Source organism: Bactrocera tryoni, unplaced genomic scaffold (genome assembly GCF_016617805.1).
Source record: "Bactrocera tryoni isolate S06 unplaced genomic scaffold, CSIRO_BtryS06_freeze2 scaffold_25, whole genome shotgun sequence".
In the NCBI taxonomy this organism is placed as follows: Eukaryota; Metazoa; Arthropoda; class Insecta; order Diptera; family Tephritidae; genus Bactrocera; species Bactrocera tryoni.
Genome location: NW_024395977.1, coordinates 30,653,631 through 30,797,809, shown reverse-complemented (window position 1 = coordinate 30,797,809; position 144,179 = coordinate 30,653,631). Strand labels below are relative to the sequence as shown.

The following is a 144,179-nucleotide window of genomic DNA, read 5'->3' as shown; positions in this document are numbered from 1 at the left end:
ATTTTATATTCTAATAAAGGTATCAGGATACGCCTCACTAATTTTCAAGCCCCAGATACCAATGAACCCCAGTACTTACAGTTGACTTTTCCGAAAATAACAGTCAATATGTGAGATATGTCTTCTTCTTCTTTACTGACGTAGACACAGCTTAGGTGGTTATAGCCGAGTTTACAACAGCGCGCCAGTCATTTCTCCTTTTGGCACCTCATAGCCAATTGGAGATTCCAAGCGAAACCAGGTCCTTCTCCACCTGGTCTTTCCAACGGAGTGGAGGTCTTCCTCTGCTTGCCCCGGCAGATACAGTGTCGAAAACTTTCAGAGCTGGAGTGTTTCCGTCCATTCGGACGACATGACCTAGCAGGCGTAACCGCTACCTTTAAATTCGCTAAACTGTGTCAATGTCGTCGTATACCTCATACAGCTCATCATTCCATCGAATGCGGTATCCGCCGTGGCCAATGCGCAAAGAACCATAAATCTTCCGCAAAATCTTTCTATTGAAAACTTATAACGTCGACTCAACAGATGTTGTCATCGTCCATGCCTCTGCACCATATAGCAGAACGGGGATAATGAGTGACTTATAGAGTTTGGTTTTTATTCGTCGAGAGTAGACTTTAACTCTCAATTGCCTACTCTGTCTACAGTAGCACCTGTTAGCAAGAATTATCCAACTGTGGTGTGGGAGCCAAGTCGCGAGTGAGACGACTCTTTGTTTGATAACAGGAGATATTTCGTCTTGCCCTCGTTTACTACCAGATCCATCTGCTTCGCTTCCTTATCCATTCTGGAGAAAGCAGAACCATCGTCGTGGGTGTTGAGGCCAATGATATCAATTACATCGGCGTACGCCAGCAACTGTACACTCCTAAAATAGATTGTACCTGCTCGATTAAGCTCTGTAGCTCGAATTGTTTTCTCCAACAATGGATTGAAGAAGTCATACGACAGAGTGTCACCTTATCTTAAACTTCGTGCTGTCAAAACAAGCTTCAAACTCGACGAACAGATGGTGCGTCGGTCTTCTTTTCACGATTTGGCGCATAGTTAATATTTGAACAGGTCTAAAGCCACATTGATAAGGTCCAATCCGTTTGTTGACAGTGAGCTTTAATTCTTCACACAATACGCTCGATAGAACCGATGTTGAGGTTGGTGCCGATTGTCCCTTTTTTGTGGATTGGGCAGAGCACATTTAAGTTCCAATCGTCAGGCATGCTATCGTCCGACCGTATTCTACAAAGCTGGTGCATGCTCCTTATCAGTTCTTCGCCGCTGCATTTGAATAGCTCGACCGACAATTCATCGGAAACTGTCGCTTTGTTTTTCTTCAGACGAGTAATTGCTCCTGGTGTTAAGCTTTTTCTGCCATTCAGCAGGTTGGAGAAGTGCTGGATGTTCTACAAGAGTATGCTGCGGTCTTGAAACCTTCTGTTAGTCGCTGCATTTTTTCGTAAGATTATCGAGCAGTAACCCTGTCGACCAGCATGTAAAGCTCTTTATACTCATGCATTTCGGCTCTCCCTATCTAACCCATCCCACACGACTTGTGGTTAATTGTAACGTTCCAAGGCACTCCTCATCGTACCAGCTGTACGTGAGTAGCTTGAAATGCCGTCCCACAGTTCCTAATACCGAGTTGATGATGAGTGTTCTCAGAGAGCAGGAGCGCAACCCGAATAAAAAATCGTTCGCCTGAGTGTTGTGATTGCAGCTTCTTGACGTCGAACTTTCCTTGTATATGTTGCCGTACATTTTTTGCTGTACAGACGCGGGTGCATAAATTAGTTGCGACAAGATAGGTGTCCGAGTCGATATTACTATCTCGGAGCGTACGCACGTGTAAAACACTAAAGAAGTGTCTCTTCCGTCTATCACATTATCCATCTGGTTGTTGGCTTTTCGACAGCCAGGTAGCAGGATGAATATTCTATGCTGAAATCTAGTGCTAGAGATAACCATATTCCGGACCCGGGCGAAGTCGATTAACCTCAACCCATTTGAAAATGTTTCATTGTGGAGTCTGAATTGGCCAACCGTTGTGTCAAAGATACCTTTTTTTCACCCTGGCATTAAAATCGCCATGCACGATTTGGACATCGTGGTAGAGACAGCTCTCATAGGTGTGCTCCAAGTGGTCATAGAAAGAATCTTTGGTCACATCGTCCTTCTCTTCTATCGAGGCGTGGGCCGATTGTCCCTATATTGAAAAACTTCGCTAGACGTTCTTCCAACAGATTAAATTCCAAGACCCGGCGACGGAGTCTCTCTCCCACCAGGAATCCCACACCGAATTTGCTCTTTTTGATATGGCCATTGTTGTAAATGTCACATGGACATACTCGTCTCAGTCCGTGTCCCGTCCAATGCACATCCGAGGTGCCAGCCTCGCAATCGCTGAAGAAATTCCGCTGGATCCTGGTACCTTTTTCTTAATAAAAGTAATAATTTCCCAACGAACTGCACTTCATGCTGATTCAGTTTGTTACAAGAGATAATCAGTTTTTCACTTATTTCAATCTACACTACGAAGAACTAGGTGAACTCCAGAATCATGCGACGCACTCCCGTCTGCGACGTGTAAAACGTAAGTTTTGTCAAATCTTATGGCTTTCACGTTATATCGCACTCTCAAAGAAAGTGGTTTTGTTTAGAATACATAATATCTTCAAAAGAAATTGTAAATATTATATGTAGTGTTACTACCAATTTACGGAGTCGAAAAGCAATAATACTTTTTACATATTTATATTTGAACAAGACCGCGTGACATCCAAGAAAATCATTTAATTCATTAGATTTATAAAGTAAGAAAAGATTTTCGAATAGTGTAATAACTATTTCATTTGATTACGGAATGTTGATGTAATTTTGTTGAATTTGTAGCTACGAAAATTGACACTAGTTTGTTCAGGTATTACGGTTTTCAATGGATGAACGAGAGTATAAAAAATTTTAATAGAATAAGAAAAAATTATTTTATTTATAATTTTAAACTTTTGATCAGTTATTTTGTACAAATAAAGAGACGATACCATTTACTATTCTTAGGAATATTCTTCTTTAGTACTTAAAATTCAATTTTTGAAACGCTCACCTTTTTGTCTTCATCCATTTGGATTTTAATAATATTAAAACCATCTCAAAAACAGTCATAAGTTAAAATTATTTAAACTGCATTCTTGATTACTTCCGTCAGCTAAGAAACGGAAAGTTTGTCGTTATGTTCCATTTCATTTTTTAACAAAGTGCTTCCTTATTTAAACGCAAATAACTTATGAACCTGCAACAAACATTATTTTAAAACCATTTAATTGCCTTTTTGCTTAGTTGCTGTTAGGAAGTTGAAATGTACTTGACTGATCATAGCTTTTTCTTATGTGCAATATATTAGTTTTCGAATTTTTTCTCAAATAAATACACAAAATCTTAAGATTTTCTCAAAATTTCAAGTTGAATATATTTTTTTACCCGTCTTATGAACGTTTTACATCAGGCTTCAAAATTCCTGACATTCATATGCTACAATGTTAAAATGATCAAAGTCGAACAACAACCTCTTCTAGTTCCCTTATACTAGAATATTGAATTCCAATCTGATTTTTATTCTTTACCATTGTACACAATAAAGGCTCAATATACCTAATGTGAAAATATTTTATTTATGATTTTTTATTCTTTACCATTGTACACAATAAAGGCTCAATATACCTGTTTAAATGAGTTAAGCATCCACCCAGTTTACCCGTAAAAACTGGGGCACCCTCATAAGACAGCATAATTCACCACTGCTAATGACACTACATCACACCAAGCAAGTGGTCACCACACGACGACATCGCATGCCGCTAAACCAACAAAAAAGGATTTGGACAATTCTACAGACGCTCATGGCACATAAACATTGGCATTCAACTTTTCGATTCCACATTGCGCCGCGACACCAACTTTCGTATATTTACACTGATCGACAATAACTCTGGCGCTACGACATCGATCCGGTCCATACGATTCTTTTGGGGAACGTTTACCATTTTTTGCGAACAGCATCGTTAAATTAAAATATTTTGTACATTTTTTGTTAATTTCAAACATACTTGTATTTTTTACTTTTGTGAGAAAATAAATTCAAAACTTGATAATGCTTCAAGTAATATGCAAACTAATTTTTTAATAGCAATTTTGGAAAAAATATACGGTGAGTGCGGAAAATGTGGTACATAAAACAATACAATACCTAATGTAAAAATTATCGAAACTCCGATTGATTTAACTTTCTAAATGAAAGGCTTTGTTCATTCTGACATATCCAACAACGTCCGTCTAAATTATGTCTGGCCAAGGACTGTCAACTCGATATCATTCCTCGAAGTTAATGTGGTGTATAAATACTAATTTTTTAATGAAGATATAATAAAAATGTAGGAGTTCGCTTTATTTAAATTTCAAAAACATTTCCATTGATCAAGGTATGGATATGCCAAAAGTCTCACTGACTGATGACAGTCCGCTACCTCGGTTGCCTTTTATATTTCGTTTCGTTTCCGATTTGAGAACAAAAAAATATTAATAATCGAAAATAGCTTTATTGTCTTAAAAAATAATCCCCATGAAGATCACACATACACTTTTTCATGAATTTGAACCAATTGCCCAAGTTATTTTTCCCCACTGATTGAAGTATCGCCAAAACATGCTTTTTTAACGCCTCAACCGTCTCTTCAAGTGTTGAAGAATATTGGCGGTTGGTTTTCCTGGTTTCTTGAAAGACAACTGGCAAACAAGTATTGTATACCACTCAGAATTTACTGTTCCGCGTTCCTCCAGTGGTATGGTTGCGTCATGTTCAGTTTTTCCAAAAACATGCAATCATTTGCTAGGAAGTGCTTGTAGGCGAAAAACTTTTATTAAATTCGGCTCCTCTTTAAAAACCCATAGAGCCGACCGCTGTTTACTTTCAGGCTCATTCGTGTAAATCCACGTTTCATCACCTTTTTCGATATCATAGACGTATATTGAAGCATTGCTATCGTATTTTGTAAAAATTTCTCTCGGCCTATCGACACGGACCCCTGCAATATTAAGTGTATGCTAGTCCCACTAATGCCCATAGTGGCCTCAATCTCACGAATGGTCACACATAGGTCGATCTTGCAATATCAGTTTGCGCACAGCATCAATAAATTCTAGAACAACAATTAATTTTTGACCACCTTCCCTTGTCTTGGAGTGATCTACATTCTCGATTAAATTCACCATACTATCGATTAACACTGGTCCTTCATGGAGCTCCATCGTCACAAATTGAATTAAGTTCACCTATGCACTCTTGTAAAAAATAATCGCGCGAAAATGTTTGCAATTTAATATAATTTTTTAAATTTCATTTAGATTTAATACCATATTAGCGTCGTTCGATTCTGCTCTTATCCGCCTAAATGTCCAACGTCATCTGACCCAGCGTTTTTAGCAGGAATGAAGTTAAGCTTAAGTCCAGCATAAGAAGATTCATCCCAGCATATGAAGATTCTTCAAGCTACCTGGCTGTCTCCGGATCGAAAAACTACCAACCAGATCGATTATGTTGTGATAGGCGGAAGACACGTCTCCAGTGATTTAGAGGTGCGTGCGTTCCGAGGTCCTAACATCGACTCGGACCACCATCCTGTTGCAGCCAAGATTCACACCCGCCTCTGTGCAGCAAAAAACGCACGCCAACAAACACAAGGAAGGTTCGACGTCGAGAAGCTGCAATCACAAGAGACAGCCGAACGATTTTCTACTGGGCTTGCACTCCTGCTCTCTGAGAGCACTCGTCAACAATTCGGTATAAGGGAACTGTGGGACGGCATTTCAAACTCCTTACGTACAGCTGCAACCGAAACCATTGGTTTTCGGAAAGTGCAAACGAACAGCTGGTACGACGAGGAGTGCCGTGTCGCAGCGGAGAGAAAACAGGCTGCCTACCTCGCAACGTTACGATCGACCACTACACGTGCGGGATAGGATAGATACCGAGAGTTGAAGAGGGAAGCGAGACGCATTTGCAAACAGAAGAAGAAAGAGGCTGAAATGCGTGAGTACGAAGAGCTTGATAATCTGGCCGACAGGGGTAATGCTCGAAAATTCTACGAAACGATGCGGCGGCTAACTGAAGGTTTCAAGACCGGAGCATATTCTTGTAGAAACCCCAAAGGTGATCTAGTCACCGATGCCCACAGCATACTTAAATTATAGAGGGAACACTTCTCCAGCCTGCTGAATGGCAGTGAACGCACAACGCCAGGAGAAGGCGAACCCGATTCCCCAATCGACGACGATGGAGCCGACGTTCCATTGCCCGTCCATAAAGAAGTTCGAATAGCAATTACCCGCCTGAAGAACAACAAAGCGGCGGGGCCGATGGATTGCCGGCCGAGCTATTCAAACACGGTGGCGAAGAACTAATAAGGAGCATGCATCAGCTTCTTTGTAAAATGTGGTCAGACGAAAGCATGCCCAACGATTGGAATTTAAGTGTGCTATGCCCAATCCATAAAACGGGAGACCCCACAATCTGCGCCAACTACCGTGGGATTAGCCTCCTCAACATCGCATATAAGGTTCTATCGAGCGTATTGTGTGAACGATTAAAGCACACCGTCAACAAACTGATTGGACCTTATCAGTGTGGCTTTAGACCTGGAAAATCAACAACCGACCAGATATTCACCATGCGCCAAATCTTGGAAAAGACACGGGAAAGAAGAATCGACACACACCACCTCTTCGTTGATTTCAAAGCTGTTTTCGACAGCACGAAAAGGGGCTTTTATGCCGCGATGTCTGAATTTGCTATCCCTGCAAAACTAATACGGATGTGTAAGCTGGCGTTGAGCAACACCAAAAGCTCCGTCAGGATCGGGAAGGACCTCTCCGAGCCGTTCGCTACCAAACGAGGACAAGGCGATTCCCTATCGTGTGACTTTTTCAACCTGCTTCTGGAGAAAATAGTTCGAGCTGCAGAGCTTAATAGAGAAGGTACCATCTTTTATAAGAGTGTACAGCTGCTGGCATATGCCGATGATATTGATATCATCGGCCTTAACACCCGCGCCGTTAGTTCTGCTTTCTCCAGACTGAACAAGGAAGCAAAACAAATGGGTCTGGCAGTGAACGAGGGCAAGACGAAATATCTCCTGTCATCAAACAAACAGTCGTCGCACTCGCGACTTGGCACTCACGTCACTGTTGACAGTCATAACTTTGAAGTCGTAGATAATTTCGTCTATCTTGGAACCAGCGTAAACACCACCAACAATGTCAGCCTAGAAATCCAACGCAGGATAACTCTTGCCAACAGGTGCTACTTCGGACTGAGTAGGCAATTGAGAAGCAAAGTCCTCTCTCGACAAACAAAAACCAAACTCTATAAGTCACTCATAATTCCCGTCCTGCTATATGGTGCAGAGGCTTGGACGATGTCAACAACTGATGAGTCGACGTTGCGAGTTTTCGAGAGAGAAAAGTTCTTTCATTCCAGCTCTGAAAGTATTCGACGCTGTACCCGCCGGAGGAAGGAGAGGAAGAGGAAGACCTCCACTCCGTTGGAAGGACCAGGTGGAGAAGGACCTGACGCCACGTAGCGAAAAGAAGAAACGACTGGCGCGCTGTTGTTAATCCGGCTATAATCGCGTAAGCGGTATTTACTCCAATTAAGAAGAAGAAGAAGTTAAGCTTATAGGCCTAAACTCTTTTGAGTAGGCTGGGTTGTTTCTAGCTGCATTCGGTGGGAAAACTACCCTAGCCTCTCTCCATGAGTTTGGTACATAGCTGAACTCCCTAGATGCATCCCCTAAAAATCGCTTTTAGTCATGGCACGCATAGACAGAGTGCATTCTGTAGCCTTACTGGAATGATTCCGTCCGTACCGGGAAAATGTTATGTTTAAATTAAATAAAAACAAAAGTATAAGAAAAATATGGCAATACAACAAACGGAACCAGCTATAGATATTTTACCGCCCTAGGCAAATACCAAATTCTGCGATCCTTCTAAGCCCATTTTGCCTTAACAACATAGTTTTTTTTTTAATTATAATTTAAATAAGGTTTTTTATTGCGTAGAACATTTTATAAAATTATATGTTCTTCATTTTGATCCAACACATTTTGCCATTTTTCGGGTAAGAGACTGTTTCCACGCTCATAAAACTTTTGATCCGTACAGACAAAAAACTGATCTAAGTAAGTGGTTTTTGACGTCCTTATTTGATGCAAGGTTCTCCCATCTAAAAAATTAGGCTTGTTCATCTTTTTTAGATCTTGATATCTTGCGATTGACGTTCAAAATTAATTTTATAAGAAAGAAAATGAGCCACCTCTTAAACAAAAAAATGTTAAAAATCAACGGTAACCATTTTTTGTTTTTAAATGGAAAGTTCTGAAACATACACCATACATCATTTCTGAATGCGTAAGAAAGAAATGTACATATAGCTATACTTATATTTTTCATCAATAATGGTCGGCATGAGTGGTGCTGCATGGCATCACTCCTGATGGTTGTCAGAAGGTGCATACCACCTCCTAATCCAGGTGTAATGCGACTCCCGTTCCCATTGAATGAATTGCAGCCAGGAGGTTAATTCGGGTGTATTCGAACGGAGCCTTCCCAACGTCGGGCCAAATTGGGAAGTTACGGTGGCCTCACCGCGTCATGGGGCTCACGTTCCCCAACAAAAATGTAGACCCGACAGCTTTAATTAATTCGTCGTGTTGAGCCAAGAAGAACAATAAAACCAGCGTAACTGCAGAGAGGTGTACATGAACCAAACGGTTAAGCTTTCTTGATGCCTTCTCGCCATAGGAGCGGGCGCTGTTTGAAGAGCATGATGACATGCCCTAATGCAGCGGCGCTCTGCAGGCGAAGGCGACTGCGACCGCAGAGAAGGTAGCAAGCACCACCAAAACTCCCTCCAGCAGGCTCAGCTGCTCGGATTCGGGGGAGTTACATCGGGCGAACACCGAAGGTGCTTGAAAAAGGAGAAGGAAGAGGAAAAGGGGGGTCAACTGCCCTTTCTACCACAAGCAGGTAAGCCTGGAGGGCACGAACACCCTCGTAGGAAGGGCATGAGTGCCAAGCTGAAATGGTACCTAAGGCCCCTCCGGGAGGGGAGGACCCCTAAGGTGGCACAGGTACTGGCGAGGAGCAGGGTGAGGGGAAGTATTGTCTTCCTTGCGAAGGAGCGTAAAGACAAAACCACGTCCACTCGCGCACGAGGTATCGGCGTTCGAATCCGCTGCAGCGCCTTCAACTAACCAAACACAAGTTGCGAAACGGAAGAGCGGGAAAACTTTACGCCAAAGGAGACTCCCAATAGAACGAAGATAGCCGGAACTTCTGGAGGGGCATTGTGCTGATCTTAGAGGCCTCAAGACGGACGCCAACAAAGTACTCTGGGATCTCTCTAGAGAGAGGCCTAAAACTTGTGTAGTTGTCAGGAACAACATCGACTTCGTCAGCTTATTTCCTGGGAAAGGCATCCACAGCACCCCCAGAGGCTGTGCATCGACGGGTGAGTCACTGCAGGTGACACAAGCTGCCCCTGATCTTAGCACACGGTGTGATCACCCATCACACGGAATGGGGTAGTACGGGCTTAGAATACATAATTAGTAGTATCTTAGCTGTAGAAAATGTGGGTTATCAATGTACTTTCGTCACAATAAGTAAGAGAGAGGTGCTCGACATCACTTTGAGTAACGAGCTTGTGAATGAAATGGTCTCTCAATGGAGGGTGTCAGCGGAGCCCTCCTTATCGGATCATAAAATCATAAAGTTCGCGTTAAAAGTAGGGGTCAAGCGACTCCCTCCCAGACGTAGTGCTTTGAACGGTAATTGGGATACCTTCCAGTATATGCTAAGTAATAATATGAGCGGGAGGGATAGAGTGATAAAAGTGTTACGCGTACAAGGCTAAAGAGCAGCGTGTCTGCGTTAAACCAGTCCACCCTTTAAGACGATCACCAATGGTCGCAATTGTTACTAATGGTCAAGCAGACTCTCAGATCTTAGAAAAAAGGTACGGAAGCTCTTCAATAAGGCGAAACGTTCAGGGGTCTGGGAGTAATATAAATGCAACCTAACACTAGATAACTTGGAGATTAGGTCTGCAAACAGGCAAGCTTTAGAAGATTCTGCGAAAACGTCACCTCCGCACAGCTAGGCCCCAGAAGGCATTGTGTAGAGAGGCCAGATTAGCGATTAAAAAATTTTATGGGACGTATATGACCAGCGCGGCACTTAGCACTTAGCACTTTCCAGAAACAATTCGGGACAAAAAATGCCTACTCATTATGGTTCACAAGCCATCTCGCTTAGATTGGGTAATCGCAAGGCTATTGTTTAAGTCTCCGGGAGTGGACGGTATCTTTTCAGTATTCTTACAATAGGGAGAGCAGGTTATACTACCATACCGGCTGATGAGGGATAGCTTCGCACTGGCGTACAGCCCTGAAACATGGAAGACGCTGAAAATTGCACCTCTGCATGTGAATCAGCATGCAAACAGTGCAGGCAGTTCAACCAATACTGCCCTGTAACGCCTAACTCGGAGATGGAGAGTTCGCTGTATGGATGGAAGTGATGCTTTGTGCCTTCCACGTCTCACAAGAGCGTAGCCAGGACACTGAAGAAAAGGAATGTGCTAACACCGGTGGGCAGATGGATAGAGGCCGTACTGCGCAAAATAATAGCTGAAACCACTATATGAGACACAAGAATTCGTCTCGGTACTACAAGGGGCTGCCGACAAGACGGAGTGCTATCCCCCCTGTCAGGGGCGGATTCAGAGTAGAATTTTGGGGAGAATTATATAATTACTTCTTTTGGTTCAATGATGACTTTTGTGGCTTACTGGAAAAAACGTATAACTTTTATCTTTTGTATTACTCTTCCGCAGTTCCCCTCCCCGTGGATCGGCTCCTGCCCCGTGTTATGTCGTGGACAATATATTAGCATTGCTCATCGAAAATGGGATCCACTGTCAGGGTTACGCTGATGGCATTGTTATTTTGGTCAGAGATAAATTTAAGGACACTGTCCAAAGAGATTTATACCTGGCAACGGGGTAGTATAGTGGGGTTGAGTTGAACATCAACCCCTCTAAGACGCCATCGTCCCGTTCACGAGACGTAGACGCCCGGCCTCAGAAACCTTAAACTTGGGGGCAGAGAGGTAGATATGACTAACATGGTCAAATATTTCTGTCTCACGCTGGATTCCAATCTGCGGTAGAAACAGCATGTTGACCTTACCTTGGTCAAGGCGACTAAAGCACTAAGGGTGTAAAATTGGCTGACTGCAAAATTTTGGGGCTGCAACCCAAGGATTCTTAGGTGGTTGTAGACCATGATCGTGCGACGGATAATCACGTATGGGGCAGTGGCCTGGGCCTCAAAAGCTTCGCAGACTTCGGTAGGGCTCCAACTATCGAAGCTGTAACGACTTGTGCATGTCGGATGCGATGTGCACTAGTCCGACGGCAGCACTTGAAGTCATGCTTAAGCACATACTGCTTCATCTAGTGGTCGGTCAGGTAGCCAAACACACACTTCTACAAATGACAGCAGAAGGCTGTGGTAGAGGTAAGGTAACCTCGTCCCAGCGAAAGAGTTAAGTTGTACTATATCATTGGCCCTTTTCCCAAGGGACAGCATTACTAGAAGGGTTAACTTCACCAAGTTCAAGAAATTATTCCTCTTTAGCTACTGCTTAGGGATAGTACGATCAAGTGGTACACTGACGGTTCGAAAACGTCGGAAGCAATCGATGCGGTGGTCGCAGGACCACTCACCAAGGGCTACCTATGGTAGGGTGGGTCGATTCCGGACTTTTTTCGATTCGGGATTTTAATAGTGCGGAAAAGTTGCCTTAGTACTTCCTGATTCTAATGCAACTTTTTGTTTTGAGATCGGATTGCATCTTCAACCCCAACTCCGGCCTTGAAATTTCGGAAATTCGCCTAAAATCGTGAAATTGTCTCCCTAGCGCCTGAAATACGCATCTCATGGCAAAATGTATAAAACAAAAGTTATTTGTCACGTCATTTGCTACCGAAATTGTATGTGATCATGGCCGTAGGACGAACCGTTCCGGAGATACGAGCGAAAAGGCGGCGCTCCACAGCGCAAGGTGAAAATTGTTGCAGCTCTCAGCTAACCTGTATTGGTCACCCAGAACCCACCACGTGGAGGTGGCTGCTCTTCGGGTTCCTCCCAAGCCCAACCCAACCAACCAACCATATGTCAGGCTTGTTTTAGTCTAAATCTGTGTCAATTTTATTGATAAAATCAGATTTTGTACTAAACTTTGGCACCTATTGCCTAGATTTCAGTGTTGAGCGTATAAAACGATCACGAGATTGGGGGCCAATAACTTTAGAAGATGCTTCTGTCACCAGTTTGACGGTTCTCTCGACTGCCACGGTGTGAGAAGGGAATTCACTAAATTTCCATACCTCTGCAGTGTCTCCCGACAGCCCTTTTATGAGTTCTTCGTTAGAAACTGAACAAAGAACTGGTGGAACAGTCAAGGTAATAGTCTTCCAGTTAATCATATCGTAATAATTATTAGCTTTGAAATTCAGCTTTGGCACTTTATTACATCTAACCCTTCCATTTACAGTGTCAGACTCTGCTTCTCTGGCTGCCAGAAAACGGTCAAGGGCCAACTTTCTGATTTCTATCCGTTCGTCAGTCATCATACTAAGGATAATGTTTTCTGGAAGAGGAAAAAAGCATTCTGTTGAATGGATGAATCGACAACCTTGCGCAGTTTAGCAGGTAAGTATCTCGACCTTTGAATTGCAGCATAGAGATGGCGCGAGCCATCTTTGATTGAGCTGTTGAATCTTATTAAGAACCACAAAGGTGAGTAAACTGTAAGTATGTACTTGACCAAAATCTTTATTTCCTTTGTTGGTTTGTCAGTAGAAATGTGTAATCTCAGAATTCTATTTGCACAGGTGAGCCAGCGAGATTTGCACATGTTACCTGGATGCATCGACGCTCAGCTTCAGATATTTTATAGAGATAAGCTTGGTCTATGCTAAATTGGGCCGGATTAATAACATCAGAAGGTAATTGGCAGGATGAAAAACTTTCAAATTTGACAACAGGCAACTTCTCACAATCAGGGAGCAGTTTACCTATGTCGCCAGAGAATGTATTTGGACTCTTTGAGACACCATCTATGTGTTCGAAAAAAGCACGAAATGGAAATCACGAAATTGAAATATAGAAGACAAACAACCCACTGTAATGGCCTACCTATTCTTTCTTCTAGTTTCCGAATGATTCCACCTTTCCAACCTGTGTTCGTGTTGGTGCCATCAGCATCGACAACTTCTAGATGTTCCACATCGTCTGAATTGTCTTGTAAATGTTGCCATATAGCTTGCGTCTCATCCTCAGCTGACCCAGAAGGAGAGGTGACGTGGCCAAAGTTATGACAACCAGGTTCCGCTATAAGAGAAATATGTTCCTCTTTGACTGTTTTTTGGCATCCAGAAAAGCAGATGAAACAATCAAGGCCGCTGCTCTATCACTTACTCCAAATCTTTGGGCAGCTAAAGCAGTGTATTCTAATACTAGTGTGTTTTGATTAGTTTTAGAGGATGGAAGAGAAAATTCATCATCAGCATCGTTTTTGGAAGAATCCATGTGCGACGCACCTACATTGTTGTCGTCTGTATGAGAGTCTGGCTGATCTGAATGGTCACGTGTTCTAGCTGATACTTTTCTGGTAAGTGTTGATGTTGAATGACGTTTTGAAAGCTTTTCTTTACGTTAATTTTTCTTTGTAATCTTTGTTGTTTCAGGTAGATCAACACTTCCAATGCGACCAATTCTTCTGGTTCTCTGGTCCAAGAGAAATGGTTGTTCATTGATAGGAACTTTCCTTTCCTTTGGACAAGTGCAAGAAAAAAATAAATACATTTACAAGCAGCGATGTCAAATAATTTTCCGGCAGAAGAAACAAAGTCGTCTCTTTTAGAGCTCAAACTTATTGGGTTCTTTAAAAGCATATGTTTAAGAGTCAAAAATTTCTTATGGTATGTGGTGAGCATTAGTACAACTCTGGTGTGTGAAACTATCGGAATAGATGACTTTTTGAAAGTATTTTCAACCTTTTATGCACCTATTTCTGTAACCTCTTTACTCCTAGGTTCATAGTTGTCGCCTCGGAGTCGCCCTATACGAAATCTTTCAAACTGATAACATAAAAGCACATCCTGGTAAGTAGATAACTGGGACTCAGAGAGATTGTACGGATATATGCCAAACACAGGACATTTCTGTCTAAATTTAAATTTAGATACAGATATTTTGAGTTCTGTGTTCTGTTGAGAGAATATAAGTGATAGCACTTGGCGAAATCAACGACAAGAGTGAAGGAACTCGATGAAAAAATATTTATGTGGAGACCAGTCCGAACGTGTCGTATGGCGCAGGGAAATGAATGTAAGTGATAGAACTCGGCGAAATCACCGACAAGAGTAAAGGAACTCGATGAAAAAAATATTTGTGTGGAGACCTATCCGAACGTGTCCTTTGGCGTAGGTGAATGAATGTGAGTGATAGCACTCGGCGAAATCAACGTCAAAAAGTGTGGCCGCAAGCCGATTTTCACCTTGCGCTGTGGCGCGCCGCATTTTCGCTCGTATCTCGGGAACGGTTCGTCCTACGGCCATTTCAGGCGCTAGGTAGACAATTTCACGATTTTAGGCGAAATTGCGAAATTTCAAGGCCGGAGTTGGGATTGAAGATGCAATCCGATCTCAAAACAAAAAGTTGCATTGGAATCAGGAAGTACTAAGGTAACTTTTCCGCACTATTAGAAATCCCGAATCGAAAAAAGTCCGGAATCGACCCACCCTAACCTATGGGAAGTTTTCAGAGCATTTTTCCGGCAGAAGTCTTTGCCACAAGTCGGTGCCTACAAATAAACCTACGAAGCAACTATCACAACGAACGTATAACCATACTTAACTATAGTTAAGCACTTACAGCAGTGTCCTTCTATGATATCAAATCGCTACTGGTGTAGGAGTGTAGAGAACGGTTGAATAGCATAGCGGAACGTAATCATGTGCACCTCATTTGGGTGCCCGGTCACAGGGGTAAAGCCGGGAAAGGACTGGCTGATAAGTTCGCCCGCTCAGCAGCTTCCACTAATATGGGAGGACTTGAACTTTTCACTGGAGCGGGCCCACATACCATAATGGAGCTGCTTCGTAAGGAAGAAAGAGTAGGTAGTGAGAGGTATTGGCAGCAACTACATGGCATGCGGCATGCCGAGTTGCTAATGGATAATCTCCCTGGTGATAAACTCAGACTACTGGTCGCATGGGTCGAGCATCTTGCGTAAATTGCCGGTTCGGCGACAAGGAGCCTGAAACACCAGAACACCTGCATAACAGTTTGCCTACACAAGTTAAAGGTTCTTGGATTCATGTTTCCAAATAGTTGAGTCTTTGTAATTTAACAGAGGGCGCAATAGACCTAAGGACGCAGTGCGTTCATCATTTATCAATCAATCAGTTGCCGACGTTCTTTGGAAAAAAATTTTGAAGTGAGAGATTTTTTGATATTCTTGTTAATTTCTATATTATCTTATTTTTTTTAGACTCAAAAGACATTTGTAAAGAGGGTAAGTTCTTGAATTTTAGTTGTTTCTAAATAATTGATCAAATATAATTGTAGAAGACGATGGAAAACCCTCAATTCGCTGCTCGAGATAGGAATTGAGTGAGAAGAATTATGTCAGGTTGCTTGATGTCTTTCTTAAAAGTGATTCCATTGTTTATTTTTTTCATTACGCTGCTGTCACGCAATTGGTGAGACGCACAGACATTAACCAATCCGGACGAAATGGTGGGATGTCCTGCTACACAGGAAAACATTACTGTGTAATGCTTCAAATGAACTACCCTGCGAGAAGCATACTGGTAAAATGATTTGTAAAACGACCTGGAGCCGTGACGGGGACTTTCCGTAAATCTTTCAGTCACACTCTTAAGAGCCATGGGAACTTTTTTGACCGTTTCTTTTCATTACGTACCTAATTGTGTGATTGTATATACCGTTCTTACTCAAAGCTTAGTAGCTAACAAAATGTATAGCTGCACCGCTCATTCACGTTATATGTGCCCGGTGTTTTACCAGTAAATTAACTAGTAGCTTTTCCGCAGATTTACTAGTTTACTGACGGTCATTTTTTGAGAAAATGTGTGGTGAAATGAGAGTAAAACTTCTAGTGATTTGACAATTTTTTTGACCGTCATTTTGCAGTTAAATACAAAGTGAAATACTAAGGTTTTTTACTTGCCATAATGGAATACCGCAAAATATATTTAGAAATAAAAATCCATTTTTTTGTATGTTTTCTTTTATATTAGTATTTTAAGAAAAATTTACAATTTTGTTATGTTTTTTTTGTTCAGCAAATAGCGTTTTTGCTTTTGCCTGTTGTGGCTTTGCTCAACGCTCTTTCGGACTTCCTTTTCGAAGTCGATGCGTCCATGCAGTTTGAAAATTTCTGAAACAAATAAAACATAATAACAGAAAACTTGGTAAATAAAGTTAACAATAGTATGAATTACCAAATAGAGCCACGCTAACTATTTTTAATTCTGAAAGCGATTTCTTCCCGCACCTCCCATCCCAATTGAACAAACTGAGGACTTCGTCGCCAAAAACTCGCTTCATAACTTCGCCAATATCCCCAGAAGTGCCCTTTAAAGTGAAAAGATATTTTATCTGCAAAGACATTTGTGATTTTGTTAATTCATAAACATGTGTACTCTAAGAAAAAAAAAAACAAAAACAATACTCACAACTGCATCTTCATAATTTTTTTCTAATATCTTCTCCTCCAAATCAAAGACCGCATCCAAGGTCTGCATTGGCATAAGAACTGCCAGTTCGGTGTGAAAGTCTTCGCAACTTTCTCCCGAGATGCGGCACACTGTCTGCTGCACCTTTTTTACTAGGACTTTCGTCTCTCGCACGATTTTGTGGTGGGCCATGACATCAGTTTTATTAATTATCTGAAATATGTACATATGTAGATAGTAATAATTGATATACATTCTGTGTGCACAAAAATAGCAGCTAAATTCAAAATTGAATTTTACTGCTATTTTTGCACACACAGATGTATGAAAATTTGCATTAAAAATATATAAAATGTATACTTCTGTAAGGAAGTGGACCTAAATATAATGATCACTTACGTTTTCTTCCAATTTGTCCAGGCGACTTTCCAGGTTCAATTGCTTTTCCAAAATTAAATCTAACTTGGCCATTATATCTGTAAGAATAAAATTATTTGTAGCAAGTTCATACTTCTATATACTAGGAATAATTAGTAAAAGTGCTAAAAAAATATTGACTTTAATGTTTTACGTAAAGTGGTTAACATTACCTTTGTTTCCATCTAAGCCCTCGGAAGCAGTTGCAGTTTCTTCAGAGCAAAACATGTTTTGGCTGTGCGGAGTGAGTACTGTAAAACATTTCATAAAGTCTGAAGAAAGTTATTTCTATATTTATTTCGAATTTCTTACCTTGCCTTGAAGAGCTAGCGTAAAAATTATGCGATAGTTGCCCTTTTTTCCTTTTTAAGCCCTTAGGAGTGGAAGTTGATGGTGGCGTCACATTAAAAGTATCATTCGACTCCATCATATTGCTCCAACGATGCATTATTTTAAAAAGAAAAATATATATAAATTAGTGAAATTCTAAGTTGAACAGATTTGATAAACAGCAGAATAAATATACAACTAGTGTGCAAAGTCATAAAAGAGGTGGTGTAAAATTGGAATTAAAAGAAAACGATTTTCATGAGGTACGCAAAAGTATTTGTATTTAATTTTTTTTTTTTTGGAAAACGTATTAATTCTTCACTTAACCCACTTGCTACTAAAATGCCAAGAGCAGAAAATGATTCAAGGGGTTCACTAAAGTAATTACTGATTTCTTTAAAATTGTAACCGACTACTACTTCTGCTCCCGATTGCAATACTCGTATTTATGACTTTGAAAGGTCCCGTCTCTGACTGAAGCAAAACGAATCTTTTCTTTTTTAGGATTTATAAAAACGTGTCAAACATTGAATTGTTTTCTTCTATTAAATTGTTTCTTTCTTCAATTCTTAAATATAGCTGTTGTAAAATATTCGTAGGGGATTTAATAAGTTTTTTTAAGCGCTGCATGTAATTTTCAAATTTGTAAGCAGAAAATGTGTCTAAGGGACCAAATTCTGTAGCACTTTCAGACAAATGAAGTAGGCCATGCAGGTTAAAACTTATCAAATGTTCCCATAAATATTGCCAAACAAACTAACAAACTCCTCTAATAATTGTTGTACAATATTTGCTTCTCTTTTTGTAAGACCTTTCGCAAGAGAGAATACGTATACTAGCATGTAGTAAAAGAAAATGGTAGTACAAATCTTCATCAACACAATTTTTTAAAATAAATATACCAGAGTATAATAAAAATTGTCGATATTCAGTAGATTTCCAACTTTTTAAATCATTGAGATTTCTGCAAACTCTTCCGAATTCAGAAGGAACCCAAGAAGAAACAAAATTGATCTTTTGATTCATTACGTTAACGTTTACTTTACTTACTATAAGGTGTAGCAGCTTTTTAGCTACACCTAAATCGACGAGGTGCATGGGATCTAAAGGGAATTGAGAAACCATTCCAAAAGCTGCTACTTCTAGCACGTTTTCTTGTTCCCGAAATTCTAAATTATGGTGTGCCGGATCATTTCTATTTTTGAATGAAAAATCTGTTCTTGATTCACTTAAATTTTTAGAGAAGCATACCCTTCTTTTATTAAATGTGCCTACTTGACAACCTTTTGGGCAGCCGTGCTTTGAATTGTGATTTTGAACCCCAGTCACAAAAGCTCTCGCTGGCGAATCACAAGTAAACAAACGAATATTAAAACTTTTCAAAATTGGATTTATTAAACCGACTTTTAACCCGTTTTTTCTCAAGTACACTATCTCGTCACAAAAATCTTTCATAAATTCATGTGTGCTATTTGGTTTCTGTTTTCCTGAGAAGCAGGCAATAGTGAAAGGAGTGGTTTTCGGAAAGCCAACAATTGAACCAAGAATGGGCCATAGGGCTCTGTTCGAACTTTTAAATAGCCTTAAGCCGTCGATTCCAACATCTATCAACACTTCACTTTTTTCATTCAAAAATGGAAATGAATTTGATTCAAAATGCTTTTGAATGCCAATATACGTAAATTCTCCGCCGGAGATATTCTTTATAACTGATTTAATTTTTGTTGTTTCAAGCACAGTTTTTGCAGACAAGGGCAAATCATGCACTCCTATTTTTCTTAAAACACTGAGCAAATCGCTCAATACGGCTTGAGACACATTATTTTTAATTGCCCATAACTTTAAATGCTTGCACTTTTCTGCACTTGAAACAACTTCATTTTCATTTTCCGACTGGCATTCTGAGCCGGAAAATGAGAAAGAATCTTCAGGAGTAGAATGTAGCGCAGCCGCGGCAGCTTCGCCATCTTCCCCATCAGCACGCGCAAATTCCGATAAACTTTCGTATCGCACTGAACTTCTTTCACACTCCTTTTTAACTTTGCACATTTCATTATAAAATGTTTTCCTCTTCATTTTTTGTATAAATAATATCACTTTACTCACCTGATGTAATTGTTTTGTTCTCGTTAATTCACTCGCGCGTCTTTTTGCGGCTTTCGCGTTCACTTGTAAATATGCAATTAATTGTGATACATATGTCGTGCTGCCACTGACATGAAAATAAATGCCACAACAGGTGGAATTGCTTTCTCTTCTTCTAATTTGCCCGAATTTTTAAAAAGCTTTGCAAATTAATTGATTTTGTCGATTGGGCAACACCATTTTCTTCGTTTTGGTCTTTTTCGGTAAAATGAAACATTGCTCCATTCCTATGCACACAATATGCGCGAATGAATAAAGCATAATGAGAAAGTTTGATGTTGTTTCTTTTTGCCAATCATTACTACAAATTTTCAACATGCTTTTTTATGTATTGGTAAAAATGCTTGAATGTGTTTGAGAATCGGTTATGGAATTTTTGCAGGGTATTTACTATTTTTATCTAACTTTTACCTTTCTTGTAGGGTTCGCTAACAAAAGATGTGATTACCAATATATGTCATTCTGTTAACCAAAACATAACAAACAAGGTGGGCATATAAAAGGTAGCTTTCATGGACTTTCAATGAAAAATTTGTTGAACTTTCCTAAGGTTTGTACTTAGCTTGGAATGGATAAATTTTATAATTTCGACCGATTATAAAAGACAAATACCTGAAAATAAAATAAAGATTATTAATACCTGAAAATAAATAATAATTACATTGAAGAAAAATTAATTGTATAAAATGATAATAATATCTGAAAAAAAGATTAATATTATCTGAAAGAATAAAATATATTAAATACAAATAGAATTTACTCTGAAAGCCAAGATTAATTAAATAAAAATAGTGATAAAATCTGAAAAGAAAGAATAATTAAATAAAAATCATAATAATATCTGAAATAAAAGAATAATATTATCTGATTATTTAAAATATAAGGCAAACATTTGTTTTCACATATTATATTGGATTGTGCAGGCCGCCTTAAAGGCATAAAATACATACTTATGTACATATGTAATTATTTTTGCGTATTATGTTGAACTGCGCAATCCAATTTCAAACAACACACACTTTTTCTCACATACTTACTTAACAATTTAAATTTGCTGCTTCTGATAATATTGCTGCAGCTGCTAATTCCAATGCTATAAAAACAAATGAAGTAATTATTTGCAAATTATTTAAAAAAAATCATTCACTTACCTTCTTGTTGTACGAGCCTCCTTTACGATAGTACGATCACGAATGACATGCGTCTTTCAATCGTTTTTTTATTACCCTTTTTGGGATTTTCTTTTGTCACTATTGACAATAATGTTTTCTCCTTCGCACTCATTCAAATAAATCAAGAGATGAAAGAAACTTTTTTTCATCGCATTTAGGTAAACAAAAAATAACCCGAAAATGTGCGTTGGTGTTAGTGTATAGAGAAAAAATGTGTAGTTGTATTGGAATATTTGTCTCAAGCGGATAGCCGTGGTTGGCAGGATTGTTTTCTATAGAATTCCTTTCTGCATTCGGCCGCGCTTCAAAAAAAAAACCCTGGTCGGACGAACACCTGGGCGTGTTCAGTTCTTTCGCCTTTAACTTATTTTTGCGTTGGCATTAATTTTTTGCTTGATTGCAACCATTTTCTTGTTATATAAATAAATAAATTTCAACTAAAGTTAAATATGGAATTAAAGTAATTTTTGCACTATTTAATGTAAAATAAGTGGTTAAAAACGAATAAGTGAAGTGTTAGGGGATATAAAAGTTAAAAATATAGGTGTAAAATTCATTATAAATAGGAGAAACATGAATTTTTGAACCTTAAATACAAATATCTCAAAAACTCGCAGTCAGCGGTAACTTTATATATATATTTTCTTAATCTGGAGGACCTTCTCTATCCGTACATACCCATCTTAATCCCGAAATCGAGGAATGCTTTTCTAAATCCCAGCCCAAAATTTACAGGGCAAATAATGAAACATGAGTAAAACAAAATTTAAATATTGGTTAAAACTAGGTTATATGTGCTAGCAGAACCTTAAAATGTTGGGCATATGTATATAAATTGAAGTAGTGGATCGTAATCAATGAAACACCCAATTTCGAATTTTTTGATCATATGTTAGTTTGGATTTTAAGGAACAATATAATAACAAGGTCTGTCGCAAAAGAAACAGGACTGTTAAAAAAAACAACAAAAAATTAATATTTTTCAAAGTTATATTTTTTTATTCAAAGTAGTTTCCTTGTGCTTCTGCTTCGATACAGCGTTTAGCCCGGTCAATTAGCATTTCAAATGAGTGTTTAAGGTCATTTTTCGGAATGCTATTGAGAATATCGGTCGTCGTCTTTTGGATAGCTGAAATGTCCTGAAACCAGTGTCCTTTCATGGGCAAATGAAGTTTTTCAAATAGGTAAAAATCACAGGGTGCCAGATCAGGTGAGTAGGGTGAGTGATTAATGGTTAATATGGAGTTTTTTGTCAAAAAATCAGTGACATGCGTCGACCGATGAAACGCCGCATTATCGTGCAACAGGCGCCAGGACCATACCTCATTGTGGTCGAGCACGACGAATGCGTGACAAAAGACGCTTCATAACACCAAGGTAAAACACATCATTAATCGTTTGGCCAGGTGGGACGAACTCTCGGTGTACAATACCCTCGGAATCGTAAAAACAAATCAGCATTGTCTTTATTTTTGACTTCTGAAGACGACCGACTTCTGATCGTCACAGAGGTCCTCACGACCTTCTTGGAATCGCTTAAACCACTCATGCACATTACTACGGGATAGGCACTGATCACCATCATTTGAAATGTTTCAGTAAACGTTTTCTCAAGTTTCAAAGAAAATTTAATATTTGCTCTTTGTTCAAAATGCATTTTACGACCGATGACCAAAACTGCTGTCACTGTTTGATCGATAACATCGATTTTAGTTATCCAATTGTCTGAAGATTTTTACGAAATGTCAATAAGAGATCAAACTTTTTATTTCATATATGGCGCCACCAGAAACAGTTATATTTAAAAAGTTCTGTTTCTTTTGAGACAGACCTTGTATACAGTGAACCAATAAAGTTTACATACACCTAGTTCTATTAAATTACGACACGTTTGTTTTAAAATAAAAAAAATTTTGTGGTTTTTTTCTATCCATTTCAAGATATGTATATCTAACATTAAATATAGCATATCAAAACATTTTTGTTTTTGCACAAATAAAAAAATTAATGCTAAAGCTTAAAATGCGCCTAATTCATATCAAAAGAGTTTACATACACCAATGATCACACCGGTCAACAAAAAAACTATTTTTCTTGGGTTTCTGTTCTCATGCTTTGATTCTGATTCTAGACATTGAAAAACACTTAAATATTAATCTTTAGTTCTTTAAGTTTGCTTTGGGCTGATCTACATCGATAAGTATATTTGGGGTTTAATACGAGAGAGCTCATATGAGCATAAAAGAAATACAAAAAATATTCACTTTTAGACAGTAATTTCTTGTTATTTTACATTTATATATTATTGTTTATCACACATCTTGAATAAAAATGACTCTTGTATCTAAAAAAAAAGTTTTCTAATTATAATCTATAGTAGAAAAAATATAAAAATCAGTCATTTCTGCTTAAAAATCGAAAAATTGCTCTAATTTCTACGAAAGCAAACTTTAACCGGAAAAAAATTTTGTTTCCTTATTTTTGTCATAGGAGAAATTAAAATTTAACATTTAGATGTCAGACCCAAAAATCATGTTGACCTGTGTCCCTTTTAGCGGTTCTGCCTACAGTTTGTTGCAATTATTGTCCCTAGACGTCGACGCACGCTCCCCACCTGATTTCTAGCTTTATTTTGATAAAATTCGATGTTTTAGGCTTACTTAAATTTTAAATTATTTGTTTCGTAGTATATGCAGTTAATCAATAAAGTTTACGTACACCTAGTTCTATAAAATTACGACACGTTTATTTGTTTTAAAACTAATAAATTTTGAGTTTTTTGTTGACCATTTCATAAGATGTACTATTGTTATATATAGTACATCTTATGATATAAATATAGAATTTCAAAGTAGTTTTTTTTACACACATAAAAAATGAATGCTAAACCTTAAAATGCGCCTGATTTACATCAAAAAAATTCACTAATGATTGTTTATATAAATCAAAAGTAATTACAATAATTCTAGATGGATTTATTATTTTTTCGGCCTTCATTTTGTTGCAATTGTTGCCCCCAGATGTCAACGCATGCTCTCCACTCAATTTCTAGTATTATTTCCGGATATTTTGACCCACCAAAATTCGAACAACCTATTTCTCTACATTTATCACATTTTATGCATATTATTCACTTCAGCACATTTCCGATTTCTTTAGCGCCGCGATCTGAAGGTACCGTTGGAAAGAGGAAGTTCTCCTGATTAAAAATATATATAGGGTTATAGGTTATAGAGGAAACGCTTAGTTTACGAGATATTCAATTTCAAAGTTCGAAAATTCCCAAAATTCGAACATTTCAACAAGCTATTTCACCACATTAAACACACTTTACGCACATTTTTTACTCCAATTTAATTCAATTCAATTAAATTATTTAAATACATCCACATTTTTCACTTTTTTCAGTTTTTTTTTTATCTAAGAAATCTTTATTTTAAAAAAGATCTTTTACACTCGTAGTGATATCAGCAATTCGCTAAATTTCTCTATTTCGATATAACACCTCGTTCTTTATTCTAGTAAAAACAAGTGCCTATAAATTATATTTCAAATTAAAAGGAGTATAAACAATCTTTCCAAGCATATGGATTTTTTCTTATTTAAATTTAATAAACAACTAGGTAATATTATATAATAATATTCCGTAATAAAATAACAAAACACTTAGGTTACCCCGGGTATTGGCTCGCCCAGAGTAATTTTTTTAACCCTTAATAACCCACTGGTACCGCCAGGAACACACCGCTTAAATTCAAAATTCTTTTTAACGAATTTTATTTTAGAATTTGCTTGTCATTATAAGACCGTTAATTGATTCATGCGCTATATGCTAATTCTATCCCCACTTGTAATAAACGTCAGTTGGCATGTTTGTATTGAGTTGAGTGCATCTATCACATTTTTAGTGAACTTTGTGAAATCGCGTTTTTGCAATAATTTTTTTGTGAATAATTCGTTAAAATCGGAACGGGAAAAAATCTCAAAGTTTAAATAATAGTGTAAATAAGCTAAGATAAGTTTTATAGGTAAGTAAATTTTATTTGTTTGTAAGATTTGTTTGATTTTTTGGATGGTTCCTTGCGGAACCGTCAGGCACCCGGAGTACGAAATTTTGTAAATATGAAATTATATACAAAATGATTATACTATGGCTTTTTTGTAGTTTTCTCAGCAATGTCTCGTAGAAAACGTGATTTTCGAACTGAAGAAGAGCTAAGCGAGTTCGTTAATTCTATTGCGTGGTCGGAAAGCGAAGACGGCGGCGATTTTTCTGCTGATGACAGTGATGTAGACCCCGATTTTGACTTTAGTGCTGCTTTGCGTAGTGAAGATTTAGAAGACGAAGTAGCAGATGTTCAGAACATTGCTGACTTAGCTGTTGTTCAGAATGTGGCAGATATTGCAGATGTCGATATCGGCAATCCAGTTATAGAAGAAAATAGTGAACCAAATCAATGTAAACTATCCCTTTCTCTTATACGAAAGCTCTTTGTTTCTAAATAAGATTTTTATTAAACATGGATGTTACAGAAGAGGCAATTGTTGTAGATGATCACGCCCGATGGCTAGAGTGTAGAGTGAATGTTTGAAGGCGTATGGATTGACAAAGAGTCTGATGTATTCAAAAAAATAAATCTTCAATTATACGCTAATTGGATAAAATTTCGAGGTGATGAGGCTTTGACACCGGAGATATTGACATTACATTCGCCGCTTCAGTTTTTTACATTTCTTATGTCAGACGACATTATTTCAAATATTGTGAAACAGAGCAATTTGTACGCAATACAACAAAACATTGAAAAACCATTGAACACCACGCCTGAAATAAAACGTTTTATGGGAATCAGTTATTATATGTCGGCGTATAAATATCCCGGAATTCGTTCATATTGGGGTAACTATGGTTTCAAGCCAGTCATGGATTGTATGCCAAGGGATCGCTACGATAAAGTTCGCCAATTCTTGCATTTTAATAATAACGATGAAATGCCACGTTCTAATCGTGACAGGCAGCCTTCCGCTTCATGCCACCAACTGCCATCAACATCATCGGATGCTGCGCGCAGTTGCAGACGTAATCGGGTCTCTGAGGCAGTTGACATGCATGGACAAATACCACAACACGATTCGGGATATGGTCGTTTGTACAAAATACGCCCAATACTCACGGCACTAAATAGGAACTTCAAAAAGTTTCCAATGCGACCAAGATTATGTGTTGACGAGCAAATCCGTGCGAAGAAAATAAAGCACTATATGAAACAATACATGCCAGATAAGCCACACCATGGGGTGATAAATTATTCCTACTGTGCGATGATTCCGGATTTTGCTACGGATTTGAAATTTATTCCGGCGATGACGACCACCGTCAAGACAATGAACCAAACTTGGGTGCGTCAGCAAATATTGTTGTCAGATTAGCCCGCTCGGTTCCGCGATTTGTAAATCATGCAATTTTTTTGACAATTATTACACTTCGATTCCGTTGATGGTATATTTGCGAACACAAGGCATCTATCCACTTGAGACTACTCGCCGTTCATGAATTCCATTGTGCAAATTACAGCAGAAATCACGGAATTTATGTTACAACTGTGGCTTGGAATGACAATAAAGTTGTCAACATGGCTTCAACAATGGCTGGAATAAAGCCATATCTTGCGGCCAATGGTGAAACGCCTGCGAATGCACCTACCATTGAACGTTACAACAAAAAGAAAAAAATTACAGAGAGCATTCAATGTCCAAACGTTATCCACGATTATAACAAATACATTTCGCATAAAATCACGAAAGTGGACAAACCGATTATTCTACCACATGTGTGATATGGCTATCATCAATGCCTGGATGTTATATAAGCGACATCATGCGGACACCAATCAAACTGAGCCCATGATGGTATTGCACGAATTTGTGTCAGAAGTTGCCCAGTGCCTGACAAAATCTGGTACTGATATGAGAATTGGAAAAGGTCGACGAACAAATTTGGAAGTAGAAATATCTGCAAAACGTCAACGCCTCATGTCTGGTCCGCTACCACCACGCGACATTCGCTTAGATAACGTTGGGCATTTACCAGAGTATGTGAAGCAGGGAAAGCCGCGATGTAAGAATCCCAATTGCGCATCTCGTACAAAAGTACGATGTCGAAAATGTGAGGTACATTTGTGTTTTACACCAGAAAAAAACTGCTTTGTTGTATTTCACCAGAACTAAAGCCAATAATGCTGTAGTATATATTTCTGTGGTGTATCCTGTATATCCTTGTCTTACAATAAAAAAGACAAATCGACATGCAACAGCACACAAAAACATTGACCAACATCGAAATAAAAATGTTTTTTTTTAATTCATCTTGTTTATTTTTGAAGTTCGGGTGCCTAGTGGTTCCGCTAGGAATCAACTAGGGTTTTTCTACCGAGCTGAGGTAAATTTCACTTGCAAACAAAGTTATAGAACAAAGGTTGTTCAGAATCGTGAGTTTTATAACATATATTTTTTTGAGCTCAAAAAAAACAGTCAGGCTATTAAGGGTTAAAGCGCGGTCGAAGGCCACCAACGCAAAAAGTATTACTAAGCGAAAGTGCTTCAGTCACCCTGATTATTGGCTCGACCAGAGTTATTTTTTTAATGCGCAGCCGAATACTGCCAACGCGAAAAGGAGTACTACACGAAAGTACTTCAGTTACACCGATTTAATATAACTTTTACAGTATTATCATAGAGTTTTACTTATTTGTGTTTATTAAATATAAATCACATATTATACATATGTACATATATGGAAAAAGTGTTCACAACTCAATTCGAATGTTGGAAAGTAATTTTTATTATAGTTAATAAAGAAAGAAGAATCGCCCGAAAATATAGACAAAGAAAAATCGTTGAAAATACTCGTTTTCTTCATAATTGTAAACAATATAATCTTTTCAACGATGAGTGTGCTAATTGATTTTTAAACTAATAAATTTAGCTAGTGAAAAATGTGAAAAAAAAGTAGTGAAACATTTAGGGGTTTCACATAGTCTCATAAAGTTACAAGTTATAACGATCCGAAAACATAGCGTTCAGAGTTGTATTTGCGTAAACTTATTTTAGTATGCAATCCACAACAAATTTTTTAAACTAGTATAAAAATTTATGATTTTACGATGCTTTATGACAGGGGTGGGCACATTAGCCCTCAGTGGCATTTCGCCTTTTCGGGCACGAGTGCACATTTTGAGGGCCCGATGAGGGGATCATCGCGGGCAAACATGAAGAGGGAAGTGAGAGCAACGTATTTTACTGCTCCATATTTACAAAAGAGAGCAACGTATTTTGCCACACCATGTTTACAAATGAGAGCGCGCGCATATATGGGAAGTTGCACTGTGGGTAATAACTGTAAAATTGCCTAACAATTTTAAGTTTCTTTGTAACTACTATAAATTTATAAAATGTAAGACAAATAACAATTTATTATACTTAAATATTTTATTTTAGTAATAATTTTTTTTAATATGTCATTATAACAGCATTTAATTTAGTTTATTTCACCTAATAATTTCTATGTTTGGTTTAATCTCATTTGCTGTAGCTACACGCATAATTGTACCAAAATTTAAATCAGATAACCTACTTCTTATTTTATGTTTTTTTAATTTCATTTTTGAAAAAAATTGTTCACAAATGTATGTGCTTCGAAACATAGATATAATTTTCGAAGCAAAAAGTTTCAAACCAGGTCGAAATATAGATATAATTTTCGAAGCAAAAAGTTTCAAACCAGGTTATTTCTTTAAGCTTCTTTATAAAAAGTAATTGCAATAATAACTTCAGGTTATGAACCACTGTTTCTTCAAACGCATATACCAGAGAACGGTTTCCGTTGAGCGCAAAAATGTTCATGCACGATCAATACCCGAACTATCAGCACATTCGGCTCAAGCGCTCAAAATGGCATTCGTGAATGTTTTCGCTACTGAGCTAAATTCAGCTCAATTGCGGTAAATTCGTTTGCTTGCTGAGTTTATTCACGCTCGTGTTGAAACAGCTCTACTCAAGCGTTCGCTCATTCGGCTCAACAATGATCGTGTTGAATGAAAACAAAAACACAAAAGAGCAAACTCAACGCCTATGAGCAAACTCAATGGGTATGAGCAAACTCAACGCATATGAATAAACTCACTGTGCTTGAATAAAAGCGCCGTCTCCTTAAGCGATTTGCAGCACTTACATACATACATATGTCTGTTTAAATTTGAAGAATTTTTTGGCAAATATTTTAAAATATTGTTACAGGATTGGCAGTATATATGTAAATCCATTCCAAATAGTGCCATCCTCTTTAATAATTTCAGATAATATTTTCCAAACATGGCTCCTTCCCTTATGTCGGGCTGACAATGTGTAGGCGTTTGTACGTATTTTTTCTAAAATATCTTCTTGCTCCATATCGACGGGATGACAAATACATACTAAAATATAAGTTGTGTACCAAATTCTTAGTGCAATGCATGTGACACATAAGCTGATCGCCAACAAAGCATACAAAAACTATATACATACCAGAGAACTGCAAAACTCACTTTTTCCTTAAATCAGCTCATACGCAAAAGTTTCTATTCAATTCCAATCACTGAGCGAAAGTGAGCTAAACATTTCGTAAAGTGAGCGAGCATGAGCTAAATATTTCGTGAAATGAGCAAACGTGAGCAAAGCATTTCGGACCGAAGGCTCACATTGTACGCGAATGAGCAATTCGGCAACATGAGCTGATTTTTACTCAACGCTGTGTTTCGCTCAGTGATTGGACTTGAATAGAAACTTTTGCGTATGAGATGATTCAAGGAAATAGTGAGTTTTGCAGTTCTCTGGCATATACACAAATGAATCTTGAGAGAGCGCAATGTAAATAATTACCCAACAACGCTTCTACCGCCCGCTTACAGTAGAATTTCCAACGACTTCGGGTTTTCCCCATAGAAACGACTCAGCTGATTGCTCGCTCACAACGCAGGGTTGCCAGGCTCGATATACTGTAGTAATTATAAAAATTGTCTTCAATATATTTGAAATTTTCTTAAACTAACTGAAAATCAGAATCGAATGCTATTATTTATAAATATATAAACTAGTTTTACTAGTTTGATTTCAGTTTTGATATTTTATATTACGAAAAATTATAATTGAAAAGTTAGATGTGTGCAAAACTACATATGCGTATTGAGTAATGGCAACATTGTTCGCATGAAAACGAGAACAAAACGCTTGATCCTCGTAGCGGAGGGAGAAGCGAAATACGATGTTTCTGTCATTAGCGTTTGTATCAGGGATAAAGGGATGTTAAACTAATTCCAGTGTGAGAGCACGTTAAAATTAGCGTTTTTTATGACATTTTTCATTGTAGACAGATCAGGAAAAAAGCTATTTTTTGGGCATTTCAAATAAAACACCTAATTCGCATTTTCCACACCACCTATTAGGTATGCAAAAGGGCGCGTTACCGAAGTTATTTTTGGGTGCCCGGTTCCCCATGTTTTTTTACATAAAAAAACAAACATGAAAAAACAAAACGATAACAATTCATATTGTATAAAAAAATTAACAAAAACAATATCACTCCATATTACAGAATATTAATAAAATATAATACTTAAAACTATAAAAATAAAGGTATGTACAAATGCCAATATTTATGCCCCAAATTCTAATTTGTAGCTAAAAACTTTTCAATCTTTATCGTTCAAACCTTAGAGCCTCTTAATGCGAATCTGCTTAAAAAATCTTATTTTAGTATTAAATATTTAGCTCATTACAACCACTTAAAAAGGAAGATAAAAACTAAAAACGTGAACCATACAAAATTTTATTCTTAAAATTGGGTAGAGATAAATCTTTATTTAAAACTTTTGTCACAAAATAAATTCTAATTCTAATAAATAGAGCAATAACTACCTTTGGGTCACAGTCTTCACAACACAAGAAGAGCCAACTATCTTTTAGTTTAGTAAAAAGAATTTCTCCTACACCTATTTTATGACAATTTCTGTCAAATTCCTCAACAAATTTTATTTCTAAATTATTAATAAATGCAACAAGTTCTTCGGGCGGATTCACTAAGTTGCATTTATCGATCTGGTTTTGGTGTATGAAGATGAATTCATCTGAAGGAATTTCATCTCCTAAATATGGTAATGGCAGAAGGCATGTGTGCATTTTAAAAATTTTCAAATAAAGGTAGCCGCAAAAATAATTAAAAGCATTTTCTTTTAAAAAGTTAATTTCTAAACTACTATCTAGGCCGTGGTAAACCCTCGAAATCCTGCCAAGAAAGGTCACTTAAAACGGAATCATTGCACACATTAAGAAGAACATTATGGCTATGTTCTGAAATAACTGTGGCTCCGGGTTCTAAAGGCAGCTCACAGTTACCTTTTGTTACGATAATAACGTAACGTAAACCCCACGACTTCCTAAATAAACTAGAGAACATGAAAGGTGTAACTCTAGTACCTCCCCTACTTCTAATCTGACCAAAAAAATGCTCTAAGCTGTCCTGACATAGTCGTCTTGTCTTTAGGTAAGGAAATCCTGAGTGTCACAGCAATCGCCACAATCGTCTTAAACTATTAATAATAAGGGGTGGTCCCTTGACAAAATTTAAATTATGTGTTATGTTGTTTCCTAACTCATCTACGACCCGAATTGTTTTTAAAATTTTTTCTGCCTCATCTAAGAACTGGTTTTGCTCTGGGGAGCTTATAAATACTTTTTTAGTGGGTACAATGGCCTCAGTGAAACTACAATTAAAGATATCGAATAATTTATTGAAAAAAGAAACGAAATCCGCGGTATTAATAAAGCTCTTACTATTTGAGCTTAAGGCTCCCGAGCTGTAAAGAGAAAGCATACCTGAAGCGACCGTATTACTTAACACTTGAGACGCGAATTTAACTTTCATTTTTAGAAAGGTATTGGGGTAAATATAAGCATCGGTTAATTTATGCGCACACCGATAACTCGACTTAGAGTCCTGTTTATAAAAATGGACTATATCTGAACAAAATACGCGACTATTTTTAAAATCAACTTTATTTTTCATATTTTGTAAACAGTTTCGACTACATTTTAATAAATGGGGGCTATCGTAAAAAAAAACATATTTCCTTACCATTAACGTTGAAAAAAGGCCGTGACATTGAAACACCTAACAAATTAGCTAAATTTTGAAAATTGGTACCCTGGTCACAAACAAAATGACAAGGAACTAGCCCTATATTTTGAAATTGGGTAATGGTTTCAAGAATATATTTCTTGAGGACATCCCCTTTACATGAGCCTCTAACAAAAAAATAAGCTAACGGGTGGGACCAAGGTTCCCCACCTATACCTTGCACCATTATGGTCATTGCAGTGGCTATTCTAGATGTGCGATTTACATCGCCATAATCTTCAACACCTATCACCCTATCAAATTTCCTATCATACTGCAAATGACATTTCAGTGACATTTCATCACAAGAAACTGATATGAACTTTTGTTCGAAAGAAAATCCCTTACTCTTAATTTGTAAAGACTTTATGCTGCTTTGGGTGCAACCTGGGAAACGAGGCCAATCTGCGACAAACTTATGTAACGTAATTTCCGAGGGAAAACTAAGTTGGTGCTTTAGGTCACGGTAAGCGATTGGCGACAAAAAAAAATACACCCAAAGCTAAAGTTTTAAGAAAACTATCACATCGCCGACCTTGACTTTGGCGATTACTATTTAAAAAACTACTCCTAATACAAGCACCTAACTGAGGAGGAACTTTGCTGCAAACTACATATCTCAAGAGGATCTGACTTTTCCTAAATGAACTATTTCTTACCATTTCCATACATCTTTCTAATTCAGTTGCCATTTGGACCAACCGAGCTTTTAAACTCCTATTCTCCTGTTCTTTTTCATCTAATTTTATTTTTAAAATCCTATTCTCTTCCCTCAATTTTTTTTTCTACCTGTTCCTGCTGTCAGACCCCTACCTGTTTGCGCGGCTTTTTCACTACTATTTAGTAGTTCTTCCTCAAGAAGTGGCAGAGGCTCTAAAATATTATCGCGGTCTTCCCTTTCTAAAAGCAGAAGCAGCTGCTTCGATGCACCGTTTGCATTGAGGCAGATCCGTCCATTTCAATAGTTTTTTCAAAAAAAGAATTTGGGGCGTTAAATATTGGCTCAATAATTAAATTGATATCCGGAACGGCTCTCGGACGCAATTTTTTTGCGTTACGCATTTCATTAGAAAAATGCCGCTTACACGCAAAAATGTGTTTAGGTGTTTTTTCATTTAGATCTTCAAAAACACCTAAACGTTTGAGCCAACATTTTCGCCTATTAAAAGAAACAAAACAAAATACGAAATATTATATATAATCATAAAATATGTATCTATAATAATAATAGTGCAAAAAGTGCATATTTAATGAATATTTAAAAGTACGATTTTTTTATAAATCATAAATATACAATGATAAATCGTTACTTTAAAATAATTTATTTAATTAAATAACGGAAATGGCAATAAATAGTAACGCTCTGAATACGTAGAGCGCGACAGACTGCAAGTGACATTTGTCAAATATTAAAATACACACGTTCTTAAGGGGGTAGTAAGGTTAATTCGAGCGAAAAAAAGCATATTTTCAATAATTTTTTTTAAAGATACAATCAATATTTATTTATTTGTATAATTATAGCATAATTATATGATATTTAAAGAATATTCTGTGAAAGTTGCATACAAAAATATTCAAAAATGAGCCGGTGACAGAGAATCTTCGCAGACCTTCCAAAAAAAAATTGATTCGCGGTGAACCGCATAACTCATGACTGGATCATTTGAAATTAAAAAACCAAATTAATTTGATTAGTTGATAAGTTTCCTCTGGTAACGCTGTCGAGTCTTTTTTTAATGATTTTTAAATTTTTGGCAACACTCGGAACTCAAAATACTGATTTTCACCAAAAAAATCAGAAAATTTGTTGTTTAAAAATAAGTTAAAATTAAAAAAAAACTGGACAGCGTTACGTCACAATTTATGTAAAGAAAGACTGTGCAAAATTTCAAAAGGATTGGTTAAGTAGATTTCGAGCTACTGAGTTCACCGGCTTCGAAAAAGTGAAGTGTGAGAAAACCACTTTTAAAGTTTCATAGCCGCTCCCAATCAAATCGAAGGGCGGAGACTTATAAGTGTATATCTCCGTCAATTTTGCTTTAATTGCTCTCAAATTTCCACAGAATAATCTTAAGATATTGTACATTAATATAAAATAAAAAAATAAAAATGCAAAAAAATACCCCCTTAGAACACAGTTATTGAGGCAGCTGCACGACTACATAACTGTGTATATTAATATTTGACAGATGTCGCTTGCAGTCTGTCGCGATCTACATGTTCAGCACATCACTCTTAAAAATACCCGGAATTTCAACTTCATTATCCAAAATTAATATTTTAATTGCACAATCGAAACACTTATTTCATCGAAATTTTTCACTAAGTTGCAAACTCTTTTTACACTATTTAACGTTTTTTACTCACCGTTAGAGATCCGTTCCACTGTTTGAAAAGCTAAATATTCTGCCTCCCTCGCATTGCAACACATTTCTTCCAACTGCTGGTTGTTTTCGGCATTTTGTCTGTAAAATAAAATAAAAAAGGATTAAATAAATGCAAATTTATTTAATAAAAATTAAAATATACTCACATCTTTCAATCTGCGTGCTGTTTCGCATTCGGTATTCTTCGAAATAATGGCCGTTACAAATGGAGACAAAAAAATGAAAAATGTCTCCATTCGAATAATAATTTGGCGGGATTTTAATCTGGTCGTCCCTCTTTTCCAATTGCTAAACGTCAAAACCTACTGAACTCGATTAGCTGTCAAAGTTCAGTAGGTTTTGACGTTTAGCAATTGCTCTCTCACTTCCAGTGAGAGAGGAGTTAAACATCTCCTTATCTCTGACTGACATTGTACACAAGTTAAAGAGCAGAAGTTTACTTCATATCAGAATTGTACAGTTGTGTGAACAAAACGAGATAAACATAATTTGCAGGTTTTAGAGTTTCGCATTAATATTTGTTTTTATTTACTTTTGCATGGTGGGAAATTCTAATCACTGGTAGGAAAAATTATATGAGTTATACTTGTATCTAAAACAGTGGTGCGCACGCCTCAATACTACTACATTTTACGTTTGCGCTGCACAAACATTGCTATAGATTTTCGTACGTACCAAACGTACGTGTTCAGCCGCTTTCGTGTGCGTGTGATATTTTTCGCAGAACCAGAATTATCAGTCAAACACGCGTGTTTGGATTTTTATTGCGTTGAGCGCCACTGATCTAAAAACAATTTTATATAATAAGAAAACAGCACATTTAAAAACTTCACAACACCTTATGGTTGTTCCTATTTTGTCCACACCACTGTACATGCGATAGAACAGTAATAGTGGTGATGCCAGTTGTAAAAATTAATTTTAGCTACAATTGGGAAAACTTTTCTCAAGTTGTGGGCTTTTATACGTACATATGCAAAACAGTTTTATATATCTGCATATAAGTATAAAAAAAAGATACTTGTGAACATAATATATATTTTGTTTAAACATATTGCAGTTCCATTTAATGTAAATGTTTATATAAATATATATTAATACGAGTATTTGTGATATTTTCAGTTTGGTTGTTTTAACAAAATATTCAAAGAATTGATGTTTTTTTCTATAATTGTTCTGTTAAATTTTAAAAATCTATGTTGCCTGGAAATATATTAAAATAATAATACGCGCTATAGAAAGGGAACACATATTTTCAAAAATATAAGAAATCATCAAATAAAAATATATTTGCGCGGTATGGCATTATTGATTGAGAGTGGCTAAGCACATAAATAGAATACAAACGCTAATGGCAGAAACATCGTATTTCGCTTCTCCCTCCGCTACGAGCGTCAAGCGTTTTGTTCTCGTTTTCATGCGAACAATGTTGCCATTACTCAATACGCATATGTAGTTTTGCACACATCTAACTTTTCAATTATAATTTTTCGTAATATAAAATATCAAAACTGAAATCAAACTAGTAAAACTAGTTTATATATTTATAAATAATAGCATTCGATTCTGATTTTCAGTTAGTTTAAGAAAATTTCAAATATATTGAAGACAATTTTTATAATTACTACAGTATATCGAGCCTGGCAACCCTGCGTTGTGAGAGAGCAATCAGCTGAGTCGTTTCTATGAGGAAAACCCGAAGTCGTTGGAAATTCTACTGTAAGCGGGCGGTAGAAGCGTTGTTGGGTAATTATTTACATTGCGCTCTCATAAGATTCTTTTGTGTATATGCGTTTGAAGAAACAGTGGTTCATAACCTGAAGTTATTATTGCAATTATTTTTTATAAAGAAGCTTAAAGAAATAACCTGGTTTGAAACTTTTTGCTTCGAAAATTATATCTATGTTTCGAAGCACATACTTACATTTGTGAACAATTTTTTTCAAAAGTGAAATTAAACAAACATAAAATAAGAAGTAGGTTATCTGATTTAAATTTTGGTACAATTATGCGTGTAGCTACAGCAAATGAGAGAACAATTGCTATACGTCAAAACCTCCTGAACTTTGACAGTTGATCGAGTTCAGGAGGTTTTGACGTTTAGCAATTGGAAATGAGCGATGGCCAGATTGAAATCTTACCAAAAAGAATATGTAAAATATGTCAAGACCACTTATAAAAAGATGTAAAACAATGAAAATTAAATAAATTTGTGAAATTTAAAGGTATTTGATGAAACGTTTTGTAATTTGAAGCATCATAGTATTATTTTCAATAGAAAATGATTAAAAACATTTAATGATTGAGAGCTAACAAGCTTAAATCGTTTTATTGGGTATTGAAAGGTCAAAAGTCAGTTGTTCTAATATACTTTAAAAAGATTAAAATAATTTCTACATATAATAAATAACCACTATATAGTAATTTTTATTCGTACTAAATGTTGGGTGTTTTAATTTAAATGCCTAAAAATTATTATTTTGCTCAATCTGGCCATAATGGAAAATGCTATAAAAAACGCTAATTTTGAAGCGCTCTCACACTGGAATAAGTTGGACATCCTTTATTCCTGATTCTGCGACGAACATTTTATGTCCTTCCCTCCGTAAACTGATATTGCCCTCATCTAGAACTCGTGCGCACTTTGCTAACTTTCCGGGCTAAAAATGTTCCCATCCCTGCCTTATGACACGTTGTGAGTACTCCAATTGTGAAATACTAAGCGTTATTAATACAAATTTCTGAATTTTTAATCGAGAATATTTTAAAAAATATAAGTGTTAGCAACATTATTTTTGCATATTCCTCCTCTGGAGAAGCTCCCTGTACGGAACATACCCCATTTATACCGAAATTCGTGTTTTTTTCCGACCGCCAAAGTAATCGGAATCGTGCTAACAATTATGAGGAAATGGAGCGCTGCCACATGATGATAAGCAAATATGAGCAATTCACTGAAATTTCTCTTTTTTGCTGTAATTCCTTTTGTCTTGTCTGGTGACTGCGGGGCATATGGAGCTATTTTCAATTCCATAACAACCTTTCACGTACAAGATAAGATGTATATTTTGGGTCGTTATATTTGCACTTAAAGTTCAAACATTCAACTATTAAAAATGCGTGTTTCTCCTATTTACAAAGCATTTTACACTAATAATTTTAACTTTTATATCCACTAACACTTCACTAATTCGTTTTTGATCATTTATTTTATATTAATTAGTGCAAAAATAACTTCAATTCCATATTTACCTTTCGTTGAAATCCATTTATTAATACAATAAGAAAATGATTGCAAGCAAGCAAAAAATATAAAATAATTAAATAAGGAATATTATGCCGTCAATAGAAAACTCAATATCGTGTGATGAGTAATGTAACATCTTTTAGAATTTTCATTATCTTGATAAATCCCGGTGTTGGATCGGCCAGTGTTATTCTTTTAAAGTGCGGCCAAAGGACGCGAACGCAAAAAGAAGTTCAACGGGAAAGAACTGAAGATACCCAGGTGTTCGTCCGACAAGGGTTATTTTTTTCAAACGCGGACGAAGGCCGTCAACGCAGAAAGGAGTTCAACGCGAATGAACTGAGCACGCCAATGTGTTGCTCCGACTAGTTTTATTTTTTTGTTATTTATTTCCTGTCATTAAAGTATTATGTTTTCTTTTTTCTTTCGGTTCTTTTGTAAAATATGTACGTAAGAATGCAACCCTTTTGTTACTGAACAAAAAATGAACAAGAACTAAATATTAAATAAAAGTTATTTTTGCACTATTTAAGGCACGATTCCGATTACTTTGGCGGAAGGGTAAAAAAACCGAATTTCCGTATAAATGGGGTATGTGCGAATAGGGGAGCTTCTCCAGAGAAGAAATATCCAAAAATAATATACTACGCGAAAGTACTTCAGTCACATAAATCACTTATTACACATATACATATGTAGAAAGAATTTTTTTATAGTTAATATAGAAAAAAGAATCACGCGAAAAATCAAACAAAGAAAAATTATTAAAACTCCTACATATTTGCTGTTTAAGATGTGGCAAGGCTTGTTTTCCTCATAATTGTAAACAATCTAACATTTTCAACGATGAGTGTGCTAAGTGATTTTTAAATTAATAAATTTAGGCAAAATATACCAAAATAGAAGTGAAATGTGAACTTATTTCAATCTTTAGAGTGTATATTTAAATATACAGAGTGAAAAACGTGAAAAAATTTAGTGAAACATAGAGAAATACCATGTGTTATTAGTGCAAATTTTTGAACTTTTAATCGTAAATATTTTAAAAAATAAAAGTTATTTTTATATTATTTTTGGCACAATTTCGATTTCTTTGGCGCCGCGATTTGAAGGTACCGTTGGAAAGAGGAAGTCCATCCTCTGCGAATGGTAGGCACCTCGTCGCTGTGCAGGGGCTTAGGCGCATGGCATACTCGGTGCCCCCCAATCCTGTGTGGTTGGTGCTGGTAAGCACGGACCACGCGGGATGTCGGATGCCGCATGCGTGCGCTAACCAAGAGCTACCACCTCCTAATCTAGGGTGTTATGCGACTCCCGTGCCCATTGGAACTTTGCAGTCAAGAGGTTAATGTGGCTGTATTCTAATGGAGCCTTCCCAACACCGGGCCGAATTGGGAAGTAACGGCGGCCTTACCGCCAAGGGCTCTGGCGTGGCGGTTCCCCAGACAGAACATAGACCCGACAGCTCACCCTGTTGAGCCAAGGGTCGCAAGAACAAGATGGACAACAACAACAAAAAAAAAAACAAACCCAAAAACTGGATTCGATGACGGACAAGGGCAACGACAAAGGACAACGGTAGTGGAAAAGGAGGAGATCGGGGCAGCGGAAGGTAAGGGGGGTCGAGGGGCTAGGCGAAAGTTTAGCTTCCTCGACGCTCTTACGCCAGAGGAGCGTTCGCTGTTTGACGAGCACGCTAGGGAGGATGATGACGACGTGCCCTCTTGCAGCGGAGCTCACCTGGTGGTAACGCCTGGTGCCGCAATAGCAGCAACGAACGTCGCCAAGACCCTCGCCGGTAGGTGCAGTGAGTCGGTCTCGAGCGAGTCGCATCAGGCAGAGCCTGACAGCGCAAGAAGGAGAAGGAGGAGAAGAGGTGGGCAACGCCCCCTGCCAGAAGCTGGCCAACCCGGCGGGTGCGATGATCCTCACAGGAAAGGGATGAGTGGTTCCACCATGAAGTGGTACCTACGGCACCTCCGTGATGGGAAAACCCCGGAGGCAGCGAAGGCTCTAGCCAGGAGCAAGAGCCAAGGAAGCAACGCATTTCCGGCAAAAGGGGAACGACAAAAACGTGCCAGCTCGCGCGCAAGGCAGCGGTAACAGCAACCGTGGCCCGGTCAGCACAACTCTGACCGTAAGGCGGGGCGACAGCAGGGCACTGCCCGCGGGCACGTACGCCCAAGCCGAGAAAAGGAAGAGCGGCCAAATCACGCCGCAGGAGCCCCCCGATCCAAAAGGGTGCGAGGCCCAGAAACAAAGGCAGCCGGGGGCCAACCATCTGGACCGGCTCCTCACCGGGTGGAGGAGGGGCGGCGCGGATATGCGGATGCTGTCAGAGGCATCTGCATGGCTGTTCTGCATTTCAAATACCCGGCGGAGTCGCTGAAACCGGATGAGCTCACCGTGCTTCAGGACATCCTGATGGACGAGGTGTCCAAAGGAGAGGATTACACGGCGTCCTTCCTGGGCATCGACTTCAGGGGAGGTATGATGCAGGTAGACTGCCTGGACGAATCGTCCGCCAACTGGCTGAGGGAGCACGCTCCAAAGCTGGGAAACTGGACGGGCCCTGTCCTCTGCGCGAAGAGGGTGGAGGATGTGCCAATCATGCACAACACGACAATGTTCATCCCTCGGAGCGGGGACAGGACCTACGAGTGCGCCTTGAGCCTGGTGAGGAACCAGAACCGGGGACTCAGTATCTCGTCCTGGTGTGTTGCCGGCAGCAAAAAAGAGAAGCTAGGTGACACAGAAGGATGGAGGTTACACCTCTACATAATCGACGAGTCGTATAAGTATGTCCGGGCCGCGAGCTTCCGCCTACAGGTACAGCACGGTCCTCATGCGGCCCTACAAGCCTGCTGACACCGGGAGCAAGGAAGCCAAAACGCCTGCGACTCCACAGGACAAGGGCGTCGATAACCAGACAGTGCCGGAGTCCGCCCCGGAGGAAACGAGGATGGAGGTGGACGAGTTGTCGTTGCTGGCACTGCCTGTCCGGTCTTGCTCCCGCAGGGCTGACTGACGTCCCCGAAGATGGCCGGAACACGGAGCTACCTTCAACGCAGGCGCTCCTAGACGGACAAGGAGGCCCAATGGACAGCAGTGCGGTTGACGACGGGGTAGAGGATCTCTCTTTCCTCGAGCCCATTCTATGATGGCCGACAACATGGAAATTGCCCAAGTGAACCTGCATCACGCGGCGGCAGCCTCAGCTGTCATATCAAGCAGGTTCACTGCGGAGAAACTGGGCACACTGCTGATCCAAGAGCCTTGGGTCTATAGAGGAGAGGTACAGGGCCTCAAGACGGAGGTAAATAAGATAATCTGGCACCTCTCTAGCGAGAGGCCTAGGACGTGTATAGTTGTCAGAAGCAATATTGATTTCTTCTGCATTTCAGAGTTTCTGACGCAGGATTTGGTGGCGGTGCAGGCTAGGGATACCGAGGGCAAAGACTTCGTCCTGGCCTCAGCATACTTTCCGGGAGAGACAGCAACGGCACCCCCGGAAGCGGTGGAAAGGCTGGTAGAGCACTGCAGACTGCACAAGCTCCCCCTTATCATCGGTTGCGATGCGAACGCTCACCATACGGAATGGGGCAGCAGCGACTGCAACGTGAGAGGTGAGTCCCTATTAGAATATGTAGTAGGCAATAATTTAGCGATAGAGAATGTAGGGTGTGAACCCACATTCATAACTATAAGCAGGAGGGAAGTGTTGAACATCACCCTCAGTAATGAACCTGCAACCGGACTGGTCTCGCAGTGGAGAGTCTCAACGGAGCCCTCCCTGTCAGACCATAGAATTGTAAGGTTTGCGCTGCGGGCAGGGGTCAAGCTATTCCCTCCTAGACGCACCCTCGAAGCACGGTCAATGAGGGATTGAAGAGGGTGGGGCAGACTGACAGCAGCGCCACGGGCCCGGGAATGGAGAGCAGATTGACCGTGCTTAACGGGTCCATCATTAACGCGTACAATGACAGCTGCCCCTTAGGAGTACCCACAGACAAGCGCAATTGCTCCTGGTTGACAAGGAAACTCGCAAACCTAAGGAAGAAGGTACGCAGCCTATTTAATAAGGCTAAACGTACAGGGGTCTGGGAAGAGTATAGGAGCAATCTGACACTGTACAATAAAGAGATCTGCTAAACAGGCTAGCTTTAGGAGATTCTGTGAAAACGTCTTCTCCACACCAGAAGCTGCCAAGCTGCACAAAGCTTTGGCTAAAGGGAAGACGGACACAGTGCTAGCCATCAAAAGGAATGACGGGACATTCACGACCAGCGCGGAGGACAGAGCTACAGAGCTCTTGCGTGCTCACTTTCCGGAGACTATTCCGGTTTACCGGGGTCTGCCCATAACTGAACACAGGCCATCCCTCACTGATTGGACTATTGCTAAATAATTGTTAACTGCGGATTCTATCAGGTGGGCAATGGCCTCGTTCGAAAAGTTCAAGTCTCCGGGAGTGGACGGCATCTTCCCAGCGCTTCTACAACAGGGTGAGCAGATCCTGATCCCACACCTGATTAGGCTGCTGAGGGAGAGCCTAGCCTTGGCCTACATTCCTGAATCATGGAGGACAGCTGAGGTAATCTTCATACCGAAAGTAGGTAGGAAGGACTACTCTTTGGCTAAATCTTTTAGGCCAATTAGCTTAACCTCCTTCCTACTGAAAACTATGGAGAAGATAATAGATCATCATTTAAGGTCGAAGGAGCTGAATACTGCACCCCTGCATGCGGCTCAGCATGCTTACAGACACAGTTGACCTCCGAGATAGAGAGTTCACTGGAGAAAGGGGAAGTTATGCTATGCGCCTTTTCGGATATCGAGGGAGCTTTTGACAACACAACACATCTCATTGAAGTGTAGCCACGGCACTGGAGGGTAGGAAAGTGGCAGCACCGGTGCGCAGATGGATAGAGGCGGTACTGCGCACCAGGGTTGCTGAAACCACAGCAGGGGGCACTAAGATTCGTCTCGGCACAACAAGAGGCTGTCCGCAGGGTGGTGTACTATCGCCCCTGCTATGGAGCCTTGTTGTGGACGACTTGCTAGCACTTCCAACCGACAACGGTGTCCGCTGCCAAGGATATGCGGACGATATAGTGATTATAGCGAGAGGCAAGTTCGAGGACACTCTCTGTGACCTAGTGCAACGAGGTCTAAATCTGGCAAAGGAGTGGTGCAGGGAGTTGAACTGAGTATCAACCCCTCGAAGACCACCATCGTCCCGTTCACGAGGCGAAGATCCCTACCCGGGCTTAGGAACCTCACTCTTGGGGGTAAAGAGATCGAGATGACCAGCAAGGTAAAATATCTTGGTCTCACGCTGGATTCCACTTTGCGGTGGAAGCAGCATGGTCAAGGCGACAAAGGCACTAATGGTGTGCAATCGGCTGGCAGGAAAATCATGGGGTTGCAAGCCAAGGATTGTCAGGTGGTTGTACACCATGATTGTGCGACCGATAGTCACATATGGAGCGGTGTCCTGGGCCTCTGTGGCGGCACGGGCCTCGGTGGTGATGGAACTATCGAAGCTTCAGCGGCTAGCATGCGTCTGCATCACGGGCGCTATGCGAACCTGCCTAACGGCGGCGCTGAAGGTCTTCCATACCGAGGGGCAGATTCCCCAGTATCTTCCAGGCCGAAGTCTTGGCCATAAGTCAGTGTATAGAGATAAACCTCCATCGCGGCTATCGAAATGAGCGAATAACCATATTCAGCGATAGCCAAGTGGCACTAAAAGCGATCTCCTCTTACGAGATCAAATCGCTGCTAGTACAGGAGTGCAAAGAACGGCTAAACAGCCTATCTGAATTGAACCAAGTACACCTAATTTGGGTACCGGGTCATAGAGGCATAGCCGGCAATGAACTGGCTGACGAGCTCGCCCGCTCCGCAGCTTCCACAAATATGGTAGGGCACGAACCGTTCACTGGGGTGGGCCCCCACACTATAAAGGAGCTGCTCCGTAAGGAAGAGAGAGTGGGCAGAGAAGGTCATTGGCAACGGGCGCATGGCATGCGGCATGCCAAGTTGCTAATAGGGGGGTACAACCTTAATAGGTTTAGGTCGATAATCAACCTCCCAAGTTGAAAAGGCACCTATTCAACCTAGGACTTGCCCCTTGCGCTAACTGCCGGTTCTGCGACAGGGAACCTGCAACCCCGGAGCACCTACTAATCGACTGCATCGCAGTCTGCAGACGAAGGTCTAAGGCCCTTGGAACCATATTTCCGGATAGAGATCACATCAGCTCTCTTGCTCCCAGCAAGATTTGCTGGGGCTTGATGAGTTCCGGTGAGTTAGGAGAGGGCACAATAGACCCAAGGTCGCAGTGCATACCTCAATTAAATTCTATTCTATTCTAACGAAACTCAATATATTTTTTTTATTTTAACGCAGAAAGGAGTACTACGCGAAAGTACTTCAGTCACCCCGGGTATTCGCTCGACCAGGGTTATTTTTTTAAAGCGCAGCCGAACGCGAAAGTACTTCAGTCACATAAATCACATATTGCACATATACATATGAAGACAGAATTTTTTTTATAGTTAATATAGAAAAAAGAATCACGCGAAAAAGCAAACAAAGAAAAATTGTTAAAAATCCTACATATTTGCTGTTTAAGATGTGGCAAGGCTTGTTTTCCTCATAATTGTGAACAATCTAACCTTTTCAACGATGAGTGTGCTAAGTGATTTTTAAATTAATAAATTTAGGTAAAATATACCAAAATAAAAGTGAAATGTGAATGTTTAGAGTGTATATTTAAATATACTGAGTGAAAAACGTGAAAAAATTTGGTGAAACATAGAGAAATACCATGTGTTATTAGTGCAAATTTTTTAACTTTTAATCGTGATTATTTTAAAAAATAAAAGTTATTTTTATATTATTTTTGGATATATCTTCTGTGGAGAAGCTCCCCTATTCGCACATACCTCATTTATACGGAAATTCGGTTTTTTTACCCCTCCGCCAAAAATATTATTATATAACTAGAAAACCCGGCGATCTCCGTTTCGCCACCAAATTGCTTCGTTTTATGTAACATTTCGTTAGGTGATTAAAATATAAGAATATTTTTTTTTGTTTTATATTTGAAAAGGAAAAATTATATTTTATTTCACAACAGCAATGAATTCATTTCGATTACAAAAATTAAGTATTATTTAGTTGAACTTCTCTAAGTAAATGAAAGTGAATCCAAAGTAAATACTGAATCGAAGCGTTATACGTGTCCGCAAATTATCCGTTTCATTGAAGCGCTCTTTGACCCCGCAGCCGTTGTCCTGCGTGAAATTATGTGTTTTGACAACATTTTTTGGTTTTTGTTCCGATGTACAGAAAAGATGGTTTTATTTCCAAATTTATGCCACACACTATGCGACTATCCTTGTGTCCTGTTGATTGTCATATCGAATGCAATTTTAACTCAAAACGGAATACGTTTGAACTGAAATGGCAAATCGTTAGAACTCAAAGGAATTCGTAGAATCAAGCATTCTCCCCCTTGTATTGGATAGCGCAGATTGCGGAACATAATAACGACAGATCCAACTTTGAGACGCTAATGATGCGGTGGGATACCAAGCCTCTCCAAAGAATTTAGAAATTCCACTGGATAATTCACGGCGTCGTCTTCATTGTCAAAACGATCGATCGATTTGCATGAGCGCAAGTCTCCTGAAATTTGACTTTGAATCTTCCAGTTTAAGTCAACAACATCGGTATTATGGCAGCTAACATTGCGCGTGCACTTAAGGCATCGTAGTTACAATAATTTGGCCAATTTCCGAACATTCGTGATGAGTTCATCTTTTGTGAATTGATAAACGACAGATGGAATTGATATCGAACCACCGGAATTGACCCACTTCCAATTTTTAGCGAAGACGATGTAAAATGTCTTCGGCAATGTCTTTTTTGTTCGTATCCCATAATTGACGCGGATTTGAAGGCTGATTTGTCGAAATGTTTATAGCGAAAAGTGTGCGAGCTTCATTTTCATTCCAGTGATTAACATGTTCCAGCAATTGTAATTTCTGCCTTACTTCTCCAAAATTTGCACACACCGTACCATTCACAGTACCCAATGACTCAAATAAAGTTGAACCGCGTACATTAATCAATAGCAACCGAAGGTAGAAACAATCGTCGTTTTTCGGGTGGATTGTGTAAATTCGTCCTAATGCATTAGTTGAGAACACACCTGGATGTCAATCTACTGGTTGGCCTTGCTGTGAATTATACTATAATGGCGAATATGATACGATCCATGTGTTGTCAACTTCAATATTCATTCTTCTAAATTGAATGCTGAATGTTCTGCCATTGTCGTCTGGTGAGCGACGCCTATACAGTGGATATCAATCATTTGTAGTTTGAGTTTCCGAAAGAAAAGCACTTGGATAGCGTTTTGTGCATATATTGTGATTGTTTATCTGTTGTATACTCGAAGTGGGATTGTGGTGTCCGCAAAGTCCATGAACCATATTAGTTTTCACCACTTGGTATAATACTGTATCTTTCTCTGCATCAGGAATTTCCGCAGAAATGAGTTCATCAGTTTGATCTGGTGTAACCACCATCCACCATCCAAAGAAGAATGTGTGCGTCCGTCTAACTTTGTTTTTGTTACTCAACAGAATACATCCAGCATCTAACAGCACCATATATATGTATGTACCATATGTTGCTTCAAGATAAAGTCCATCAAACATCGCTGCTGTTGTTTGAAAAGTCGTGCTGTGACATCGTGACGATCGCTTGCTGATTGACCGCGTTCCATAATTATACATGTATGTCATCGCATCCTGGGAGAAGTCGTTCTTGTGTCTTGGGCTGCCATACGTTGATGGCAAAAAGAACGCCGACCGATATTAGCGCGACCTCTTCGTGGCTTCATAAGAAATTTCAATCTGTAATTGTTCACTTTATGTGAAACATAAAGTTTTCACTGAATAATTTTCAATAATTTTTCTTTTGAATAGCCGGAATAAAAAAGCATGCGACCGAAATTGAATGATTCAAATATTTGACAAATCAAAGTATTGAAAAACAAAATAGACAAAAATTGAAAACAAAATTTGTATGGATAAATGTTACTTTTTGGAATTATCCAATTTTCAGACGTTTCCTCATGAAAACCATAAGGTATTTTTATTTCCAAACCTTCCCCGTTCCACAGCGAACAACCTCTGCAAATTTCATCAAGATTGGTGTAGCCGTTCTCTAAGCGTTACTAACAAACAAACATTCATTCGTTTGTATGGGAAAAAGGGCTATTTTTAGGGTTTTCCGGCAATTATTCGAAAGTTTCTTTCCGTAAATACCATCCTTGAACCTCCGGCAACATTTAGAGAAAAGAATTGGCCAAATTGGTCCAGGCGTTGTTGAGTTATGCGCTTACCAACACATTTTTTTTTGTTTTTCTATTTTCCCGCTTTTCTGTTGGAATTTTTATTGAATTTTCTTTGCTATAAACCTCACTGAGCCCCGAGTCTTTTCTAACGAATGCAAAACCGTGGAAATCGGTTCATGCGTTCTGTAGTTATAGCGTCAGGAAGGCAAACCCGGCTTATTTTTATATATTAGAGTCAACTTTTATATGGGAAAATGGAATTGTCGTCTTACAATATCTCACTCGCAATTTTTCCTTATTTGCACACCGTTAAGACCTACCCTGGACTACGACAAACATTTTAAAACCAAAATCAGCTCAATCGCCCCAGCCGTTCTCGAGTTTTAATCAGACTAACGAACAACAATTCATTTTTATTTATATACATAGATACATAGATAGATAGATATTATTATAACAAAGATTTCTTCGGTAAAGACTGTTAAAAGTGTAAAATGTGGATTTATTTAAAAGTTTATAGTTTAAATTATTTAATTTGAAATGAAAAATGTGAGTAGTGTGTTTAATGTGGTAAAATAGCTTGTTGAAATATTCGAATTTTGGGAATTTTTGAACTTTTAGGTCGAATATCTCGTAAACTAATATATATTTTTTAATCAGGAGGCCCTTCTCTTTCCAACGGTACCTTCAAATCGCGGCGCCAAAGAAATCGGAATTGTGCTCTATTTAATATTAAATAAGTGATTAGAAACGAATTAGTGGTGTTAGTGGATATAAATGTTAAAAATATAAGAGCAAAATTCTTTATAAATCGGAGAAACGCGAGTTTTAAATGAACTTTAAATGCAAATATCTCAAAAACGATTAGTTAGCGGCAACTACTGGACGACCTCCTGTATCCTTTCATACTCATTTTAACCCCGAAATCGGGGGATGCTATTTTAAATTTACCAAATTTCCGAAAATGTTGTTACTTTATTTTGCATTTTAGGTGACGATATGTATATTAAGAACTAAATTTCAATATTTCATATATTAGAACAAATTAAAGCGATTGATGGACGATACGTGCATTTCTAACTGAGCCTGGGCAATGTCTTCAAGCGCTATTTGTATTTTTTCTAGTAAAAGTTCACCACTTTGAACAATGTCGTCAAGCCTTTTGGCAGATTCTTGATTTTCAATTTCTAGTCTACGAAGGCTTTGATGTTGAAGCTCCGTTGAACTATCTTCATTCGGTAATGACTCAATTAGTGTATCTATGTCTTTTGCACAACGTGAAATCAGCTGAGCAAAAAGCTGAGCATAATCTTCTTGAGTGTTGGTTCTTATGGGAGTTTGAGAGCCCATCCGATCAAAATTTAAAAACTTGCTTGGATACGAAGTCTGCTGAATTATGCCAATCGCGTTGCAAAAATGCTCAGCTTGCTGAAAAGCAACAGAACTTTATAAATAATTTTAATACAATAGATTACCAATATTACTTGATTAACTGTGTCTTGCAATTGAGTTAAACGGTCAGACATGTCTTCTTTATGTTTAGTAAAGATTAATAATGATGTAAAAAAAATATCGATATCTTTCTTTACATTTGTAAATGTGGAATATTGTTTTAAGTGTCGAACACATAGAGCACGACAGACTGCAGCAGCACGACAGTGAACTAGAAACGTCGTTCTGCATCTTACTACATGTACACTTTGAGAACCAACAACAACACAATGGCCGGCATGTACACAAAACAACGCAGTTGTCCATTTTGCATGTACACAAGTTCGTTATGGCCATACTAATTCCTTTCACTTCAATGAAATTTTAATATTTTGTTAAAAGTGAAATTTTTTATGCAAAATGTGGGGAAACTTTAGTATACCATCCCACGAGTTCAGGGTTAAAATTGGTATGGTTGGATAGTGCTGATGCTCCAGATTAAGAATATATATAATTATTGCCGCCGCAAACTTATAGTTTTCGAGATATTTGCATTTAAAGTTGAAAATTTTGCAAATTTAATTTTGCAATTTCTAGACTTATGGTTAGTTTTTCTTCCATATAATGCACTTTTTATACAATAACAATTCACCACAATATTTCTACATATTTATTTTTTATTATTATTTTAGATATTTGCTTAAAATAAGCATTTTATATTTTACATAAATATTATTACACGCACAATAACAATAAGTGTTCCGTGTTGTCAAATAATAAGTGTTACCATATCACAAATGATTGAAAACAATAAAAATAAATAAAAAAACTCAAATGCATGAAAAAAATTATCCTGGGCGACCAACACCTGGGTGTGTCAGGTTTTTACGATTAAAACTCCTTTTTGCGTTGGCGGCCTTCGGCTGCGCTTCAAAAAAATAACCCTGGCCGATCCAAAACTTTTTTTTTGCTTTTTACTCATGATATAGCAAGAAAAGGGATTCTGATTTATGTATTTGGGGTATAAACCTATTTTTTATTCGTTTGATAAATGTGTTGATATGGCATTACTTATTATTTTAAAACACGGAACACTTATTGTTATTGTGCGAGTAATAATGTTTATGTAAAATATAAAATGCTTATTTTAAGCAAATATCTAACATATTAATAAAAAATACATATGTAGAAATATTGTAGTGAATTGTAAGTGTATAAAAAGTGCATAATACGGAAGAAAAACTAACCATAAGTCGGGAAATTGCAAAATTATATTTGCAAAATTTTCAACTTTAAATGCAAATATCTGGAAAACTATAAGTTTACGGCAGCAATAATTATATTTATTCTTAATTTGGAGCATCAGCACTATCCAACCATACCACTTTTAACCCTGAAATCGTGGGATGGTATACTAAAGCCGGCCCCAAAATGTTTTTGCTTTAAATTATCAATTCGTGTTGTTGTTGTTGTTGTTTTAACGGAAATCTAATCCCCGTTGGGAAGGTAAATGTCATTTGTGTTGTCGTCGTTGTCATCTAACGGTAGGCCAAAAATCGTGCTGTTTCGACGGGGTCGGACCAAAGGGAGGAGGGTGTTAGATGGGTAGGGTTTGTAGGGCATGCAAAGAGGTGGTCAGTGTCATGCGGAGACTCGTTGCATGCAGGACATACATTTGGTATGTCAGGGTCTATTCTGGATAAGTAGAAGTTTAACCTGCTACAGTATCCAGAACGAAGTTGCGCAAGGGTCACACGCGTTTCTCGCGGCAGCTGGAGCTCTTCGTCTGAGATGGGTGCTGGTTTGACTCCAAGAACGCCATTCACGGAAAGGGAGTCGGTGAAGGTGTTGATGGCTCCGCAGTGAATGGCGGTCAGTACCTGTCGAAAGTTAGTTGCGTCCGAAGTCCGGTCGGCGTACTGTACGACGTCGTCGACGTAATCCAGGAATGACCTTTTGATGCTCCTAGGAGGCGGTTCCGCTCCAAGCAGATGACTGCAGCGGTGATTTCTGCGAAAGCATCCCAGCAGGAACTGCTTGGAGAGGAGTTCATTGTGCTCCTTAACTGGGAGCTTAAGCGTCTCACAGTGGAGGTGTTCAATGGGAGACATCAAAAGACATCCTGTAGTGGTCCGGAGTGCAGTGTTTAGACAGGTCTGTAGTTTCCTCATCTGCGTATCACTGCATCCAGGCGACCATATGGGGGCTGCGTAATTGAAGACCGGCCGGCCGATTGCCTTGTATGTTGCCAACAACGTTTCTTTGTCTTTTCCCCATGTGCTGCCGGCTAGCTACTTGAGGATTTTGTTGCGGCTCTGTGCTTTGGCGATAATCGCGGTGGTATGAGGAGAGAAGGAGCATAGACTGTCGAATGTTACACCTAAAATCTTAGGATTGTTGACAGTCGGAATTTTGACGCCGTCGACTGCAATGTTAAGCTCAAGTCTATACTCCTTCGTCCAGTTTGTGAATATGGTCGCTGTGGATTTGGTGGGGGAAAGTGTGAGATTTCGTGAAGTGAGGAAACGAGAAAGGTCGGAGAGGTAGCTGTTTACCTTCGAACACATGCCATTGATTCCATTGCCCGACGCCAATATCGTGCAGTCATCTGCGTACGAGGTTATGGAAACTCCTTCTGGTGGTTGTGGGAGTTTCGAGATGTAGAAGTTAAACAGTAGTGGGGAGAAGACACCACCCTGCGGAACCCCCTGTTTAATTCTTCTCAGTTTAGATGTTTTACCTCGAAATAGTACGGATGACTGGCGACCGCTCAGATAGTTCATGGTCCACCTCTTTAGCCCTGGAGGGAGCGTAGTTGTTTCGATGTCCTGCAGTAGCGTTGTGTGATTGACCGTGTCAAAAGCTTTTGACAGGTCCAACGCTACGAGGATCGTTCTTTCGCAGGGTGGTTTCTGGTTGAGGCCACGAACTATCTGGGCGTTTATGACGCTAAGGTTACAGGACTTCAGGTGCTCTATCCATTTCGTCCGCTTATGTCGGTTTACCATACGCCGAATCTCCAAATTGAGATCCCTTATTCGGGGATCCCCGGGATCGGCATGGCGTAAGGTGTCGCGATCATTAGCTAAAACGGCTGCTTCGGCTGGGAAATAGGGGCGGATTTCCGCTATTCTTCCAGCCGGGATGAAGCGAGCGGTAGCTGCTGCGATCACCTTGCGGAATTGACGTTCGCCAACGTATACGTCCATAAAAATAGGTAGAGCGTTGAAGGTGCTCTCAGTAAATTCTGTGAAGCCGATCCAATTAGCTTTGTTAAAGTTAAAGTAGGTGCGGTTGTCCACGGAACAAAATCAGGAGGCTTATCGATCGAAATAATTATGGGCAGATGATCTGATGCGAGAGTTAGCATAGGTTGCCAGGTTATGCTGTTTATCAGACCACCGCTAGCAATGGTAATATCCGGCGAGCTATGACAGGTGCCCATAACTCTTGTGGGGGCTTCGTCATTCATTGTGCAGAATGTCGAATCGTCAATCTGTTCCGCCAGCTCCATTCCCCTACGATCGTTTGACAGGCAGGAATGCCAAAGATCGTGGTGCGCGTTAAAGTCGCCTAGTACCAAATGGTTTCACCACAAAGTAGCGCACCTATATTCGGGTGATATCCTGTTGGGCAACATGTAACTGGGGGGATGTATATAGTAAATATTTCGAGCTCGACATCGCCTGACTGGATAGCTATACCCTGACATTCTAGGGTAGTATCCCTGGGGTCGATGTCTTCATCAATTAGACGATACTGCACGGTGTTGTGCAATATGAAGGCTAGGCCACCACCATTATCTCGCTCGCGATCTTTACGTAATACGTTGAAACCGGCACAACTCAGAAGATCTGAGCAGCTGTTTAGCTTGGTTTCTTGGACCGCAGCTATCGATACACGTTCCCGATTCATGAGTGCAACTATCTCCTCGATCTTTCTCTGGAGTCCGTTGCAGTTAAATTGAAGTAGCCGGGTTTGTCGCGGGTGTCCGTGGGTGATCCTGGGAGTGAGAGAGTGACGTGTGGGTGGTAGTTGTTGCAGCTGTAGAACCCGCAGGGGCGGTTGTTGCGCTGGGGTGTTGGTAGGCGAGGCCACTGTTGTGAGGTACGGGGGCAGACTCCTGCAGCATGGGGCAACGTACGATTCACTCCACTCACGTGCGGTGCGCAGGCCGGAACACGCCGAAAAGTGACACCAGCCAGTACAGGAATTGCACTTGACGGATGTAATATTCCGGCGTATGACAGTCTGACACACGGCACAGACTGTGCGGGGGATCGAGAGCTGCTGGTTGGTTCTCGCACGAGGATTGGAGCGGGATGAAGGTTGCCCGATTGAGCTCCTGGGGACCGTGGAGGTCCTCTGTTGGCCACTCGGATTGAGTGGCGGCGCGGCGCGCGAACTATATGCAGATTGCACAGCCGTAGAGGCTTGTGTCGCAGTATTGCGCAGGCAACATGGGGCCACGTAACGCGTGGTCCACTCCCTATGAGTCTTAAGGCGAGAACAGGTCTTAAGATGGCTCCATCCATTGCATGTGTTGCACCTGACCGAGGTGGAGTTTGGATGGAGCCGCAGTAGAAAAATTCCTCCGGGCCCGGGTTGGACTCAATGCCTAGACGAATCAGAAGGATACGGAGCAACCCTGCTGTAAGGCATTGCTCCAATGCCGACACACACAAATTAACACTTACCGATCCAAACGGGGTTAGATCGCCGAAAAAACAGCCCTTGGTCGGATGAAATCCGAGTCTATTCCGGTGCGTATAACCGGCTGTCGTGAGAATGGTCTTCCTCTTCTTCTTCTTCCCCTGGCGGGTACGGCGTCGAATACTTTCAGAGCTGGAGTGTTTTCGTCCATTCGGACAACATGACCTAGCCAGCGTAGCCGCTGTCTTTTAAGTCGCTGAATTATATTAATGTCGTCGTATATCTCGTACAGCTCATCGTTCCATCGAATACGATATTCGCCGTGGCCAATGCGCAAAGCACCATAAATCTTTCGCCGAACCTTTCTCTCGAAAACTCGCAACGTCGACTCATCAGTTGTTGTCTTCGTCCAGGCTTGTCATCGTCCCTAGAATATAGCACGACGGGAATTATGGGTGACTTATAGAGTTTGGTTTTTGTTCGTCGAGAGAGGACTTTGCTTCTCAAATGCCTATTCAGCCCGAAGTAGCACCTGTTGGCAAGAGTTATCCTGCGTTGAATTTCCAGGCTGACATTGTTGGTGGTGTTAATGCCGGTTCCCAAATATACGAAACTATCTACAACTTCAAAGTTATGACTGTCAACAGTGACGTGAGAGCCAAGTCGAGAGTGCGACGACTGTTTGTTTGATGACAGATATTTCGTCTTGCCCTCGTTCACTGCCAGACCCATTTGCTATGCTTCCTTGTCCAGTCTGAAGAAAGCAGAACTAAAGGCGTGGGTGTTGAGGCCGATGATATCAATATCTACGGTATACGCCAGCAGCTGTACATTCTTAGAAAAGATTGCACCGGCTCGATTAAGTTTTAAAGCTCGAATTATTTTCTTCAGCAGCATGTTGAAGAAGTCGTACGATAGGGAGTCACCTAATCGGAAACCTCGTTTGGTATCGAAAGGCACGGAGAAGTCCTTCCCGATCCTGACGGAGCTTTCCCGTGGGAGGCTTATCCCACGGTAATTGGCGCAGATTGTGAGGTCTCCCTTTTTGTGGATAGTGCAGAGCACACTTAAATTCCAAACGTTGGGCATGCTTTCGTCCGACCGTATTTTACAAAGAAGCTGATGCATGCTCCTTATCAGTTCTTCGCCGCCGTGTTTGAAAAGCTCAACCGGCAATCCATCGGAACCCGCCGCTTTGTTGTTCTTCAGGCGGGTAATTGCTATTCGAACTTCTTCATGGTCGGGCAATGGAACGTCTGCTCCATCGTCATCGATTGGGGAATCGAGTTCGCCTTCTCCTGGCGTTGTGCGTTCACTGCCATTCAGCAGGCTCGACAAGTGTTGCCTCCATAATTTAGGTATGCTCTGGGCATCGGTGACTTGATCACCTTTGGGGGTTCTGCAAGAGCTCCGGTCAAGAAACCTTCTGTAAGCCGCCGCATTTGTTCGTAGAATTTTTGAGCATTACCCATGTCGGTCAGCTTACCAAGCTCTTCATGCTCACGCATTTCGGGCTCTTTTTCTGTCTGCAAGTGCGTCTCACTTCCCTCTTCAACTCTCGTTATCTATTCCATCCCGATCCTTTTAACTGTAATAAATATTCACCGCAGAAAAGTTTTATAATCTGCAAAATATAATTAAAAATTAAATAATATTGTTGTGTAAGAGAGTTAATGCAAATTCTACAAAGAGTTCCAGCGCTAGCAACTTTGCGGCCTCTGTGAAATCAGATGGGCCTATAGGGGCAAAATCACAACAACAATTCGATTGGTCAGTATGGCTTAGGAACTTAGGTGGAATATTATTCTACAACAAGCGTATCCACAAACCAACATGGATTTCACCCGATCGAGCTACCGGAAAACATGTCGGCCATATTGCCATATATCATATTACGACCAAAAATTTTAAGTGTTTAGATTACATTTATTCTATTCATTAATCTATGATATCCGCACTGTCGTTGAAGACATTCGTGTTTCACAATGAAAAATTAACATCGTTTAATATTTATTAAAATAATTGTAATATTTAGTGATAAAAATTGATACTGTCGGAAAGAGGAATTCATTCTGATTAAAAAATATACAATGTTATAGGTGCCGCAAACGCTTAGTTTACGAGATATTAGAATTTTAAGTTTCAGTATATTCAACATAATTTACGCATCTTTTTCACTTTAAATTTATTAAATTAAACTGTAAACATTTGAACAAATATACATTTTATACTTTTTAAGGTTTTAAAGTTAGATGTCTACATTTTAAAAATTACCTTTTACACTCGTAGTAAATATCATTATGATGAAACGCTGCCATATGATAATAAGAATATATCAAAAATTCGCTGATATTTTTCTTTTTTGCTATAGTTCCCTTTTCTTTATTTAACGATCTTTCACTTCTTCTTCTTTACTGGCGCACGACGAAATTAGACTTCAAAGTTATGAATGGTGATCACGGTTCAAGATAGATGATATTGTTCTCGACTTCGAAGTTATGACTGCCAACAGTGCCGTGGAAGCCTAGTCGCGAGTGCGATGACTGTTTCTTTGATGACGGGAGATATTTCGTTTTGCCCTCGTTCACTACCATACCCACGTGCTTCACTCCCTTATCCTTTCTGGAGAAAGCAGAACTAATAGCGCGGGTGTTGAGGCCAATGATATCAATATCATCGGTGTACGCCATCAGAGGTTTTGGTATTACTCAACGTCGGTTTACTCCGCTGTGTTCAGAGCACACCGCTTACTATCTACAATAGTAGGAAAAGTACCTTTAGAAAAAAAATATTTTTATAGAATTGTTAGAGTTAACATAGTGCTATAAAATACCATCATTCGTTTTTGGAATGGGAACATATTCTTTCAATACTTTTCACAAAAATTTAATATCTTTATAGCAATCAAATAAAGTGTATAAGAAAAACTTTATAATTATCGTTAAAAGATACTCATACCTCTTGAGATCTGTATTGCATCAAAAATATCCAATTTATCGAGAGCGACTTCCGTTTCGGCTGTAAATAAAAACTTTTCAATTGCCTGAATTTAAGTAATAATTAATATACTCACTTCGCGAGGAACGAACTTGTTCGTTAAGTTAAAAACCCATCTTCTCAAAACGCTCTATAGTATAATATTATCACACTTGTAGCTAGAGCTTTTATCTAAAAAATTAGAGACAGTAATTTTTTTTAATTTTTTTTAATTTGTTTTAAATAATGTTTTCTTAACTAACTGTTATATGTTCTTTAACTTGTTCTACAAAAATCGTAGTTTTAAGATAAAAATAATATATATTTTTTAATGTTAATATATTTAATTCCACTTACTTAATAAAATTGCGGTTGTTCCGCTTCTCTCTTTTCAGTTTCAATACTACCCAAAATTTCGTCAACCGGCAAACCCAGCTACGTTGGAGCATTGTAAAAAGCGAAAAACAAATGGTTCTTGCCTTATAATTGTTTTTGTAAATTCATAAGCGGTGCGTTGAATTTGATGCTTGGCTGAAACGGTCGCGGTTTCGCTTTCGATTCGATCAGAATACATTCAGGAATAAAGGGATGTCCAACTTATTCCAGTGTGAGAGCGCCTCAAAAGTAGCGTTTTTTATAACGTTTTCCGTTATGGCCAGATCGGGAAAAGTAAAAATCTTTGGGCATTTAAATTAAAATACCCAACATTTATATATATACTATATAGTGGTTATTTATTATATGGAAATAGTTTGTCATCTTATTAAAGTATATTAGAACAACTGACTTTTGACCTTTCAATACCCACTAAAACGATTTAAGCTTGTTAGCTCTCAATCATTAAATGTTTTTAATAATTTTATATTGAAAATAATACTATGATGCTTCAAATTACAAAACGTTTCATCAAATACCTTTAAATTTCACAAATTTATTTAATTTTCATTGTTTTACATCTTTTTATAAGTGGTCTTGACATATTTTACATATTTTGTTTGGTAAGATTTCAATCTGGCCATCGCTCATTTCCAATTGCTAAACGTCAAAACATCGTGACTCGATCAACTGTCAAAGTTCAGGAGATTTTGACGTTTAGCAATTATTCTCTAACTTCCAATGAGAGAGGAGTTGGACACCTCTTTATCTCTGATACATTTTTGCACTAGGTGATTCGGCGTTCACTTACCACAGGATCACTCAAGTAAGCACCCTTGTACACTACAAAACGGGTAAAATTAAGGTAATAGATCACCGATAGGTTATCAATAATCAATGCATTCGTTATCCATTAGGTCACTTTTGATCTACTCTCGGGAAAAAAGTAACAATTACTCCTCTTTCACTACACGTCGGTGTGATTAGCTCTCTCTCTCAATGCTTTTGCGCAAATGCTACATATATTTTGTTGCTCTACTTTGTGAACTATTTAAGAAAACTATCTGTTACTCTTCGAGTAGCAGCGTCCGTTTTATTCATTATTGGTTCCGTTAGCCATATGTTATTGAAAATAGTTTGTTTCTTTATTAATATTATGGTTATCTATGAATTACAGAAAACTAGTCGATAAGTTATTTGGGCTTGACAGACGGCGGCGTTAATCCGGATTAACTGATTTAATAATCAAAATTATAGAAAGTTAGCTGCATTTGCGTTGCCAACATTGTTAAAAAATGACCGATTTTAATCTCTTGTGAATGAAAAACAAGCAACACTGACAGCTGTTTTTCAAATTTTCAATAAAAAAACAAGGAGTTTTATGTTTTATGATGTAACATCATTATGGTGCAGATTTAAAAATAACGTGTTGGTATATCTTTGTAATAAGAAAAGGTTTTGTAACAATTGGTCAGCTAACAACCACAATCTATCTTCTACCCATATTCAATGAAACTATTATTAAAATGACACTCAGCTGTTTAGGAGAGCTTCAAAATCATACAGCTCTTTTCCTTCTTATAATCATTTTACACATTTTTGGTAATTGTTTCAGATAATCTTTTAAATATTAGAATTTATATATATATATTAGTATCACAAACTGAATTTTCCTTTTTATCAATTTTTACAAATTTTTGGTAATTTTCTTGGGAGTGGTCAGAAACGATTCTTTTAAATACGACTTTTGGTCTTTGACCAAGTATCGTCTGGGTTGTCTAAGAACATCCGTTTGAAGGCGAAACATCCCCTCCCCACGGTTGTGCGCTGGGTTCGGGATGCGTCACCTAAAAAACACTCCAAATGAAAGATTACTAACTGCCTCGGATGATAACTGTGGGCACATACATACAGCTGCAATCAAAACCATTAGTTTTCGGAAAATGCAAAAGAACAGCTGGTACGACGAGGAATGCCGTGTCGCAGCGGAGAAAAAACAGGCTGCCTACCTCGCAACGTTACAATCGACCACAACACGTACGGGATGGGATAGATACCGAGAGTTGAAGAGGGAAACGAGACGCATTTGCAGACAGAAAAAGAAAGAGGCCGAAATGCGTGAGTATGAAGAGCTTGATAAACTGCTTACAGAAGGTTTCAAGACCGGAGCATACTCTTGTAGAACCCCAAAAGGTGATCTAGTCACCGATGCCCAGAGCATACGTAAATTATGGAGGGAACACTTCTCCAGCCTGCTGAATGGCAGTGAACATACAACACGGGGCCGATGGATTGCCGGTCGAGCTATTCAAACACGGCGGCAAAGAACTTATAAGGAGCATGCATCAGCTTCTTTGTAAAATATGGTCTGTCGAAAGCATGCCCAACGATTGGAATGTAAGTGTGCTATGCCCAATCCATTAAACGGGAGACCCCACAATCTGCGCCAACTACCGTGGGATTAGCCTTCTCAACATCGCAAATAAGGTTCTATATGTACTGTGTGAAAGATTACACTGATCTACTGTACCGTACTGTGTGAAAGATTAAAGCCCACCGTCAACAAACTGATTGGACCTTATCAGTGTGGCTTTAGACCTGGAAAATCAACAACCGACCAGATATTCACCGTGCGCCAAGTCTTGGAAAAGACACTGGAAAGAAGAATCGACACACACCACCTCTTCTTCGATTTCAAAGCTGCTGCTGGAGAAAAAAACTATCTATACCGGGAAGGTACAATCTTTTATAAGAGGGTACAGCTGCTGGCGTATACTGGTGATATTGATATCGTTGACAACCGCGCCGTTAGTTCTTCTCTCTGCAGAAAAGATAAGGCAGCGAAGCAAATGGGTCTGGCAGTGTACGAGGGCATGACGAAATATCTCCTGTCATCAAACAAACAGCCGTCGCACTTGCGACTAGGCACCAATGTCACTGTTGACAGTCATAACTTCGAAGTTATAAATAATTTCTTTTATACCGGAACCTGCATCAACACCAACAACAACGTCAGCCTCGAAATCCATCGCAGGATATCTCTTGCCAACAGGTACTACTTCGGACTAAGTGGGCAATATAGAAATAAAGTCCCCTGTCGATGAACAAAAATAAAACTCTATAAGTCACTCATTATTCCCGTCCTGCTATATGGTGCTGAGGTATAAACGATGACAACATCTGATGAGCCTTTGCGAGTTTCCGAGAGAAAACAATAAGAAAAAAACTTCACTACATGAGTTGAAAAGCACTTTGCTGAGACCCTGCTGTTTTACAAAAACAGACAAGGCAAAGTAAAGAAATGGACAATCAAGAAACTTAAGTAATTTTGAAAATCTATTAAATTTGGGTAATATGTAATAAGAGTAGGCAATTGAGAAGTAAAGTCCTCTCTCGACGAACAAAAGCCAAACACTATAAGTCTCGCATTATCATCGTCCTGCTATATGTTGCAGAGGCTTGAACGATGACAACAACTGATGAGTCGACGTTGCGAGTTTTTGAGAGAAAGGTTCTGCGATCGCATTCGATGAAACGATGAGCTGTACGAGATAAACGACGAAATTGACATACATAGTTCAGCGAATTAAAAGACAGCGGACACGCTGGCTAGGCCATGTTGTCCGAATGTACGAAAACACTACAGCTCTGAAAGTATTCGACGCAGTACCCGCCGGGGGAAGCAGAGGAAGAGGAAGACCTCCACTCTGTTACAAGGATCAGTTGGAGAAGGGCCTTGCTTCGCTTAGAATCTCCGATTGGCGTCACCTTGCGAAAAGAAGGATCGACTGGCGCGCTGTTGTTAACTCGGCTATAACCTTAGAAATTTGCAATTATTTTATTGAAATAGAATGGAGGAACTATTCTTCCAAGGCATCGAATAAATATACAGTCAGAGTGATATGTCTACAAGCAGCCAATATAAAAATGTTAATTTCAAAATATTTACAAAATTTATTTAATTTTTAAATTCAAATTGTATTTCTCTTATACTGAATTGAATGTAGAATGCTGGCGCCAAGTTTCTTTGCACGTGTTCTGAAAACCGGCGAGTTAACGGCTCTTTTCTTATTCGACGTAACAATACAAGCGATCAAAAGTCTACAAGCACTAAATATATGAAAGCGTTACATTGTAAAATATAATTTTTGTTTGTCTCTTAATAACGAGTTGGATATCCACTGCGCTTTAGGACCTCTGCTATCTGTTTTTTTAATGAACCTACTAGTTTGCTGGTCTCCTGAGGTGTTATTTTAGACCACTCTTCTAATATAAAATTTTAGAGCTGTTGTATACTCGATATTGCGTGATTACGTACCCTTCTTTCCAAAAGTGCCCATAAATGCTCGATTGGGTTTAAGTCTGGTGACTGGAGGTGTGCATAGTTGTTTAGGGGCGTTGTAGAGCAGCCAAAGCCGTACGATTTCTGTGCTTGGGATCATTATCTTGTTGGAAGTTAAACCTGTTTGGCAATCCCAATTTTTCAGCACTCGATCGCATATTACGCTTTAAAATGTCTAAATAAATATGCCTATTCATTGTTGTTTCTACAAATTCCCAGTTGCCAGGGCCACTGGCTGACATACGACCCCAGAACATCAGGCCACCACCTCCATGTTTCATAGTTGAATAAAGATTGCATTGGTTGAAAGCTTCACCTCGCTTACGCCACACTAATTTACGTTCTTTTATACCGAATACACAATATTTCATTTCGTCGGAGAAAAGCACGTTGTTCCAGAATTCATCTGGCATGTTTATATATTTGTTTACAAAAACAATTCGCTTTATTCTATTAATCCGTGAAACAAAAGGTTTTTTTCTTGCTACCCTACTATGAATCCCAGCCCGTCACAAAATTCTTCGCGCAGTAACGACCAAAATATTTTTTGCGAACCTTTCTTGCACATCACGTGCAATTGTTGATGCAGTTATTCTCGGATCTTCCTTCACCACATTCAGAATTGAGCGACATTCACGGACCGGAAATACATATTTATGTTTAAATAATTCAGACATAAAAAAATTATTATTTATTTCTAAATATGTATGTATGTATTTAATACATCTGATGATAAAGAGATATTTATGTTGAAATAATACTCTGTAATGCTACAGCTGCTCCTGAGGTGTTCTTTCACATATTGAAATCCTACGAAGGAATGAAATTATATATGCACTAAATTTAATGAATTTGCAGAATTACTCACTTCTCTTGGTTGTCTAATTCTATATCTTGTCTTGTTTGTTTTTGTAAGCTGCTTCACAGCAAAGTGCTTTTCACCTCATGTGGTAAGATTTTTGCGGTCTTTTCTTGTGAGGTTTGAGCAAAATAAACCTCACAAATCGGTTGTCAGGTTTTCTCAGAATAGGGCTGAAAGTCTCAATTTGTGACTAGTTACTAATCACAACACAGTCTCTAGTCACAAAATTTTGTCTCAAATTTGTTATCTGATCAAGAATAATAGAAACAAAGATTGCGCAATGATGAGTTCAAATTTCGTTCGTTTTGCGCATCTACGTCACGGTTGACCAACCTATAATCAGCTGATTTTCATTTGTTTGTTTTTCTTTGCATATAAGTGAATATTATTGAAAGATATCAATATAAGTGATTATTTTATAGTGAACATTTACCTACAAATTCATTTCATTGTATTATTTAATTTTGTCTCTTTGCTGTATTTGTTTTCATATATGCAAATAAAAAGATTGAATATTTTGTATTTCATTTTATCAATTTATTGTCTTTTTTAATTTTATTTTTTTCCTGTACATATTTTTAATTAAGTTTTTATTTAAGGAACGAATCCTACATTCTAGCTCTAAGAAATAGTTATTTTACTTTCGTACTACATTTTACAAAATTACTTAAATCTAAGTGCTTCTAAACATAATTTGTGCATACATATATGCAAATCAGTACCATTTACGTCGTCAAATACTGCTTGCTAGGCTCTCATATGCTCCCTCAACAGATCTGTTGGTTTTAACAGCTCTCCTTCACAAAGGTGATCCGCCCAAGTATAAGATGAACAATTTTCTAAATTGGCACAAATTTCGGGGTTGTCTTTACAAAGTTTGTGTCAGATGTACCCTGCCAAATTCTCAAGTCCGTCGTTGTTGAGAATCTCCAAGTCATCACTTTTTTCAGTTGGATCAGTGGAGTTTAGATCAACTGCCACACGTTGAAAAATATTACCTGCAAAAATAGAATAAACATACATACTGGAATGAATAAATGGAATAAATTGTTTGTTAAGTTTATTATTATAATTAGGATAAGAAACAGTGGTAAGTATGCAAAAACTTAGTTTGTATAGTATATAATAGCATATATTTGCATTTGTTAACATCAGCTCATTTCATATTAAAATTTGTTCTGTAGTTTTAGGTTTATAATACTATGTACTTTTAATATTTTGATAATTACCGGTTAGAGATAATTTTCGACTTCAACATTTCCTTCATCTGTAATCGCTCCTTCGTTGTTACCAAGTATAGTTTAGTACGCAGCTCTCAAGAAACGTAAAAACTTCATAAAAAAAAACGCTTAAGAAATGGTCAAGAAACTTTCCTGCGATAAATTTACTTGTGCTAGTACGCAGCTCTCAAGAAATCTAGTACTAATTTTTAATGCTTTTTTTTCAGTAAAATGTGAATATGGCAAACCTGGTTTTGCGAAGAAACATCAAATCAACAATTGTTTCTTGAAGAAAATTCGAAGTAATCGTCAAATTCATCCTAAATTAGTTGAAATCATTATTATGAAGTATATTTCAGTCATCAACAACATTCCTTAAATCTCAATAAAAATATTTATGTTACCATACACATACACACATACATATTACGCACAAAGCTTGTTTTCTTTGTTTATTTTCTCTTGTTCTTCTAATGTAGATCGTTCATAATGCGTAACCAGCTGTCAAAATTATTTGAGAAATAATGTATTTTTTTCTTGAGCAATTACTTGAGAGCTGCGTACCAACCTTATATCGGAACGCATCCTTTCCTTGAACTCCTGCCTGTCTGGGTGATCGTGAAGACCGCCTTTTAACCTGATTACGCCAAAAAAAATTTCTAAAACGTCCTGGTTTAAACGAATCTCCAGTCTTTCTGCTGTTCATTAGCCTCTGCAGGAGCACTGGTATCAACGTCGTTGGATTCTGCGAACTTAAACCTGCAAGAGTGTTTGGTTATAAATGTAAAATTATTGTAGTCAAAATGATATAATTACCCATCTCAAACTGTAAATTGCTTTCGAAGGCTTCTGAGGCGAAGCGTACTTCACAAATGCACGCATTTTTAACATTAATTTTGTCCGCTCGACGAAAAAATGAATCCATTGTTTTAATACTGTTTTATCATTAGGGAAATGGAAAAATCTCCACTTCGTAGCACTATTTTTAACATTGTTTTTATTGCATCCGAACACTGCGCAACGCATTTTAAAAAATATAAAATTTCACAATTAATACCAAACTCGAAAATACAATTCGAATTCACATTCAAAGGCGCGGGCGAATAATAAGTCAACCGTGACGTCAGTAAGAACAGCTGATCTCTTTCTCTATCATTCTTGTTATCTGATAGTTACCAGGTCAAAAAACTAAAAAGAATTCTTGTTTGACATTTTGAATATAATAGACACATATTATACATATTAATCGATTGTCGTTGATTTGTATTTTGTAAGCAACTCAAACACGAAAACGTTGAAAACAAATCAATTTCACATAAATTTCGTAGCTATTCTGAAACAAAGTCAACATACATTTTAATTTTTATTGGTAAATATGCATAAAACATATTGACTATGTTATAGAAAATTTAACATTTATTTTCATTCAAGTGTAAATATATCTCTAAGTAATGAAATGTAAGAGTTTTTTGTGACTGTCACGTAATGAATTGCAAAATCGTCTCAAGTCACAAAAATTGTCCCTAATTGAAAACCGCAATTTTAGAGACTTGTGACTGTATCACAGTACATAATCGCTCTGTAAGTATCTCATAGAAATTCGGCTTTGGCTGGCTGGTCAAGTTTCACCAATGATTCTTGAGTTTATGGTTGCCATAATGGATCCATTCGTCATCACCAGTCACAAAGACGTAAAACTTAGTTATTTTTATTGTGCTCAAACGGCATTTAAACATATTGATATGGCTGCCTGAGTGACTCCCAAAGATTCTGTGAGAGTAAGTCCGCCCAGGATGTTCAAAATCAGCACTTTTTAATCGTGCACACCACTTTTAGCTCAGCAAGTGCATGCTCACCAAAGATAAAGAGATGTCCAACTCCTCTCTCATTGGAAGTGAGAGAGCAATTGTTAACGTCAAAACTTCCTGAACTTTGACAGCTAGTCGAGTTCAGGAGGTATTGACGTTTAGTAATTGGAAACGAGCAATGGCCAGATTGAAATCTTATCGCTAATGAAAAATGTAAAACAATGAAAATCAAAAAAATGCGAAATTTTAATATATTTCATGAAACGTTTAGCAATTTGATGCATAGTAGCATTAATTTTCAGTTACCAATGATTAAAAGCATTAAACAATTGAGAACTAGCAAGCTTAATTCACCTTTTTAAGTATTGAAAGATCAAAACTCAGTTGTTTTAATATACCATAAAATCTTAAAAAAGGATTTAAGTAGTTTCGCCATATATTAAGAGTCCAAAATATAATAATTTGCAATGGTAATAAATGTTGGGTGTTTTAATTTAAATGCCCAAAAATTCTTACTTTTTTCGATCTGGCTACAATAGAAAATGTTCAAAAAAGCGCTTATTTTGAAACGCTCTCACACTGAAATAAGTTGGGCATCCCATTATCCCTGATGATGACGATGAAAATTATTATATATTGGACTCTTAATATATGGCGAAACTACTTAAATCGTTTTTTAAGGTTTTATGGTATATTAAAACAACTAACTGAACTTGAAAGACGGGGAAAATGTTGAAGTTTCTACGTTAAGTAGAAACCCTGTAGTTTACTGAGAAAAATAATTCAAAGCTCGACCTCGCCCGGCTCTATAACAAAAACACTAATTTTTAAAACTAAAAAAAAATTTAGATTTTTAATGATTCATTGTTTTCCCGAAAAAAGAACAAAATAATACATTAACTAAATTAATCCTTATATCATTAATATTAAATACATACCATGTTGTCCAGAATCCATAAAAAATATTTTCCAGAACTCACTTCACGCAACACAAAAAATACTATAACACTGATACTATACTACTTAAGTTTGTTCCTAATTGTTATACAAACTTGAGGGCTATAATATTCAACATGATATGTTAGCGTAACCAAACAAAATGTTAGAATTTCAGTTGTTAATATTTCCCAACCAAAAAAAAAAAAAATTTCAAATTAATATAAAGAAATCTTTCTACATACAAAAAAGTTGCGATAACAGTTTAGAGAGTTTAGCAGTTAATTCTAAAAATGTATTTACTTTTTATTCGAATGTCTGCTGCCCTCCAGCTTCCACTCACCCAAGTAAGACATACATATTTCTTCATCAGTTTGTATAGGTGCTACCTCTTTCACACAACTATGTCGTTTGAATAAGGAAATGTCGAATGATAATCTTGCTTAACCGTGCGATTCTGTACTGTGATACAGTCTCAAGTCTCTTTATTTGAGATTTCAAGTTAGAGACAATTTTTGAGACTTGACACGATTTTGCTATTCTTTAAGTGACAGTCACAAAATCTATTGCGTTTCATTATTCAGAGATGTTTTTACACTTGAATTAAAATAAATATGTCGATAACAAATACTAAATTTTCTATAGCACAGTCAAAAAACATAATTATCAATGGAAATAAAAATATGTGTTGACTTTCTTTCATAATATTTACGAAATTTATGTAAAATAGATTTATTTTTAACCTTTTCGTGTTTGTGTTGCTTACAAACACATTCAGTATATTCAAAATGGCAGACAAGAGTTCTTTTTAGTTTTGTGACCTGCTAACTATCAGGTCTCAAATTTGAGGCAATGTATTGAGACTAACGCTAGAGACTGTTTAGTGAATAGTAACTAGTCACAAATTGAGACTAGAGACTGGTCACAGAATCCCGCTAATCTTCTTCTTCTTAATTGGCGTAGCCACCGTTTACGCGATTATAGCCGAGTTAACAACAGCGCGCCAATCGTTTCTTCTTTTCGCTACGTGGCGTCAATTGGATATTCCAAACGAAGCCAGGTCCTTCTCCACCTGGTCCTTCCAACGGAGTGGAGGTCTTCCTCTTTCTCTGCTTCCCCCGGCGGGTACAGCGTCGAATACTTTCTGAGCTGGAGTGTTTTCGTCCATTAGGACAACATGACCTAGCTAGCGTAGCCGCTGTCTTTTAATTCGCTGAACTATGTCGATGTTGTCGTATATCTCGTACAGCTCATCGTTCCGTGGCCAACGCGCAAAGGACGGTGAATCTTCCGCAGAACTTTTCTCTCGAAAACTCGCAACGTCGACTCATCAGTTGTTGACATCGACCAAGCCTCTGCACCATATAGCAGGACGGGAATTATGAGTGACTTATAGAGTTTGGTTTTTGTTCGTCGAGAGAGGACTTTCCTTTTCAAGTGCCTACTCAGTCCGAAGTAGCACCTGTTCGCAAGAGTTACCCTGCGTTGGATTTCCAGGCTGACATTGTTGGTGGTGTTTACGCCGGTTCCAAGATAGACGAAATTATCTACGACTTCAAGTTATGACTGTCAACAGTGACGTGAGAGCCAAGTCGCGAGTTCGACGACTGTTTGTTTGATGACTAGAGATATTTCGTCTTGCCCTCGTTCACTGCCAAACCCATTTGCATTGCTTCCTTGTCCAGTCTGGAGAAAGCAGAATTAACGGCGCGCGCCGCACTCTTGTAAAAGATTGTACCTGCTCGATTAAAATCTGTAGCTCGAATTATTTTGAAGCAGCAGGTTGAAGAAGTCGCACGATAGGGAATCGACTTGTCTGAAACCTTGTGTGGTATCGAACGGCTCGGAAAGGTCCTTCCCGATCCTGACGGAGCTCTTCGTGTTGCTCAAAGTCAGTTTACACAGCCGTATTAGTTTTGCGGGGATACCAAATTCAGACATCGCGGAATAAAGGCAGCTCGACGAAGAGGTGGTGTGTTTCGATTCTCCATTCACGAGTCTTTTCCAAGATATGGCGCATGGTGAACATCTGGTTGGTTGTTAATTTTCTAGGTCTAAAGCTACACTGATAAGGTTCAATCAGTTTGTTGATGGTGGGCTTTAATCTTTCACACAATACGCTCGATAGAACCTTATATGCGATGTTGAGGAGGCTTATCCCACGGTAGTTGGCGCAGATTGTGGGGTCTCCTTTTTTATGGATTGGGCAGAGCACACTTAAATTCCAATCGTTGGGCATGCTTTCGTCCGACCATATTTTACAAAGAAGCTGATGCAGGCTCTTTATCAGTTCTTCGCCTCCGTGTTTGAATAGCTCGGCCGGCAATCTATCGGCCCCGCCGCTTTGTTGTTCTTCAGCCGGGTAATTGCTATTCGAACTTCTTCATGGTCGGGCAATGGAACGTCTGCTCCTTCTTTTGGCGTTGTGCGTTCACGGCCATTCAGCAGGCTGGAGAAGTGTTCCCTACATAATTTAAGTATGCTCTGGGCATCGGTCACTAGATCACCTTGGGGGGTTCTACAAGAGTATGCTCTGGTCTTGAAACCTTCTGTAATCCGCCGCATTTTTTCGTAGAATTTTTTAGCATTACCCATGTCGGCCAGCTTATCAAGCTCTTCGTACTCACGCATTTCGGCCTATGAACATTAATTCTTACAGACTAATGGAAACTTAGGATGCAAATCAGAATTCCAAAACAATAAAACTACAATTACATAAGTAGATAATTTAAACTCAAAAACAGAATTGAGGGTATTAATGAAGGATACCCTAGAGTGAGAAAAATCTAGAAGAACTTTCTCGGAAATCGAGTAAAACTCACGCATAGCACGCTTGAGAGGAGCATATACAGCAAAATTTGTACTTTCCTTTTTTATAATAAAATGGGGAAATAAATCTGAGACAACGCTGAGGAATTCACTTCTATAAATTTTCTCTAATAAATAGCGACAGTCAATATCTCCATTAATTACAATAAAAACGAATGAGTGGCAGAGAACGGACCGTCGATTTTCCAGTAATTTAAGATGCAAGAGCAATAAACGAGATGTATACGATGGTATTGGGTTAACAAACTTAAAGGAGCGGGGAACAAATTTAAGAAACATTTTTTGAACACGCTCGATCCTATTAATTGACGATATGTAATATGGTCTCCAAATAAACACTGCGTACTCCAAGATGGACCGAACAAAACATGTATACAGTAATTTTAACGTGTAGGGGTCGGAAAAATTTAAAGCATTTCGACGGACAAAGCCGAGCACAGAGGATAATTTAGAAGTGATGTAGTTGATGTGATTACTGAAAGAAAATCTGTTGTCAAAGATTACCCTAAGATCTTTGATTTCAGTAACACATTTTAGGACGCAATTAGAAATATTGTAACTTGAAGATAAGATGTTACATCGCCTACCATAAGAGATCTGAGAGCATTTATCTAGATTCAGAAAAAGCTTCGATTTCAGGCACCAAGCATAAAAAGTATCAATATAACATTGAAGTTTGAATACATCTTGTGAGTTTTTGATTATTGCAAAAATTTTCAAGTCATCTGCATATAACAGAAAGTTAGCGAAAGAGAAGCAACAGGAAATGTCATTGATAAACAGCACAAAGAGAAGTGGACGCAAGACGCTTCCTTGTGACACTCTCGAAGACGCAATGAATGAATCAGATGACGCTCCATCGACACTGACAACGCATCGTCTATTGTGCAAATATGATTTAATCCACTGCAAGAAGACCGAGTGAAATCCTAACGATGGTAATTTTTAATTAGAATATAGTGTGAAACTTTATCAAAGGCTTTAGAGAAATCTGTGTAGACACAATCTACCTGAAATCCAGCGGAGAATGCAGACATACAATAATCGCTAAAAACCGCTAAGTTTGACACAGTGGAGCGTCCCGAGATAAACCCATGCTGATTGACATCAATTATAGATTTTACTGTAAAAAATAATTTATTTTTAACAGAACACTCAAATATTTTCGAAATAGTAGAAAGTTTAGAAATAGGCCTGTAATTGGAGACTTCATCCTTTCTACCATCTTTGAGAATAGGGGTAATACATGCCAATTTCCAGTCCGAAATAAAATTCCCAGAGGAGGGAGACTTATTGAAGATAAGCATGAGAGGATATACCAAGGCAGTACAATTTTTTATAAGTACAGGCGGAAGCCCATCCAAATCCAATTTGGAAGAAGACTTAATATCACAAATAGCCTTGGCAATATCATCCTGTGAAAGACACAGTGTGCCAAAATTTATGGATGGGAAATTATTAGCCGAAAAAGTGGAACCAGTACCAGGATCATCGTGAACATAATTTGATTTGAAAAATTCAACAAACAAGTTGGAGATTTCGCCAGAAGTGCATGCTGACTTATCACCCCAGCGTAAAGCAGAGGGAATAGCCGAACACGCTCTTCTAGATTTTACAAAGTTCCAAAAGAACTTAGGGTTCGACTTAATTGTAAACTCCGGACTATTAATAAACCTTTTATAGAGAGACTTATCCAATTCATTAAATAGTTGTGTGTAGTGTTGATATTGAAAAAAGGAAATATGAGATTTAGTTGAAGAGAATTTTCTGTAGTATTTATTTCTAAGTTTTTTAAACGTTTGAGGCCCTTAGTGTACCAAGGCAACTTATATGGTTGTATATGTTTGAGCGGGATATTATAATGACAAAATTCCTGAATTGATTTCTTAAAAATGGAGAAACTATTAGCTGTATCTAGTCCCGAAAGTAAATCATCCCATTTAATCTCAGAGAGCAGATTGTTGAGTCGTTCAAAATCACAAAATGCAAAATTAAAACCAAGCCCATCAATAGGTTTAACAGGAGCGAAAAGATAAGTATCTACCTCAAACGCTAGCGGAGAATGATGAATGGTGGCTGGAATAATAGAAGATAATCCATCAAGAAACCTAAATTTTAAATTATCACTGAGAAAGACTAAGTCAAGAAAACGATCGAGACTATTTGAATATGAGTTGATTTGAATCAGATTGAGTCTAAGCAAGCTATCAATGAGAAATAACTCCTGAGAAGACGAAAAATTGGAAGGAATAAGAGCGGGATTATGAGAACAACCAGACCAGACGATATTGCTTAAATTAAAGTCACCCAGAACACAAATATTATTCTCTTTCACCTTATTTAATACCAGCGAGGAAATATTATTTGCTATATATATTTTACTATTTTGATACAACTCTAGAGGACTATTAGGAGGGATGTATGAGACTGCAATGAACAGAGCGTCATTGATACAAATACATAGTTGGTCCAGAATAGAATCATCATTATCAAGCATAATTAAACGAGGACGATATTTGCGATGAGCTGCTAGGAGAACACCACCCCCTCTTAAACAGCCAGTTTTTTCATGATCTCTGTCCTTACGGAAGACATAATAGAGATTTGAGTCAAAATATTCACTATCAAAGAAACTATAATTCAGCCAAGTCTCAACAATAATGATAATATCGAAATCCAAATGTGAAGAAAAGTTGCGAATAATATTTGATTTACACCTAATACCCGATAGATTTTGGTAGTACACCTTAAGACAGGAGCCATTTGAGGAAGGTGCAGAAGACGCATGAATAAAATCGGGATTAACAGGCGCATCAACTAATCTGCAGCGCTGCTTTCGCCTCCCTTTGGAAAAAACTTAAAGGGACGCAACTTAATGCTAGAAGGCCACACTGAAGAGGAGAAAACGGCATTAAAACAAGTAAGGAAGACTAAGTTCGGGTGTTAATGCCAGAAGGCCACACTGAAGTGGAGAAAACGGCATTAAAAAAAGTAAGGAAGGCTAAGTTCGGGTGCCACCGAACATTTCATACTCTCGCATGATAAAGTGATAATCGAGAGTTCATTATCCGTCATTTACATACATATTTTTCAAATACCGTATTTGTGTAAAGTTTTATTCCGCTATCATCATTGGTTCCTAATGTATGTATATATTATACAGAGGATACAGCAGATGGAATTCAAAATAGCGTTATATTGGAAAAAGGCGTGGTTGTGAACCGATTTCACCCATATTTCGTACATGTCATCAGGGTGTTAAGAAAATATTATATACCGAATTTCATTGAAATCGGTTGAGTAGTTCCTGAGATATGGATTTAGTCCATAAGTGGGCGACGCCACGCCCATTTTCAATTAAAAAAAAAAAAGCCTGGGTGCAGCTTCCTTCTGCCATTTCTTCAGTAAAATTTAGTGTTGCTGACGTTTTTTGTTAGTCGGTTAACGCACTTTTAGTGATTTTCAACATAACCTTTGTATGGGAGGTGGGCGTGGTTATAATCCGATTTCTTTCATTTTTGAACTGGATATGGAAATGCCTGAAGGAAACGACTCTGTAGAGTTTGGTTGACATGGCTATAGTAGTTTCCTAGATATGTACAAAAAACTTAATAGGGGGCAGAGCCACGCTCCAAAATGCCCCTCCTTAATGCGATCCTTTGTGCCAAACTTCACTTCATTATCTTTATTTATGGCTTAGTTATGACACTTTATAGGTTTTCGGTTTTCGCCATTTTGTGGGCGTGGCAGTGTGGCGATTTTGCCCATCTTCGAATTTAATCTTCTTATGGAGCCAAGAAATACGTGTACCATGATCATCATGATATCTCAATTTTTACTCAAGTTACAGCTTGCACGGACTCTACTCGTCACCCTGATCACTATGGTATAAATAACCCTATATCTGACTCTTTTAGTTTTAGGACTTACAAACAACCGTTATGTGAACAAAACTATAATACTCTCCTTAGCAACTTTCTTGCGAGAGTATAAAAAGATGGGGACACACCTAACTTAAAGTTTATCCTCTTAAGATTATTAATTTTAGTATCTTTCTTAATTAATTTATAACATAAAAGATGCTCTCTATCAACATTAGCATGTTTAACGACAAAAGATATAATATCTTCTTCACTGATTGAGTTCTTAAAGGCAGACAAGTGAATCCATTTCTTGGGTATGACGACATCGAGATCACAATTGGCATTAACACCAACAACAGTTGAAACAGCTGGGGATTTTTTGTTCCTAGTACTCACTTTTAACTTCAAATTTCCATTAGCAGCAATTGAAGTAGAAAAGTTTAAATTAACAGAATCATCAACGGCAACTGATTGAGTAGCATTGACAGCGACAGAGGAACGATCTGGTTTAGCAGCAACTGTTGGATTGTTTTTGGCTTTCGAATGAGTGTTGATATTCCTAGCAACAGCGTCAGCATATGTATAGGCATAATTAACAGCCTTCGGAGCAGCAGCAGGTCTAGCCGCAGGAGCACGGAAATCCGCGCTGACAATACCAGAAGAAACTGAAACAGCAACGTTAGACGGAGCTGTATTTGCACCATTATCAGCAGCCGTAGAGAGAGTGGAGCAAGCAGCAGACGGAGCGGCAGAGATTGCTTTCGGTGTAGCGGGAGCGAGATAATCCATACTCACATTATCAGTAGGAGCAGAAACAACAACGTTAGATGACGGAGCATTTGTATGCACAATAGTCGTAGAAGTGAGTATAGAGTTAGCAGTAGTTGAAGCTGCAGAGAATGCTTTCGGTATAGCGGGAACGAGATAATTCACACTCACATTATCAGCAGAAACAGCAGCGTTAGACGGAGAAGCGATTGTAGAAGCATTTGTACCAACAGCAGTCGCCGGAGTGAGAGTGGGGTGGGCAGCAGAGAGAGCATTCGAAGTTGGTACAGAAAACTTGCCGTTATCGGACAATTTCTTTTGCACAATGCAGATCTCTGATTTAAGTTCGTTAAGCTTAACGAATAAGGAATTTCGATCATCGCAGAGTTGTTGTATTAAGGTGAGCGCCTTCGATTGTGCACTTCTCAGTGAACTTACTTCCAAAACCAGAGAACTGAGCACCGCATTTACATTATTAGGATTATTATGCTCCAACAAAGGTCCAGCTACTTCCTTGCTTGATTGAGCATTGCGCACTGATGACGACGCAGGCGGCGAACGAATGGAATCTCTCCGAACAACCGCGCACACTTTACAATAAAAAGCATTTTTGGATTTCAGCAAAAAATCTACATCAGCCTGTGATAAATTCATACACGACAAGTGGAAGAATTGATTACACTTATGGCAGCTGATCTTGGGCTGAGCACGATCAACTCTATGGCCACAAACACACGGCATTAATATATGTAGATTAAATAATAGAACGCGGAGCAGAGAAAAAATACGTCCGTTCACAGTGACGACCGCTTACGAAGCAATTATAAGAACACTGTGTTTTGGGTCTACTTTGACGTTCTGAACACATAGAGAGCGACACAACATGACGACACGATAGTGAACTGTAAATGGCGTCGTCAATCTTGTTACATGAACATTTGTAAGAAGTCAGCGACATAACAATGGACGTCTAATACACAAAACAACACAGCTGTCTATTTTGTATGTGCACAATTTCGTTGTTGTCGTACCTTTCACTTCAATGAAATTTTAATATTTTTTCTAAGTGAAATTTTTTATTCCCAAAATAAATAAATAGGTAAATTTATTTGTTCTAATTATCAATTGTTATTACAAATGATATAACATATCTATGTATGTATTTTATTCTTCTCTTTGTAAAATAACGTTAGGTTTTTCAGAGCTTTGAATACTTTTACATTTTACATATTAGTGGTATCGTTTCCTTTCTGCTCCCCTCTCTACTGTCGTCGGCAATTTTTAAAAATCTTTTTAAATTAGCGAGAGCGACAACTGAGAGCCTGCAGTCGTGTAGCTGTCTAAACAACTGTGTCCTTAAGAACGTGTGTATTTAGATATTTGAGAGAAGTCTTGAAGTCAGTCGCACCCTATGTCTTCAGCAGATGAGTGTAAAATAACCTCCGTATAACGAATTTCCTTATAGTAAATATTTCCATGTAACAGAACATTTTTTGCGAACGTAACTTCAAGATTAAAGCGTTTTCAATCTCCATGTAACGAATTTATTCAAATAATTTTTCGTTTTTATTTACACTCGTCAGGGGTAGGCAAAATCGAAAGCTATATATTTATAATACTTAAAACTATAAAAATAATCACGTATACAAATGCCAACATTGAGCCCCAAATTCTAATTATAATTAAAAACTTGTTTAAATAATTCTAACTTGAGAGCGTCTCCATTAGCCAATCTGTTTAAAAAATCTTTGTTTAATATTAAATATTTAGCTCGTTGTAACCACTAAAAAAAAAGATAAAAAACTACATCTATCTATTTTATGACAATTTCTGTCGAATTCCCTAACAAATTTTATTTCTAAATTATTAGTAAATGCAAATTCTTAAGGCGGCTTCACTAAGTTGCATTTATCGATCAGGTTTTGATCTATGAAGATCAATTTATCTGAAAGAATTTCATCTCCTAAATAAGGTAATGGCAGAAGGCATGTGTGCATTTTAAAAATTTTCAAATAAAGATAGCCGAAAAATTATTAAAAGCATTTTCTTTCAAAAAATTAATTTCTAAACTACTATCTGAAGTAATGGATCTAACCATGGAGTGTTCGGACCGCGGTAAACCCTGGAAATCCTGCCAAGAGAGATCACTTAAAACAGAATCATTGCACACATTAAGAAGGACATTATGGCTAAGTTCTGAAATGACAGCTCACAGTTACATATTGTTACGATATTTACGTAACGTAAACCCACGACTTCCTAGACTAGAAAACATGAAAGGTGTAACTCTACTACCTCCATTATTTCTAATCTGACCAAAAATATGCTCTAAGCTGTTCTGACCTAGTCGTCTTGTCTTTAGGTAAGGAAATACTGAAATCTTAAACTACTAATGTTAATTAATCACCCCTTGACGAAATTGAGATTATGTGTTGTGTTGTTTCCTTTCTCATCTATGATCCGAATTGTCTTTAAAACTCTTTTTGCCTCATCTAAAAACTGGTTTTACTCTAGGGAACCCACAAAAACCTTTTTAGGGAATACAATGGTCTCAGTAAACTGCTTTTAAAGATATCTAAGAACTTAAAAAAAACGAACGAAATCCGCGGTATTAATAAAGCTCGTACTATTTGAGCTTAAGGCTCCCGAGCTGTAAAGAGAAAGCATACTTGAAGCAAATTTGTTAGTCAAAACTTGACACGCGAGTTTCTTCTTCTTAATTGGCGTAGACACCGCTTATGCGATTATAGTCGAGTTAACAACAGCGCGCCAGTCGTTTCTTCTTTTCGCTACGTGACACCAATTGGATATTCCAAACGAAGCCAGGTCCTTCTCCACCTGGTCCTTCCAACGGAGTGGAGGTCTTCCTCTTCCTCTGCTTCCCCCGGCGAGTACTGCGTCGAATACTTTCTGAGCTGGAATGTTTTCGTCCATTCGGACAACATGACCTAGCCAGCGTAGCCGCTGTGTTTTAATTCGCTGAACTATATCAATGTCGTCATATATCTCATACAGCTTACCGTTCTATGGAATGCGATATTCGCCGTGGCCAATGCGCAAAGGACCATAAATCTTTCGCAGAACTTTTCTCTCGCAAACTCGAAACGTCGACTCATCACTTGTTGTCATCGTCCAAGCTTCTGCACCATATAGCAGGACGGGAATTATGAGTGACTTATAGAGTTTGGTTTTTGTTCGTCGAGAGAGGACTTTGCTTCCCAATTGCCTACTCATTGTCCGAAGTAGCACCTTTTGGCAAGAGTTATCCTGCGTCGGATTTCCAGGCTGATGTTGTTGGTGGTGTCTACGCTGGTTCCAAGATAGACGAAATTATCTACAACTTCAAAGTTATGACTGTCAACAGTGACGAGAGAGCCAAGTCGCGAGTGCGACGTCGCACGATAGGGAATCGCCTTGTCTGAAACCTCGCTTGGTATCGAACGGCTCGGAGAGGTCCTTCCGGATCCTGACGGAGCTCTTTGTGTTGCTCAACGTCAGTTTACACAGCCGTAATAGTTTTGCGGGGATACCAAATTCAGACATCGCGGAATAAAGGCAGCTCCTTTTTCGTGTTATCGAAAGCAGCTTTGAAATCGACGAAGAGGAGGCGTGTGTCGATTCTCTTTTCACGGGTCTTTTCCAAGATTTGGCGCATGGTAAATATCTGGTCGGTTGTTGAATTTCCAGGTCTAAAGCCACACTGATAAGGTCCAATCAGTTTGTTGACGGTGGGCTTTAATCTTTCAAACAATTCGCTCGATGGAACCTTATATGCGATGTTGAGGAGGCTTATCCCACGGTAGTTGGCGCAGATTGTGGAGTCTCATTTTTTATGGATTGGGCAGAGCACACTTAAATGCCAATCGTTGGGCATGCTTTCGTCTGACCATATTTTACAAAGAAGCTGATGCATGCTCCTTATAAGTTCTTCGCCTCCGTGTTTGAATAGCTCGGCCGGCAATCCATCGGCCCGCCGCTTTGTTGTTCTTCAGGCGGGTAATTGCTATTCGAACTTCTTCATGGTCGGGCATTGGAACGTCTGCTCCATCGTCATCGATTGGGGAATCGGGTTCGCCTTCTCCTGGCATTGTACGTTCACTGCCATTCAGCAGGCTGGAAAAGTGTCCCTCCATAATTTAAGTATGCTCTGGGCATCGGTGACTAGGTCACCTTTAGAGGTTCTACAAGAGTATACTCCGGTTTTGAAACTCTGTGTTGCGAGGTAGGCAGTCTGTTTTTTCTCCGCTGCGACACGGCACTCCTCGTCGTACAAGCTGTTCTTTTGCACTTTCCGAAAACCAAAGGTTTCGGTTGCAGCAGTTCGCAAGGAGTTTGAAATGCCGTTCCACAGTTCCCTTATACCGAGTTGTTGACAAGTGCTCTCAGAGAGCAGGAGTGCAAGTCGAGTAGAAAATCGTTCGGCTATCTGTTGTGATTGCAGCTTCTCGACGTCGAACCTTCATTGTGTTTGTTGACGTGCGTTTTTTGCTGCACAGATGCGGGTGCGAATCTTGGCTGCAACAAGATAGTGGTCCGAGTCGATGTTAGGATCTCGGAGCGCACGCACGTCTAGAACAGTGGAGACGTGTTTTCCGTCTATCACAACGTGATCGATCTGGTTGGTGGCTTTTCGATCTGGAGACATCCAGGTAGCTTAAAGCATCTTCTTGTGCTGGAATCTAGTACCACAGATAACCATATGTCGGGCCGCGGCGAAGTCAATCAGCCTCAACCCATTTGGGGATGTTACGTCGTTTCTTTGCCCACCCTGGCGTTAAAGTCGCCAAGTACGATTTTGACATCATGGCGAGGGCAGCGCTCATAGGTGTGCTCCAAGCTCTCATAGAAGGCATCTTTGGTAACATCGTCCTTCTTTTCCGTCGGGGCGTGGCCGCAAATGAGCGATATGTTGAAGAACCTCGCTTTGTCGTTTTGTTGAGTCTCTCTTCCACCACGAATGCCACACCAAACTTGCGCTCCTTTATATGGCCACTGTAGTAAATGCCATAAGAACCTACTCGTCCTTGTCCTTGTCCCGTCCATTGCATTTCTTGGACGGCGGTGATGTCAGCCTTTATATTCGTGAGGACAGCAACCAGCTGGGCAGTGGTACCTTCCCAATTAAGGCACCGGACATTCCAGGTGCATGCCTTCAATTCGTAGTCCTTATTTCGTTTGCCAAGGTCGTCATCAAAAGGGGGTCTCTCATCCGAGGCTGGTTGCTAATTTTCATTGGGGGTGTTTTTTTACATGGCGGGTCCCAAACCCAGCTCACAACCCTATGTAGGCGATGTTTCGCCTTCTCACTTTAGCTCGCCTCCAAACGGATGTTCTTAGGCTACCCAGAGGATACTTGGTCAAAGACCGGAAGTCGTGAGCTGCTTGAGTCATATGTAAAAGAATCGTTTCTGGCCACTCCCAAGTGAATGACGATCAGAGAACTATCCTCACTTGCGTGAACTTCTACACATGACTCCATCCTCCGCGAGACCCGAGTTGAACCTTTGGGTTTTGGAAGGTATTGGGGTAAATATGAGCATCGGTTAACTTATGCGCACACCGATAACTCGACTTAGGATCTTATTTATAAAATTGGACTATATCTGAACAAAATACGCGACCATTTTTTAAATCAACTTTATTTTTCATGTTTTGTAAGCAGTTTCGACTGCATTTTAATAAATGAAGGCTATCGTAAGAAAAAAAAAAAATATTTCCTTACTGGCTTAATGAGTCTCAAACCCCCCTCACAATATTACACTTCCACACCATACACATTACATTCACCACATCATCATTCCACACCACACCTTCATTTCGCACCACATCATCATCACATTCCACATCACACAAAAAAGAACAAAAGGGACCGACGGACAAGGCACTAGTCTTTTTTTGGTTTTCGATTCGACACACCGCAGACGTGCTCCGTGCTCCAGCTTTTAATTTCGATTTTCGTACCGAAGTTTTTTTTAATACAAGGTGAGTGCCGGGAAGACTAATAGAATAAACACTTACCATTAACGTTAAAAAAAGAGGTGATATTGAGACACCAAACAAATTAGCTAAATTATGAAAATTGGTAAGTTGGTCACAAACAAAAAGTCAAGGAACAGGCCCTATATTTTGAAGTTGGGTAATGGCTTCAGGAATATATTTCTTGAGGACGTACCCTTTGCATGAGCCTCTATCAAAACAATAAGCAAACAGATGGGGCCAAGGTTCACGACTTATACCTTGCACCATTATGGTCATTGCAGTTGTGGCTGTACAATTGAGGCACTTGTATACTTACGTGCGGAAAGTATAAATCGAATGTGAGAGCGCAAACTCGTGAGATTACTTAAACGTAATAAAAATGTATTATTCAATATAATTACAAGTTTTGAAGTAATACGTTCTGTTTATTCTTTAAAAAATATTTTTATTTCTTGTGAGTTGGAGAAAGCCATTCGTCCTGTATTATAACGCATTCTCCTACATTGGCTTTCTTCTGGGTCGTTTTTCACCAATATCACTTGTGGAGATCTTTGAGATAGTCCTCCTTCCATCTGTGGCTGAGTTCGTGATGGAGAATCTCATTGTCTCTCATTATATTTGAAGGAAATCCACGACGTCCGACAAAGCGCGCAAATGCTGCAAGAAAAGCCGTAGTAGTCATATCTGAACAAAGCTCGAGGTGTACTGCCTTTGTCGTAAAACATACAAAGACAGCCACATACCCTTTTCTAAATGAGGAAGACTTTAACATCGAGGCCTTTTTCTGGAAAGGTAAAGCAAAACCCCAGAGACGGTAAAGGGTAGAGCATAATTGCAGCGTTCAGGTGGTAAAGCTGCCATGATCTGCGTACGCATTTTGTGTTTGTACATGGTAAATGGTTTACACATGAAAATCGTCCTTTTGATTTGTGGCTTTAGTTCGGTATATAAAATTCTTGACGGACCATTTTTTGCATTAAGCGATGCTTACCATACAGTGTAAGCTGGTGGAGATATGCTAGATGAAGGTAAGTAAAACGGGATTTCTCTGGAATAATTATGAGATGTCGTTCGTTATAACTAAGGCTGGAGTTTGAAAATCTTCCATTTGCCCTTATTAATCCCTTAGTGTCCAAAAATGACTTAAGACGAGAACAGAGCTTCCCTTTTCGAGTGGTCGTCTTTCGAGAAACTGAAATAGCGAGCTTGGATGTATGTGACGAGATTAACTTTTGCATGTTGCAAGTCGGAATGCGTTAGTTGTACGCAAGGATCATTTGGTATTCCTTTCATTTCTTGGTTAAGTCTTTGGGTGAATTTGTTCATGTAAGTGACTACTCTTAGTGCTCTAGGAAATAATGAAAATCGGTGGAAAATATCATCCTCTTCTGGAGTGATATGAAAATTTTCAAATTTCCGACTTTCCGGAGGTATAATATTCCGAGCGGGGACTTTGGCCATAATATTGACTCAATTGTATATAATAATTGATCCGTTATCGCATTCCATTGAAGCCCTAGAGTTTTGGTTGTACTAGCCTTTTCAAATTTAAGGAAGTCTGTATTTAATAAATCTTCCTTTTTATATATATTATTATTTCAGGGTGATTTGATGTATTTCTTAACTTTCGCTAATGATTCGCACACTAATGCGATACTGTGGCTACCCTGTAGTTCGGTACCATCGGGGAAGAGCTAACGATATGACTAATTCCTAATCATTAGAACCAGTTCCAGCTCGATTACTCGCAATGTTATTTGACTAACGATTTTTACATTGCAATGTCCTACGAGAGTAATCGATCGGTGCGACGCTGCATTACCAGTCATTGGTGAAATGACTAGTTCCAAAATCGTTAGTGAATCGCTAATACAGAATCGCTAGCGTTTTCATTAATTCAAAATGGCTAGTGATTTGACTGACTCCAAATCGTGAGTGATTTCGTTAATTCGAAATTGCAGGTGGTTTGACTAATTCAAAATCGTTAGCGATTTCATTAATTCTAACTCGCTAGCGATTCTACTGGTTCAATTTTACGAAAATAAAAGAAATTTTTATGAAATTCAAAGCAATAGATTTATTAAATTCAATTATACATATGTATTTTTTAATTTATTTTCTTACTTAGTAGTTTTAAAATATGTACTATCTTACATTATATTGTTATTTATTAATCATTTATTTTCTTTATTTACTAAATGATTTTTTTTTTTTTTATTACGCGTTTTTTTTTTACGCTGAAGGGCTTGGCGCAGTTGATTCTCTGGCGATCCAGCGTCTATCCCGGTAGGAATGGACTCTAAAATAATTAAAATATATTTGTTATCAACTGTTTTAATTAAAAAGCTTGTCCTGTTCTTACCAATAAGGGCGTCGAAAAAATTTGTAAAGCTTTTGAGCGAATCTTTGCCCAACACTCCATCAATATTGTACTGCATGGCCAATTCGTCTGTTATAATATTCTTCAGGTTTTTCACCACTCCAGAACCCTGGAGAATTTGAGTCATACATTTGATCTGCAAGAAAGTAAAGGGTTGAAACGGTAAAAATAAAAAAAAAAAAATTGAAATTTACTGAAACGTATTTTAAATAAGGAAATCGAAAGAAAAAATATTACTTACGTAGTTCTTCTTTCCGCGAACTTCTATATTTTCATTAATTCGGCCCAAATCTGTTATGTTTTTAATTGGAAATTCTCTCATTATCGATGAGTCGTCGGTGCGTTCTTTCAGAAGCTGCTGAATGAGGACTTTCTGCTGCGCTACTTCTTCTAGGAGCACTTGGTACTGTGCAGAAATTTGGCTCATTTTTCTTTCCATCAGTTCTAGAAATAAAAAATATATATGAATGAAAAGAGGAATATACTTGTTGGCTTATACTTTATCTTCGCATTTACATGCCTTTCTGTATATTCTTGATTGTAGCAAGTCTTTTTAATTCGTTTTGGGTTCGGACCATCCATATTGCCTTCTGTAATTTATTACTTTTTATTTCGCAATTTTTATATTTATTTATTTTTTATTTTTATTTTATTTGTTACTTATTACTATTATTGTTATTTTTTTAGTTTTATTATCACTAGATTTCATGTTAATGTATCGTTTTTTACTGCTTTATTTTATTGAAGATATTTATATATGTATATTATAATATATTTAGTAATACGTATTTACAGGTAACAAAAATGTTTTCGCATGTAATAAAAATGGAGCATTGGTATTACAATATGTTTGCCTTCAAAGGGAATTGCGAAAGCCTTACATTCTAATTCTGATAAAGCAAATTTTGCAATATCAGCTCCAGAATCTGCTAAATCTATAACATAGATCCCTAAGAACGATGTAGCTGCTCTAAGATTTTTGAAGGCCTTTTTATCATTTTCTTTAGGTACTGCAAATAATTTTCAAAAGAGTAGCAAGATCCAGATCCAAGGTTTGCTTTAAATGCAGAAGACTGTGAACGTTATAAGAAACACTGTTTTCACCAAACAAAATGGGGAAGTTTTCTACAAAGTCATTGAGCATGAATTGGGCAGTGTCTAAGTTTGAATCTCGTTGCTTAGAGCAACAAAGAAGCCTATATGCGCAGTGCAATAAAAGGAAGGTGTAATAAATATCTTCATGTACCTCACCTTTCAGTGCTATAATGCCAGTGTATAATAAAAACTGTCTAAATTCGATTGCCTTCCAATGCACCAAATCTTCTAGAGGTCTTGGTTTTCGAACAAACTCCTTTGGAATGTGGTAGCTAATAGAAACTAGTTTTTTAGAAATGTTGTTTTTATTTAGAAGGGAAAGTTTAAAGGAAACTTTATTGTTCAACAATCTGCATAAAAATTTGCGCATAATGCCTAAGTCTATGAGATGCATACAATCCAATGGAATCTGGCTGACCATTGAAATGTTTAAATTTTCAAGTACGTTCTTTTGTGATACAAAATGTGAACTATGATGTTCAGGGTACTTTCTGTTCGAGAAATCCTCATCAGTTATTAAATCACTAGAGGTATTCCTGTATGTCAAAACACCATCTATTTTTCGACCTACCTGTGTACATTTGGAGCAACCATACCGGGAGGTATGTGACGGAGTTCCACTAATATAAGCTCGTGAGGGAGCATCACAAACTATAGCCCTAATATCTATTTTAATAGTCTTGTTTTTCAATTGCAAGCCATGTTCAATTAAGTCGGTAATTTCGGAAAATAAGGAGTTTAAATATTCCTCACAGCTTTTAGGTTTTGACTTTCCAACAAAAACACCAACAGGGAAAACTGTCATTCCCTGAATATTATTTATACGAATTAAAATTGGCGAAAACTGAATTCTTGAACTTTGAAAAAGCGGTAAACCATCTATGTTAATATCAATGTTCAAGGTGTCGTCTAACTGAATCAATTTGTCTATATTATTTAATTGCCATTTTAATCCTACATGCAAGTATTCGCCACCAGCAATAGTTGAAATATTTGGCTTGGACGGACAATCGGACTTATAAAAGGAACTCACATTAACATTTATACCGCGAAGAGTTTGTATCAAGTCTATTGCACATGCGCGTGAAACTCTATGTTTTATGTACCATTCTCTTAATTCTTCATTTAAATTGAAACTCTTTCCAGAATCTTCTTCAAAAACATTTAAATTTTCTTCTACTTCCATTTCCTGTAAATTATTAGCTATTTGCACATTGGGCACCGATTTTTCTGGCATAAAATCCTGCAAAGTAGCACTTCTAAACTTTTCAACGCACCTGTACCTCTCATTCCTTACTAGTCTACGCAGATGTCTCCTACCTACAATTTTCTTATCTACCTTCATTTGTTTTTATTTTTTATTATTATAACTTCTTTATTATTATTATTTCTTTTATTTCACTTGCAAAATTTTTTAACGTTAATATTATATTGATTGATTATTATGGTATTAATGTATATCTTATAAATTACTTTACACTTCACTTTTTTATTTTTTTATTCGACTTTAATTTTTTCACTAACAACACTAAAATAAATTATTTTTATTTAAGGAATGTCCGTTCTTTATTGACCTTTTTCGCCTGCTCTTCAACTAAAATTTACACTCAAGATCTAAACAATTTAGTGTAAAAATTACAACGGCAGACTGAGCGATCGATCGAACTACAATTCCTGCGAATTTCTGCAGAAATAGTACGGGACACTAAATTTCTGTTGAATTTTGATCTGCTCGCACATTGTTGTTATTGCAATTTCATATACGCATTGATTTTCGTTTTTTAGGGGTGGGTTTTTTCAGATTTGATGCCTCGTTGCATTACAAATCATTAGCGAAAAGACTAACTAGCGATAATGCATGAAATCGCTAGTAGAATTCGCGCTCTGGTAATCGCTTAACACCAGTCGAACTACAGGATACTTGATAGTATATCCTCCATGTATATTTGTATTTGCAACACAGAAGATGCTAAAAGCAAATTTGTATTTGTCAGTACATGTAATGTTCTAATGGCCAAATAGGGTGCGCACTTGATGCCAAAGGTTACTGTTTTAAGTTTGTGATTTGGACTATTGTTATATTTGCGGAAGACTATGCGTTGGAAATCGTGGTCATACCAGAATTTGCCTATACCTTTCTTCTATTATACATTCCCAATGAAAACGTATTTAAACATGCACCAATTTAGAACTAGCGTCATGAGATCAGGTTGGTCCTGTGTATAGTACATCATTGAGTGATTTGCCTGAGCTCATACTCTTTGAGGCATTGAAAACCACTCGTATTTTTGTTGTAATTTTATCAGGTCTTATTATTCCATGATGTGGAAGATAATAAGGTAAATATCTACCTTTAGATACTTTTTCATATGGTACAGTTTCTTCCACATGGTGAGGTCAAGATATTCGTCCATCACATTATCATATGCTGATTTATGCTCACTTTTGTTTATCATGCTTTTTTCCAGGCTTCGAAATTTCTGGACTGCTGATATTCTAGGGTGAACTAGAGCTATGGTTTCAGGAAAAGTTGATTTGTATGGTAGTCACACAACATAACGACCATGCTCGTTTCTTGTTGTTGTGGACTTGTAATAGGCTTCGCATGCCTGGTCTTTTTCTGAAAGTAGGGTAGTTTGGGATAATTCTTCTGTTTCCCAGAATTTTTTAAGTTGATTATTTAAATCCTCGTTTGAGATATTTTCCATTTTTGTGGTGAATGAAATGATTTTTTCAGGGACTTGCCACTTATAATCCACTCAAAAATTGTATTTTGGGCTAAAAATTTATTGGAGATTTTTTCAATACCTTTAAGAATTATTTGAGGTATTAAGTCACTGCCTAATAATATGTCGATTTGTGATGGAGTATGAGAATTAGGATCTACTAATTTGAGACGTGATCATTTTTTCCAGAGTATTTTATTTCTCTCATAGCTTGGAAGCAAATTTGTAAGTTGCGGTAGAACGATGGCTTTTGCATCTATTCTTATATCCGCATTTGGAGATACTATGGTGATTGGGCATATTTTGGTGAAATTTTGGGTACTTGATCAGCCCATTTCCGAAATTTTGAAATTTGAATGTTTAATTGGCAATTTGAGCCGATTTTGAGCCTTTGATGATATAAAGAATATTTGAAAGCCTTGATCTATTAGTGCTCTTAGTTTGAATAAATCACCCTTATGTTCTATGGTGATGAGCGCAGTGGGTAAAAGAATTTTGCTTTCATTTTCTGAAAGTAGCGCTTGAATTTTTGCTGCTTTAGGGCAACATGGTTGTTCTTCCCTTTTTTCGGGATTTGAGGTTTCGGAATTACTTGATGCAGTTGTAGGGACCAATCCCGTCGTTTATTGAAATTTATTTTGCTTCATATTTTCAAAATTGCTTTCACAGTATTTTATCGTATGAGCATTCGACAGACAGTTGATGCAAAGCTTATGTTGTCTGACAAGATTGTTCCGGTCAGAAACTGATAGTTTTTTAAATTTCTCGCAAGATCTTGTTTTATGACCTGCCTTACAAATTTCACATAATGGTTGCCATTTATTAGTTTGGTTTGACACATAATGGTTAACATTTATTAGTTTGGTTTGACACGAATGTGTGACTTTTATTAACGTGTCTATTGTATTGCACATTATTGCTGGTATGAGGCTTAAACAAGTTTTTACCTGAGTCATTTTGATGAATATTTAGAGCTATGCATATTTTTGTTGTCAATTCGCTCAGCTATCTCGTATTGAGCAGTGAGGAATGTTTTCTTTTGTTCCAATGTGGGCATTTTTTTCCTTTCCAGTAGTGATTGTTCCTGTCGTAGTAACGTAGCATCAGGGAGTGTTTCTGCACAAATAGTTACAATCATAGGGTCCCACGATTTTGTAGAGATATTTTGTGTTTTTAACACTGATATGCAATTCTTGGCTGGTTTCTTGTTAAATTTTTGGTAAATACAATAAAGTTTTTATTGGGTTTCTATCATAACTCTTCCATTTTCGTATCTTTCGACTAGTGCTTCCAAAGCCAGCTTAAAATATTATTCATTTAAACCGAATGGGTTGACGACACTGCCTGCTTCCCCTTTTGTTTTGTATCTTAGATGGTATAACTTTTGTGCTTGTGAGAGTTAGGATGGTTTATATAAACGGCAGAAAACCTGTCCTGGAAAGAGGCCATTGATCATAATATCCATTGAAAACTTCAGTATCACAAGCTGGTACTTCATGTCTTCTTTTGGTATTGTAACTACTCCGGGAGAGGGAGCAGTGGCTCTACCCGCCTAAATAAACATATTTGTTCAGTTATCATTCCCTTTGTTAGTTGTTTTTTAATTCGTACTGATCTCGGCAGTTATCATACTTAGCTGTCGCCGAAGCTTTTATATTTTCTGGGAGTTCAGCGTCGTCAGTATCTAGTACTGTATCGTACGCTGCCAGAAGGCGTTCCCACAGATTAATAACAATTTCAAGTTTTATATTCAAAACTGATACCGTGATGTCAGTAATACAAGGTGCGTTCTAAAGTAAGCAGGACAATAACAAACAACAGAGCAAATGGTTTTTTCGGCAAAATCAATTTACTTTATTCAAAATAGTCTCCTTCTGCTTCAATACAGCTTTTTGCACAGTCCAAAAGCATGTCGACCGAGTGTTTCAGATCGTTGGCCGGTATGGCCGCTAGTATGCCGGCGCAAGCCTTTTGAATGGCCTCTACGTCTGCATAACGTTTTCCCTTCATGGGCAAATGCATTTTTCCAAAAAGGAAGAAGTCACACGGTGCCACATCAGGTGAATACGGGGAGTTGTTAATGGTTCAAATGTCATTTTTGGTCAAATAATCGGTCACAAGTGTCGATCGATGAGACAGATTCTGAGCAATTTTTAGTCGTCAGTCAATTTGTGCGGAACAAACCGTGCATACACCTTTCACAAGCCCAAATGTTCGGTCAAAATGCGATAAATTTGGCAATGTTCAATTCCGTTTCCATGAATTTCAATGATGATTTCGGCTGATTTTTGATGAATTCACGCACAGTTTCGATGGAATTTCCGGTGATCACGGATTTTGGTTGGCCCATATGTTGATCGTCATTTATATCCTCACCACCGCTGTGAAAACGGTGAAACCACTCGTGCACTCTGCTACGGGATAGGCAATCATCGCCATAAACTTGTTTCATCAATTGAAACGTTTCGGCAAAAGTTTTACCAATTTTAAAACAAATTGTTACGTAGGCTCTTTTTTCGAAGCTCATTTTCACACCGATAACGCAAACATACCAACATTTAAAACGCACGAACTTCACTTCCAATCAATGAAATGTCATGAAATTCTCACTGTACAATCGATAAAGATAGCAGATACTAACGCACCAGTCGGTATATATCTTATAAAACTATCACTTTCAGTGGTAAATCTCGATATTGTATGATCTTTTGATCTTTTTTGTTTTATACTCTGCTTTGAGCGTATAGCTTCTGCACGTGTGCCTTGTAGTTTATCTTCATCAACCATATTCGGAATTTCTAATGATAGAGGTGCTTTTGGTTTAACATCTCTTGATTTGTCAGATTGCATTAATTTGAATTGGGTTTGAAACTTTTAGCTTAAAATTCTTGTTCGATAACAATAACAATTATTTTTTTTTAATGTGACTGAAAATTTTTTGAAGTGTATCAATGTATCTTCAGTTCACTCGCCCTTCTTTTGTATATTTGTATCTGTAAACATATCAAGAACGCGAAAGAAAAATGCAATAAATAAAATTGTTTGTATGTATGTATTTATTTTCATATGTTTTATATGTAGCATATGATGTTTTCGTTTTTGTATAGTTTTGATCGTATCATTTGTAGTTAGGTATAATTCTTATATATATTATGTATATATGTAAGTAATTAGTAAATATACCCTGCCAACCATGAGCGGGTAAAAAACCAGATAATCAGTGGGTAAGCCTGTGGGTAATCAATAGGGTAAACATGTGTAGTTTGCCATAGCCCGAGCGAATATTCTACCCACTCACGTACGTATACATGTGATCATACATCTTTGTTGCGCTCATTCAGCAGTGCCATATAAAAAAGTATATCTGTCCTGCTCTAATATCCCCAATGGACGGCTGATGCAAGGTTGCGTTTTCTCTTTTTAAATAGCAGATGCAGGGTTGCTTTTTAAACAGCTGATGCAGGGTTGCATTTTTTGATTCCTAATTTAAAAATGTATTAAAATTTCAAAGAAAACGTTTTAATTTTTAAATTATTAATTTTATTATTTTTATTAAATATTTACATAAAATTGTAATTTATTGTAATTAAATATATTAACGCTAACATTTCATAAATAAAAATATATTTAATTTAAAAAAATAAATTCATCTGAATAAAGATTATAAAAGACAAATACCTGAAATAAAATAAAGGTTATTAATATCTGAAAATAAATAATAATTACATTGAATTTGTAATATCTAAAAGAAAAAGAAAGATTAATTGTATAAAATGATAATAATATCTGAAAAAAAGATTAATGTTATCTGAAAGAATAAAATATATTAAATCAAATAGAATTTACTCTGAAAGCAAAGATTTATTAAATAAAAATGGTGATAAAATGTGAAAAGAAGAATAATTAAATAAAAATAATAATAACATCTGAAAGAAAAGATAAAAATTATTTGCTAATTTAAAATAAAAAACAAACATTTGTTTTCACATATTATATTAGATTCTGCAGGCCGCCTTAAACGCATAAAATACATTCTATGTATGTATGTACGACATGCGTCTTTCAATCTTTTTTTTTATTACCCTTTTTGGGATTTTCTATTGTCACTATTGACAATTATGTTTTCTCCTTCGCACTCATTCAAATAAATCAAGAAATGAAACAAACTTTTTTTCATCGCATTTAGGTAAACAGAAAATAACCCGAAAATGTGCGTTGGTGTTAGTGTATAGAGAAAAAATGTGTAGCTGTATTGGAATATTTGTCACAAGCGGGTAGCCATGGTTGGCAGGGATATAATGAGCGAAGTGCACGTAAATATATGTGTGTATGTATACGCGTATTCATAATTGTTTGATGAGAGCGCGAAAGAATTGTAATAAATATTTATAATTTATATTTATATATGTTTGTATGTATATATTTTTTCAGGATGGAGTCATGTGTAGAAGTTCACGCAAGTGAGGCTAGTTCTCTAATCGTCATTCACTTGGGAGTGGCCAGAAACGATTCTTTTACATATGACTCAAGCAGCTCACGACTTCCGGTCTTTGACCAAGTATCCTCTGGGTAGCCTAAGAACATCCTTTTGAAGGCGAGCTAAAGTGAGAAGGCGAAACATCGCCTACATAGGGTTGTGAACTGGGTTTGGGACCCGCCACGTAAAAAAAACACCCCAATGAAAAGTAGCAACCAGCCTCGGATGAGAGACCCCCTTTGATGACGACCTTGGCAAACGAAATAAAGACTACGAATGTCCAGAAGAATGTCCGGTCCCTTAATTGGGAAGGTGCCACTGCCCAGCTGGTTGCTGTCCTTACGAAAATCAAGGCTGACATCACCGCCGTCCAAGAAATGTGATGGACGGAACAAGGACAAAGATGAGTAGGTCCTTATGCATTTACTACAGTGGCCATATAAAGGAGCGCAAGTTTGGTGTTGGATTCGTGGTGGGAGAGAGACTCCGTCGACGAGTACTATCATTCAATCCGGTGAATGCCACAATCCGCATCAAAGCGATGTTCTTCAACATATCGCTGATTTGCGTCCATGCCCCGACGGAAGAGACGGACGATGTGACCAAAGATGCCTTCTATGAGCGCTTGGAGCACACCTATGAGCGCTGCCCCGCCACGATGTCAAAATCGTGCTTGGCGACTTTAACGCCAGGGTGGGCAAAGAAAGTATCTTTGGCACGACGGTAGGTAAATTCAGCCTCCACGAAGTAACATCCCCAAATGGGTTGAGGCTGATTGACTTCGCCGCGGCCCGACATATGGTTATCTGTGGTACTAGATTCCAGCAGAAGAAGATACTTCAAGCTACCTGGATGTCTCCGGATCGAAAAGCCACCAACCAGATCGATCACGTTGTGATAGACGGAAGACACGTCTCCACTGTTCTAGACGTGCGTGCGCTCCGAGATCCTAACATCGACTCGGACCACTATCTTGTTGCAGCCAAGATTCGAACCCGCCTCTGTGCAGCAAAAAACGCACGCCAACAAACACAAGGAAGGTTCGACGTCGAGAAGCTGCAATCACAACAGATAGCCGAACGATTTTCTACTCGACTTACACTCCTGCTCTCTAGAGCACTCGTCAACAACTCGGTATAAGGGAACTTTGGGACGGTATTTCAAAATCCTTACTTACAGCTGCAGCCGAAACCATTGGTTTTCGGAAAATGCAAGAGAACAGGTGGTACGACGAGGAGTGCGGTGTCACAGCGGAGAAAAAACAGACTGCCTACCTCGCAACACAGAGTTTCAAAACCGGAGTATACTCTTGTAGAACCTCTAAAGGTGACCTAGTCACCGATGCCCAGACCATACTTAAATTATGGAGGGACACTTTTCCAGCCTGCTGAATGGCAGTGAACGTACAATGCCAGGAGAAGGCGAACCCGATTCCCCAATCGATGACGATGGAGCAGACGTTCCAATGCCCGACCATGAAGAAGTTCGAATAGCAATTACCCGCCTGAAGAACAACAAAGCGGCGGGCCGATGGATTGCCGGCCGAGCTATTCAAACACGGAGGCGAAGAACTGATAAGGAGCATGCATCAGCTTCTTTGTAAAATATGGTCAGACGAAAGCATGCCCAACGATTGGCATTTAAGTGTGCTCTGCCCAATCCATAAAAAATGAGACTCCACAATCTGCGCCAACTACCGTGGGATAAGCCTCCTCAACATCGCATATAAGGTTCCATCGAGCGAATTGTTTGAAAGATTAAAGCCCACCGTCAACAAACTGATTGGACCTTATCAGTGTGGCTTTAGACCTGGAAATTCAACAACCGACCAGATATTTACCATGCGCCAAATCTTGGAAAAGACCCGTGAAAAGAGAATCGACACACGCCTCCTCTTCGTCGATTTCAAAGCTGCTTTCGATAACACGAAAAGGAGCTGCCTTTATTCCGCGATGTCTGAATTTGGTATCCCCGCAAAACTATTACGGCTGTGTAAACTGACGTTGAGCAACACAAAGAGCTCCGTCAGGATCCGGAAGGACCTCTCCGAGCCGTTCGATACCAAGCGAGGTTTCAGACAAGGCGATTCCCTATCGTGCGACGTCGCACTCGCGACTTGGCTCTCTCGTCACTGTTGACAGTCATAACTTTGAAGTTGTAGATAATTTCGTCTATCTTGGAACCAGCGTAGACACCACCAACAATATCAGCCTGGAAATCCGACGCAGGATAACTCTTGCCAAAAGGTGCTACTTCGGACAATGAGTAGGCAATTGGGAAGCAAAGTCCTCTCTCGACGAACAAAAACCAAACTCTATAAGTCACTCATAATTCCCGTCCTGCTATATGGTGCAGAAGCTTGGACGATGACAACAAGTGATGAGTCGACGTTTCGAGTTTTCGAGAGAAAAGTTCTGCGAAAGATTTATGGTCCTTTGCGCATTGGCCACGGCGAATATCGCATTCCATAGAACGGTAAGCTGTATGAGATATATGACGACATTGATATAGTTCAGCGAATTAAAACACAGCGGCTACGCTGGCTAGGTCATGTTGTCCGAATGGACGAAAACATTCCAGCTCAGAAAGTATTCGACGCAGTACTCGCCGGGGGAAGCAGAGGAAGACTTCCACTCCGTTGGAAGAACCAGGTGGAGAAGGACCTGGCTTCGTTTGGAATATCCAATTGGTGTCACGTAGCGAAAAGAAGAAACGACTGGCGCGCTGTTGTTAACTCGACTATAATCGCGTAAGCGGTGTCTACGCCATTTAAGAAGAAGATATATATATTTTTAATTATATATTTGTTTGTATATTTTTGTATAAAGTCTATGGGAAAAAAATGTGTAAGGGAAATGAGAAGAGCATAAAGGTGAGTACGATTGCGGTATCTTTTATGTAGCGCGAGAAATATGATAATCTCTAAGGAAATTTATGTACATATATATGTAAATCTCTTTTAGCAGTGTATTGTTACTATTTCTTTTTTCTTCTGCCTTTGCTTAGTATTATTCACGATCCTGGATCCTGCTGTTTGCTTCATTAGCTTTAGGGGTAACGCTGGAGAATCTGCAAGTATGTAATACTTGACTTATTTAAAATATTAGTTTTGTGGTATGTTTCGGGACGCAAACTAAGCATATAGGCAGGTAGTTTTTTTTTATTTAGTATTAATGTATCTACATTATACATATATATATTGGAAAAGTTTGAGGTAATAGAGCATATACTTTTGGTGCGACTATGTACGTATGTATGTAAGTTGGTAATAGGTATGTGTCGGCGCACCCTAATAGTGTGTGGACGTTGGTGTGCATGTATGTATGAGTGTATGAGTATTGCTTGCACACGATTGATCAACTGATTCACGGACAATTGACTACAGCCTACTAATAACGAAAAGAGAGATTACAAAGAACTAACAGTAAAGAAGAGAAAATAAATCAAAAACAAAAAAACCTGCATTCTCTATGCTCGCCCTGATGTGGGGTATTTATGCATTACATTGTAGTTAGCTTTTAGTTAGTTCATAAAAGTTAACTAGAAATGTGTTTTTTGACTACCGAATTGCTGGCAGGGCGTCTTTTGCTTTTAGACGTATAAGCGATCCTTCTTGTTGCTTTATTAGCTCAAGGGGTTTCGCTGGAAAATTGAAAGTATGTATGTAATACTTGTCTTTTTAATTTTTCTTTTGAAGTTTATAATGGGTGTTTAGTTACACAAATAAGCAAAGACAGATATAACCGAACTATTTTGCGGTTATTAACAACAGTTCGGTGATATTTTTGTAATTAACTGTGTACCGTAATACCGACAAACTGTACTGAAACACCGTCAGCATATGTACATACATACATATGAGCATACCTATTTGATTTTATATAATTTAATATCAAATGGAACGGATTCGCTTTGTTTTCTGATAAGGGTGTTGAGTAATATTTATGTATGTACGTATGCTCTCTCTTTTTTGCTCTCTCTCTATCGCTATTGTTCCTTGTTGTGTGTCTCACGCTGTCTCTGTTGAATTGTAGTTCTCTTCCTCTTCTCTTGTTTGCGGGTTAGACTCTTTCGACTTATTATTGTTCTTGTGATTTTTATATTATTTGTTATTTTTAAGAGTTGAGGTATTGATCTTTGTTTTGTGTTACTTCGTTCCCGTTTATTGCAATTTGTTAATATCTGCCCGCACTGGTTTGCACTTTTTAACTTTTCTTTTTTTTCCTTTTACGTGTATGTATGTATGTATTTAATTTTTATTTTTCGTTTTCTATTTTACTTTTGTGGTGTTTAGCTTCGGTGCCTCCCTAAAAGGCTCGAAGGACCTCTTGTACAATTGAGGCATTTGTATACTTAAGTACGGAAAGTACCTATAAATCGAATGTGAGAGCGCAAACACACGAGATTATTTAAACGTTATAAAAATTTATTATTCAATATAATAACAATTATTGAAATAATACGTCCTGTTTATTCTTTAAAAAATATTTTTATTCCTGGGGAGTCACCATACACACACATAGCGCGAGTTGCGTCGTCAAACGACTCCACCACTGTCAAACTCGTCAACACACAAAAAAAGACAAGTATTTTTTAATATTTTTATTTCTCTGAAATGTAAGTTGAATCTTCAGATTCAACTACATACATATGTACATATATAAGATATGCCGGGTCGTTGATGCTGAGGAATGTCAAGTCAGCACAACGGCTTCAGGTAAATTTAGGAAATAAGATTTTTGTAAAGAATAAAATGATGATTAATAAACTGGACGGCAAGCCGCTCAGTACGGTAAACCGGAGTTTTATTATATCGTAATTGGCGCAGTCGAACGGAACGATTCCATATTCTCTCTCAGCTTCGCTCAGCTAGCAAAGAAAAGCTAAATAAAAGCTAAATAAATTATTATTAAACAAAAGTACTGTTATTAAAAGAAAAGTGGCAAAGATACAGCTAATTATATAAATCCCAAAGCAGAACAAAATAATACATTTGAGTTGGAAAACTATAGCAAAAGCAAAAACATAATTCAAAAAGTGAAAGAATTTGTGAAAGTGCAAAACAAAAATTATTTTGAGAAAAAATAAAGAAAACTGTTGAAAACCCTAAAAGTGAGCTCTAAAATATTCCATTGGATTACTGCATTTGGATTACCTTTAATACAAAAACAACTACATCAACAGCAGCAACAGCGGAGACAGCAGAAGCAGCTTTAACAAAACAAAAAACAACAGCAGCAACAGAGAAGACAGCAGCAGCAGCTTTAGCAAAACAAAAAAAAAAAAAAAACAACAACAGCAGCACCAACAGCAAGGTAAAATAATATCCAACTAATAATTTAGTAATTTAAGTAGTAGTTTTATTTGAAGCCATTACTTTCTTTGTAAAAAAAAAAAAAAGAAAAAAAAAAAATAAAAAATAAAAAAAAAAATAAAAATAAAAAATATGGCAGAGCAAATAGAAATGCTAACTCGATGCTTGGCATCGTTAACACAGATAGCTTCACAAAATGCAGCAATAAATCAGCTTACAATTAGGCAAAGAGTCGAAAAAGACTTAAGATATGTATCTCCCTTTGAAGGAATTGTAAAAAAATTGCCATCCTTCATTGAAGCAGTTGACAGGGTACGAAGGGACTATGTAGAACAGGAAGAAATAGTATTCAGGGTTATTTATGATTTGAAAATTGGTGGATCAGCAAAAAATTTTTTGCAAATAAACCCACCTGAAAATTGGGAAAGTTGTAAAACTAAATTAAGGCAACATTATAGACCCACAAAAAATCAAATGTTGATCACAAAAGAAATTTCGATTCTTAAAGTAAATAGTATAGCGGAATTAAGTAAAAGATTAAACGAAATCGTGGATGATATAACAGAATATAGTGCACTAAGCGAAAATGGTGACACTATGAGAGAAATTTTTTCGGGAATGCTAATTCAGCGAATAAAGCAATTAGCATCAGGGACATTTGCACACATCGGTCACATCATTAACGGAAATGGCGAATGAAATTTATAAATTTATTGGGTTGGATGAAGGAAATCTAAATCCTTATCTAAAAAAAGGGGGAAACAGTTTTCAAGCTAATACCAAAAATAATGGTGTTAACAACAAAAATTTCTATTCAGGACAATATCGTTCACAAAATCAAAATTTTCTGAACAACAGTATCGTCCACAATCCGGACAACGTCAAATAAACCTTCATGGACAGCAATCCAATCAAACAAGACAGCCTCGATGGCAAAATCGTACAAATTATTCAGAACAGGTTCGAACAAATCAAAATCATTATAATTACTCACAACAGCAAAGAAATTCAACAAATCAAAATCATTATAATTACTCACAACAGCAAAGAAATTCAGTAAATAGTAGACAACAAGTACAAAATAGGGGACCAAGAACCCATGGACGTAGACACAATGAGTAGGAGAGGTGATTCACAAGAATCAAACACGAACGAGGAGTTTTTTACAAATTAGCCTCGGAATCATCAAACAAAATTATAATAATATTAACATTTTTTGAGAAAAAATTTTATGCTTTGGTCGACTCAGGTTCAACCATAAGTATAATGAAAAAATCTAGTTTCGAAAAATTTAAATTACCAGTGCTTGAAAGTGAAAGCACTTTGGTGAATACTTTAGACGGAATAATTAAAACGCCAAATGTTAAGGTAAAAAGCCCTTGTCCAAAAGAATTCAAATACCCAGAAAACGCCAGAATGAGATGGTTATTAATGGATTTTAATAAACCATATGATTTGTTAATAGGAAATGATTTCCTTTTTAAAAACGTCAAAACCATTGATATCGAAAAAATGACAATAATTTTGAAAAATGGTGTGAATCTTCCATTCTCTATGAAAACTATGCAAGAGCAAGTTTATTCATTAGATATAAGTGAAGTAAAGAACATCAACCTTGATCATTTAAAATCAAATGAGAAAAAGGAAATCGAAAAATTATTAAAGCATTTCAATAAACTTATCTATCGGGTGATTTTTTAAGAGCTTGATAACTTTTTTTAAAAAAAAAACGCATAAAATTTGCAAAATCTCATCGGTTCTTTATTTGAAACGTTAGATTGGTTCATGACATTTACTTTTTGAAGATAATTTCATTTTAAATGTTGACCGCGGCTGCGTCTTAGGTGGTCCATTCGGAAAGTCCAATTTTGGGCAACTTTTTCGAGCATTTCGGCCGGAATAGCCCGAATTTCTTCGGAAATGTTGTCTTCCAAAGCTGGAATAGTTGCTGGCTTATTTCTGTAGACTTTAGACTTGACAGCCCCACAAAAATAGTCTAAAGGCGTTAAATCACATGATCTTGGTGGCCAACTTACGGGTCCATTTCTTGAGATGGTGTTCTCCGAAGTTTTCCCTCAAAATGGCCATAGAATCGCGAGCTGTGTGGCATGTAGCGCCATCTTGTTGAAACCACATGTCAGCCAAGTTCAGTTCTTCCATTTTTGGCAACAAAAGTTTGTTAGCATCTTGGTTGACATGTGGTTTCAACAAGATGGCGCTACATACCACACAGCTCGCGATTCTATGGCCATTTTGAGGAAAACTTCGGAGAACAATTCATCTCAAGAAATGGACCCGTAAAGTTGGCCACCAAGATCATGCGATTTAACGCCTTTAGACGCTATTTTTGTGGGGCTGTCAAGTCTAAAAGTCTACAGAAATAAGCCAGCAACTATTCCAGCTTTGGAAGACAACATTTCCGAAGAAATTCGGGCTATTCCGTCCGAAATGCTCGAAAAAGTTGCCCAAAATTGGACTTTCCGAATGGACCACCTAAGACGCAGCCGCGGTCCACATTTAAATGAAATTATCTTCAAAAAGTAAATGTCATGAACCAATCTAACGTTTCAAATAAAGAACCGATGAGATTTTGCAAATTTTATGCGTTTTTTTTTTAAAAAAAGTTATCAAGCTCTTAAAAAATCACCCGATATAAAGAAGGGGACAAGCTCACAAATGCAAAAGCAGTAGTTCATGAAATTAAAACAGTTACGGATCAACAAATAAATTCAAGAATTTATAGATTACCTCCAAAACATGAAGAAGAAGTAAGAAGACAAATTTCTGAATTAGAGGAGCAAGGGATAATTAGAAAAAGTCACAGTAGATATAGCTCACCTATTCTAATAATACCGAAAAAGATAGATAATTCAGGAATACAAAAATTCAGGCTAGTGGTTGATTATAGGAGGTTAAACCAATTGACTGTAGACGATAAGTATCCTCTACCGAATATCGAAGGAATCTTAGATAAATTGGGAAAAGCACAGTACTTTAGCACCATAGATCTAGCAAAAGGTTACCATCAGATTTTAATGGCAGAAAGGGACATCCAGAAAACAGCTTTTGTCACTCCGGCAGGACTATATGAATACGTCCAGATACCTTTCGGGTTGAAAAAATGCCCCAGCTACTTTTCAGAGATTTATGAATGACATATTGAGGGAATATATAAATAAAATATGTGTCATTATATTTAGATGACATATTAATTTTTTCAACTTCATTAGAAGAGCACATAAACTCATTAAAAAATTTTTGAAACTACAAGAGAATAAATTAAAAATACAGGCAGATAAATGCAGTTTTCTTCAAAGAGAAACTACATTCCTAGGACACATTTTAACAAAAGAAGGCATCAAGCCTAATACTGATAAAATTATAGCAATTCAAAAGCTACCAATACCAAAAACTGAGAAACAGTTAAAAGGATTTTTAGGAGCAACAGGATATTATCTAAAATTCATAAAAGATTATTCTAAAATAGCTTACCCCATGATAAAATATTTGAAAAAGGGCAATAAAATAAACTCTAAAGATCCACAATATATTGAAAGCTTTGAAAATTTAAAAGCACTCATTTCATCTCACCCAACTCTCAAATTCCCAGAGTACGACAAAGAATTCAGTATCACAACTGATGCTAGTGACTATGCTATTGGAGCAGTGCTTTCACAGCAAGGCCAACCAGTATGCTATATTTCAAGAACTCTAAACAATCATGAGCAAAAATATTCAACGACAGACAAAGAATTTTTAGCGGTAATTTTCTCTATTACATATTTTCGACCATATAGATATATATGGCAATAAATTTAAAATAATAACCGATCACTGTCCGATCAAATATCTTGTTAATAAATATAAAGGAAAAGAATTTTCTCAACGCCATCAGAGATGGTTATTGAAATTACAAGAATACAACTTTGAAATAGAATATTTAAATGGAAAAAATAATGTTGTAGCTGATTTCTTGAGTCGAATTGAAAACTCACCAAAAATAAAAGAAGGTAACGACAATGAATCAAACTTAGAATTGTCAGAAACAATTCATTCAGCAGATGAAGAACTGTTTGAACACTTTCCAATTAAAGAAGAAATTGTTAATAAATATAAAATTCAAATTATATTAACATATAGACACAAACAGCAAATGCAAAGACTCCATGGAAGAAAAATAATTGAAATAAACCCAATGGATGAAAAAGAAGAGAACAAGGAAACATTAAAAAAATATATAAAAGGAAACGGAATTGTAGGAATATTTTCAGAAGTATCTGAAGCAGATTACCATAAAATACAAAAACTACTTATTGAAATGTTTGCTCAAGATAGAAGTTTAAAATTTATAAAATGCACAAAAAGAGCATCAGAAATAGAAGAAGAAGAAGAACTACATAAGCAAATATCACTATACCATACAAAAGAATCTATGCATAGTGGCATAAATGAAACCTATAATACATTAAAAGATAAAATATATTTTCCAAAATTCAAAAAGAAATACAATTGATAATAAATAATTGCCAAAAATGCCAACAAATCAAATACGATAGGAAACCCATTAAACCTAAATTTCACCTAACTGAAACTCCAACCAATAAAAATGAGATACTTCATGTAGATATATTTCATTTCAATAAGCAATCATTTGTAACAGTAATTGACAAATTAACAAAATTCGCAGCAGCTTACAGAATAACAGACAGAAACTGGAGAGCTAAAAAGACAATAATTATGGAACATTTTGCATGAAATTCAGTAAACCTAAAAAAATTATTATGGATAATGAGTTTAGAGCAGAACAATTAATACAATATTTAAATGCCGAAAATGTAGAAGTCCATCACACAAAACCAAATAGCCATACAGGAAATGCAGACATTGAGAGACTGCACTCAACCTTGTTGGAAAAACTAACAGGAATTGAGGACTCTAGTCTTTCAACAGAAATGAGGATACAAATTGTTATATGCAACTATAACGATAGGTACCACTCAACTATCAAATGTTCTCCAAGGGACGCCAAAGAAAACATTTGTCCATCCATATTACAAGATAGAATAAATACAGTAAAACAGAAAACAATAGCCAAATTAAATCAAAACAGAGAAGAATATATAGAAAACAGACAAACAGGACCAATTAAAACTACAAAAAAGAGTACGGCATAAGGATCAACCATATTTCAGAATATTTCCCTTACAAAACGTCCATCCGGCAAATATAAAAAAGACCAATGAAATTAGCAAACATAGAAAATCCAAATGAGGATGATGACGATTCATTCAGTCTAAGGGCATTTAATGGAGATAATAACATTTAATTTTTTTTTCTACATATATATACATGATTTTTTTTTACCCCAGTGGGTAAGGGGTCTTTCTAGAATATACCCATGGTAAGAGATGCCTGTCGTAAGAGGCGACTAAAATCCAATTTAAGTTTTTTTAAATCAAAACCTAAAACGGTTATACATTTTTACTTTTACAGATGACGATAGTAATTATTTTTTTAACAATAATCATATCATTGGTGACAGCACTTTTTGCAAATTACACCAATAATAGAAGATGCGGGGTATACAATTATACAAACAGCGGACATAGAAATAGTTAACGAAATAAGTACAGTTATACATACTATAAATCCGAACAAGATAGCAGACATAGTTGATCAGGTTAAAGAAAATATTGAAAAACTAAATATTGAAAATAAAGAAATTTTGTTTGATGAAATAAAAAATATAAAAGCAAAAATCACATCAATAACACCGAATATCAAAAAGAGAAACAAAAGAGGCTTGATAAATATAGGAGGAATAGCATATAAATGGATGTTTGGAGTCATGGATGATGATGACAGACAAGACATTTTGAACCATTTAAAAATTATTGAAGAAAATGGCCATAATGCCATTGTAAATTTAAATACACAAATAGTAATTAATGAACATTTAAATAGATCACTAAACTTATTAAAAGGAACTATAGAATCAGATAGGAAACAAATAATAGAAACTTTAAATATAATAAACAAAGAGGAAAATAGAATTGAAAGTAAAATTTTGTATAATGATGAAATGAATAAACTAAAATTCATAGAAAGTAAAGTTCAAGAAATACAAAATAATATAGCGGCGGCTAAATACAATATGGTACATCCAAGTATGTTAACTAGGGAAGAAATTGAAAAATACGAGATTGATTTTTACAAACTAAAATTATCAAAAGTAGGAGTAGTAGTATACAGAAACGATACAATAATATTTGCAATTCAGATACCAAGAACATTTTTTCAAACTAAGATTCAATTAATAACCCCAATGCCAAATAGAAATAAATTACAAATTATTGAAAAAGAAAAATTCGTTATAAAAATTGGCGAAAACTATTTTGATTATGTAGAAAATAAAGCATTTAAAAATCTAAAATTGAGTAAAAGCTGCATATTTTCAAATACTTGCGAATTTAAATATAATAACAAAACATCAATACAAGAAATAAGCGATGACACAATATTAATAAGAAATGCAAAAAATGATGTAATAAAACAAAACTGCGATGACAGAAAAATTGTATTAAAAAATAACTATATAATCAAATTTGTAAATTGTAAAATGGAAATTTTAAAACATGAATTTAAAAATAATAAAACAGAATATATTCATACAATTATATACCCTGCCGAAAAATTAAACCAAAGTTACACACCAAAATTAACATTCAATGATATTGCAATAAAAAATATAGAAAACATAAAAGAAATTGCAGAATTAAAATACCATAAAAATGTATCATATGGTATTAATATATCATTGATAATCATTGTAATAGTAGTAGTAGCAATCCTAGTAATAATATTAAAGAAAAAAACAACAAAAATAAAAATTGTAAATACAAGAACTCAGGAGAGTTCAAACAGTAACGCTGGGGGAGTTGCGTCGTCAAACGACTCCACCACTGTCAAACTCGTCAACACACAAAAAAAGACAAGTATTTTTTAAATATTTTTATTTCTCTGAAATGTAAGTTGAATCTTCAGATTCAACTACATACATATGTACATATATAAGATATGCCGGGTCGTTGATGCTGAGGAATGTCAAGCCAGCACAACGGCTTCAGGTAAATTTAGGAAATAAGATTTTTGTAAAGAATAAAATGATGATTAATAAACTGGACGGCAAGCCGCTCAGTACGGTAAACCGGAGTTTTATTATATCGTAATTCGCGCGAAAATACTTATCCGTATCCTTCTGGTTTTGGACGGATGGACTACGACTCATTGTTGGCGATACGATAGACTCGGGTATAAGCGAAAGAGATATCAAACATTCTAGTTCACGGATGGAATCTAATGAGAAGATGTCGTTCGGATGTATCTGTTTTAATGGTTTGGGTGGTGAGTACTAGAGTCGACTCTTTAATGGTCGTGTGGTTGTTGTGTTGTATGATGAGCAGTGTTAGGTGCTGATTATGATGCGTGTGTGTGTAGTGGTGTGTGTTATGAACTGTTGTGTGATGATGTGTTGTGATTTCATGTGATGTCGGATGTGGGATGTTATGGAAAGCTCATAAGTCATGTGAACAGTGGCTATTCTAAATGTGCGATTTTCATCGCCATAATTTTCAAGACCTATCACCCTATCAAATTTCCTATCATACTGCAAATGATATTTCAGTGACATTTCATCACAAAGAACTGATATGAACTTTTGTTCGAACGAAAATCCCTTACTCCTAAGTTGATGCTGCTTTGGGTGCAACATGGGAAACGAGGCCAATCTGTGACAAAATTATGTAAAGTGCCGAGGGAAAACTCAGTTGGTGCTTCAGGTAGCGGTAAGCAATTGGCGACATTTTTTTCTGTCCCTGTTGTCAGACCCCTATCTGTTTGCACGGCTTTATCACTATTCTTCATTAGTTCCTCCTCAAGAGGTGGCAGAAACTCTAAAATTATATCGCGGTCTTCATTTTCTAAAAGCGGAAGCAGCTGCCTCGATGCACCGTTTGCATGTGAGGCAAGGTCTTTTTGGGGAAGAAAATCTTCTACGCCCATTTCTATTTTCAAAAAAAGAATTTGGGGCGTTAAATATTAGCTCAATAATTAAATTATTGTCCGGAAGGGCTCTCGGACGCAATTTTTTTGCGTTACGCATTTCTTCAGAAAAATGCCACTCACACGCAAAAATATTGTTAGGTGTTTTTTCATCGAGATCTTCAAAAACATCTAAACGTTTGAGCTAACATTTACGCCTATTATAAAATAATATATAATACACGAAATGTTAAATATAATCATAAAATATATATAATAATAATAGTTCCTAAAAAATTAACTTTTATTTTAATAAACCCGTTCAATATTTAAAAGTTCGATATTTTTCGATTTTATAGCTATCATAAATATTCAAAGACAAGTCGTTACTAAATATAATATATATAATATATATTATATTAACACTTCTTACTGTTATCGAAAACTTATTTTTAACATCTTCACACTTGAAAATATACGGAACTTCATTTAAATTTTACTATAATCCGAAATCCAAAATTACTATTTGAATTACAATATCGAAACACATATTTCAGCAAATTATCGAAAACCATTTTTAATTAAATTCACGGTTTCGAATTTTCCACAAAGTCACCTAAATATGCTTATCACTTTTTGCACTATTTAATGTTTTTTTAATTACTTACCGTTCGAGATTCGTTCCACTGTTTGGAAAATTAAAAACTCTTCCTCGCTGCAGCCAGCAACACACTTTCTCCGTCCGTCGTCTCTCTTTTCCAATTGCTAAACGTCAAAATCAGCTGTTCGAGTTCAGGAGGTTTTGATGTTTAGCAATTGTCCTCTCACTTCCAATAAGAGATGAGTTGGACATCTCTTTATCTCTGGTGTACTTTGTTGCTTTCACAATGCACAAGCAGAGATTGATGCTCGTTTATTTTCCATTAAATTGAAAGTGTATTTCGGGGAACAACCGAACTTGGCAAGTGTCAACTGAAATCATTACCATCTCTCCTATTTTTTGCAGTCGCTATCAGTTTGCCATAGTAAGTTGTAAATCACTCCGCGCATAAGTATTACTGTGGAAAAAAGCAATGATCATAAATGAAGTTTAAAAGGGAAAAGCTTCAAAAAAAGACATTATTAAGAAATTTGGAATTCCTTCCAGTAGCTTATCTACGGTTTTAAAATAAAAGGATAAGCTTTTAACCAGTGTCACAGTTAATGCATCCAGTATTAAACGCAAGAAGCTTCGAATTTGAACCTTTGAGTTCAAGTTGTTTGTTGAAATGGATATACGTCGCACGAGGTAGGAATCTTCTTCTGTCTGGGCTAATGCTGAGAAAAAAGCAAAACAATTCGCTAAAGCATTGGGCCACGGAGAATTTGAAGTAGGCTGGCTTGAAAAATTTAAAAATCGTTACGGCATTGTTCAAAAAACATTGTGCGGTGAAAATCCAAACTAGAGATGAATGGGTAACGAATGTCTTGCCAAATTGTTAGAAAAATAATTTTTAAGTGCTTACCAAATAAAACGATTGCGTTTCAAAATGAGAAGTGCTTTGGGGGAAAATAGCAAAGAGATGATTATTGTTATGGTGGTATGCAATATGACCGGTTTTGCTCTTTGCTGAGATGTTAAAGGCCAATTGAAAAATATTGAAATTGCTTTTTTCCCACCCAACATGATCTCGTTACTTCATCCAATGGATGAGGGCATAATTTGTAATATTAAAACGCATTACAGAAAAACCAATATTTTGTTACAAATGGAGGAGAACGAACCTTCCACGCGCATAAATTTGCTGGATGCCATACGAAAGTGAAGCAAAATGTGGGATCTCAAAGTAAAATCCAAGACAATTGCGAACTGTTTTAGAAAAGCAGGATTTGTAAAAGTTGGCACAACAAAGAACAATAGTATGCCTTGGCGCGGAGAAAACCACTATCCCAATTCGCCTTTTTAGAGTCTTCATTGCTTCATTTCTTCACAGTTGCTAATATTAATGCAACATTTAAAGACTACAACAATGTTGACTCTGATATCATCGAAAGTGTTCAAGAAAGTTTTGGAGTACCAGCTATCTCATGTAAAGAAACAATCATAAAGAAAATCTGTGGCTAATAATTTTCTGATGTACATTATTACTTCTCTTTTAACAGATTCAGATGAATACACATAGGGACAACTTTCTTCATCCGTTGAAGGTTTCCAAACCTATTTGGAAATGAAAACCTACGCCAAATACTGTGTTTAATTCTTTAAATGTATTAGCCAATTATATTGAAGAAGAAAAGTTGAAAAATGAACATACTTCAATCCAAAATAACTGACTATTACAAATAAAAAATGTTGAAAGGAACAAAATTTTTTTTATAACTGAGTAAATATCCAGCCCCTTGGAACTCCTTATAAAGAGTTTCGTCTGTATTAAGTAATTGTTAACTTAAATTCTCCCACTTTATTTTAAATATCATCAATATATTCGTCAAATTTGTATTATCACCTTCAGGCATTGGTAAATCGTTTACTTTTTTCAGTAATTCCGTCGACGGACTCGTCGCAATGCCCTGACTATTTCTTCTAATCATACCCATTATTGTCTTAAAAGCCTCCGAGTAGGTGAACTAAAGGCAACACTTGAAAATATGTTAACCAATTTCTGGAAACATTACAATTACGACAGTTAATTGCTCGTCCGCAAAGGCTGTACAAAATGCTATAAGAAGTTGTTCCATTAGTTGTTCTGTATTCATTATTAGCGATTAGAAGGATTGAAGTGGCTGTTCTTTGTTTTTACTTTTTTTATACATATCCATTTAACGATTTATATAATAGTACCAGGGGTCAAATCATTATATCCGTGAACGTATCACTTGTCACGTAAATAACTGTACCTCGAATTACGACTTACGTGATCTTAACACTTCTATCGTAATCTGGCATCATGACATACGTGGACGAGTATATAAGCGTATCCCAAGAATGACAGAAACAAGATTGCGCAATGAAATTTCGGGGTTGACTTTACCAAGTTTGTGGCAGATGTACCCTGCCAAATTGTCAGGTCCGTAGTTGTTGAGAATCTCTAAGTCATCATTTTTTTCAGTTGGGTAAGTGGAGTTTAGATCAACTGACACACGTTGAAAAATATTACCTACAAAAATATAATAAACATACATACTGGAATAAATTGTTAGTTAAGATTATTAATATAATTAGGATAAGAAACAGTGCTTAGTATGCAAATCCCTTAATTTTTCAATCTATGTATGTGTAATGAACTTTAATATATTTTGCAACATACTTTTTAGAATTTGGGCACTTACCTAGCCGTTGTTGAAAATGCAGTTAAGGTTTTGCTCCAAATCATTACTGTGGAATTCCGAGGTTTTAATGGAAATCCAAAGGCGTTTAATTTCTGCTAACTGGTCGTTTTTGCACTTATCAAAGTTCTAACAACATTATTCAGCCTTTGTCTAAAAAGAATAAGAAATACACATACTTATTTAAGAAAAAGATACTTCATCAATATCAATTAGGACTAACATTTCTGTTTCCAAATGCAGTATTTTCTCGTCTTTCTCATCGATGCCCTCCTCTCCTGCAGTTTGAGGTACCTCTCCAACCTCGTCTTCTTGAATTACTTCAACAGGGCGGTATTCTACAACATTGTTGTTAACATCTCTTTTTTGGAACGAGACTCCATTCTTTTCTGCCATCCATTAGCCTCTGCAGGAGCAGTGGTTAACGTGGGAAAAGCGCTAGGTAGCAACTTAGTTGGATTCCGCGAACTTAAACCTGCAAGAGTAGTTATAAAAGTAAAATTATTGTAATCAAAATGCTATAATTACCCATTTCAAACTGCAAGTTTCTTTTGAAGGCTTCTGGCGCGAAGTGCACTTCACAAATGCATGCATTTTTAACATCCGTCCGTATTACGACAAAAATGAATCCATTGTTTTACTACTGCTTTATCTTTAGGGAAATGGAAAAATCTCCATTTCGTAGCACAATTTTTACCATTATTATTATTACACCCGAACACTGCGTAACGCATTTTAAAAAATATAAAATTTCACAATTAATACAACACTTGAAAACACATTCTGTTGCGCCAAGCGACATCTTTTGTAAATCTAAATCTAAATTAGAAAAATGAGATATAAAATTATTATTAGAACTTATGAAATTGAACTTATAAATATTGAATTGTACAAATAGCATACTTACCTTAATAATACATTTATATTACATTTATTTATTTCTTACCTTAATTCTATTACAATATTTAACGAAAGATAATTACTTACCTCTTGTATTTACATTACCACTAGCTTAAGCCGTTAGTTTTAAGATTTAGGCTAAGCAATTCCAAGAACGGAATAATTGAAGCATTGTATTAAGAAACGTGAAATCGAACGGACGTGTCCTTTTCATTTGTCGGAATCTTTTTTTCTCGTGACAGGCAATTAAGCTTTTAATTATTCGCGCATTCCCAGTTTTATTTTTTCGCATCTCAAAAACGCTTGAGATTTTTCATGGCGCCCGAGCAGGGACTAAGTGCGTGAGCTTAGTATATTTTTCATTACTTTCGTTTTCGTTTCTTAACTAATTGCCTGTCAATTCGTTTCGTTTTCGGTCCTTCGTGAAAGTGAAGTGGAAATAAATTAAACATAAAAAAGAGAAAACAACACCTAAAACAAATATATATTATAAAGATTTCAAAAAGACACAAAAGAGGAAAAATAATTATAAAACATAAAACACATAACTAAAGTGATAACAAAAAGAAAAAGTGGCGTGAAAAGTATTTAATACTTATATACATACATACACAAAAAGGCTAAGTGACAAGCATAATTTACATACATACATATTAGGCTGTTCTTACTTTGTATGGGAAAATTATTTTATTCGAAATTTTTGTCACGAAAGCTGAAAATAGTTGAGACTTGATAAAAAAATGAATCTACGAAAATTTATAGTGCCGATAGAAAATTCTATTATTAATTGCACGTCAGTCATACCCCAATGGTATCTTCGTTGAATTATGTATGATACATTACAAAAAATTATTTACATTTCACAAATTATTATTTTATATTGCTTCATTCGAGTTTATTTCGTCTCTTACTATATCAAATTATCAATGCATTGAATTAAGAAAACAATTTTTTTGTTAAAATCAATTTCCAAAAACTATATTTCTCAATTGATGACAACTTACCATTTCGTCTAGACGCCTTTTGCTAACACTAACGTTAATGTTTTGGTATTGTTTGCACTATGATTCTTGGATGAGCAAGATAGTACCGTTACACCGTCTCGGCGTCAATGCTTTTTGGCGTTTCTCATTTTACGGTGAGATCATTCTGTTTATATTTACAAGCAAGAAAGAGTGATTTGAAGTGAAATGGATTTAAGAAATAAAAATAAAATATTTTTGGTTGGTTCGATCAACTTGAGTATTCTGGGCTCGAAACTACCATCAAATAAGCAAGTGCTACAGGTACTTTTTTTTAATATTCGTGTAGTAAAGTTATCTGTGTGTGAAAGTGCAAATCTTGTAATTCGAGAAGTACTAATATTTTGGGAAACGGCTCGTTTGCCCACTAAAGAAAAGCACCATTGCACTAAAAAAATGCAAAAATTGTATGTCGAGTGGCGTTTTCTGCAGAAAAATAATAAAAAGTCCGGTGATTCTTAGCGTGAAAAAGAAAAAGCTTTTGTTAAAAATTTGGACAATTTATTTGATGTTGCGCATGCAGATGTTATGAAACTCGTAAAGGTTGAAGAAGATAGGCTTTTTCTTGTAGGAAAAAGACAGCAGGGTCGTGTTGGTTACCTTGGATCAGTCGATTTTAATTTATGTCAAGCAGAGGAAAAAAGGCAAAAAAGAAGGCATGAACGTAGGGAGCGAAATATTGCTGAACAAAAAATTCAACCGGGAAAAATATCATTTAGCAGTATTTCTGATGATTCAAACAAAGTGGATAGTGATCAAGCCGAAGCTATACCGTCACTGAAGAAATCGAGAGTAGTCAAGAGAGGCCAAAAACATTTTATAACGGCAAAATTAGTTTCTGTCCAAGATCGATGCCAAGTAAGTGTACGGAATGCAGTTTATATATTACAAGTGGTTGCAGAAGCTCTTGGTCACAATGTTGACGACTTGGTTATAACTCAAACGTCAATTTATCATCAAAGAAAACACCTGCGCTCTGTGCAAGCTGAGCTGATTAAAGAGAAGTTTAAATCATCACTTCCGCCATTCCTTGTTGTGCATTGGGATGGTAAGATGCTGCCATCATTAAGTAAGTACAAATTTGATTTTATTTACAAAGATTAGAGGCAGGTATCTAAAAATAACATACATTTTATAATCAAGATGTCCATGATAAGAGTGCTGAGCGGTTGCCAGTGGTTGTTTCAGGAATGGACCATGACCAACTTCTTGCCGTTTCAAACATGTCAAATTCAACGGGCAAAGAACAAGCAATAGCAGTATATAATGCGTTGGAGGAGTGGAATGTATCGGAAAAAGTGCAGGCATTATGCTGTGACACTACAGCTTCAAACACTGGCCGATTGAGTGGTGCCTGTATGCTCTTAGAGCAAATGCTTGATAGAGAGCTGCTTTATCGCCCTTGTCGACACCATATATTTGAGATAGTACTGAGAGGAGATAAGATAAGATAAGAATATTATTGAGGTTCTGCACCGCGACCTAGGGTCCATTGTGCCCTCTCCTGTATCACATGACCTCCCAAAGCCCCAGCAGTCTGAAAAATTCCAGTAGTTTGCCGGGCGCTAGTGAGGTGATGTGATCGCTGCTGATAAAGATGGAATCCAGGGTCTTAAGCCTTTTTCCACAGATTGCTGTGCAATGTAGGATAAAGTGTGCTGGTGTTTCCTGTTCCAGGTCGCAGAACCGGCAGTTAGCACAGGAGACCATGCCCATGTTGGACAGGTGCTTCCTGAGCTTACAGTGCCCTGTGTAGACTGCGACGAGGATTCGGAATTTCTCACGGGGGAGGTTAATTAATTCCTTAAACCTGGAGAGGTTATATCCTCCTAGGAGCAGCTTGGCGTGGCGCATACTTGCTGCCTGCCGCCTCCTCCGTGCGGAGCAGCTTCTTAAGAGTGTGGGGTCCTACTGCTACGAACGGCTCTAGTCCCCACATCTTGGACGCTGCCGCCGTGCGGGCCAGCTCGTCAGCCTTCTCGTTTCCTTCTACGCCCAGTTGCACAGGGACAGGCGGTTTAGCCTTCCTATGCATTCTTCTACTAAAAGCGATTCGGTCTCGTGCGATGAGATCGCTTTTAGTGCCGCTTGACTATCGCTGAGAATAGCTATGCGCTGGTTACGATAGTTGCGGCTGAGGTTGATTTCAGCGCACTGACTGATGGCAAGAACTTCAGCCTGGAAGATGCTTGGGAAGCAGCCCATAGGTATGGATAGCTTGGTTCGCGGACCCGCAATACCTGCCCCAATGCCTTCCGGTGTTTTCGAGCCATCTGTGTACCACTGAATGGTACTGTCTTCCAGCAGTCTTTCCAGCGTGGAATCATTCCACTCCTTCTTACTGCCTAGAGTTACTTTGAAATGCTTTTTGAAGTTTATTTTCCTTGTTGTGCCGTCTCTTCGGAGGAGGGCCAGCGGTGTGCTCTCCGCTAGAGCGTCCATCTGTCTAGAGGACATTATCTTCCCTTTCCCGCAGCCTTCTGCTGACATTAGCAGCATGGCGTGCTTTGCTGCTAGCTTGATCACCTGATGCAGCGGTGTGAGCTCTAATAAGACTTCCAGTGCCACTGTGGGGCATGTACGCATTGCCCCCGAAGCACAGACACATGCAAGTCTTTGCAGCTTTGACAGTCTCTGAATCACAGAGGACTGTGCTGCTTTGGTGGCCCAGGCAACCGCTCCATAGGTGACGATGGGCCTTACTATCATGGTATACAGCCATCTCATGATGTTTGGCTTGCATCCCCATGATCTGCCGGCTAGGCGTCTGCAAATCATAAGTGCTCTAGTTGCTTTGGACAGCGTTAAGTCCAAATGCCTGCTCCATTTCAGCGTTGAGTCTAGGGTGACGCCAAGGAATTTGACCTCCCTAAACATTTCCACCTCTGTGCCTCCAATTGTTTGGGTCCTCAGGCCCGGAAGAGATCTCCGCCTAGTGAATGGGATAACGGTGGTTTTTGCTGGGTTGATGTTTAACCCTACCGTGTTACACCATTCCTTCGCCAAGTTTAAGCCCCTTTAAACAATGTCACAGAGAGTGTTCTCAAATCTTCCTCTCGCCATTATGACAATGTCGTCCGACAGACAGAGGATTCCATTGCTGGTGAGCAACTCGAGTAGTTCGTCTACTATCAGGCTCCAAAGCAGAGGGGACAGTACTCCACCCTGTGGGCAGCCCCTCGTGGTGCCAAAGCGAATTTTACTTTCTCCCACTGTTGTTTCTGCAACCCTAGTGCGCAGAAGGGCTTCTATCCATCTGCGTATCGAGGGGTTCACGTTCCTTCTCTCGAGTGCTTTGATGACGCTAGTGTGAGACGCATTATCAAAGGCACCCTCGATATCAAGGAAGGCGCAGATCGCAACCTCGCCATTATCCAGCGAATCCTGCAGCTCAGACGCGTGTTGGTACTGAGCGGTGTTTGTAGATCTACCCGCCCTGTACGCGTGTTGTCTGGCATGTAGGGGTGCAATCTTCAGCGCTTCCGATCTAATATGGTTGTCTATTACTTTTTCCATCCCCTTCAGAATAAAGGACGTGAGACTAATAGGCCGCAACGATTTGGCTAACGAATAGTCTCTTCTCCCTATCTTGGGGATGAAAATCACTTTTGCTATTCTCCACGGCTCGGGGATATACGACATCGCCAAGCTGTCTCTCATCAGCCCCAACAGGTGTGGTAGGAGGATGTCCATACCTTTCTGCAATAGGGCCGGGAAGACGCCGTCCACTCCCGGTGACTTGTAGCTCGAAAAGGAGGCCAGTGCCCATCTGACTGAGTCTGCAGTGAACAGGTTCCTTGCAGTCAGCCAGTCTGAGCGATCCGGCCAGCGTGTGACCAAGGTTGGGGTTAGGTCAGCTTGAACCGTCTCCGGGAAGTGCGTTTGTAGGAGTGTTTCTGCCCTCTCCTCCGCGCTTGTCGTATATGTCCCGTCCTGTCTCTTTAGGGATAATACTGTGTCCGTCTTACCCTTCGACAACGCCTTGTGCAGTCGAGCTGCCTCCGGGGTCGAGGAAACGCTATCACAGAACTTCCTGAAACTGTTTGACTTGGCAAGCCTAATCTCCTTGTTGTAGGCTGTTAGGTGCTATTTGTAGTCCTCCCAGCTGCCTGTGCGCTTGGCTTTGTTGAACGCCTACGCACCTTGAGTCTGAGGGCTAAGAGTTTACTGGACCACCAGGGGCAGCCTTGTTTGCTGGTGGTCGCTTTCAATGGACAGGCACAATGATAGGCGTCCACAATGGACTGGTTTATGGCACTCAGTCTGCTCTCCAGTCCAACTGTGGTGGACATAACATCCGCCTGCTCCACTACACTTATATTCCTACTTAAGATCTCTTTGAAAGTGCCCCAATTTGTATTTCTAGGGGTACGAGTCGGAGGTCGGTCCCCGACTACCACCCTCAGAGCAAAACGAATGATCCTGTGATCTGACAGTGAGGGCTCTTTTGATATCCGCCACTGCGAGATCAACCCGATCATGTTGTCATTGCTTAGGGTAATGTCTAGGACCTCCCTGCGGACACTTGTTACGAAGGTTGGCTCACAACCCACATTCTCAATGTTAATATTATTACTAATTATGAATTCAAGCAGTGACTCACCCCTCATGTTGCAGTTCGTGCTACCCCCTTCCGTGTGATGAGCAGTTGCGTCACATCCTATGGTCAGGGGGAGATTGTTGGATTTACAATACTCCGCCAGACCAAGTATCGATGGGGGGGGTGCTGTGGCTGTCTCTCCCGGAAAGTATGCGGATGCAAGTACGAAGTCCGATCCTTCCTTGTCCTTCACCTGCGCCGCCACCAGGTCTTGCGTTAGAAACTCTGAAATACAGAAAAAGTCTATATCGGCTCTAACGACTACACAAGATCGGGGTCTCTCGCTAGATCCCAGATTACCTTGCTCCTTCTCATGTTGAGGCCTCTTACCTCTCCTCTGAACACCCAAGGTTCCTGGATTAGAAGGATGCCCAGGTTATTCCAGATGAACCTCTTCACGATGACTGCCGATGCGTGATGTAGGTTCACCTGGGCCACTTCTATGCCGGTGCTGGAGCCTACAGAATCGGTTCCATGAGAGACAGGTCCCCGTCTTCGTCCTCTTCATCGACCTGCATCTCCAGCCCTTCCAAAAACTCCTGGGTGGATGGCATCGTGTCTTCTCGCTCGTTGCTCTCGTCTGCATCCGCGGCGGTGGTCGCAACTTGCCCAGCCGAGATGGGTTCGTTGGGGGATTCCGCCGCTGTCCGAGTTACGGGTGGAGCTGGTGCTACGTTCATCCCCGTCTTAGCTTCTTGGCTCGTGGACGCAGCCTTGGGCCTCCATGGCCGCACCACAATCTTGCCGAAGCGGAAATTCAGTCTGAATCCCTTCAGCCTTATATACTTGTAGGACTGGTTGTCCATCGTGATGTTGAGGTTCCACCCGGAACCCTCAACACTGCTTGCTACAACTTTCCACGCCGAGGTACTTAAACCTTAGTTCTGGTTTCTCACCAGACTGAGCGCGAAGTCGTAGCTTTTATCTGCACTTCTCGGAAAGAACGCCACCATGTTGTGTAGTTGCGGTATTTCTTCCCCTCTCCTTACACACAGGGCCGGGCCCTTCCAACCCACTAGCCTTGGCGTGATCTCCTTCAGCCAGGTGGCCGACTTCTCGTCCTGGCAGTCGACCAGCAGCATGCCGCCCTTGAAGAAAATGCCGTTAAAGGCGCCAGTGAAACTGTCGCCGATAGACATGGCATTTACCAGGCAGTCCTGGAGAGCTGTAAGTTGCTCAGGCCCTAGGGCCTCCGCCGGGTAATTACGGGGCAACACTGCCATTCGGATGCTACTTACAGCCTCTGAGTATTTACGGCTCGCGGTACTTATTGGCTGCTGGTTGGGGTTGGAGCGCTTACCACTGGCCTCCTGTGGTTTATCTTCCCGTATTCTCTTGGGCTTTGGTGGCTCCTGAGGCGTTATTTGGCCACCCTTCCTTTTCTCTGATCGACTAGGTTCCTCTTGGGTCGCCGGCCTTGCTACGCTCCGTCCCTCCGACGAGGCTGCTTTAGCACGGCGACGCCTTCGGTTCCTGCGTTTTGTCGCGGCCGATCCACCATTGGTACCTGTGCGTCGTGCATTGTTAGAAGAGGGGTCTTTCCCACTGCTCCTACCCAGAGCCCGCCTTTCAGCTGACTCCGGGGTCATGCCGTCCTCAAGGAATCTTAGGTACCACTTAAGAGTGGCTCCACTCATTCCCGATCTACGTGGGTCGTCATGACCTCCTGGCCGTCCTGGCTCCGGGTTACAAGGAATGTTCCCTTGTTGCCGTCTTCTTTTACGTTCACCCCTTGATTCCACTTTCGTGAAACCACCCTCCTCTCCGCAGTCGATCCTGCTCGAGGGGGTTGCGGGGGTAGCGTTTGCGCGAATTACGGTTGTCGCGCTACGCTGAGTGCCGCTGCAAGAGGGCACATCGCCGTCGTCGCGCGCGTGCTCTTCAAAGAGTGCACGCTCTTCCGGCGACAGGGCGTCCAGGAAGCTAAACTTTCGCTTAGCCCCTGGGCCACTATTGCTTGCGGTACTATTGCTGCTGCTGTCCGTGTCCGCCGTTTTGATTGCCGTTGCTTTGGTCGTTGCCGTTGTTTTTGTTGTTTGTTGTTGTTGTTGTTGATCCATCTTGTTCTTACGACCGTTCGGCTCGTGTTGTGAGCCTCCCGGTCTAGTCTTAAAGAAGGGGAGTCTAAAAGTCCGCTGCGCCAGAGCCCCTTGACGCAGTAAGGCCACCGGTACTTCCCAAGGCGGCCCGGTGTTGGGAAGGCTCCGTACGAACACAGCCGAATTTACCTCCTGACTGCAAATCATCCAATGGGCACGGGTCGCATAACACCCTGGATTAGGAGGTGGTAGCTCTTGGTCACCGTGCACATGCAGCCTCTGCCAGCCACCGAGGGCGATGCTCTGCAGCATCATCTCCGGTGGCTGAGAGATGCTGTGCTGTGCTGCGGTTTAAGCCCCTGCACCACGACAAGGTGCCTACCATTCGCAGAGGCACTGAGAGGAGTGTTTGAAGCTAAACTTCCACACTTCACATCAAGCCCCGATATTCCGTTTTTTAAAGAATTTAAGAAATCTTGGTCAAAGCTTGACAGAGAAAAATATCAAAGTGGTATGGAGGATGAACATTGCCGTGAAAGCATTAACGATGTAATCGATGACATTGCAAATTTTGCTGCACAACAATTAAAAAAAAGTCTAGTTAGAGAAGACTATCAAGAGCTTTTAGAATTGACATTAATCTTCTTGGATATAAAAAGCGGTACACGAACCCGACTTCGTCCTCCAGGAGCAATGCATCAAGCCAGATGGATAGCACGCGCTATTTACTGTTTAAAAATATTCCTGTTCCGAGCTTAATATCCTATGCAGGAAGAACAAAAAGCAGCACTAGCTAATGTCTGCATTTTCATAGTGCGATTTTATATTAAGATTTAGTTCAAATGCTCCGACGCTACTGCTGCTCCCGTTGACGATTTAAATATAATAAAAAGTTTAAAATATTATGAAAGCATTGATTTTACAACCAGCGATGCTGCACTGCGAAAATTTTCTAACCATTTATGGTATTTGACAGAGGAAGCAGCCGCTTTAGCCTTTTTTGATGACAGACTATCAGTAGAGACAAAAGTCAAAATGGTCAGTGCTCTTAAAAAACCCGGCAGATGCGATGGATGCAAAAAACTTATTCTAAGTTCACAAGACATGGGACAATTGTTAGGTATAATATGAGAATAATACTCTTAAATTTTTATTTTATTCTTAAATTATTGTCTTACAGACGAGACCATGGAGCATTTCATATCTTCCAACAGTCTCAAATTGTTTTCAAGGCTGCAGATAGATACCAGCTTCTCGGATTTCAACCCAGAAACATGGCAGACGCAGGCTTCATATATGGATGGCAAAAAAATAATAAACTCTCTTAAAGTAGTTAACGACACTGCAGAAAGAGCCGTAAAACTAATGCAAGATTACCATGGATTGCTAACCAAAAATGAAAGTGATTGGGGTTATATTTTGCAATGCATACAAGAACATAGGAAAATATATCAGAAGTGTTCAAAACAAAGTTTTAAAAGTTGTAAATAATTATAATTTTGTGTAATGTATCATACATAATTCAGCGAATGTACCATTGGGGTATGAGTGACGTGCAATTAACAATACAATTTTCTATCGGCACTATAAGGCGTGGTCCGAGAGGCGTGAAATTTTCGTAGATTCATTTTCTTATCAAGTCTCAACTACTTTCAGCTTTCGTGATACAAATTTCGAATAAAAATTTTTAACGAACAGGCTAATACATATATACATAACGTGGAGTGTGAAAAAATTAGAAAAAATCGGTACTCTACTTACATGCATATGTACGTTTCAAAAAAACAAGACGAAAGAGAAGAAATTGAAAGTACAGTGAGTTCCATAATAATCGTGCAAAGTGTTGGAAATAATCTCGGTTAAACGTTACAATTGAAAAATAATAATTATATTGTTTAAAAGTGACGTATAAGAAAAAAGTTAAAATTAAAACTGTGAAGTGCCGCTAAAAACTTCCGCTACAAACCTGCCGTTTCTTGTGCCGTAATAGTGAAGTACCACTATTACTTACCGCTTCCAGTGCCGCTACCAAACCCCGTAACTATAGTGCCGCTAAGTGTCCAATTTTGCTACGTCAACTCCATCACGTCGCTGCCATCAATCGCTGCCGCCATCACTCGCTGCTGCCATCAATCGCTGCTGCCATCAGTCGCTGCCGCCATCAAGTCGCTACTGTCATCAATTCGCTGCCGTCGTGGGAATGAGCTGCCGCTGCGTCCTGTGCCAAAGGGACGTAAGCGCCGGCAAACAGCCGACAACAGGTAACGAGTGCAAATTACTGAAAGCAGTGGAAAAAAAAGCAAACTACAACAAAACAAGTGCACTTTCAGTTTTTGGCTCTCCCTTTTCACTTTATATCATATTGACTATATTGTATTGGATTGTATTTATTATACATACATACATACATGTATATATTAGTACATACTCATACGTACATATACGAATTCAAGGTGAATAAGGGATTTTGGGATTTTGCGGTAGCGCTTTATTTTGAAATAAAGGTGAAAAAATTATTAATTGCAAAATTAAATTATCTCGTTTTTCGCAATTTTTTCGATCCGCGTGTGCAATTATCGGTAGTTTTTTCGCAATTTTTGTCGATTTTCGTTCGGACATTTTCCGATTAAATTACTATTAATTAGTGCTATTGTTCATATTGCGCATTTATTGGTTTGGCTTTCGTATACTTGGGAATCGATATTATTTTTCTCGTTTTCGTAATCGATTCCAAATATATTTGTTGTCAACTTTTATTGCTATTGGTTTGGCTTTCGTATATTCGGGAATCGATATATATTTTGTCGTTTTCGCCATATCGATTCTTAATATATCTGTTGCCAACCGTTATAGTCTTTCTTTGGGAAATTTAATTTAACCAACGCAAAATGAGCAAGCCAAAGCCAACTCTCGCAAACCTGTCTCCAAGCAAGGAGTTGACGGACTTAAAATCGTTAAGACGTCAAAGAACGGTTGCGAAAAGTAGTATTTTGCGCATTAAAACGGGCCTTCTCGAAAAGACTATGTCTTTAGATCCAATAGAATTGGAATGTCGTCTCGATATATTAAATTCACATAGTGAAAAATTAATGAAGTGCCAATCAAAGATTGAAGAAATTGATGAAGACGACATGGCCCGAGGGGAGTTAGAGGACATCATCGTTGAAACGAAGTCCATAATAAAGTAAATTTTAGCAAAAAATAAAAATTCACTTGCCGAAACATCTTTCGTAGCTTCTCACAGCTCAAGGCTCCCTAAAATGAATTTGCCGAAATTCAAGGGAGAATATACAGAGTTTAAAAATTTTATGAGTTTGTTTGAGAGCTTGGTTCATAATGATCCAAATATCCCAGATATAGAAAAATTTAACCATTCGGTAAATTGTCTATCTAGAGAGGCTCTGGGAACAGTTAAAGCGTTTCAGATGTCGGATGAAAATTATCCGAAAGCGTTGGCAAGTCTCAAAAAAGTTTATGATAATAAATGTTTGATATTTTTCAATACAATATCTAAACTTTTTGAGCTGCCAACAATCCCAAAGCCTTCTGCGCCTTCCTGCGTTCAGTGATTGACGAAGTGTCAGCGGTATATGATTCGTTGCTATCGCTGGGTGATGAAAACAAATAACGAACGCAATAATCATACATTTAGTAATGACAAAGGTTGACCCTGCCACCCGATCCAAATAGGAAGAAGCGCTGGACTATGACAAACTGCCACTGTGGAAGGACTGTGAAGCCACCTTAAATAGGAGATACCAGCAGCTATCAGCGGAAGGATCATCACACTCTAGGACGAAGCCCATACCTACAAACAATGCGAGTTATGGGAAACAACAACACCAACGAGGCAGTCTCTTTGTCAACAGTGCAAATCGAGGGATCACCATCTAACTGCCTGCCCCACTTTCAAGGCTCTTCCGGTGCAACAGAGATTCGAGTTCGTGAAATCGGTGCCCTTATGCGCATAAACCGTTTGCGTAAGGGGCACACGGTCTCTAAGTGCAGAGCGGATCGATGTCGTGTGTGCAATCGATCGCATCACACATTGCTGCACCAGTATCCAGTCTCCTTCCCCGCTGCACCTCATCCGCAACCATCCACCACACATGCCATGCATACTGCGAGTATGCCGGATCGGGTAATGTTGGCAACTGCAGTAATTTTAAGGACCAGCTGTGGAGATTACCTGCCTCGAGAGCTTTGCTGGACTCCAGGCTCCCAGGTCAACCTTATGACGGAGGACTTGGCACAGAAGTTGCGGAGTCAACGTCAGCACAAAACATTAAGCGTGATAGGAATTGGCAATTCCTATACAAAAGTGGTGTCAAAACTAACCGCATTTGTCAAGTCGCGGTTAAATAATTTTGAATTTTCGGCGGAATTCTGGGTAATGCGATGCATTTCGGCAAATCATCCAGACCATAAAATCAATGTTTGTGGCTGGAAAAATTCCGCACAATATTGAATTGGCGGACCCAGAATTCCACAAATCTAAAAAAGAGGATATCCTATTGGGTGCTGAAACATTTTTCGATCTTTTAGCTGTTGGTCAAATTAAAAATGGTCCTAACCAACCAACTCTTCAGAAAACCCTTTTAGGATGGATTGTATCTCGCAAATACGCCAGCAATTTAAGTTCTCCTCCCAGATTACATAGCACATTATGCCAAGCTGAACAAAACTTTTACGTCAACAGATTCAGTAGTCCAAATATTTCGGGCTCTAAAGAATTACCTTCAGATTCAAATGGCATTAAATTCACACAAGAGCAACAAGAGTGTGAAAAATTTTTCGTAAATAAAACTCAAGTATTGTCTTCAGGACGGTTTCAAGTCAGAATGCCTTTTAAAGCTGAAGTTAATCGGTCACTTCTATGAAACCGCAGTTCGGCGGTTTCAGCCCCGGAGAGAAGGACATTAGAAGATCAGAACTTCGTATAATGTATCTGGACTTTATGAATGAATATAGAGCACTGTGTCACATGAGCCCAACAAAAGATCCCGAGCGAGCCACACTACTTCATTCTGAATCAATGCGTTTTAAGGCCCGAGAGCACAACAACCAAATTACGTGTTGTATTTGATGCCTCGAGTCGATCTTCAACTCAAATAGCGTTGAATGAACTTTTGATGGTAGGTCCAACCATCCAAGAAGAGTTATACTCAACTCTTCTTCGTTTTCGCTTACATAAGTATGCACTAACAGCGGACATTACTAAAATGTACCGTCAAATAATTATGCATGAAGAAGACAGAAATTGTCAGCTTATTGTGTGGAGAGAGCATCCTTCTGAGCAAATTCAAATTTTTCGTCTTAACACCGTAACATACGGCACTGCGCCTGCTCCATTTCTCGCAACACGGTGTTTGCAAATGCTCAGTGATGAAAATACAATGAAATATCCACTCGGTTCATTGGCCATCAAAAGAGATTTTTATGTTGATGATTTATTAACAGGGTCCGAAAATTTTGAGTCTCTAGATCTTTTGAGAAGTGAGGTAATTCAAATATTAAACTCGGCCGGATTCACCTTAACGAAATGGTTTTCGAACCACCCTAAATTTTTCGACAGTGATTGCACTGAAAAGTCATTAAGCTTCAATGACAAAAGTTCCACTAAAACGTTAGGAATCCATTGGTTGCCGAAAGAGGATTTGTTTTACATGACAATTTTAACGATCTGCGAGCCACTAAACGAAACATATTGTCAGATTTCTACTCGCTTTTTTGATCCTCTTGGATTACTAGCCCCACTAGTTACCAAAGCAAAAATCTTATTGCAAGAGCTTTGGATCCAAAAACTAGATTGGGATGAGTTTATTCCATTGCGCCTTGATACTAGCTGGCAGAACTTTAAAGCCAACCTAATGCAGCTCTCATCGATAAGCATTCCTCGTTACGTAAACGTTTAGTCGAGTGCCGTCTGCCAAATACATGGCTTCTCCGACGCCTCAATAAGGGCCGAAACATCTTTCGTAGCTTCTCACAGCTCAAGGCTCCCTAAAATGAATTTGCCGAAATTCAAGGGAGAATATACAGAGTTTAAAAATTTTATGAGTTTGTTTGAGAGCTTGGTTCATAATGATCCAAATATCCCAGATATAGAAAAATTTAACCATTCGGTAAATTGTCTATCTAGAGAGGCTCTGGGAACAGTTAAAGCGTTTCAGATGTCGGATGAAAATTATCCGAAAGCGTTGGCAAGTCTCAAAAAAGTTTATGATAATAAATGTTTGATATTTTTCAATACAATATCTAAACTTTTTGAGCTGCCAACAATCCCAAAGCCTTCTGCGCCTTCCCTGCGTTCAGTGATTGACGAAGTGTCAGCGGTATATGATTCGTTGCTATCGCTGGGTGATGAAAAACAAATAACGAACGCAATAATCATACATTTAGTAATGACAAAGGTTGACCCTGCCACCCGATCCAAATAGGAAGAAGCGCTGGACTATGACAAACTGCCACTGTGGAAGGACTGTGAACCCACCCTAAATCGACGATACCAGCAGCTATCAGCGGAAGGAGCATCACACTCTAGGACGAAGCCCATACATACAAGCAATGCGAGTCATGGCAAACAACAACACATGGACAGGACCAAATCGGCGCTAGTTGCAGCAAATACGAGGCAGTCTCTTTGTCAACAGTGCAAATCGAGGGATCACCATTTAACTGCCTGCCCCTCTTTCAAGGCGCTTCCGGTGCTGCAGAGGTTCGAGTTCGTGAAATCGGTGCCCTTATGCATAAACTGTTTGCGTAAGGGGCACACGGTCTCTAAGTGCAGAGCGGATCGATGTCGTGTGTGCAATCGATCGCATCACACATTGCTGCACCAGTATCCAGTCTCCTTCCCCGCTGCACCTCATCCGCAACCATCCACCACACATGCCATGCATACTGCGAGTATGCCGGATCGGGTAATGTTGGCAACTGCAGTAATTTTAAGGACCAGCTGTGGAGATTACCTGCCTCCGAGAGCTTTGCTGGACTCAGGCTCCCAGGTCAACCTTATGACGGAGGACTTGGCACAGAAGTTGCGGAGTCAACGTCAGCACAAAACATTAAGCGTGATAGGAATTGGCAATTCCTATACAAAAGTGGTGTCAAAACTAACCGCATTTGTCAAGTCGCGGTTAAATAATTTTGAATTTTCGGCGGAATTCTGGGTAATGCGATGCATTTCGGCAAATCATCCAGACCATAAAATCAATGTTTGTGGCTGGAAAATTCCGCACAATATTGAATTGGCGGACCCAGAATTCCACAAATCTAAAAAAGAGGATATCCTATTGGGTGCTGAAACATTTTTCGATCTTTTAGCTGTTGGTCAAATTAAAAATGGTCCTAACCAACCAACTCTTCAGAAAACCCTTTTAGGATGGATTGTATCTCGCAAATACGCCAGCAATTTAAGTTCTCCTCCCAGATTACATAGCACATTATGCCAAGCTGAACAAAACTTTACGTCAACAGATTCAGTAGTCCAAATATTTCGGGCTCTAGAAGAATTACCTTCAGATTCAAATGGCATTAAATTCACACAAGAGCAACAAGAGTGTGAAAAATTTTTCGTAAATAAAACTCAAGTATTGTCTTCAGGACGGTTTCAAGTCAGAATGCCTTTTAAAGCTGAAGTTAATCGGTCACTTCTATGAAACCGCAGTTCGGCGGTTTCAGCCCCGGAGAGAAGGACATTAGAAGATCCAGAACTTCGTATAATGTATCTGGACTTTATGAATGAATATAGAGCACTGTGTCACATGAGCCCAACAAAAGATCCCGAGCGAGCCACACTACTTCATTCTGAATCAATGCGTTTTAAGGCCCGAGAGCACAACAACCAAATTACGTGTTGTATTTGATGCCTCGAGTCGATCTTCAACTCAAATAGCGTTGAATGAACTTTTGATGGTAGGTCCAACCATCCAAGAAGAGTTATACTCAACTCTTCTTCGTTTTCGCTTACATAAGTATGCACTAACAGCGGACATTACTAAAATGTACCGTCAAATAATTATGCATGAAGAAGACAGAAATTGTCAGCTTATTGTGTGGAGAGAGCATCCTTCTGAGCAAATTTAAATTTTTCGTCTTAACACCGTAACATACGGCACTGCGCCTGCTCCATTTCTCGCAACACGGTGTTTGCAAATGCTCAGTGATGCCAATACAATGAAATATCCACTTGGGTCATTCGCCATGAAAAGGGATTTTTATGTCGATGATTTAATAACGGGGTCCGAAAATTTTGAGTCTCTAGATCTGTTGGGAAGTGATGTAATTAAAATATTCAATTCGGCCGGATCCATCTTAACGAAATGGTTTCGAACTACCCCAAATTTTTTGACAGTAATTGTACTGAAAAGTCCTTAAGCTTAAATGACAAAAATTCCACTAAAACGTTAGGAATCCATTGGTTGCCGAAAGAGGATTTGTTTTACATGACAATTTTAACGATCTGCGAGCCACTAAACGAAACATATTGTCAGTTTCTACTCGCTTTTTTGATCCTCTTGGATTACTAGCCCCACTAGTTACCAAAGCAAAAATCTTATTGCAAGAGCTTTGGATCCAAAAACTAGATTGGGATGAGTCGATTCCATTGCGCCTTGATACTAGCTGGCAGAACTTTAAAGCCAACCTAATGCAGCTCTCATCGATAAGCATTCCTCGTTACGTAAACGTTTAGTCGAGTGCCGTCTGCCAAATACATGGCTTCTCCGACGCCTCAATAAGGGCGTACGGATGCTGCATATACATACGAAGCCAATCTGCTAGTGGTATTAATTGCATGCTGCTTACTGCAAAGTCTAGAGTGGCTCCGCTGAAGACCAAATCTCTTCCGCGTCTTGAGCTCTCCGCAGCACATCTTCTTTCGAAATTATGGTCAAGAGTAGCGCCTATGTTGAGTCGACATTTCGAAAATATTACATTTTGGACAGACTCTGAAATCGTTTTACATTGGATTGAAACTCATCCATCTTCACTACAAACCTTCGTCGCAAACAGAGTGTCCGAAATCCAAGAGTTTCATTGGCGACATGTGCCAACGAAACAAAATCCTGCGGATCAAGTGTCTTGGGGTTGTAACGTGGAAGAATTGAATAATTCAATATGGTTTGGCGGTCCACAGTTCCTCCTAGAAGACCCTGCATTATGGCCACTTAATAACCACTTCCAGCTCTCACCAGAAGACGAAGCATTAGAGAAGAAGAAAACTACATTTATGTACATTAATTTCGACTGTTGAGAAAAATTCTATATTGGACCTCATTGAAAAATTCTCTTCTCATAAAAAATTGCTTCATGTGGTCGCATATATATGACGATGGATCAGGCGACCACCAAAATCTTCCAGGGGCCAAGATCTGACTTCAGAAGAGCTAAACTTGAGTTTTCTAAAAATTGCACAGGTGGTCCAACATTCAGAATTTTCGGATGTTATTAAAAAATTGAATAAAGGCACCACCCTACCCGCAAACTTGCAAAAACTCATCCCGTTTTTGAATGAGTACTCGGATATGTCGTTGTCGTTCAAATTAGTCCGACTAGGAGGTCGCCTATTAAATGCACCTCTCCCATACGATGCCAAATTTCCGCTTTTATTAAATAAAAGTTCGCACTTCGTTATAACGTATTTACGGTTCCTGCACATTCGAAATCACCACGCTGGGGCTAAAGCGTTGGTTGCGCTTCTTCGAGAACGCATATGGCTAATTAATGCCCGAGAAGCTTGCAGTAGAACCGTAAGAAACTGTATACATTGTTTTCATTACAAGCCGAAGTTGCAAAACCAAACAATGGGAAATTTGCCAGTCGAAAGACTTCGAGCACTACGGCCCTTTCTTATATGTGGCGTAGATTTTTGTGGTCTGATATACACAACGTTAAAAATACGCGGCCGACCACCCGTAAAAACATGTATTGCAGTTTTCGTTTGCTTTACTTCCAAAGCAGTTCATTTAGAATTAGTTTCAGACCTGTCAACTAATTCATTAATTTTCGCCCTAAAAAGGTTCATTGGTCGCCGAGGAATGCCCCAGAAGATGTTCAGCGACAACGCAACCAACTTCGTCGGCGCCGATCGCAAGCTGCGCGAGCTGAAATAGGCGTTTCTGGCCCAGGCAACGGAGTTGAAGGGATTCGCCGCAGACGAAGGGTTCAGCTTCACCTTTATACCACCGCGGGCGCCGCACTTCGGCGGATTATGGGAGGCCGCGGTGAAGTCCGCCAAACATCTTATCGTACGCGCAATCGGCAACGTGCTCCTCACGGTAGAGGAGCTATCAACACTGCTGGCCGAAGTGGAAGCAATCCTCAATTCTCGGCCCCTAACACCTCTGAACCAGGACCCCAACGACGGCGAAGCGTTAACTCCGGCGCATCTCTTAATAGGGTGCTCCCTGCGATCACTCCCACCAGCACAGGTAGCAATGGACCCAATTCATTGCTGGGAGAGATGACAACTTGTTTGCTGTCTCAAGCAACAGTTTTGGCGACAGTGGTCCAAAACATACCTGACGGGTCTTCAGGAGCGCACCAAATGGTTACCCCCGAAACGGAATCTGCACCCCGGGGATCTCGTCCTCGTACACGAAGACAACACACCACCGCAGCTGTGGGTAACAGGACAAGTCGTCGCAACCGTCGAAGGGCAAGAGGGCAATGTGCGAGTCCCAGACATAACAACGAAGGCGGGCACGATTAAGCGCCCCATACACAAATTAGCCTTACTTCCATTGGATGTTGAAGGAACCTGATCCTGTCAAGGTGGCCGGTGTTGCGCCAAGCGACATCTTTTGTAAATCTAAATCTAAATTAGAAAAATGGGATATAAAATTATTATTAGAACTTATGAAATTGAACTTATAAATATTGAATTGTACAAATAGCATACTTACCTTAAAAATACATTTATATTACCTTCATTTATTACTTACCTTAATTCTATTACAATATTTAACGAAAGATAATTACTTATCCCTTGTATTTACATTACCACTAATAAGCCGTTAGTTTTAAGATTTAGGCTAAGCAATTCCAATATCTCCTGTCATAAAACAAACAGTCATCGCACTCGCGACTTGGCACTCACGTCACTGTTGACAGTCATAACTTTGAAGTTGTAGATAATTTCGTCTATTTAGGAACCAGTATTAACACCACCAACAATGTCAGCCTGGAAATCCAACGCAGGATTGCTCTTGCCAACAGGTGCTACTTCGGACTGAGTAGGCAATTGAAAAGTAAAGTCCTCTCTCGACGAACAAAAGCCAAACTCTATAAGTCGCTCATAATTCCCGTCCTGCGTCGATGGAACGATAAGCTGTACGAGATATATGACGACATTGACATAGTTCAGCGAATTAAAAGACAGCGGCTACGCTGGCTAGGTCATGTTGTCCGAATGGACGAAAACAATCCAGCTCTGAAAATATTCGACGCTGTACCCGCCGGGGGAAGCAGAGGAACAGGAAGACCTCCACTCCGTTGGAAGGACCAAGTGGAGAAGGACCTGGCTACGCATGGAATATCCAATTGGCGCCACGTAACGAAAAAAAGAAACGACTAGCGCGCTGTTGTTAACTCGGCTATAATCGCGTAAGCGGTGTCTACGCCAATTAAGAAGAAGAAGAAGAATTCCAAGAACGGAATAATTGAAGCATTGTATTAAAAAACGTGAAATCGAACGTTTTTCTCGTGACAGGCAATTAACCATTTAATTATTCGCGCATTCCCAGTTTTATTTTTTCGCATCTCAAAAACGCTTGAGATTTTTCACAATCGAATTCACTTTCAAAAGCGCGGGCGAATAATAAGTCAACCATGACGTCAGCAAGAACAGCTGACTGAAAGCAAACATGCGCATTGCGCAATCTTGTTTCTATCATTCTTGAGCGTATCCGTTCGTTCGAAATGTCATTCGAATGAAAATTGGCAATCGTAATAGACAAATGTATGAAAATGTGAGCAATTTTAGTTTTAGCAAAATTAGTTTTTAGTAATAAAGAACAAAAACAAGAAACCAATGAATGAAATACCTCATTAAAAATACAAAAAAATATTTAATTATATGAACAACATTTTTGTATTTTAGCTTACATTAAAAAAAAATTATTTACAAGGTTAAATAAATATGCATTTTTAAATTAAATTTAATAAAGAATACTTTATTTTGTCTCTTTTCTTTTTTCCGACTGCGATTAAGCGGATCGCTACCCCACTGTCTATTTCTTGTGTGTGATCATAATCGCAATTTTGAGGGTCATAACTTATTTTAAACTTTATGCAGATGTTATGTAATAACGCATAAACGTTGGCAAATCTAGCCACTTTTGTGGGATGATACCGTTCTCTCTTGCCATATCCTAAAATTCTTCACTGTCTCTTTAAGATTCCAATGCTTTGTACAACGAATTTTGTTAATGAGGTTTCATAATTAATTTTTTTATACATACGCTATCGCTACGGTCTCTTAGGTATCTCCGCACTGATTTTTCATTCTCATCACTTTCACTAGAGCTCAAATAAAAAAAACTAAGTCTTTTGTTAGTTTATTGAAAATTTGCAACAAATTTGACAGTTCCACATCGATTGTGACCTAAAAATACGATCTAAAGCAATGTGGATTTTAAAAACTATTGTGATTTAAAAACAGGAAAAGTATCTACAGAGTAATAGCTACCACAACAGGGCACTGGCCATTTGGAGAACATGCGTCCAAAATGGGTATGCCCTACAACAACATCTGCCGAAGCTGCGAATTAGCAGAGAACAAGGAAACAATTTTCCACTTTCTTTGTGAATGCCCAGCCCTAGCACTGAGCCGACACAGAACACTTGAAATCCATCAAGCACCAAACCTTGAATGGATTTCTTCTTCTTAATTGGCGTAGACACTGCTTACGCCATTATAGCCGAGTTAACAACAGCGCGCCAGTCGTTTCTTCTTTTACTTGCGTGGCCAATGCGCAAAGGACCATAAATCTTTCGCAGAATTTTTCTCTCGAAAACTCGTAACGTCGACTCATCGGTTGCTGTCATCGCCCAAGCCTCTGCACCATATAGCAGGACGGGAATTATGAGCGACTTATGGAGTTTAGCTTTTGTTCGTCGAGAGAGGACTTTACTTTTCAATTGCCTACTCAGTCCGAAGTAGCACCTGTTGGCAAGAGCAATCCTGCGTTGGATTTCCAGGCTGACATTATTAGTGGTGTTAATGCTGGTTCCTAAATAGACGAAATTATCTACAACTTCAAAGTTATGACTGTCAACAGTGACGTGAGAGCCAAGTCGCGAGTGCGACGACTGTTTGTTTGATGACAGGAGATATTTCGTTTTGCCCTCGTTCACTACCAGACCCGTTTTCTGTGCTTCCTTGTCCAGCCTAGAAAAAGCAGAACTAACGCCGCGGGTGTTGAGGCCGATGATATCAATATCGTCGGCATACGCCAGCAGCTGTACACTCTTATAGAAGAAGAAGGTACCTTCTCTGTTTAGTTCTGCAGCTCGAACTATTTTCTCCAGGAGCAGGTTGAAGAAGTCGCACGATAGGGAGTCGCCTTGTCTGAAACCTCGTTTGGTATCGAACGGCTCGGAGAGGTTCTTCCCGATCCTGACGGAGCTTTTCGTGTTGTTCAACGTCAGTTTACACAGCCGTATTAGTTTTGCGGGGATACCAAATTCAGACATCGCGGCATAAAGGCAGCTCCTTTTCGTGCTGTCGAAAGCAGCTTTGAAATCGACGAAGAGGTGGTGTGTGTCGATTCTCCTTTCACGGGTCTTTTCCAAGATTTGGCGCATGGTGAATATCTGGTCGGTTGTTGATTTTCCAGGTCTGAAGCCACACTTATAAGGTCCAATCAGTTTGTTGACGGTGGGCTTTAATCTTTCACACAATACGCTCGATAGAACCTTGTATGCGATGTTGAGGAGGCTAATCCAACAGTTGGCACAGATTGTGGGGTCTCCTTTTTTATGGATCGGGAATAGCACACTTAAATTCCAATCGTTGGGCATGCTCTCGTCCGACCATATTTTGCAAAGAAGCTGATGCATGCTCCCTATTAGTTCTTCGCCGCCGTGTTTGAATAGCTCGGCCGGCAGTCCGTCGGCCCCTGCCGCTTTGTTGTTCTTGAGGCGGGCAATTGCTATTCGAACTTCTTCATGGTCGGGTAATGGACGTCTGCTCCATCGTCATCGATTGGGGAATCGGGTTCTCCTTCTCCTGGTGGTGTGCGTTGACATTCAGCAGGCTGGAGAAGTGTTCCCTCCATAATTTAAGTATGCTCTGGGCATCAGTGACTCACCTTTGGGGGTTCTACAAGAGTATGCTCCGGTCTTGAAACCTTCTGTAAGCCGCCGCATTTTTTCGAAGAATTTTCGGGCATAGCCCCTGTCGGCCAGCTTATCAAGCTCTTCGTACTCACGCATTTCAGCCTCTTTCTTCTTCTGTCTGCAAATGCGTCTCGCTTCTCTCTTCAACTCTCGGTATCTATCCCATCCCGCACGTGTAGTGGTCGATCGTAACGTTGCGAGGTAGGCATCCTGTTTTTTCTCCGCTGCGACACGGCACTCCTCGTCGTACCAGCTGTTCTTTTGCTCTTTCCGAAAACCAATGGTTTCGGTTGCAGCTGTACGTAAGGAATTTGAAATGCCGTCCCACAGTTCCCTTATACCGAGTTGTTGACTAGTGCTCTCAGAGAGCAGGAGTGCAAGCCGAGTAGAAAATCGTTCGGCTGTCTGTTGTGATTGCAGCTTCTCGACGTCGAACCTTCCTTGTGTTTGTTGGCGTGTGTTTTTTGCTGCACAGAGGCGGGTGCGAATCATAGCTGCAACAAGATAGTGGTCCGAGTCGATGTTAGGACCTCGGAGCGCACGCATATTTAAAACACTGGAGACGTGTCTTCCATCTATCACAACATGATCGATCTGGTTGGTGTCTTTTCGATCCGGAGACAGCCAGGTAGCTTGATGAATCTTCTTATGCTGGAATCAAGTACTACAGATAACCATATTTCGGGCCCCGGCGAAGTCAATCAGCCTCAACCCATTTGGGGATGTTTCGTCGTGGAGGCTGAATTTACCGACCGTAGTGCCAAATATACCTTCTTTGCCCACCCTGGCGTTAAAGTCGCCAAGCACGATTTTGACATTGTGGCGGGGGCAACTCTCATAAGCGCGCTCCAAGCACTCATAAAAGGCAACTTTGGTCACATCGTCCTTCTCCTCCGTCGGGGCGTGGGCGCAAATCAGCGATAACCTCGATTTGATGCGGATTGTGGCTAGACGTTCATTCACCGGAGTGAATGATAGTACTCGGCGACGGAGTGATGTCGGCCTTTATTTTCGCGAGGACATCAACCAGCTGGGCAGCGGCACCTTCCCAATTAAGGGACCGGACATTCCAGGTGCATGCCCTCAAATCGTAGTCCTTATTCCGTTTGCCATGGTCGTCATCAAAAGGCGGGTCTCTCATCCGAGGCTGTTTCAACTTTTTCATTGGTATTGTTTTTTACGTGGCGGGTCCCATGCCCAGCGCACAACCCTATGTAGGGAATGTTTCACCTTCTCACATTAGCTCGCCTTCGAACGGATGTTCTTAGGCTACCCAGAGGATACTTGGTCAAAGACCGGGAGTAGTGAGCTGCTTGAGCCATGTGTAAAAGAATCGTTTCTGGCCACTCCCAAGTGAATGGCGATCAGAGAACTTTCCTCACTTGCGTGAACTTCTACACATGACTCCATCCTCCATGAATGGATTTCTACTAAAAGCATATCAGACATAAGTAGCTTCATCGAAACCTCAAAATGGTTTGAAAGAGAAGGTGAAACCTGATAGCGGATACAGAAGGTTCTACGAATAGTGCATCAAAATGGCATAGCAAATGCTAATTGAGCCCGAAAACGTTAACTTCGGCTGTACCGAAGTTAATATACCCTTCAGGTACATTTATTTTAGTAATTATGTGTTCAGTTTGTATGGAAGATATATGCTATAGTAATCCGATCTGAACAATTTTTTCGGAGATTATATTATTACCTTAAGCAGTAATCCATGCCAAAGTTTTCCATACAAGCATTTGATTCCGATCATTCAGTTTGTATGGAAGCTATATGCTAAAGTAATCCGATCTGAACAATTTTTTCGGAGATTACATTTTTGCCTTAGAAAATAATTTATACCAAATTTCATGAATATATCTTGTCAAATGCATTTTTGCCTTAGAATATAATTTATACCAAATTTCATGAATATATCTTGTCAAATGCAAAAGTTTTCCATACACAGAGCCAAAAACTTCACCTATAATCAATAAGATTGACTTCTAAAAAAGCTTTTCGGGCAAGGAGAGCTAGGGGGGAAAAAATTGTAGAAAATTTTACTAGAAAGTCTTCTTAATTTTAGCCTATATTTCTTCTAAAATATCTTGAAAAGTAAACCGGCTGAAAATAAAAAGATAACTTCTTATTTTTTAATTTGTTTTTGTAATTTTGTCAAAAAATTCAATTGTGAGAAGAAATCTACTTGTTTTTATGAGAAAACTATTAAAGAGCAAATCAATAAGGACATCCACTTATTTTTACTAGAACCTTATTAAATTGATTAAAAAGAAAAACCCATTACTTTTAAAAGAGTTCTTATTAATTTAAAATTTGCTATTAACGTCTCAAAATGCTTACATACATACATACATATTAATTTTTGTATATTGCATCAGCCAATTTAGAAAAATTTTACTTGGCGACAGTGATATTCTTTTTATCCCGTTGCTTTGTTGTGCGTGCCGTTTTATCCCGTTACTTTTTTGTGAAGTTGCATATAACATGTAAATGGCACATGCCACATTTCAGTTGCTTTTGTGTTGTATTGCTTGCTGGTTGTGTTCCAAAAATTATTATACGGATATTATATTCAAAATGTGCGATATTCATGAGGAATTCTTCGAATTATTAATGTCTTGGGGATTGCTAAACCAAGTAATTGATACCCTGATTGAACGGGGGGTCAATTCCTTTCTCATTCTTGAGAAAATGCAAATTGACGACGTTGACGCTTTTTTCGATAGATGTGACGCAAAATATTTCGGAGAACGCATAAAATTTAAAGCCGGTTTGAGGGAGTGGCGAACAAAAAAGGTAAGATGATTCTTTTATTTTTAAATTATCAATTCAGTTCGGCTAGGAAAAAAATCAGTTAGTACTTACTTTTATACTAAAATTTAAAGAACTACACACTCAGTCATTCACTCGAAAACTCACTGATTTATAACTCATTTCTGTTTTTAAGGGTATTCCATTTATTTGTGACCAGGAGACACAAACTGCAAACACCAAAGTCTTAGATTGGCTGAAAAAAATATGCAGTGATTTGGCTTCCGTCAAATCGGGAGAATGTAGTATGCTACCTTGTTCGCCTCAAACGAAGAATTTCAATCTACGCGAGCTTTTAAAAACGTCAGTAAAGGGACAACTTGCTTTAAGTTATCAAGAAAGGCACAGCTACTTGGACAGTAGAAACCAAAAAAATATAACACATTGCATCGTTGACAACTACATTGGTTTAGGACGCAAAATGCAATACTCAGATATGAGGGAATGGGCGAATGAAATTGTTGCGGTATTTCCTAAAGAAAATAAGGTAATTGCACGAATTCGATTACAACTACTAAAAACTTACAAAAATTTTTTGTTACTCTTATATATTAGGAATTTTACTTTTTGGAAAGAAAAATGGGAAAAAAGAATCCGAGTGGTAAATTGTTCTCGCGTTGGGCTAATGTCATCAAAGCTGGAAAGCAAAGCCCAAAGCTCATGAAGATGTTTTTGACGGTATGCAATACTTTTTACTCCTACTTTATAAAATAATTTGTTGTTTTAACAATATTTAATTGAACTTCTTGCACTGCAGACAACGTTTTGGAAAAAAAGTGTTGGTTGGCACATAACTGCACACCTTGGGAAAAAGTTAAAAAGTTTTGGGTAGATACATGCACGCTTAGAAATAAATGTAAGGGATCTCTGTCGGATTTGCTAGCAGAATGGCCGCGCTACAATGATTTTAACGGTTACGAATTGGTAAGAAAAAAGCACAAAGTATTTATTTTCAAATAAACATTCATTCAATTAAAACAGGTTGATATTGATTTTAATGCCATGCATCCAGATATTGGAAACGAGCTGTTCTTAAAACTTGACAAGTTTTATAAAGTAATCCTTCCTATCTTAAATGCGGAAGTAAAAGACCAAGCCAGCCGAGAGTTATTACTTTCGAAACTCCTTTACAAAAATTTATCAAATGGTAAGAAAACATGAAAACTATACAATATTAAAATATTAATATATTGAATTAATTTATAATTTCAGATTCTAAATATTGCGTTGTGTTGTTACTGCTCTATGCGGTTCTTCAACCACAGCGTCAGAGTAAAACCCACAAACCAACGATTGGTGACGCTCAATCAGAGTTTATAACACTAGCAACTACACCAAATGATATATTAACAAAGATTTCGTCCAAAATTGAGCAATACGCGATTAAAAAACAGCAATTGCAGCCTCACATCATTGCAGTAGGTGAGGACTATACAAGTATATCAGAATTCTGTATATTTTGCGACGGGCTTAAGTGGAAGTGCCCGACTTTAATGAACTGTATTATAAAGTTAAGTTATGTATTCCAAATTGAGTATTCCCATAATAGCAAGCAAGTTTGGGTATTTTTAGAACAATACTTTTTTGGGCTTAAGTCTGAAGATTTTCCTTCAGTTTCAAATTTACTCAGCAAGTTAGATAACTAATTTTTTATTTTCTTTCTTTTCTTTTTAATTGTTAAAAATGTCCAAATTTGCTTGCTATTTATGTCACAAACCGAAAATAATATAAGTATTGTAGTGAAAAGTCATAGTTGTCTAAATTTTTCTGAGAGATTCCAATCATATTTGGTTGCCAGTGAAAAACATAATTACACTCTCATCAAATTTAATTCTTTAGATGGTCCGCCAATAGATTTTTATGTTTTAAATAATGGTCTTAAAGTTATAAGAGCCAAAAAATATTGGTAAAAATACCTTTAATTTTCTATTAAAGTTATAAGAGTTATAAGTTTTTCAAATATTTATGTTATAAAAATTACAAGGAAATATGTAAAGTCAATTTTAATTATAATATATATACGTAAGTATTAAAACTAGCTATAGCTATGCTAATGCTGAATTAATAAATAAAAAAAAAACAGTTTAAAAAAAACTCGTGTTACATTTATTTTCAGAAAGTATTAATTTCAATTTAGGAGAAAATAATATCAAATTGATAAGATCATCGGCTTGTTAAAATTAAGATGATGTTCCAATAATAATTAAGACTCCCATCTTATTTATGTTAAGGAGAGTTTCTGCTTAGTTTTACAGGTTATCTACTTGATTTTATTAAGAAGCGTTTCCTCTTAATTCTAAGGGTCACCTTATTAATTATATTGAAAAGTTTTCACCTTAGTTTTAAAGGTTATCTATTACATTTAACTGAAAAGGATTTCATCTAAATTCTACCCGTCATCTGCTAAATTATATTGAAAAGGTGTTCACCTTAGTTTAATGTTTTATCTTCACATTTTTATTAAAAGGAGATATCCAGTAATAATAAGATGGGCAAATCTTCTAAACTTTGTTCTATTTTACAGGGCATTTTAGGTGGCCATTTCGCTCTATGTACCAGCACTAGATTCAGTTTGTATGGCAGCTATATGCTATAGTTAGCCGATCTGAACAATTTCTTCGGAGATTACATTGGTGCCTTAGGAAATAATTTATACCAAATTTCGTGAATATATCTTGTCAAATGCAAACATTTTCCATACCAGCATTTGATTCCGATTATTCAGTTTGTATGGCAGCTATATGCAATAGTGTTCCGATCTAAACAATTTCTTCTGATATTACATTATTTCTATGAACAATAACTCACACCGAATCTCGTGAAGATACGTTGTCAAATGTGAAAGTTTTCCATACATATATGTTATAGTGGCCCAATATTGGCAGTTCCGACAAATGAGCAGCTTCTTGAAGAGAAAATGGCGTTTACAAAATTTCAAAACCATATCTGAGGGACTAATTCGTATATATACAGACAGACAGGCAGACAGACAGACGGACAGATAAACAGACGGACATGGCTAAATCGACTCAGCTCAACATACTGATCATTTATATATATACTTTATAGGGTCTGAAAGTATCCAAAATGTTGAAAAAAGAAAGTTATTTATTTACTTATACTTTCATAATTCATTCAATGCATTTATTGAATGTACATCGTCTATGAGGACAGCACCATGCAAGCAACTCGATGGTATTTATTTAAAGCCTCCATACGATAATTTTTGGGACAGTCGATATTGGGACATTGTGTAATTGTGCAACCATGGTGTTGTTGGATCGTATTCTGGCAAAGGCACTACCAATGCATTGTTATTCGCCAAGCAACGCACATTTTTTACAACTGTTTCTAATGGTCGCATACATCAGAATTTCTATCTGCAATTAGAAACAATTCAATAAATTTTTAGGAACAACATATAATCAAGTACTTACTTATAAACACAATGTTACGTTTTTGATGACACACCAGCAAATTGAAAAGTTTTGAATGTCATTTAAAACCACATAAAAAACACTGATTAAATAAATAAACAGTTAATTTAGACATTACGCGCTATGCCTACCAGTATAGCAGGTTCACCCAAATTCTGTTCGACCATTCCAACGCTCATTTTTTGGTTATCACTATTGTCGAAACTAAAAAAAAACAAAACAATAAAAAGGTTGTGTAACACCAAGTTCATAAAGCCATAATCAATAATAATGGTACTGTTAATCACTTTGCACCCATTTATCACTTTCACTAAAAGTAATAACATACATTTTCAAATAACATGGAGTCTAACCCCAATTTCTTGTTGAAATTACTAGTTGCACTCTCTAATATGCGACGCGTTTATTCTTGCATATCTTTGGTGTAGCGTAATGTATTTCACACTGAGGCTCACCCAAATTTAACAGCATATGTCGAATTGTTGCATGGTATTCATAGATTCCACGATATTTCAATTACTCTATTAACTGCATCTTAATCCTGTTCTTATTGAACTAGCCTGTGAATCTCTTACTGTTGGTGGCAAATTTGAGTTGAGTTCTTGCGCGTCCCATGAGGCTTGGTCGCAATTTCGCCATTGTAAAATCGCTGCCAGTGCAAGTTATAACATTTACCAAGAAAATATGAGTTGTTGCATGAAATTTAAATAGTACATCAAATATATTTAAAGCTTCTACTTTCAATTATTCAAGTTTTCTTGTTCTGAAAAGATTCTAATATTATAAACATTAATAAAACATTATTGTTAAGTTTGCTAACAGATGGCTGCTAACCTGAGTTTGAGAAAACAGCACTTAGTAATCATTGGCTATTAAATTACTATAAAATAACGTTTCTTGCAGATTCATAAGATATCTTCGTTTTAATGAGGAAGCATTTCGTTTTTTTCGTAAATGATTAAATTAATTTAACGTTTAAAATATTATCCATGCACATGACCGAAATATATTAATTTTATTCACATTATTTCACCAGGAAGCTTAATATTTAATGTGAAACAGCAATGCATGCGTCGTTTCGAAGTTTTAACTGTCAATCAAACCGAGGGAAGTTCTATGTAAGCCAGCAATAAGTCCATATATATTATTAGAATATCCCCTATCAACTGAACCTATCTTAAATTCGAATCTGTTCCTAGTTTACGTAAGGCTGTGTGCGAAAAGGTAACACCCTTCCCTGTGTCGAATTCCGGTGAAAAAATTTACTATTATGCAAAACAGTTTTTCATTTTGGTGTGCCAAAAATTGAAATTCGAAACAATCGCAGTTATGACGTTTGAATTTTAACTTGTTATTTAAGTTATTAAATATAATCGTAAAATATTAATCATTTATTGAAAATCATATTTTCTCTTTCGATGATAACGTTTGTCTGCACCCGATAATTACATCTCAGGATATCAATGACATTGTGCCCGTTTTTAAGCACTTCTCACAACACAAAACTTTACAGCATACAAAAATTGTATACATTTCATCGCTTCTTTAGAAGTAAAATATTATTAATTTTAAGATCACAGTCTATTTATTCTTTTGAGAATTAAAGCTTCTCAAATTCAAAAACACATTTATACAGCGAGCCGCTTGTTTCAAGACCGATGCGAAATACAAAATAAAACAAGCAAACGCTAATTGCTTCAACGAACCCTAATATGTCGGAATGGCTCCGTTGAAACTTCCTCTCTTTTAGCCGTGGCTCTACACGGGTTGGCTACCGCATCTTATACAAGGTTTCTAGAGTAGCGGGCTACTTAGCGAGGAAAAGAGCGGGCAAAGAATGGCTCAAGAACCTCTAAATTCGAGAAGGCAAAAAGGGATTAGAGTGTGATGCCAACGCACACCGCACGAAACGCGGTATATAGTGAACGTGCTTTTGACAATGCATCTAACGCAAGTTTAATTAGAGAACTAGAGAAGAGGAATATGGCAGCTTCAGAACGCAAGATGGATGGAAGATGTACTGCGTACTAGGATGGCTGGGACCGCTAGAGTGGAGATTCATCTTCAAATTACGGGAGAGTGCCCTCAGGTATTGTTACTAAACTGCTAACGAATGGCATTCGGTGAGAAAGGTACTGGCATTGCTATAATGGCAAGAGACAAGCTCGAAGGCAAAGGGATGGTAGAATTCGGTTGGATTATTTATTAATCCGTCGATATGAACCATGGTCCATGTTACCAAAAGAACGTTCGTGCTTAAGGACCCTAACCCTTGGCGGCAAAGGGTTTGTGATGTCATATAACGCCACATTCCTGAGACATCTGCTCACTTTGATTTCGGCATTACCGAATGGGTATACTTCACGTAGAAGTTTACAGTTATCCCCGGCAGTACGGCCAACTGGAGCGGGCACTAAACTTTCCATACCCATTAGATGTTTTGGTTTTTATTATAGGATAGTGTATAGAAATAAATATCCAAGGCAACTATCACAATCAACGTACTGCCATAATAAGCGATAGTCTAGTAATACTAAAAACGATCTCAGCTTATGAAATCAAAACGCATTTGGTGCATTAGCTATATTTAAGTTGACTGCGTGATGAGGAATGGTAACGACGGTATTATCGTCTACCCGTCTTATTTCTATGTTTGACTGTTTCATTTTGAATGCTAGATGTTGTCGTCTACCTACCAACTGATATTATAAAATATACGAGTTGAGTTCCTTTCCAAAAATCGTAGGAGCTGTCTTTTAATTTTTTAATTTATGTCAATGTCGTCGTACATCGCTTACAGTTCATCGTTCCATCGAACGCGGTATTCACCATAACCAATACGCAAAGGACCATAAATCTCGAAAACCCGTAACGTCGACTCATCAGATGTTGTCATCGTCTTTGCCTCTGCACCATATAGCAGAACGGGAATAATGAGTGACTTATAGAACTTGGTTTTTGTCCGAGAGAGGACTTTACTTTTTATGTAGATCCCCCGATATCGGGAGATCAGATCAAGAAAATATATGTATATAGTTGCCGCTGATTTATGGTTTTTGAGATATTTAAATTTCAAAAATTCAACGATTTAAAATTCGTGTTTCTCCGCCTTTTAATGATTTTTACACTTATTTTGTTCAATTCTCTTTGTTCATTCAAAACAAAAGGGTTGTATTCTAACAAATGATCAGTGTTACCTTATCTACATATTTTACAAAAGAACCAAAAAAATTAAGAAAACAAATAATACCCCAAACTTCTTCTTCTTAATTGGCGTAGACACCGCTTACGCGAATATAGCCGAAGCCAGGTCCTTCTCCACTTGGTCCTTCCAACTGAGAGGAGGTCTTTCTCTTCCCGGCGGGTACTGCGTCGAATACTTTCTGAGCTGGAGTGTTTTCGTCCATTCGGACGACATGACCTAGCCAGCGTAGCCGCTGTCTTTTTAACTCGCTGAACTATGTCAATGTCGTCGTATATCTCGTACAGCTCATCGCTCCATCGAATGCGATATTCGCCGTGGCCAATGCGCAAAGGACCATAAATCTTTCGCAGAACCTTTCTCTCGAAAATTCGCAATGTCGACTCATCGGTTGTTGTCATCGTCCAGGCCTCTGCACCATTTAGCAGGACGGGAATTATGAGTGACTTATTGAGTGTGGTGTTTGTTCGTCGAGAGAGGACTTTGCTTCCCAATTGCCTACTCAGTCCGAAGTAGCACCTGTTGGCCAGAGTTATCCTTCGTCGGATTTCCAGGCTGATATTGTTGGTGGTGTTTACGCCGATTCCAAGATAGACGAAATTATCTACGACTTCAAAGAAAGTGGTCCGAGTCGATGTTAGGACCTCGAAGCGTACGCACGTCTAGAACACTGGAGACGTGTCTTCCGTCTATCACAACATGATCGATTTGGTTGGTGTTTTTTCGATCCGGAGACAGCCAGGTAGCTTGATGTATCTTCTTGTGCTGGAATCTAGTACCACAGATAACCATATGTCGGGCCGTGGCGAAGTCAATCAGCCATTATCTGCACCAACCTTAACCAATGCATCGTTTCCACCACTTTAGTATCGTCTATGACAGATATAGGGGCTAAATCGCTAAACCTGGTGGTACATTGAACAAATTAGCGTATCAACGCAAGAAGTAGCAGCAGCGTTTTCCAGCAGCTGTAATATATGAGCAGGACGGGAAAAATAGTCACATTTTAACATAATAACTTAGATATTGGAAAACTGATTACAAATTTTTTATTTCTTAAACCTTTTACTCTAGCTATACCAAGCAATTCGGTCATCATACCTCCTCCCAATCGCCTCCAAGTTACTTGCGTCAAAAAAAGAAATTGAAAAGGCATCCGTAGTCAAATCAAATGGTTTTGAATAATTTGGGTAATGACCAGATTTCTTAGCATATCCTTAGCTCCCATAGGGGATGGGTACATCTCTGAGAAAACTGGTTCATTGTCCTCCGTGGAATTATTGGCGACAATAGTTTCTCCAGCTTGTTCCAGTAGGTCGGGTTGGTATCTTGGGGTAACTAATTCCGACAATGAACTGGATGACGAACTTGTCCGCTCTACTGCTTCTTCTAGGAGGGTCGGACCATTGCATTGCGGTATATTCCAATAAAGAAGATTTTCCGTAAGGAGGGGCAGGGATAGAAATTGGCAGCAAGCATGCGTCATGCAAAGCTGCTTGAGTACTTGGATACCCAATTTAGTGGGAAACATTCACCACTGAATTTAAATTGTTGATAGTTCACTTTCAACCGCGTTAAGTATTAGATGTGCGTAAGTAAAAATGCGGTGGATTTCAGATAGATTATAAGAAAACGTTGTTTTTAAAACAAAACTATGTTATAATGAATGGTGATCGAAACGATTGTCAATTTTTATTCCTATGTCCCGATAATCATTCGGCTGATCGAATCCAGCGTAAAATCGTAAAATATAGTAGTAGTAGTAAAAATAGTGTCGGTGTGTGGTGCTCTCATAAGTAGTGTAAAATGTGGACTGTGAGCGATGAAATATGGAGTGCGGTGAAGGTTGCGGGTCAGTGTTGTGAGTCTGAGTCGATGTTGTTTGCTAAAGTGGTATGTTTGTTGATGTAGGATGATGCACATTTATACATCCCGGCCCCCCTAGGCGAGTATTTAACAGTTACAGAGTTGCTACCACGTTACTGAGGCCTGTTGAAAAGCGGGATTGCGGCCTAGGCTGGCGCCTCCGGTTCGGTGTGCGATTGTGGTGACGCCAGAAATGGGGGACCTCGGTAGGGAATGCTGGCCTTCGCGGTTGGGGTCGGATCCGGTGGTGCGTTGTAGCAGTGTGTGATGGTGACGCATGCATACCTGGACTGATAGCCTGTTGTACACTCCCGCGTGAGATGGGTAGGCACCAAACAATTCAGGTGTGTCACAGTGTGGCAACCGATGTCAGTGGCGACATAGAGCGTATTGAAGTTGTGGTGGTTCCGGAGTCAGTGGTTGCGTGTCACTAGAGCGCGGAACAGTAACGGCCGAACGTATAGTGGACGTAGGTGCAGTTGGCATATCGGCATCCATATTTATCTGAAAAAATTTTATTTTAATTATCATATATATATGGGCGTAGGTGCCACGTAATATGGCACGAGTGAGTTGTCATGTGGATCGACCCTTTTCTTGCTTTTTGTTGGTATGTATTACTAGTGGACTATTTCGCAATTTTCTTTGTTTCTTTGTTCATAGTTACGGTTCACTATTTACGGTTAAAGTGTCGGTTCTATCGGCGGTAGGCAAAAAGCATAATTTAACGAGCGGTCTCGTTAGAGTTCCCGTTTTTGTACGGCGAATATGACCGTGGGAGCCGTAGTAAAGTTTTTATATGCGGCCAAGCCGCCATTCGGTAGGGGGGAGACAATCGTCATTGATCCACAATCTCAAATTTTAAGCGCACTTTCTAGTGCTTTCCATCGGTACCTTCTGTGGAGGTCCCTTAAAAAATTATCTTTCCATTGGCGACTGAAATCATGAAAGAGAATTTTAATTCTCTTCCATCGGTTTAAAAGGGAGAGCGACTGCACGCTTAGTCCAGGTGTGGCCAGAATGGGCGCTCCTTTAAGAAAATGCCCTGGCGTGATGGCAGTAAAGTCTGAGGGATCTTGCGATAGGCCGTGAGTTTGGAATGGCTTCAATTCTAGTTAACAATGTTGTGAATTCTTTACTATTAAATTTGTGATTGCTAGCTAGTTTGTGAAATGAGACTTGAAGCTTTTTACAGCTGATTTCCATAAACCACCCATATGAGGAGCGCTTGGGGGATAACCTCTCAATTGTTACCTTGGGGAGCGTATTTTTGGACAATGTCAGGTGAGACTTGTTTTATGTAATCCACAAACCGTCGTTCAATAGCTCTTTAAACTCCGATAAATGTTTTATATTTATTGTCAGCACTGGCTGCGTGTCGCCAAGTTGCTTATACTACTAAGTCAAGTATTTGAAACGTTCGATTAGAAATATATGTTTTCCACGCATGTGGTGGCTTTTCTAACCAGGCTAGAACTATTTCAGAATCGGACCATAAATATATATGTATTTCGCCATGATAGAAACTAGTTTTCTGCACGATAGAAACTAGTTTTGCGAGTAGTAGAGCGCCACAAGGTTCAAGTCTTGGTAGCAGAGATAAAGAGATGTCCAACTCCTCTCTTACTGGAAGTGAGAGAACAATTGCTAAACGTCAAAACCACCTAAACTTTGACAGTTGACTGGATTGGGGAGGTTTTGACGTTTAGCAATTGGAAACGAGCGACGGCCAGATTGAAATCTTACCAAAAAAATGTGTAAACGGACGAATTTGTTGCCGACGTTCAAGATCGCTAATAAAAATTTAAAACAATGAAAATCAAAGAAAATGCGAAATTTAAATATATTTCATGAAACGTTTCGTAATTTAATGCATAATAGAATTAATTTTCAATTACAAATGATTAACAACATTTGATAATTGAGAATTAACAGGCTTAATTCACCTTATTAAGTATTGAAAGATCAAAAGTCAGTTGTTTTATTATACCATAAAATCTTAAAAAAGGGTTTAAGTAGTTTCGTCATATATTAAAAGTCCAATATATAATAATTTGCAATCGTAATAAATGTTGGGTGTTTGAATTTAAAATGCCCAAAAATTTTTATTTTGTTCGATCTGGCCATAATGGAAAATGTTATAAAAAACGCTTATTTTGAGGCCCTCTCACACTGGAATAAGTTGGGCATCCCATTATCCCTGCTTGGTAGACTTATCGTTTTTAGAGGCGTAACTTTTGCTCTTGTCACTAGTAGGTGGCTTGTGGTTGCAGTATCGCTTTGTGTGCGCACATAGATAGTGGCACATTATGCCTTATCAGAGGCGTCACAGAAGCTATGTAATTCGACTATGTGTTCGGGGGAATAGTTTATCCACCGTGGAATTTGTATCTGCGAAATGTCAGTCAGATTATTAGCGAACTGGGACAATTTTTTGTAGAGAAGTGGTTTCACTTGTTCGTCCCAGTCGGTTCCGTCTAGCCATAATTCTTGAATCAGAATTTTCGCTTCTATCATAATTGGCGAAAGCCATCCTGCGTAGTCGAAAAGTTTTGCCGCTGCGGATAACATCTGTCTCTTTGTGATGGCTGATAGTGCGGATATGGACACAGTAGAATACGAAAACTGGTTCGATATCGCTTTTCCATTGGACGCCTAGTGTTTTTGTTGTACTTTCCATTTCGAATATAAAGAAATTAGTGTCAAACAAATTCTCGTTTGGTATATTTTTTAAGATATTTGGGTGTTCAGCCGCGATCTTTTTTAAGGAAAACTCTGCGGTGTTGAGGGCATTTATTACCTGTGATAAGGACTCGTATGCTTGAGGAAGACTGTGCCTTCCAGACAGGATGTCGTCTACATATGTTTGTGTTTTCAAAACTTTTGCTGCCAGAAGAAATTCTGACTTTGTGTCTTCTAGCAGTTCGTATAATGTACGAATGGCTAGGTATTGGACACATTTTACGCCAAAAGTAACTGTTTTTAAGTTAAAGACGCGGAGTGGACTATTCTTTATGTACGACTATTTGTCGAGACATTTTTTCGACATCCCCATTGAAAACGTATTTGTATATACGCCAATTTAATATGAGGAGCCTTAAATCTGGTTGGAGTGTGGGTCCCCTGAATAGAATGTCATTAAGGAAATTCTCCGAGCTGGTGTATTTTGAGGCATTGAAGACAACTCTAACTTTTGTTGTTTTTTTGTCTGGCTTAACTAATGTATGATGTAATCTAAGTACATGGAGCTGTTCTTATAAGATAGCATCATAATCTTGTTTGAGCTCACCTTTTCTGGAAATTGTTGTTTTAGTGGTAGTCACACGACGTACCGACCATTATCTGATCTAGTAGTTGTGGCTTTGTAAAAGTCTTCACAATACTGATCTTCAGGGATTGTAATTA

General features: G+C 38.5%; 5 protein-coding genes across 7 annotated transcripts; 3 read left to right on the top strand and 2 right to left on the bottom strand.

Moving 5' to 3' along the window:
* The first annotated feature begins 40,952 nt into the window (after nucleotides 1–40,952).
* LOC120780437 lies at nucleotides 40,953–56,930 on the top strand. Of its 3 annotated transcripts, none has more exons than XM_040112713.1 (2): nucleotides 40,953–41,418; nucleotides 56,624–56,930. In XM_040112713.1, the coding sequence occupies exons 1-2, from the start codon at nucleotides 40,953–40,955 to the stop codon at nucleotides 56,680–56,682; spliced, it is 525 nt and encodes a 174-aa protein (XP_039968647.1). In that variant the 3' UTR covers nucleotides 56,683–56,930. The 3 variants fall into 3 exon arrangements, 1 of the variants encoding a protein (XP_039968647.1); XR_005705864.1 differs by lacking the exon at nucleotides 40,953–41,418 and adding an exon at nucleotides 44,480–44,523; XR_005705865.1 differs by lacking the exon at nucleotides 40,953–41,418 and adding an exon at nucleotides 44,752–44,866.
* On the bottom strand, nucleotides 48,013–48,739 carry LOC120780439 (mediator of RNA polymerase II transcription subunit 21). The gene is made up of 2 exons (XM_040112714.1): nucleotides 48,653–48,739; nucleotides 48,013–48,596 (listed from the first exon to the last, which is right to left on the bottom strand). The coding sequence occupies exons 1-2, from the start codon at nucleotides 48,692–48,694 to the stop codon at nucleotides 48,204–48,206; spliced, it is 435 nt and encodes a 144-aa protein (XP_039968648.1). The 5' UTR covers nucleotides 48,695–48,739; the 3' UTR covers nucleotides 48,013–48,203.
* A 5,759-nt stretch (nucleotides 56,931–62,689) lies between the features above and the next one.
* On the bottom strand, nucleotides 62,690–113,094 carry LOC120780867. Its single transcript, XM_040113101.1, has 6 exons — nucleotides 113,074–113,094; nucleotides 103,911–104,300; nucleotides 81,832–82,034; nucleotides 81,573–81,726; nucleotides 81,447–81,509; nucleotides 62,690–62,805 (listed from the first exon to the last, which is right to left on the bottom strand). The coding sequence occupies exons 3-6, from the start codon at nucleotides 82,027–82,029 to the stop codon at nucleotides 62,690–62,692; spliced, it is 531 nt and encodes a 176-aa protein (XP_039969035.1). The 5' UTR covers nucleotides 82,030–82,034; nucleotides 103,911–104,300; nucleotides 113,074–113,094.
* Nucleotides 113,095–116,144: 3,050 nt separating this feature from the next.
* On the top strand, nucleotides 116,145–116,600 carry LOC120780579. The gene is made up of 2 exons (XM_040112840.1): nucleotides 116,145–116,229; nucleotides 116,290–116,600. The coding sequence occupies exons 1-2, from the start codon at nucleotides 116,145–116,147 to the stop codon at nucleotides 116,598–116,600; spliced, it is 396 nt and encodes a 131-aa protein (XP_039968774.1).
* Nucleotides 116,601–132,848: 16,248 nt separating this feature from the next.
* On the top strand, nucleotides 132,849–134,179 carry LOC120780866. The gene is made up of 5 exons (XM_040113100.1): nucleotides 132,849–132,870; nucleotides 133,027–133,193; nucleotides 133,251–133,416; nucleotides 133,482–133,706; nucleotides 134,109–134,179. Exons 1-5 carry the CDS (start codon nucleotides 132,849–132,851, stop codon nucleotides 134,177–134,179), a joined length of 651 nt encoding a protein of 216 aa, XP_039969034.1.
* The last annotated feature ends 10,000 nt before the right edge of the window (nucleotides 134,180–144,179 follow it).

Bases quoted from the DNA above. Each gene is read 5' to 3' on its own strand.
- LOC120780437 (XM_040112713.1), top strand. From the start codon at position 40,953: ATGGCCGACAACATGGAAATTGCCCAAGTGAACCTGCATCACGCGGCG. The intron at 41,419-56,623 runs GTGAGTCCCTAT...CTCTCTTTTCAG, and splicing joins CAGCGACTGCAACGTGAGAG to TTTCAATACTACCCAAAATT.
- LOC120780439 (XM_040112714.1), bottom strand. From the start codon at position 48,694: ATGTCTGACCGTTTAACTCAATTGCAAGACACAGTTAATCAA. The intron at 48,597-48,652 runs GTAATATTGGTA...GTTGCTTTTCAG, and splicing joins TGCAAGACACAGTTAATCAA to CAAGCTGAGCATTTTTGCAA.
- LOC120780867 (XM_040113101.1), bottom strand. From the start codon at position 82,029: ATGGAAAGAAAAATGAGCCAAATTTCTGCACAGTACCAAGTGCTCCTA. The intron at 81,727-81,831 runs GTAAGTAATATT...ACTTTCTTGCAG, and splicing joins TTCGCGGAAAGAAGAACTAC to ATCAAATGTATGACTCAAAT. The intron at 62,806-81,446 runs GTAAAAAAAAAA...CTATTTTTGCAG, and splicing joins ACTGCGCCAAGCCCTTCAGC to GTAATATTTTTCAACGTGTG.
- LOC120780579 (XM_040112840.1), top strand. From the start codon at position 116,145: ATGGTCAGTGCTCTTAAAAAACCCGGCAGATGCGATGGATGCAAAAAA. The intron at 116,230-116,289 runs GTATAATATGAG...ATTGTCTTACAG, and splicing joins AGACATGGGACAATTGTTAG to ACGAGACCATGGAGCATTTC.
- LOC120780866 (XM_040113100.1), top strand. From the start codon at position 132,849: ATGGGAAAAAAGAATCCGAGTG. The intron at 133,194-133,250 runs GTAAGAAAAAAG...CAATTAAAACAG, and splicing joins ATTTTAACGGTTACGAATTG to GTTGATATTGATTTTAATGC. The intron at 133,417-133,481 runs GTAAGAAAACAT...TTATAATTTCAG, and splicing joins TTACAAAAATTTATCAAATG to ATTCTAAATATTGCGTTGTG.